The sequence below is a fragment of the Rhineura floridana genome, chromosome 10 (assembly GCF_030035675.1).
Source record: "Rhineura floridana isolate rRhiFlo1 chromosome 10, rRhiFlo1.hap2, whole genome shotgun sequence".
In the NCBI taxonomy this organism is placed as follows: domain Eukaryota; kingdom Metazoa; phylum Chordata; class Lepidosauria; order Squamata; family Rhineuridae; genus Rhineura; species Rhineura floridana.
In genome coordinates, this window is record NC_084489.1 from 24,287,976 (window position 1) to 24,432,154 (window position 144,179).

Here is a 144,179-nt window from a genome sequence, read left to right on the forward strand (position 1 = left end):
ACCCTGTTCCTTAATTCTTAGCATATGTCCACCTGGCTGAACCACTATTTTATACCTGCTCTGGTTGGTAGAGCTTGGGCTTCTAGACTGATGAAATACAAAGAGATCCCACAAGCCTGAAGGAACATAGGAAGCTGCCTATACTGAGTCAGACCATTGTCCCATTTAGCTCCGCTTTCTCTACACAGACTGGCAGCGGCTCTCCAAGGTTTCAGACAGGGAATCTTTCTCTGCCCTACCTCTAGATGCCAGAGGATGAAGCAGAGGTTCTACCTCTCAGCTACATCTCTTCCCCATATATAAATGGTGTTTGGGGAGCAGGAAAAGAGACTTGCCCCATTCAGAAGACATATGTTTCTTCTTCTCCCAAGAATCCTGGACATTATAATTTGTTGAGGCCCAAGTGCTAGGAATTCTCTGGTAGGCTTATGGGCTGTATGTCTTTGGCTTGGTTCTGCTGACCCTATAATTGAGAGTAAGCAAGGACAATGTGGTCACATGCTCTGATAAAATGGACTGGATTATAAGTATTTGTGGATGTTCAGAGCGTCATGCTCTGTTTCCACTGTTACATTTTACAGGGATGAAACCACACAGGATTACTTTGCAATTTGCTCATACACAAAGGGTAACAAAGGAAGTGTGTTAACCTCCTCATAAGTAATAGCTGGAGCCAACATGAAATTAGCATCCTTTTCAAAACAGATGTTTTTCTTAGATAATGAAGAAAAGTGTTCTTTTTATTGCTGCTGTTATTATTTATCTTTATTTTAGATTTTTTAGATGGGGTTTTAAGTATAAGCTTGTTATCTGGAAAATATTAGAAAGGATGTTTCAGCCCCAAATGAATGCCACAGTGCAGACCTGGTGATCACTTTGGCAAGGTGGTTAATGGTTACTAGGGATGGGGGAGAATATCGGCTAAATCAGACTTAGTACCAGATTTTGACTGAATCCAACAGTCCGCTGTCTTTTCAGACTGCCACTGATTTCATGCGGTGGGACGCAGCTGTAATCAGCATGGCTTTCCCCCCCTGAATTTCCCCCTGATTTTACGTAATTATCTTCATAATTACAATCGCTATTATTCCATTAACTTCCATGGATTTATATAAGCATTTATGTTAAAAATTACATTATTTTTTTTCACCACCACCACCACCAACAGCAGATCGACTCGGCAAGTGCAAAAGCAAGCAGGAACAAAAAAAAGGCGGATCAGGATTGAACGACGGACTATCAAAATACAAGTGGATCGGAACTAGGCAGTGAACCTCATCCCTAATGGTTACCCATACGTTGCACCAGAAATAATTTTCTTTATCCCACTTGACAAATCCCAGCCTACATAGCAACATATTGTGCTTGCTGACTTTCATCTTTATGTCTCTTGATTTCAATGCACCATCTTTAACTCTAGTGGAGGCTGAATCAAGCTGACATCCCTGCTTTCGTTGACTGAAAGCAAAAGAGACACATCATAGTTTGAAAACAATAGGACAGGGAATGTTAGCAGCGTAGAATAAAATGGCAGAAAGTCACAAGCAGTGAGGGCAACAGTGTGACCCATATGTGTGCAAATTTGAGCTGAAACTAATTTGCCAAAAGAATTCTCAAACCTCTACTCTGCAAATGTTGGTGAAAAATCTTCTCTGGCTACATAAAGAGGCACCAACATATTAACTGAAGATTAATTTGCTATTCGGCATCCACACTGGACATGCAAAGATCTAGAACAACTGACAATATCTAACAGCTGGTATGTTGTCACAGTCCCGTAGCCAGCCTTAAAATTGGGGAGGGGGAGTAGATGGGGGGAGAAACATTTTTTCTGTAATAAATTCAATCATTTATTTTTTGTAAAAAAAAAAATTAGGGGAAGCCAGGAAATTTTTTTAGGGAGGATGGCTGTTCACTGTTTGGAAGAATCTGACAAGCATCTGTCACCATTTGATGACAGCATCCTAACTCTGGAGCATCTCTTGTTCAGGAAAATTTACCTATTGACTGAAATACATTATTTGCTAATAGCAGATTATCCAGAGGCTGTGTAAGGTATATTTTTAGTCTTAATTATGCAAATATTTCTTTCTAAAAAATACATTGTTTAGCAAGTACCATGAGTGATCTAAACATTATGGGACAAAGTACAGTAGGGCCCCACTTATATGGTGGGTTAGGGACCAGGCCCCCACCGTAAAGCGGAACCCATTGATTATAATGGGTCGCGTTTTGCGAAAATGCCGCAAAATCGGCTTTAAAATGGGGAATTTCCCCTAATTGAAAGCTGCCGCATCAGCAGAACGCCGTAAAATGGAACGCCGTAAAGCGGGGCCCTACTGTACCCATAGTAGTGTATTTTTTAAAAGGCAATGCCAGCCTAAAAAAAGGCAAAAGCTGACATACAACAGCAGTTCCTGTTTGATAATATCTCACATGCTGTATATATAGTGAATATGACAGCTGACATGCAGTAGCAGTCAGTAATTGACAGTATCTTAACATGTAGCAGCCAATACTTGACAGTATCTCAGCACTGATGCGCAGTAGCGTATCAGCATTTGACAGTATCTGATAACAGTAAAATTTATATTACATTTATTTGTTCATTTAACCGCCCAAGGCAAGCTAATTTCAAACTATGTCAAATCCTGATTCCAAAATTCAAATGTTTTATATCAAAATCTAAATTTCATACTTTGAAAAGTAATTGGATGTTGATACTACTTTCAGCATTTATAGCCCTTCCTTCAAGAAAGGGCAACTTGCATAAATGGAATATAGAAGCAAGTTTTAAAATACAACATAGAATGAAAGCAATAACAATTATGTAGAAAAGCAGCATAAAATCATGATTTAGGTTGTGATCCTATTGAACTCCATGGGGCTTACCTGTATGGGGTTGCGCTGTCAGAAGCTAAAACACACAAATCCTTGTGAAAATAAAAGTACACTTCTAGCACAATCCTTTACATGTTTACTCAGAAACAAGTCCCATTGAATTCTATGGGGATTACTCCCAAGTAAGTAGGTATAGAATTGCAGCCTTAATGACGGTTTGATCATCTCTACTAATCGTTTTCAGCAACATGCAATTTATAGTAGAGTTTGGTCATGTGCTTAGATTCACTCTCTCATCATACTGACCTGGTTTATACATCATGCTAAGACAAGCTATATCTTATTGCAAATGTGCGGGCTCCAAGAGAGGAGATTACAGCTGCTTTGCTCCCCTCAGTTATTTTTCTGCTGCACACTGTGCTGAGTTCAGCCAAGATTTGGCTGTTACCATGTTGTCCAAATCAAGGCTCATGGTTTACTTCTCTCCAGACTAAGCATGAGCTGTAATTAAGGTTCATCCTATGATTTATGGCTCATGGTTTGTCCAGGATAACTAAATCTTGAACCTTAGTTTGGACAACATGCTAAGCCAAACCATGGCCTAGCTTCCCGATCATAGCAGAATGACTAGGAAGGAGCAAAGCAGCCACAATCACCTTTCTGGGAGTACACATGCTTGCACAATTGCGCTAAGCCATCGTTTGATTTAGTGTGATGTGCCATATGAACTGTGTGTGTGCCCTACGGCATGTCTCCAAAATTTCTGCAATGTGGAAGATGCACAGGGGTTTCTTGACAACCAAGGTGGAAAGGGGACTTTGCAGGTGGATAGTTGGAACCACTGTGTTAGAAGCATTCTCTTGCAGCATGTCCATGTGACAGTATTCCAAACTTCTGTTTGGTATAGCAGGAGCATGGTGAACATCAGGATCACCGACAGATGGGTAGAAAGGATCTGTTTCTACTGGGCCCAGGGCCCACAGGGGGTCCAGACTCTTAGCTTTCATTACAAAAAATTGTAAATTTCTATGTGCTCTGGAAAAAAAGTTAGACAAAAATGTGAGCAACCCCCTCCTGCAATTTCTGTTAAATGAGCTAGCTGGCTGCTCCAATTCCCACCCTTTCAGGTTTTTAGCTAACAAATGAAATCAGAGCTGCGATTGATAAGGGATCTTGAACACCAGGCAATAGCTAGAAACTCTTGCAAGCGCTGAAAAGAGCTACCTTTTCCAGCTTGTCTCTGCATATTGGTTAATGGTGGGTGCAGGGCCAGTGCCAGCAGGCAGCCAGGGTCCCTGTGGCTGAGAAGGGCCTTTGCTGCTGGGGATTGGCAGGTGTAGCTTCCACTCCACAATCCACGCTAGCATCATGGAGTGTGCACCCTGCAACCTGATGCAGATTGTGGAGTGGGAGCCACCCTCCCAGGCAATATCCCCCCACCGGCTTGGGCTAGCCGCACCACTTTCCGCATTGTCGCATTGTCACATTGCCATGTCAGTGCACTGTGCATACATGCTTGCCATCACCCAAGATGGCAGTGGGGGCGTCAACACATCCCTGCCACCATCTTGGGTGATGACAGGCATGCACACACAGCTCACTAATGCACCGATGTGGCCAAACCTATTTAAGCCCTTGGCAGCAGCAGTAGTGTGGCTGCATGGCTGCTGCGCCTTCAAGCCAGGATGTCTAGACTTATATGACTATATCATTGTATAACAGTATGCTTTAAAGCTTGAATAATACTAACCAGTGTTTAACTGAATAGGCTTTGCATAATAGCCTGATAGATTAAGTGTTTAATATGCTACTTTTGTGGGGGGGGGAATTAAAACCGCATGTACACTTTTATTTATTTATTATTTATTAACTAGATTTATATCCCGCCCTTCCTCCCAGTATCGGCACTGAAATTGTTTACTGTTCATAGCTACCAAGATCCTGCTGTGCTGTGTGTGCATCTTTGATCTTCTAGACCACATGCTGGATGTGCACAAAGAGAGAAAGGGAGGGGGGCAGGCACACATGCTGCTGCTGCAAGCTATAAGTGTACTCAACTTCACGTGATGTGCACACGCACACCTAGGACCAGCACCGGATTGCAGCAGGCCCTTGAAATAAAAAAGTCTACATGCAGCTTCTGATGTTATTACAATGTGTTATAGTTTTCTAAATATAAGGAGTCATACTGTCATGCCTCCATCGGATGAGTCCTCAGAGGAGGATTAGGAGCAGGGGATTGGCACAGGAGACTCAGGAGAGGGAACAAGCAGACCCACCCCAGAAGCAGCTCCAGACCCACCACCACTGGAAGATGTTCAGGATACAGCTGGGGCCCCACAGTCAGACTCAGGGAGTGAACAATAGGCCCCTCCACTCCCTGCAGAGCAAAAATGCCCTTGAATAGCAGAGCAATGCAGGCATTCTGGTCGTTTAAGGCTACAAGCTCCTAGGAGTTGGGAGGCTGATTGCTAGCACCTGAACCAGGGAGGGGAGTTTAAAGGCTGTGAGACACCAGTAGCCCTTTGCTAGAAGCAACGTCAAGATGCCAGCATCAGTCCCTCCTCAGTCGTGCCTTGAAACCCAGATTGCCTTTGTTAGAATATCGGACCTTGCTTTGTTCATTGACATTGCCTTTTGGAAGATGGCCTGGTATGTTCACTGAGGCCCCTTGACCTTCTCCCTTGCTTATCTGCTTTACAACCAAGCCCCTGTGTAGACAGCTGCCGGCTAATTGTTTTACAGCACTATATATCACCTTGGTGCAGCTGGCAGAGATTGATACAAGTTTAAATTTCCCTAGGCTGCTGAACAGGGCAGTTTATTTGTCAAATTCATAGCCTGCTTTGAAAACCTTCCCAACATGTGTGTAAATTATCAGGACTATGGAAAGTTGCCGTTAAAGCAATGGGGTGGGGGCTGCCTTATTGCGTGTTTTTCCACTCACTGCATGGTTTGTGAATATGACATGGTATATTTGTACCTCACTTTTCTTCCTGAGTCCTCCCTCCCCTTTTATCTTTGCAACAACCTTGTGAGGTAGGTTAGGCTGAGAGTTGGTTCAGTCAAGCTGCACAAGTATTTTTAGCTGCTCCTATCTTTTCAGTGTTATTTGAATGCTTAAATGTAATTTAATAATTTTATTATTATGATTTTTGAACTAATTACAACTGTTGTAAAATGCCTTGTAAGGGCAGGAACTCTGAAAGGCAGGGTTGTTTTTGTTTTTTAAATTATATCCCACTCTTCTTCCCAGGAGGAGCCCAGGATGGCAAACAAATGTCAAAACACTAAAAACATATGTAAAACATATTAAAAACAAAAATCATAAAAGCAAAATATCTTAAACAAGATATTTTTTAAAAAAAACTTTTTTAAAAAAAGGTCATCCTTAAAAACATATTTAAAACAATTCCAACACAGATGTGGGCTGAGATAAGGTCTCTACTTAAAACACTTGTTGAAAGAGGAAGGTCTTCAGCACATGCCAAAAAGACAACAGAGATGGCGCCCATTTAATATTTAAGGGGAGGGAATTCCAAAGGGTAGGTGACACAACACTAAAGGTCCACTTCCTATATTGTGCAGAACGGACCTCATGATAAGCTGGTATCTGTGAAGGCTCTCATCTGCATCTTATCTATTATATACCCAGTCGATCACTGCGCCCTGCAGGTGAGGGCCTCCTGCAGATACCATCTTATCAGGAGGTCCATTCCGCACAACATAGGAAATGGACCTTTAGTGTAGTGGCTCCTACCCTTTGGAATTCCCTCCCTTTAAATATTAAACAGGCACCATCTCTGTTACCTTTTCGGCGCCTACTGAAGACCTTCCTCTTTCAACTAGCATTTTAAGTAGAGACCTTATCCCAGTCTGCATCTGTGTTGGAATTGCTTTTTAATATATTTTTAAACTTTCTTTTTAAAAATGTTTTTAAAGATTTTTGTATTAATGTTTTTAAAGATTTTTGTATTAATGTTTTTAATGGTTGTTGTGTGTTAATATATTCTGTTTTTATGATGTTTTAAAGTGTTTTTTGTGCTTTTGTTTGCCGCCCTGGGCTCCTACTGGGAGGAAGGTGGGATATAAATCAAATAATAAAATAAACAAATAAATAAACCAGTGGGCCCAGGGTGGGCTTTTTCAGAAGCAGTCAGATAGCACCTCTTTCAGGGCAGCTAGGACCCTCCTGCACCACATCCTGGATCCACTCAGTCATACCCATACCATAAGCCAAGAAGGGCAAGGGTCAAGAAGATACGTTGCTGGCTGCATTGTCGCAAGTACCTTGTCCACGTCATCAGGCTGTGTCAATTGAAACTGATCCCAATAATTGATCCCAAGAAACTGATCCCAAGAAGTTACAAATCTGTTTAATAAATATATCTTAAATCAAGACTGTGGAAAACAGTTCACATTGGTAGTATATATACATAAGCAGCAGTTCTTGTCAATAGATTGCTTGGTGGGTGAGGAATGTAGGGCACCCAATTCACATACAGTGTGCTAGGCCCAGGAAATCCTGTTGGCACCCCTGGTGAACATCCCTTCAAAAGACAAGTAACTTTTCCCAAGCAAAAAGCCAGGTTTTACAGAGCATGCTGCTTGTGAAGGTAAGAAACTGGTCCTTGTAAGTCACATGAATCTGCTAGGGAGTAAGCAACTGTATATGGCAAAGAATGGATATGCCCAAACAGTACAATCAATGAAGACAAGAGTAAAAGCAAAGTTTCCTAGCCTTCTTGTTTGTGATGAAAATGTTCCAGGCTTTTATGATTACTTCCAGGTCTTAAACCAATCACTGATAGATGATTTCCCCTCCTGTTGCCCAGACTTTTCTATGCAGGAGTATTTCACCTTCATTAGATTTCAGAATGGTGCTGAAACAACACTTCTGATTTTTTTCTGGTTTATGTTGTGCTGGGTGGCTTTATCCTTGCCTCCAGCTCCCGCAGGTTGCTGTCCCATCTTATATGACACTGGACTAAAATTGTTGTGTGCTCTTTGCTATTATCTGTCTGACAAACTCTGCAACCCATCTACGGCCAGGCTTTTGGTACTCCACAGCCTTGCTCCTGCTATGGGCATTGGCTTCTGGAATTATTAACAGGAGAAAAGGAGCTCTTTGGGGTGGAGTGGAACTGATTCTGTTGCTTGCTCCCCAATGATTAACTTGTATATTTGAGGTGTGGGGACCCAAAGCACATTTACATAATGAAATGCTTACCTAGTGCCAGGCCACTAAATACTGCAAATCATTCTTTCTTCTAACAGTTTCTCACCCAGCCTGGAGCAAATGACATGTGGAAGCTTGCCTGGATATCAAAGGCCTTCTTTTCATGGAGAAATTATGTCCTGTTGTCATAGGAACAGCTATGAGATGATCCAAGAATGTGCTATGAAATTTACACAAAGAAAGCATGAACGCTAATGCATTTCCAGTGAAAGTTCCTTCATCTCTGTCCCGTTTAAACAATTGCCAGAGGGATGTCTCAAATGCTATTTGGCACCTTTATAAGCTGGGTTCAGTCCAAAACAGAGAACTCTGGGTTTAAAACAATGATCAGTTTAACAGAACTCTGTGCAAGGTCACAAGATGAGCCATGGCATCTGCAACCATTGGAAGCCACATGGTCAGCGCTGTTCCCCAGCTGAGGAACATGTAAAATGATGGCAATTTTGCATATGTATATACTTGGGTGGTACATGACTAACTCACTTGCTGTCTGCACTGTACTTCAAATACTTCACAATTCAGAATGCGGCAGTAATTCATTCCTCACATGAGAGAAGAGCAAGGACCATGTGTCTAACTGAGGAGGAAGATAAAATACTACCCAGAACCAACAACAAGATAGCTAGTTTCCTGCTGCAACATGAAAAGGCAGAGAACAGAATGTAATTTACAAACCAGGAACATATGATGCTCTAATAAAGTTTCAGGAGAAGGCCCTTTTATTATCAATCAATCTGTGGCTTCACTTGGCCCAGTATAAGGGATAATCAGCCTCAAACCATATACTGTATATTTCATTATATGAGATACCAATTGCATTCTGTATTTTCAAATGGCACTACGACTTGCTCTGCACCTGTCAATGTTGCCCTTCTGCTGTACTGATGCTGTCTACCATGGAAGGACTGTGGCCAGAGTCTCCCCCTAGGTGGGGTAGCTGTGTTTCCAAGTGGTGCTTCAAATATATGAATGGAAAACTGGGCTATTTCCTTGGAAAAAACAGACACGTCTATATCCTTTTCGCCATTTTAATTAGGATATGAACCACAGTTCTGGTTTTGTTTTTAAATTAGGCACTATTCGTGTACATAAAGATGGGGAAATGGAGTACATACCAACTATTTTCATATAGCTAAGCAGAGAAGGGTGGGTGTGCTCTCCTTTGTGCCTATATATTTGCATGCATGTCTGTATCTGTCTGATGAGTGCCCTCTGGTTCTCTAGTGTTATCGCTTCCAGTTCTTACATCCCTTTACAGTTCACATCATGGGGAACGGCTTCAAAGATTCATGAATTGCTCTAAGGAATATGTGCTGCATTCCCATATTAATCACTCTTTTCCTCTTTCATATTTGAAGTTTAATAACAGAGAATGAGCATGAACCAATGCACATAATCCTGAGATGCTGTGTAATGGAGGAAGTGCCAAACCCACAGTTGAACGTTGCTAGCAGAAATCCTTCATCTGCACTCTTGGTTTTCTTCCAGATAAGTTTAGATCAAGCCGAACAAACAAACCAAATGGAAAACAAGAACAACAATGAAGCCCTGGCTGGTCAAATGAGCAATTTAAAAAAAGAATGGGGAACAGAACAAAGTGGTTGTCTGTAAAAGTTATGCATAAGTAGTGTCAAAGTTGAGACCTGCAGATCAACCCTATATATATTGTTGAGCACACTACTATCTCCGAGCAGTGAGAAACTCCAAGGGTTCCAGCACTTACCCAGGGTTTGGTTTCTTTGGAACGATGGTTACTGGAGACTGTAGTATCTTTATGTTATATGGTTTTAGTTACACACCTGAGCATAAGATGGAAGGGCTCACAGCATTAAATTGCCACAGATTTTCCTCCCCCACTAGGTTCACAGGTAGGCTCCCTAAAACCATAACTCGGTCCTCAGCAGAGATAGCAAGTCCAGGCTCTCTGACTTTCCAGCTCACAACTCCAGATCAAGACTCACACAATAGCTCTGGGCTATCGTTCTACCTACATTATGAAGTGACCTCCAGCCAGGTGAGGTGTGGGGAAGGTCCACCCCCTCCTTCTGGAAGGATCACTAGCTCATTGTTTCTATGACAACACATCTGTTGTTGTCTTGTTGGCCAAACCTTTAGACATGTACTGTAAATAGGGTGCTTAACAGGCCCATAAAATTAACAAAGAAACTGGACCACTTCAGCAATCCATTTGCTCCAGATTCCAATCTTACAGATGCAGATTCACAGTCTTGGAGGGGCCCCAAAAACATAATCCAAGCCAACCCCCCCCCAATTCTATAGCACTAATTTGCTTAGAAATTGCAATGGGGCTTACAGGCAACTGTACATAGGCTTGCAGTCTCAAGGCCTTTCCAAGTGAAGGCATTTTCCCATGAGCAGTAAGTTTAATCCTGCTTTTTCTTAAATACTTAATTGGCACTAGTCATATCAAGTGATATGCTTCCTCCACGTAATCTTGTTGGAGTAGAAAGGTCTTTCTCCCTTTTGTTTTCCACTCCCCTGACCCCGCTGCTGCTGCTGCAGGAAGCACAATTTTAAAATGCAGGCTCCTTTCTCTTGCTTCCCTCAGGGGCAGCGGGCGCTTGGGAACCCACCAAGGGATTTTGATAGGTGGGCGAGACAGCCCACATGTCAAGCACATGACATCATTATGTGTATGACCTAGCCCACCTGTCATATTTGGCCTGTGAGGCTGATCCTGATAAGAACCTGGCCCATGGAACAAAAAGGTTCTCCATCCCATTGTAGGACATGTGCAAATGGATTCTGGAAAGGGGAAGCACACACCTTCTGAAGTCGTGGTGGTGGTGGTGGTGGTGGTGGTGGCGGCAGGGGGAAATAAATGGGAAAATGAACTTCATAATAGCAGGGGATTAAAATTTATTTGAATGAGAGAGGGACCTATGTTATACCACTATAACAATAGTGCAGTCACCTTCCAAATGGCAATTCATCCAAACTGGAAGCAGCACTGGGATGATACACTTTGGATGGTTCAGTGTTAGTAATTACATCCATGCACATTTATTTATCTATCCATCTCCTGCCTTTTCTTCAAGGAGCTCAAGGCAACGTACATAATCCCTGCCCCATTTTCTCCTCACAACAACCTTCTGAGGTAGGTTAGACTTGGAGTTCATGACTGGTCCATGGTCACTCAGTGAACTTCATGGCTGAGTGAAGATCTGAACCTGAGTCTCCCCAATCCTAGTCCAACTCTCTAACCACTACACCACACTGGCTCTCTCATATCTAGAGCTTCTGGCAGAAGATTCCCTCAGGGCTTCACAAGATGGATGCAGAAATAGCCCATTACTAGGAAAATATATTGTCAGGCAAAGGAGAATGTTTTTAGTGTTTCTTTCACTACACTATTCTCGCAAACTCTTTCCAGTTTGTTTCCACTAAGCACAGCTGCATTTACTTCTGGACATGTCTATTTGTTGACAAATAGTTAACGCATAGGTTTCCTAATAATAGCATAGCATTTGCATGCATGTTATAACAATCAGATCTTCAAGAACTTGGCAGGGATTCCAGATCTCAAAAGATGAGTCAGGGAGGGAAAGAACCTCATGGGCTCTATAAAACTTTCTGAAAAGGTCTGCAAACTGATGTCTTGTGGAGAACTGCCAGATTGCACCTTCATGAGGAGACAAAATCCTTCTCAGTTATATCCACCTCTCATAAACAAATGTTAGCAAGGCTGCTATCATTTTAAAACATTATTATTATTCAGAATATATCAAAACACAATTTTCTGATCATTTTGTTCCTAGTTATCTCTCTCTCTGTGTTTTAAAATAAAAGTTCTCAGTGCCACTGTCTCTCTTTCCTGCCAGTTCAGATGCTGATTGCTTTATTGCAAGCATTCTAGTATCTGGTAGGGGGTGGAACCCAGTAGACCCTGTCAAGACAGAGGAGCTGCGCTGAGAGTGTGTTTTAGCAGTTCTCTTGGATCTGCTACCTCTAACTCCTTTTTCTTCTGGTGTTGGCTTCCTCGCTTCTCTCAGCACAAGCGAGCCTGTACATGCAACTACACAGAAGGAGCAACACTGATACAGATTGCATTCTCAAATGTAGTCATATATGCCACATTTTTCATACTCTTAGCATCTGCTGGGCTTCTGATGGGTTGAAAGCTTTTTGTCCAAATTATTTATTGAGCATAAGCATAATTTCTAAATAGTGCCTTGTTGTGGCTTAAATTCATATTTCTGTCTGAGCATTTGAAATGTGTACAATGCATCCTTGAGGGGGTATCCTTTGGGAGAGATTTATAATCCTGGTGTCCATTCACTTAGCCCACTGCATTCTACAGTTAGTCCAGAGAGTAAGGTTTCAGTGGTTAATGGGTAAAAATAGTTGTTTTGGCTTGGTACAGAAAAAGCTGCACAAAAATTAGTCATGGGAAATTTCCGCTCATATATTTCCCCTGCCTTCTACTTTCACACCCTGAAGAAGAGATTGAAAGAGTCCGTTTTCAGTTTTCAACTACCCACAGTATTTTTTGATGTCTGAACGTGAGGAACTGTGGTTTGTTCAAACTATAATTAGTAAGAACAAGCAGGATCAAATCACGTTTTCACAACTTGGCTTGTACTCAAACCATAGTTTAACCAAACCATAGTTCCCAGAGTATGAACGGAAAGGTTGGCTTAAAATCAGAATTCTGCTTAGGGAACAAGCTGCACCAAGTCTCAGGATTGTGTACTTTTCCTTTTCCTCTCCTCATGGAAAAGAAAGAGGAGAAAAGGGTTGGTGCAGCTTGTTCTCCTGGTAGGAATCCATGATTTCCCGTTATGTCTGAATAGAGTCATTGAAAGGAGTGACAATTATGGTGGAACAATTTTGCCAGGCACTTAAGGATAAATAAGGACACAATAGCTCAGATCCTGAAGGAACTGGATGCCACAGTTAGAGCAGCCATTAATGTACTGTTGGGTCAGGCTGTATTGGATTGGCTTCAGTTGCTATCGCCTGAGGATGTGGGCAAGCAGCTTGAAGGGGTTCAGATAACTACTTGACCTCTACCCATCTTGGCTTTTTAGATCTAGCCGAAGGGGACTGACTGGGAGGGTCCAAGGAATCATTAATGCCTCATTGCAGGTGGAGGAGGTGCCACCTCCTCAAGGGGCTCTCCATGGACCCAGAAGTGCTAAACAACCATTGTCCGGTCACAAATATCCCTCTTTTGCTCAAGAGGGGGGGAGGCATACTTGAAGGAAATTGACTATCTTAGAACATTTCGATCTGGCTTCTGGTCTGGTCAAGGCACTAAAACTGCCTTGGTTGCCTCAGTTGATGACCTTTGGTAGGAGCAGGATAGGGGGACTGCAACCTTGCTCATTGTTGACGTCTTTGTGGCTTTTGACACAATTGACCCCAGAATCCTCCCGGAACAACTCTATGAGGTGTGGGTCAGGGGCACTGTTTTATGGTGCCTCAGTTCCTACCTTCAGGATCACTTCCAGAGAATAACAATGGGGAGCTATTACACAGAGCCATGGGAATTATCCTGTGATGTTCTTCAGAGATCCATCTTAATTTGGACAGAGATGTTGCCAATATGTGTAAGGCACCCATATCTATCTCTTTGTACCATCTGAATTAGGAGAGGTGGTTCAGGTGCTAGATCGATGCCTGGAGGTGGTGATAGGCTGAATGTGGGCCAACAAATTGAAACTGAATCCAGAAACGATGGAGGTATTGCATGCCCTGATATCTCAGGTCCAAGAAGTGGGGAGGAGGTCTCGTCTGGTTGGGGTTGCCCTTCCCTGGAAAGAGTAGGTGTACAGCTTGGGGGTACTCCTGGATCCAACATTGTCACTCAAGCGCAGATAGCCTCTGTTGTTAAAAGTGCCTATAGCTGTGGCTGATTTGCTAGCTATGGCCCGTTTTGTATTTCATGTTCTGGCAACCTCCAGATTAGACTTTGGCAATGGTGGGGTGCCCTGAAACTGGTTGTCCTGCTTTTGTCTGGTATCAGACAAATATCAGGGCAATCCAGATATGCAGGGTCTTAAGAAGAAGCTGATATCAAGCATGTCAAGTTAGTCCAAGAGTGGGTGTGGTCCAACAGCAGGGCTCTGAGGCAAAGCCAAAGTTGAACACAGTGGAAGAGTCCAAAGGTAGGCAGGATTCCAAGAGCAAGGTATTAGCAAAGAACTTGGAGTTAGTACCACAAGATCAGTAAGAGTAGGGAGCAGGAATGAGAAGCTGGGGTGGACAAAGCTAAGTACCTGCGTTGTTCCAGTCTTCAGCTGAGAGCTTATGTAGACTGCAATATGTTGTATGGAATTATTGTTTGGTGTTATGAGTGGGGATGTTGTTGCCTATTGTGTTAATTGTATTATGTTTGTATATGCTGTAAACCATCCTGGGACCATCTGTTGAAAGGTGGAAAGTACAAGTAGTAGTAGTAGTAGTAGTAGTAGGAATATGTGGTTCAACTCGATCTTGTGGGTTGAGACTGCATGGGGTTAAAAGGGTAGCTAGAGAGGAGACCTCCTGATTGCTAGACTAATGCCTATCCTTTGATCTCCTGCTGTTGAGCCTCTGCTCACCCACAAGGGCTTGGGAGAGGGAAGACATGAGCTTCAGACTCCCCAGCTGTCAGAAGGTGCAGAAGACGCAGGAGTGGTGGAGTCTCAACAAGACCTTGGGAGGGAGTGTGAGGCTGAGTTCGGGTCAATTCCCACAGATGGCGCGATATCCGAAGAAGAGAGCGCACCACCCCCAGACAGATCAGAGGAGCTGTCGGAGGTTGCCTCTGAGCGTGCATTAACTCCCTCTTCACTGAGCGGCTCGAGGGAGCCTCCAAGTGTGTCTCCGCCCCCCGACCTAGAGCCTGTTGCTAAGGAGCCAGTTCTTTCAGATGAGACACTGGAGGCACGCCACTGGAGGCACGCCACTGGAGGCACGCCACTGGAGGCACGCCCCCGTCACCCCGCTCGCGACGCCGTGAGAAACGGACAGGACAGAGGTCGGACTTGCGCAGGAGTCAGAGATTACGATCAAAGACTTTCCCTACTTAAGACTGCAGCTTTCCGGTTTAAGCTGCTGAGTCAACTTCCTTCACACGTTGCAGAGCATGTCTAGAGTGTAGTTAGGGAATTCTAGTGAGCTAGCGTAGAGATTCTTATGAAGCGCACTGCTTTTGCTGTATTCATTACTTTAATAAAACAAGAGTTAATTGCACCTGTGTCTCAGCTGCGTGGATCCCGCTCTGAACGGGACACCTGCTGACTCTCCCTTCCTGCTAGACTGATATGCTTAGGAGGTTGACCACATCTTCTGGTCTCCTTCCTTCTTCTTCTTCCTCTTGAGAGGGAGAGCAGACATCTTTTCTTTGTCTCTCCCTCTCCTCCAAGCATGAGGGCAAACACTAGGCTTAGTGTCTGCATCTCCAACTTAGCTAGTTAGCTAGATGTAGAACTCTTTCCTATCAAGTATGTACTTCCAGATTAAAGTAGTTATTTCTTATTTTAAAGTCTCTGTCTGACTAATTGCAGGGAAGGTGTAATCTTTAACAAAGATTCAAATACACAAAGCTCACTCACACGCTCAAATATCTAATTTCGCTACTCTGCAACAGTAGTAGCAGTAGTAATGTTTGTTAATAGGTCTAGATGGGCCTCTTCATGCCTGTAAGGCAGGAGTGTGGTCTCAAACAAATGCTTGATACTGTTTTGTGTGTGTGTGTGTGTGTGTGTGTGTGTGTGTGTGTGTGTGTGTGTGACAGAGAGAGAGAGAGAGAGAGAGGCAGTTTAGGCATTTTTTGAATTTGGAGATATAAAGACACCGGCAAAGTGGTGAAGGTAAAGCACCCTGGGGTACAGGCTCTCTCCTCAGGAGGGTGGCCAGATAGAAAAGAAGATGGGGCTCCCTTCCAGGGAGGAAGAGCGGGACATTAATTTAATAAATAAATAATAAGGTAGCAAAAGGTTTTCAGTTTACACGTGTGGGAGCACTTAATGGTTCTATTCCACTTAATAAGCATAGAATGCAATTTTAACCATGGTGTAACAAGATACCACATGTGCCTACCACATCTGAAGCAGTTTCATATGCTCAAGCTTGAAAACAGGCTTAAATTCCTGTACAACAGTAGGGAGCGGTTGAGACACAGCAAACACATCAGTCATAAATTACTGTTAAAGAATGCTACAATATACAACCTTGCTTTACTGCACAGGCAGCTCCATTTACAGAAACAGAAAAGCAACAACAAAAATTACATTGCCAAGCTACATACATGAAATATTGGAATTACAAACTAGCTTTGCGCAGACAATTAAAATCTGTGTTAAATCAATGTGTGTATGGAAAAAGAAAAAGGGGATGCACCTGCTGGTCCTACCCATAACCTCCACACGCTGTTTGGCTCTTCTGCACAGAGGACCAGGTCACACTGACAGAACGTTTCTATATGCTCTTGGTACACATGGAGGCGCTAGTCTGTGCAGAAGAAGGTCTGGGGTAGTGCCTATCACCACAACCCCAATTCTCCTTTCATGCATAAATTGCACATTGATTTTAGCCATCTACACATGGCTTTATGCAAAAGAAAAACAGTCTTGCTTTAATGCTATATTCAGATGCTGCCATGTTCTGCTATATCAGATATTGTCAAGTGGTGTCATTCTAAAATCTTGGTAGATCTGTTTGTAAAATAAAGCCTATACATAGCACCAGCCTTCTGTTCTCAAATGTGTTATTTGATCCATGTTAAACAGTTTGAAAAAGGGCAAGGGACAGTCTGCTTTTAGAAACAGGTTAGTCACCTCACAGACACCCACCATGTTAACCTATAAAGCTACAGATTTGTGTATAATCTTGGAAGTAATCATGGCATTAATGGAACTGAGTCCATTTACACAACTGTGAGGTGATTACTTTTCCACTTGGATTCATAGGTTCAGATGAGCCTTAGGTTCATGTGCTCTCCTCTTCTTTCTCCCTCTGGTGCAGCTGTGAGGAGATCAGATAACTATAGCTTGTAGTTTTGTTTGAACCCTGACAAACTATCATTTAAGCTATGGCTTGTTCAAACAAGCCAAGACCAAACCATGATTTATTATCCTAGCTTGTTTGAACATAGTTTAAAATCTAAACGAACCACTGTTCCCAGTTTGATGAAATAAGAAATTGTGGTTAGTATAAAATGGAAGCCGATGCTTCTGCTCTCCTCCTTGTGACTGCACCAGAGCGGAAGGAATTGAGAAGTAGGCTCATGCATGTAACATGCCTGCATGTATATACAGTGGAACAAATTAGTCATGATTAACTTAAATCCAATTGATTTCAATGAGATGGGCAAAGAATGACTATCTTTTTCTAGATCCAGCCCAGTATATTAGCCTTCCAAGTTACATTTTAATGCACTTTAAGAGTCACTTATGTCACAGATAATGTGATTAACGTATCTTATATGAAACCGACACAAAAAGAATGGATTCACTTTCTCTGGAAATATCTTATGATGGGGCTCAACTTTACTACTTTCAATTCTGATTGTATTTCTGAATAGCAACACATCCTGGTAAACAGGAAGACAATTCTGTAGCATGTTCTACCTGTTTTGCTCCCAGATCTGTGAAAAAGAAACAAAAAACAGTGCCTTGAGGTTCTTCGCAGCAATCTAAAATAAAATGGATTGTTTTATTTATTCTTATTTGTTTGCACAAAATAAGTAAATTGCAGGTACATAAATTTGTAGAATATATGGTTATTGCAGCCAGAAAAAATTATTTAAAATATTGGCCCATAAACAAGATTCCTACCATAAAATAATGAGAAATAAACTATTTGATTATGCTATTATGTCTAAATTAACAAGCAATGTAAGACAGAAACAAGGAAGATAGAGGAAAAAATTGTAGAAAACTGGTTACCTCTTTATTAATTGTTAGAGGACCAAAGGACAAATTTCAGTAGATGTTACACAGTAATTCAGGTCAATATGATTTACTTTGTAATTTTGTATGTGGTCACAAATATTGTAATATTAAATCTTGTATATGTGAATTTACTACAATATATTATAAAAATCCAATTTTAAAAAGGGATATAAAGACAATAACTCAGTGGCTCTGCTTTCCCCATCTTCCCTCTGCGTCAGTGAGTGAATGAGAATCCTGCTAAATTAACCCTACTATTGCCTTTCTCTACAATGGTGGTAGGGAAGGTATTGTTTCTCAAATTGAAATGCTGCTTTGTTTCAGCAGCACTAAGCCATCCAAAACAATTATCAGTAGGTGTCAGTGTGGACTGATTTATAGTTCCCCTTTCTCAAGGAAAAACCCCATTGTTTTCTATATCGGTTAGAACACTAGAATGGTAGCTGATCTGTTGCAGTTATTAATACTTTCAGGTTGTTGTTGTTTTGTAATTTTCCAACAAGCACCCTCTATTTACTAGTTCTATGTTATAGATTATTCATATACGCATATCCATTCTAAACACTTTTTTCTCTCCTAAAATGAGACAACCCATCTTGGGGAGAACAATATTCATGTATTAATGAACAGTCTCCTCAAGCACCAACTGTGGACTTTAAAATAAAAACGATATCAATCCTAAATCCATTTATGTAAATGGAGGGGGGATTTCTGCTAATGCCCTACTTCATCTGCAGCCTTCTGCACCATATTCACAAAGGGTCCCCAGCTCCCAGGAAGAGATTGTTGCCCTGGGCTCCTGCCGGGAAGAAGGGCGGGATATATATCAAATAATAAATAAAATAATAAATAAATGTTATGGGGCTGCAGAGAGAAGGCAAGGCAGGAAAGCCCCTTTCTGTGAACATCTATATTCTACAGCTTTATATATGACATGCAACCACATTATGGGAAAGATTGGTCCATTGATTAGGAACTTAAGTTTCATAAAAGTGTATTTAGGTTCATGACTTAAGAGCAATCCCAACTCTGGACAGGCATCAGCGGGAGAGACTTTATTATTATTATTATTATTTATTACATTTGTATACTGCCCCATAGCTGAAGCTCTCTGGGTGGGTTACAGCAATGAAAAACATTAAAAACAAATATACAAATATAAAAACAATTTTTTTTAAAAAAATTTAAGAACACATGTTAAAGTGGCATAGCTACTGACAAATCTGCCACATCTGTTGCTCATGCTGGTCAGGGTGGAAGACAGTCTGCATTATGCTAGCGAGGAGCTGGCATAGTGATGGGGCCCAATACCATAAGTGACAGCAATCAGGCTAGCTCAGAATCTAGTGGCTCCTGGGCTGGCTCAGCCCATCCTTGCCCTGTTTGGGGATTTTCCATGGGCTACTGCTAGTGGGACCTACCCACAATACTTCTGCCCACCCTTTCATTGGACAAAACAGGAGACCTCCACCCCATTCCAATCCCTCACCCCTCTCACCCAATGCAGCAGACTGGGAGTTTGGATTAAGCCTTAGACATTCTGCTACAATTTGTTCAGACTGAATTAGCTGTCTTGAAATGCTGCTTTACAGAGAATTCTATTTAAGTATGGAGCTTTTCTGTTCTTTCAGCAGCAACATCAATGATCCAGTAAAATATATTACCTCACCTAATTTCTGTCTCCCAGGCACAGTATTGTGAGTCATATTTGGTCTTGAAGCTTCCCTTAAAGTTTTGGGTATATAAAAGCTTGCCAGCAAGAAAGCCCACCAGATGGCCCGGGAGAAATCATTAACGTAACCTACCTTGCAGGATTGCTGTAAAAACAAATGAGATAAACTTGCATTGTAAACCCACCTTGATCCCAGGAGATGGGGTGGGGGGAATAAATATTTTGTCCGTACTCCCTTCTCCCTGTTATCCTTTCACTCTCTTTTCTCTACTGGTGGGTGCAGGAAGGCATGTTTTTAAAACCTTACTCCGCAGTGATGAAGGTTAGACATTTTACACGATGCAAGCTGAGATTCTCAGAAAGGCAGATTGCAATTTTTTAAAAAAGTATTCTGTGTTGAATTAAACTACATAGCTTTTTCTTTCTTTTTTCTTTTCCTGGAACATGCCTCATAAAGAAGGTCAGTCTGAGGTCACATTGAGGCACAAGCTCCAGTGCTTTAGGTTTAGTGCTGTAAATTACATCAAATAAAAAAATACGTATAATAGCTACCTGGTGTCTGTATGTAAGCAGAACACTTTTTGCGCTATCTATATTGTTTAGAGGCAGCAACATGTATGTAACCAGTGATGGATAGATTTATTGGCATGTACAAACTGGGGACAGCACGTGTGCATTAGAAGCACATCCCTCTTATAAGCTGTAATGTTGATTAGAGACTTCTATAATAGTTTGTATAGCTGTTTGGTCTCAAGCCCATTTTAGAGAAGGTGAACATTTTGGCTCATGCTGAGAAGCCCTTTGATATACTGCATTTTGGAGCTTCCTGCACCAATTTGATCACTCGCAACCACATTCATTCTCCGTGTAGAATCAAAGTGCAGGTATTAATTGCATCTGTTTCTCTGTGAGATGGGTATAGCACTTGGCCCATGGTCATAAGTGGGACCTTAATAGTTTTTGTCAGAATTAGGTTAGATGTAGTAAGAGAATTTAAAAGTGTGGCCTTATCACTTTTCGGGGCACAACACTTCATGCTGAATGTGTGAAGAGCTCTTCCCATGGTTTTGATCTATTCTTTTATTTGTAAGCTTGCTATTATCTAATAATTGCATTGTTGTTTCTTATAAGAAAATGTCACACCATATGTAAAATTGCATAAGCTGCTGTGGTCAAAAAGCCACATGAGCAGCAATCTACAGCTCTTAATGATATGGTTACAGAAGAGCTTATCAACGGCAGAGACATGAACAAATTGACTAAACGTGTGTTCAAAAGCTTGGAACTAAGACCCTTTGGATTCTGATAGAGGAATAAAATAACATTTGACAATAATGTTTTTGAACTTTTAATAAACATCTAGTTAGATATACTATATAGTGTATTATATATTTATTTATCTTGATAATTCTTTCATTTAATCTTAGTATTTTTAAATGGCTTTTTGCATTGGACCCTACACTATAGTTGCATTGGTACTAGTGCTCACTTGACCTCCTGACACCTGAGTCGGGCTGTTTACTGGAGGGGGGGAGGGGGGAGGTTGGTGCGGTGTAAAGACCCTGGCACGAGTCAATCTGGCACTCCTGCTGGTGTGTTTGCACTGTGCCAAACTTTCTACCGCCTCCCTCTATCTTTCCTGATAAGCAGCAGCATCTCAGCTGTTGGAAGGTCAAGAGAGCACTGCTGTCCCACCATACCATCTGCTATTGCGTATTGCACAGTATTCACAAATGGCAATGGGGGTGGACTGGGGAGACATGACAGACAGTTGCAGCAGCTTTACATTTCCCCTTCCTTTGCTTACCTGTGTGGGGTCAGGTGTGCTGTCCTGCACCCCCAATTGGTGGAGAAGAGTTTAATGTTGGGTGTTTCCCTCTGGAGTCCCAAAGCAATTAGGCAGATAAATATTACCAATGTGCCGCTCATTGTCGTGTTCAGTATGTGTTCTGGTGACACTGCTTTGTGCAAAATGCTCTCTTTGCGTGCAAAGTGCTCTTTCTCCATAATTTCCCAATCTCCAGAGTTACTCCTTCTGACTGAGGTATAAGGGTGTGCAACATGATGAGGCAAGGGAGATTTAGCCCCAAGGCATATGCCCGGTCACCAGAGTTATGGTCACCCTTTGTGGAGTTTATATACTGCTGGTTGTGTGCTGTGATGTGCTGAGTTACACCATATACTTTGCTCTGCTGTGATGATATGAGTGGAGTGGTCATTGATGAGCAGTGATGGTTATTTCTGAGTTTGTTTGCCTCCCATTGAAGTATATGGGAGAGATATTCTGGGGCTGGTGTAAACCTGCACAGTCTACAGGGGCACATCTGTGGACTGAAGGGGTATTGAATCTGGCATAAGTGTGTTCCCTCCCTTTGCCAACTACATCCTGTCCATGACTCTGCCATGTTTTAGTCTTTTTATCACTGTATCTTCGCCAGCAGAAGTTTGTCTGTGAATTATTCCACTGGCATATCTGGGGTGTTTTACCAATTTAGTGAGGCTTCTGCTGATCCGCAAAGCCTCCCAGCTGGTGGATCGTCAGCATAGGATTGTGCCTAATAATTAAGTAAATGCCTTCTTTTCTGTGAGATGATATATTCTAGTTCCTCTTAAGCATCATAATCCTATAAATTTTAATAAAGCTGAACTATTTTAAGAACACACTGAATGTCTTGTGTGGGTTTGTGGATTATCCTGATGATTCGTGATAAAACATTACCTCTTATTTTGACAGAATATAATTGCCTCCTTCCCCAGGAAATTAAAAAAAATCAAAGAATAAAAAAATTACCTAGAACTGTTAATTTTACAACTAAATAATGAATAGGTGCTCAAGGAAAACCAAAGAACTGGTGGGTGGAAAATGGGAATGATTCTACATGTGAAATATTTAGCTTACACCTCGATTTTAGAAGAACGTGATTTTAGCGTAATAAAAATAGTTCTAATAGTGACAAAGTAATAACCTAGCTCACAGCTTTGGCCTTCTATGTCTTTCCAGAGGACACAGCATGGAGTGACAAGCAAGCGATTTGCTATTACAAATGTCAAACCTGAACTAACACTGTAGGCAAGTTAGTACCTCATTCATGAACTGGAAGCCCAGTCAGAGACACTAAAAAGGACCATGTGCACAATGTAATAGTTGTCCCCTTTTTTGCTCAAGGACATGTTTTGGGAATAACAGTTGGAGCTGACATTGTCATGGGAACATACATAATGACTTACTGAAGTATTGTATCAAAAAAGCAAGACCACCCCCTTCATCTTGCTGATGTTTCCATTTCAGGGGATGTAATTTTGGTTTTGCTGTACAGCTAGCTAATATGAAAGTGCAGCCTTTAATTTTTAATTAACTTACACAATAACTTCCACCATGGCTCAAACACACATTAGCAAGCTTTAAAACTGAAATGTCCTTCTTACCCTAGGGCAACTTTGCAGATGTTTTATTCGCCACCCCCCCCATTTTTATTTAATCTGTTGCCATGCTTTTGAAAAGTCTTACCCAAGGCAAATTTATGTGCTGATAATATGCTGTACAAAAATGAAAACAAAATTAGTCTTACAAGAGTTTTAAAGAAATTGATGTCTGAAGTTATGATTTCCTAGAGAACAAATAAAAACTGAAATCACCAACAGTGCAATCATATAGATATTTATCTAGAAGTAAGACGGTTCACTGTTCCCAGGTAAGAGTTCATTGGATGGGAGCCTTAATTTTAAAATCTTACACATGCATATACACCAGCTGTGTGCAGTGCTGATTTACTTACCATATCACAGGAGTAGATGCCAGCTCATTTTTGGGGATTCAGTACACTGGAAAGTCTTTCATTTTTTCCCTCTTAGGTTAATTCAGACCAGCTGGAGAAGTCCTGTTACTTAATTTTCCATCCCTTCTACTGTGTAATATGGGAGTCCCGGTTCCGGATTGGGCATAAGGTTAGTTTTGTGCTTATGTAAAGACTGTATGTAGCTAGTAGGGAAAAAAAGGTAAAGGTGTCCCCACACTTGTAGTGCGAGTCATTTCCAACTCTTAGGGCGACGTCTTGCGATGTTTACTAGGCAGACCGTATATATGGGGTGGGATTGCCAGTTCCTTCCCCGGCCTTTCTTTACCCCCCAGCATATGCCGGGTACTCATTTTACTGACCACGGATGGATGGAAGGCAGAGTGGACCTCAGCCCCTTTTACCGGAGATTTGACTTCCTCCTTTCGTTAGAATCGAACTCCGGGCCGTGAGCAGAGCTTCGGCTGTGTTACCTCCGCTTACCACTCTGTGCCATGGAGGATCGTAGCTAGTAGAAAAGCTGTGTAGAAAAGGGTTGTTTTAGCAAACTTGTTAGGAAACTTTTGTCAGTTCTACTACTATTCAGTTTTTCAGAATGTTATAGGATCTTTAGTGTGGTCCTTTTACAACCGCTGTATGAGGTATGGCACTGTTATGGGCAACTGAAACTAAGTAACAGCAACTTGCCCAAGTGTCAGCAGAGGTTAGACTTGAATGCAGGTATCTCAAATCTAAACCTAACTCTTGAACCACTGAACCGTACTGGCAACTCACTTTGAGCTATTTACACATTTATATATATATAATTACCTAATTTTTATACTTTACCTAATAGCGTTATGACAAATATATTGGCTTCAACTGCAAGTATGTATGCCACCAATATTATTTAGAGGTCTCTTCAATAGCCTATTAAATAAAAAATCTCCTGCACAGACTCTGCCTATTGCTTATGCACTATGTGTCTGCAGAAGTGGCTGGCACAAGTTGGCTAGGGCTTTTTAAAAAAAGTATCATTTTGTAACAATGGGAAAAAAGGGTGAAGCATTTCCCCATGAGAAGTTCCTGCACTTTAGAGACTGTAATGGACCCTCTTCTAAACTTTAAAGCTAGTGTCAAAGAGGACTAAGCAAGCTGAGCAACCCTGGCCCAGGAAAATTAGTCTCAAAAGGGGCTTCTATTAGGGCTCCATTTCCTGTGTGAATAATGCTCACATCTGGCTGAGCATAATGTTTTGTGTGTGATAAAGCTGTAGTTATGAAGTTTCTCAAGTCTTAGATGAATCTGAAGGGTCTGTAGCTATCTTTATGTTGAGGCAGGACTCAAAAGGCCTTATTCCCTGAACCAGGTTTGAGACATAAAGTAATGCCTTTGAACATGTGGAGAATGCATTTTCCCCTCACTTCTGCATGAGTAATTAAAACAAGCTGCTACATTTCTAAAATTAGGAAGGGCTGAAGATCAAGCTTGTTTCAAATATCACACTGGAGATTAGGGTTTCCAGTGTGAGATTTCAAGCAGACTTGGATCCCCAGTCCCTCCTCACTTTAGAAATGTAGCAGTGTGTACATACTACACAGGGCAGTTATTTATCACATGTTCAGCCCACCCTTCACCTAAGAGCTGAAACCTTTTTAGTGGTTTTGGCTGAGAAACAGTGACCAGCCCAAGGTCACCCTGTGCAACACTGTAACCACAACACTTCCTTCTTTCTCATATCTGTAAATTGTTAATTGCCAGTATTTGTAAACCCGCCTTTTTAGAGTTGTCCCTCTCCTCCTTCTCTGTCTTTAGCAGTTGTCCGACAGGTAGAAATGCAACTATCAGAGCATTCCCTCTTGACCACGCCTCAAAATTTCTGCCCAAGGTGCAGAGATTAAAGGTAGAGCAGGCACATCACGAGATATACGGGCGGCTCTCACATTCGCCTCAGCTGTGATAGGCCAACTCGTATGCTAAGCAGCGCTAGTCTGTCCCTCAGAAGGGGGCGGGGAATGTTACCTTCGGGACTGGAGAGAGAAAGGAGGCGGAGCAGGAGGCGGTGGCAGTTTCGGCAGCCCCTCAACCTCCTCCCTCCATTATGGCGACACAGCAATAGACAGAAAGGGAAAGAGGAGCGACTGCGCAGAGGTGCCGCCCCCTCGCCTCACACTTGAGTGAGCGCGGGGGAACCCGGACCGGAGCGAGTAAGCGGCCTCTGAGGCGGGTGGCCGCTCCCGCTCCCCTCTCATCTGGTGGTCAGCACGGGAGAAGAATGGCTGAAACGGCGGGGCTGAGCCCTTCGGCAACGGCAACAGCTCCAACGTTAACCCCCACAGCGGCGGTAGCTGCTGGAGCCTGCCCGGTCGCTGCTTCTGTCGTCGTATCGAGAGACTCGCAACGGTGGAGGCGACGCCGCAGCCCCGGAGCCGCCAGCTGAAGCGCTGCTCTGCCCCCTTTACTAGCCCGGGGCTCGTAGTGGAAGGACAAGCGGGCGGTTCGCTCTCCCCTACTACACCCTGCCGGCGGACCCCAGTGAGGGTATCGGCCGAGCCTGACAGGAGCCTCAGCAAGAGGAGGAAGAAAAAGGAGGCGGCAGAGGAAGACGAACTATGGGTGCTAAACAGAGCGGCCCGGCTGCCGCCAATGGCCGAACCCGGGCTTATTCTGGGGGGGACTTACCTTCCAGTAGTAGCAGCGGCGGCGCTAACGGGACTGGCGGGCGGCCGATAGGCGGCGGCGGAGCGGGAAGGTACACGCACCTGGCGCCGGGAGTCCACCACGCGGCCCCCGGTGGCTCAGCAAGTGGAGGGGCGGCGGCGGCTCCCCCGGTGGCAGCGCCCAGGAGCAGGTCTTTGGGTGGGCCAGCCGCCTCTGGGACTCGAGCCGTACATTCTGCCTTCAACATCCCCAACAGCAGCGGCCTCTATGGCTCCCAGGACTCGGTCAACAGCACCCCCGATGAAGGGGGGCGGGAACGGGCCGCGGCGGGAGGCGGTAGCGGCGCTGGAGGACATAGCGGGGGCAGTGGGGGACCCCGGCTAGTCATCGGCTCGCTGCCTGCCCACCTTTCCCCTCACCTGTTTGGAGGTAAACATACTTGCCACTGTTAGACCAAGATAAAAATACGTGTGAATGAGTGAAGGCTAGCACAGAGCAGCCGCCGAATGAGTGAGTACTTCTTACAAAACGAAGGTTGGGAGAAGAGTGACTTCCCCCCCGGATTTCCAAATGTCGGGATGTGTGTGGGAATTTCGTACTTAGTTTGATGAACGGAGTTAGGGCTACCTCCAGACTCAGTTAATCTCCTGCCTTTTAACACAACGGATGGTAGCCCTCTTCCTCCAGCGGCCTGTATGTATCTAGGAATTATGTCCGCTTGGCAACTGCTAGCAAGGTTACGATCGTGGGGATCAAGACGACTGGTGGTTACACACACAGAATTCACCCTTTAAATTCGGTAGGGATTGCTTCTGGTAAAGTATAACTAGTTTCGTAGCCTTACAACACAACTCTGTGCGTGTCTACTTGGAAGTAATTTTCACTGAGTTCAGTGGGATTTATTTCCAGGTTAAGTATGCCTAGACTGTAATTCTAAGCACACTTTGGGGAACACATCCCATTGGATTTACTTCTGAGCAGACATGTATAGAGTTGTGGTGTTACAGGAGTTAATTCTTGAGATAGCATAATGCTAGCAGTAGTTGTGTGTAAATGAAATTTTCTTACCTAATGGTAGGGAGCCTTCTATGGAGTCTTATTAATGTCATTGAAAGAAAACCATAAAGCCTTCACTGTTGCATTGATTGATTTCCCTTTTTGCGCTTCACCTATAACATAACATTACAAGGGTGGCAGGTGGATGAGATCTTGGTGGCTTGTATCTTCCACAGACTTTTGCTTCTTCTGGCTTTTCTAGAAAGAACTACTGAGAAACACTTTCTTCTAAATTTGACAGATTAGGATTACTTTTTGCTCTCTGACCCGTGTGTTCCTCTGTTTTGCTAGTTTTTGTTTTAAAATGCCCTTGAAACAGAAACTGGGAAAACAGTGACGCTATCTTTCACCACTGTACAGTGTCATAAGTGTTTCTTTGGCCTGCAACTTCAGTAGATGTTGGTTGTGGTTCTGTAAATCTTCCTGCCAATGTTGGTTGTGATTCTGTAAATTTTCCTGCTAGCCACTTATATAATTAGGACTTAATTGGATAAGGTATTTGTGCATCCATACAGTGTCTTTAAATCTGACTAGTCTCTATTTAGATGTTGATTTAGGAAACAGAAGAACCTTGCTCCTTATTTTTGGTTAATGAATTGCCATTGTTAAGGGTGTTCATTTTTAAAAAAAAGTTAATGGAACTGTACAGTGATTTGAAACAAAGCTTCTGTCCATAGGCAAAAACATTCAGATGAGCAAGAGCAGTTGTAGTAACAAGCCTTGTACATACAACTAATTTAGTAGTATAATAATTATATGGAAGTGTAAAGTATTGAAAATGGGGTAATTGAAAATAGTCAATGAGGAAAACTAATCTGTGCCATCTTTAAACTAAATCTTATGTACATATATTTGGAAGGAAGTCCAACTGAGTTCAGTTGGAATTTCAGCCTAAATGAAATATTGGCTCTAAAATCCATGAGGTAACTTGTGATAACTAGGGTATTACTAAAAATGGGGCATTTTTTTCTTAATTCTCACAGAAAGGTTACATATGGTAGCAGCTATGTTCACTTAGGCTAGAGATGGGTAACATGTGGATGACTGGATCCCTTTTTGGCAGTTGCCCTTGCTCTTAATGGTGCTCACCTGTGTGACATCTCAAAAACTATGACTGAGTGTTGAGAAGCCTGTATGATAGCAGTCTTGCATAGGATATGCTGCAACTCGCTTGCTTCATCTTGTGACCAAATAATGATAATGTAGAACTGGTGAGACATTCCTTTCAAAACTATGGTAGCCCTAGGAAGATGGTGGTAGGAGTACCTGGTTAGGTTAACAATGAGTTGTGGTCTAGGAAATAGCCTTGATCAACATCTTAATGTCTTCAGTATGCTTTCGTTTTTTTAAAAAAAGAAAGTATATAACCAGCATAGGGGCTAATGATACTTAACTGACCAACGTTGGGTAGTCTGTATCCATTGGTAATCTTGCACTGGTCAGTAAGGTACTTTCTACTGTATTGCTTTGAGTTTAAAGGTTTTCCTTCTAATAAAAATTTAAAATGCCATTCTGTACATATCTATAGAGAAGTAAGTCCCACTGAGTTCATTGGGATTTCCTTCCAGGTAAGGGATATAGGATTGCACCTTAAGGACTGTTTGTTCAATACTTACAGTACAGTCTAAATATGTTCCCTGTAGGATGAAAATTAATGATCAAAATGAAGGATTTTCAATCAGTACCTTTTATGCTGCTTAGCTATAGCAGTTTCTTGTTGTGAACTAAACTACTTTAATTATGGGTAGATATCTCCTCCTTAGGATACCTTGTTAATTGTGATGTTCTAATTTTTAAGCTTTAGTTAAGTGGTATAGGATTGCTCAAAAGTAGATAGAGTGAAAAGCCTTCTCAACATCTGCTGACCATGTGCATGTGACATAGTTATTCAATAGACAGATTCTTATGTTGGCTGTCTATTTATATGAAGACAAGCAATTTCAGATTCTGCTACTAGATTGTTGTGTTCTTTATAATAATAATAATAATAAATTTTATTTCTAGGCCGCCTATCTGGCCGCACAAGCGGCCACTCTAGGCGGCGTACAAGATAAAGTAAAATACAACATACAGACTACATAAAAACCCAAGAACTACAATATAATCTTTGTGGCTGTGGTGGTACATTAAGGCTCCAATCTAATACTTAGGAATAAGGTTCAATGGGTAATCTCATTGAACGCAATGGTATTTTTGAAGAAATATGTATAGGAATGTACTGTAAGCCTGTGTTCAAAGGAGCAGTTTTCCCTGAGAAGAAGACAAACTGTTCTATAATAAAATAACTGTGTTAATACTGTAGTTATTAAAGTATTTCTGTCAGATCCATCTTTTGCATATTGAATGCAAGTTCCAGCATTTTCCTTAATGTGTGCAGAGGAGCTTAACCATGGAGGAGTACAGTTGAAACTCCCATTTTGAGGGATGGGTGTGTGAATGTTCCGTTTTGAAACTTGGGGGAGGGTTGTTTCTGCGTCTGACTGCTCAGAACAGCAGCATTTTGTATCTGGGGAGATTGTAGCACTTCCCTACATGGTTACAGCTGTTGTGGTTACTGTGTAGAGTATTATTTTGCAAGTACCACAGACATATCCATAGTATTTATGAAACTTTTCATCTTGCAGTGCAAGCTTGTGCATGCCAACTCAGAAGTGAGCCCCTTTGAGTTCAGTTAGACTTACTCCCAAGTAAGTGTGTGTAGGATTGCAGCCTCTAATTTATTATTTCCTTGTAGCCTGTGCACATTTTCTCATATTTGCTTTAAGTTCCTATTTAACTCTGTATTTTTGGACCAGTTTAGATATTACTGCATCCATGTGAGTGAGTTGAAAAACACTTCCTTTTTGTAGAAACAGAGTAACATTTAAATGTTTCTGTTTCCATATGTTGCACAACTGCATGAAGCCTATGTGCCTTAGTACCAGCATTTGTACAATTGCATAGCAATTGTACAACTGGAGGCAGTAACAATGAAACAGGCCCTTAAGCCTACTGCAAAGAGAACAAAAACTGCAGTGATGTGGGGGTTTGGGGGGGAAGAAACTGAATTGGAACATTTTCTAATGTCCTGCAGAGTGATCTAATTTAGTGTGTTTATTTTACTTGTATTTAATAAACAAAGCTGAAAACTTTGAAACTGCTAAACTTGCCTAAAATGTATTTGCAGTTGTCATCTATTCACTCTTACTAATGAACATATGAATCGGAAAATTTTCCACAGAAAAATACAGTAATGGAAAACTTTCCACCCTACATCACTGAAAAATTGTATGAAGACAGGATGATGAGGATACAAGTAAACCCTAATTGTGCAAGTTTTACAAGCCAGTTTTGGTAAGCTCATCCTAAAGATAGTAGTATAGATTTTATTTTTCTTATAAAATAATACATTTATTCAACCCTTATATCCTTGTGTAATGGTGCAGTGAAAGAATCCTTATGGGAACAATGCATCTTATAATTGCCTTATTTTATTTTTTGGTAAATTTCTTGCCCGTTCTTCATTGTCATAATCCCAGAGCGGGTTACAGAAGAGAAAAATAATTAAGAAGATACAATCAGATTCATATAAACATCAGGGGCAAATAAATTTATTACAGTTGAAGTAGCAGGCAGCATAACCTCCAAAACTATCTTTATATTACAGACAGCTTAATTACTGAAAGGTGAAGCCAACTCAGCATCCCACAAAAGCCTGAGCTAATAGGTACAATTTCAGTTGTTGCTGAAAAGTAAACTGTACCTCAAGAGGAAAGGGTATTCCAAAAGCAGGATGGCACCATGGAGAAGGCCTTTTCCTGTGTCACTGTATGATGTATCTTTCCTAGTAATAGTACATTGAGAAGGGCCTCCCCCGAAAGATCTTAAGACACCAGCAGGCTGGTACAGGAAAAGAGGCTCCTTCAAGTATTTAGATCTCAAGTTGTTTCAGAGCTTTAAAAGTAAGTCATTAGCACTTTGAATTGGGATTGGGAGTGTACTAACAACCAATATGGATCTTTCAGAATTGGTGTTGTGTGATTCTGGCTAATGACCCACTCAGTGTTCTTGTGGCTGCATTTTATGCTACTTGCAGCTTGCAGTCCATCTTCAGGGTCAGCCCCACATAGAGTTCATTACAACAATCTAATCGGGAGGGTACCAGAGCATGGATTACCATGGCAAAGCCAGGAACAGCCAGAGTTTAGAAACTGGCTGGAGCTGGAAATAGGCACTCCATTCCATTGATGCTAACCTAGATCTCTGGTGACAAAGCTAGATCAAAGAGTACCTCCAGGTTACACACCTGAACATAAGAACATAAGAAGAGCCTGCTGGATCAGGCCAGTGGCCCATCTAGTCCAGCATCCTGTTCTCACAGTGGCCAACCAGGTGCCTGGGGGAAGCCCGCAAGCAGGACCCGAGTGCAAGAACACTCTTCCCTCCTGAGGCTTCCGGCAACTGGTTTTCAGAAGCATGCTGCCTCTGACTAGGGTGGCAGAGCACAGCCATCATGGCTAGTAGCCATTGATAGCCCTGTCCTCCATGAATTTGTCTAATCTTCTTTTAAAGCCGTCCAAGCTGGTGGCCATTACTGCATCTTGTGGGAGCAAATTCCATAGTTTAACTATGCGCTGAGTAAAGAAGTACTTCCTTTTGTCTGTCCTGAATCTTCCAACATTCAGCTTCTTTGAATGTCCCCGAGTTCTAGTATTATGAGAGAGGGAGAAGAACTTTTCTCTATCCACTTTCTCAATGCCATGCATAATTTTATACACTTCTATCATGTCTCCTCTGACCCGCCTTTTCTCTAAACTAAAAAGCCCCAAATGCTGCAACCTTTCCTCGTAAGGGAGTCGCTCCATCCCCTTGATCATTCTGGTTGCCCTCTTCTGAACCTTTTCCAACTCTATAATATCCTTTTTGAGATGAGGCGACCAGAACTGTACACAGTATTCCAAATGCGGCCGCACCATAGATTTATACAACAGCATTATGATATCGGCTGTTTTATTTTCAATACCTTTCCTAATTATTGCTAGCATGGAATTTGCCTTTTTCACAGCTGCCGCACACTGGGTCGACATTTTCATCGTGCTGTCCACTACAACCCCGAGGTCTCTCTCCTGGTCGGTCACCACCAGTTCAGACCCCATGAGCGTATATGTGAAATTCAGATTTTTTGCTCCAATATGCATAATTTTACACTTGTTTATATTGAATTGCATTTGCCATTTTTCTGCCCATTCACTCAGTTTGGAGAGGTCTTTTTGGAGCTCTTCGCAATCCCTTTTTGTTTTAACAACCCTGAACAATTTAGTGTCATCAGCAAACTTGGCCACTTCACTGCTCACTCCTAATTCTAGGTCATTAATGAACAAGTTGAAAAGTACAGGTCCCAATACCGATCCTTGAGGGACTCCACTTTCTACAGCCCTCCATTGGGAGAACTGTCCGTTTATTCCTACTCTCTGCTTTCTGCTTCTTAACCAATTTCTTATCCACAAGAGGACCTCTCCTCTTATTCCATGACTGCTAAGCTTCCTCAGCAGCCTTTGGTGAGGTACCTTGTCAAACGCTTTTTGAAAGTCTAGGTACACTATGTCCACTGGATCACCTCTATCTATATGCTTGTTGACACTCTCAAAGAATTCTAATAGGTTACTGAGACAGGACTTTCCCTTGCAGAAGCCATGCTGGCTCTGCTTCAGCAAGGCTTGTTCTTCTATGTGCTTAGTTAATCTAGCTTTAATCATACTTTCTACCAGTTTTCCAGGGATAGAAGTTAAGCTAACTGGCCTGTAATTTCCGGGATCCCCTCTGGATCCCTTTTTGAAGATTGGCGTTACATTTGCCACTTTCCAGTCCTCAGGCACGGAGGAGGACCCGAGGGACAAGTTACATATTTTAGTTAGCAGATCAGCAATTTCACATTTGAGTTCTTTGAGAACTCTTGGGTGGATGCCATCCGGCCCCGGTGATTTGTCAGTTTTTATATTGTCCATTAAGCCTAGAACTTCCTCTCTCGTTACCACTATTTGTCTCAGTTCCTCAGAATCCCTTCCTGCAAATGTTAGTTCAGGTTCAGGGATCTGCCCTTTATCTTCCACTGTGAAGACAGATGCAAAGAATTCATTTAGCTTCTCTGCAATCTCCTTATCGTTCTTTAGTACACCTTTGACTCCCTTATCATCCAAGGGTCCAATTGTCTCCCTAGATGGTCTCCTGCTTTGAATGTATTTATAGAATTTTTTGTTGTTGGTTTTTATGTTCTTAGCAATGTGCTCCTCAAATTCTTTTTTAGCATCCCTTATTGTCTTCTTGCATTTCTTTTGCCTGCATCTTTGTGGAGAGTGTGGCACCATACAGAACAGGCTGTCTAACCAATTTCTGGACTGAGAACTACTACCCCCAAAGTGCCTTCATCAGTCTCAATTTATTGACCCTCATCCAGCCTGTTATTGACTCCAGACAACACTTAGTCCAGCACCTGCATGTGCTCACCTGATTCAGAAGACAGGGAAACATGAGTTCTCCCAGATGTTTTGTACAGATGTTGAAATATTTTAATATATATATGCTGCTCTTCAGCAAGCAAGTGTTCAGGGCAATATACAAAATTATAAGAAAATAGAGCATAAATTGGATAATATATAGGACTATACAACAGAGCAGCAAAATCCAAACAATAAAACCAGCAGAAAGCAATAAATGATCAGCCAGATTAGAACAAGCTGGCAGACATACTGGAAAACCTTTGTAAGTAAAATGTCTTCCCCAGTAGGCAAGTCTTCTGTGAGAAGGGCTTTCCATGTATGAGACAACAACACTGAAAAGGTTCTGTCTCTGGTTACCATCCAGCAAACCTCAGGAGGTGAAGTTACTTGAAGGAGCTCATATGAATGTAATGCCTAGGCAGTTTCCCTATATATATAAAGATTATATATATGTCTAGAATATTTCTTTGGTTTGGAACCGTACATTTACAGAAGGTAGATTGTAATCTGGTGGACCATCTAGTGCCTATTGTTTGCTAGGAAGCAAAGAGTCCTGGAGTTTGGTCTGGCACACTAAGGTACTTCTTCAGTAATAGTGCATATTTAGTATTGCTTAACTCACATCAGTTATGCCTTGATTGTTAAAGAGATCCTGGGTACGTACCTCATTTTATAATTTAAAAAAACCTGCCACACAAATCTGCATTGAGTAGAAAAAAGTAGGGTACATTTAAACAAATTCCACATTTCAAATATATAGTGGTAGTAATGGAGCTAAAAATAACAAAACAGGTTGGGGATATCTAACTAGGTCGTATTTTGAGTAGATACATCGATTTCCATGGGTCTGCTCAGAGTTTGACTAATGTTGGATATCACTGACGGTATGCTGTATGTAAACCAAGTGCAAGGAGGGACAGTTTTCAATTTACTCTGTAGTTCAGTTCCATAGTGCCTTAGACACAGCAGTTTTTGCAAGTCCAGTCGAGATGTTCTATGCAGCACCTTCCCATATTTTATGGGATTGATTTCAGCATTATGTGCCATAATGATGTAGACAGGACTCTTGCCAAGATGTGATCAACTTCTTGCTCTCTTGACCCCTGTTCATCCTGGCTGGTTAAAGTACGGGCTGACTGGGTGGGTACAGGGTGTGGTACCACTGAGGGTTGGGGGCACTGTTTTATGTTGGCACTGTTCCTACCTGCAGGGCTGTGTCCAGAGAATACCTTTGGGGGATTGTGTCTCAGTCCCATGGTCCCATGTGCTGTGGTGTGCCTCAGGGCAGAATCCTGTTGCCAATGCTGTTTAACATCTATATGAAGCCATGTGTGAGTGGTCATTAGGAGTTTTGGGGCAAAGTGTCATCAGTACATTGATGATACATGGCTCTGTTTCTCTATAACATCTGAGTCAGGAAAGGCTGAGTATGGTCTGGAACGTTGTCTGGATATAATTGTGGATTGCGGCTAATAAACTGAGCTTGAACCCTGGGAAGATGGAAGCACTGTAGGTGGGTGGTTCCAGTGTCTAGGAGATTGACCATATGCCTGTTCTGGTTGGGGTTACACTCCCTCTGAAAGAACAAGTGCATAGTTTGGGGGTGCTCCTGGGTCCATCTTTGTCATTTAAGGCTTAGGTAGCCTCAGTGGCTAGGAGTCCCTTTTACCAGCTATGGCTGATGGGCCAACTACACCCATTCTTGGACAGGGATAGCCTGGCTGCAGTGATTCATGTATTGATAACCTCAGGACATGATTATTGCAATGCACTCTATGTGGGGCTACCCTTGTGCCTGGTCTGGAAGCTCCAGCTGGTGCAAAATGCTGTGGCTAGATGGTGACAGACTGCTGCCAGCACTTAACTGCCAGCACTTAACTGCCAGCCCTAGGGTCCTACTGGGAGGAAGGGCAGGATATAAACACAATAAATAAATAACTGTGGCGCTTAAAAGCTTGCACTGGCTGATCATATGGGCCAGGTTCAAGGTTCTTGTATTAATTTACAAAGTCCTTAACAAGTTGGGTTCAGGCCTGTGGAACTTCCTCCCAATACCCTCCTTGCTGAACTTCAGGTGCATGACTAAGAGTTTCTTGTTCCAAGAGGCATTTTAAGGTAGTCTATGGTTTTATGATGGTTGCATTATTTTATTGTTTCATTTTATGTAGGACTTGTTTTTATGTACACCGCTTGGATTAAGTGGTATATAAATGTCTTAAATAAATATATACTATTTGAATGTTTCTCTGCACATTTATAATGACTAGTATAAATTTGTAAATAATATACATTCTGATCAATGTATATGTTAATTTTAAATGGGGATAACATTGACTTTCTGCTGTCATTATTGCAATCTCCCTCATGCCCTCCACAATAGTTCACAGGGGCCATATGGTAGAATAATTTTCAGCAGTTTGTGAAATAAAACAGCACATCTGTTTTGTAGCTCTGTTTTTGGGGATCAATATGATCATAATAGTTTGTACTTCCAGTAATTAAAGGGCACGGGAGTACTCCTCTAGTTAAGGTGAACAATGTAGTAAAGTAAAATAAAGTTTCTGCCATTATAACCCTCAAAATTCTATTGCTCATAAAAATATCTTGAGGTAATAACCTGAAGCTTCACATATGTGATCTACGTGATGAGGTGTACAAAATAGCCAAGCTTAAAAAATGCCAAAAATACAGCAAGTTAAAAGGTACTGAAAACTTTTTTTTTTATTCCAGTTTTCAGTTTTGGTGAAAACTGCTGATATTCACATCACTGAGAAAGGCATGCTTTCATTGGCTTGGTGGGGTTCAAAAGTTAAAGTTTTCCTGTCCCATTAAAGCCCATAGAGGCAACTACTGGCAAAGTTACAGTGCATGCTCAGATTCACTCTGAAATGAGATTTTTTCCAGGACTACAGTGTTTTGAGAGCTGTCTAGTGGATGCTATGTGCAATGTTGTTGTTGTTGATTTATTACTTGCTCTTTACCTTAAAGTCATAGGGCAGATTACAGCAATTTAAAATTTAAAATGGTTTAAAACAAACTACAGCCACAGGAATAGGGTGGGTTAGTTATAGTATTGACAGTAGGTTTTTTGGGGTGTGTAGCTCCTATCTTACTTTATGTTCCCCTAGAAGTCATTGGAGAAGACTCCTAAGGGAGTGGTGGCCTTAGGAAAGTGCAAAAAACCATTCCCAACCCTTCCAAGTTCCAACAAGCCTCTCCAACAAAGGCCTACAAAACTCCTCCTTGATTGTACTGTTTTACTTGCTATATAAGATCAGTAATTTACCATGAGCTTTTGAGGTCTTTCATTGTGTAAGAACTAATCTCTAGTCCTCTCTCATGATAGACCCTTGGAATAATAATTAAAAACTATTTGCATAGCCATAGGTAGCTTCTCTGCTGTAGCCGTAAGTATATCCAATACAGAGAAGCTGTCTTAAAGTAGGTCCCCAGAATAAAAACGGTTTTCAGTTTCAGTGCCCCCTCTGTGGAATCACCTTCCCTCTGAACATTAATATTGCTTCAATACTTACTAAAAACTCAGATTTATCTTCTCAAGCCTTTGCTGGTCATGGATACTAGCTAGTTGTATTTAGTAATTTTATATCTGTCCTGGCCTATTAGCTCCTATTTTGTTTCATATTGTAATGTTAATGTGTGTTTTACTGTTTATTGTCTTGTAATTTCAAATGAATGTTGTATATAAATAGAGTACATGAGTGCAAATGGAGTGCAAAAACCCCCAAGAATGTTTGATCAACAGTAAGATTACCAGATTACCTGCTGGATGAAATGTGTTTCATCAGTGGTCTAGTTAATGTGCATGCACACAGTTTGAATGTGGAAATACATGTGCATGGAAGAGGTTTGTTCCCCCTCTTGGCCATGCCAGTTTAGAAATACTTGCTTTTTGCTTTGCCTATGTAGCAGACACTACCTCTCAGATATAATAAGTAGTGACTGGTTCAAGAAAAATCCTCCAACGTTTAAAAGTTGAAATAGTGGAACAAGAATTAGAGATAGGTATGGTTCTCAGAACTGAAGACAGAAAAAAGAAATAGAGAAGTGGAAGTGAAATCAGATTATTTCAATTAGATAAGCAGATGTGTTAGGAATTCAGTTAGATAGACTGTGCCTGGTAGAAAGTAAAAATACAGTATCTTTTTAAAAAAACCTTTTTGTAAGAATGTTTATTTTGGCTATAAAAGTAATGGTAATACCAGATTGAACTGGCACCATTACAGAATCCCTCATAAGTGTATTTGCATTTTATGTGCATTGTCTGCTGTTAAAAAAACCTGTGTTTATTGGTGTAGTGGGGCTGGAAACACGAGGGCCACAGTGTTTTATGATAAAATAATTCTTTTCTAACATCTGAAATTCTTAATACAATTTCTTAGAATCTTTTTTGTTTGTTCCTTCACTCACGGTTGAAGACTCAAGCTGGCATCCTTTCAAGTACATTTTTTGATTCTATTTGAAATAAATTAGAATAATGCTCATAAGAAAACTGTAGTTCATGGGGGAGCATTTAGCTTAATTTATGTCTAAAGTCCTTTATGCTTTGCCTGTTGCTGTTTTCAGAATATGCTCAGTATGCCGTATAGTTCTGATTTCAGTATTTTTTACAAAGCTTGTGTTTTCCTTCTATAGAAGGAAGCTTGTACTGGAGATAGTTCAGTTGCTCTGGGGAATTCTACTCCCAAGCCATCAAATGGTAGATCATTATCTTCACACAAGAAAAGCTGTTTTAAAATTTAATTTAATCAAAATATTAAATGTTAATATGGGCATGTTTAGGTTTCTGTAAGTTCTTAGAACTCATAAGTTTGAAAACATGTGCACTCAGAAGCTTCCATTAATTTAGCAAACACTTGTGTCATTTACTAACGCACAAAGAATTTGAAGAGAAGTTAAAGTAAATCTGAGTTATAGCTTAAATTGAGACATTACTACTGAAACCAGTATTGCTGGAAAAGACAGGAAACGTACCAGAAAATACCCCAGGGTATGGGAGCTTTGATTGTGGGTTCCACTTGTGCCAGATAGAAACTATTACACCATATTTGAGTGCTTCACCTCTCCTGTCATCTTAGAAACAGACTTGCTTGGGAGTGGTTCTCTTCTTTCTCCATCTCTAACTCAAATACCTGTGAAGCTTTGACTAGGTCAAAGTTGAGTAGATCTTTGGAGGGGAAGGAGTTAAACTGCCTTAAGATCTATGATACACAGGTTATCATTAGCATCTTCCTCTCTAAGGTTTCCATGAATTCTGTAGCTTTTAAGGTGCTATAGCAATTCTTATCTTTCACTAAATTGTTAAGCCCTTATGTTTTAAATTAAGTTCATAAGCATCTGCAAAAAAAATTACAAGTACTGTTGAAATGTTGGTGCACATTCTTCATATACAGTACTAGTAAGAATAAACAGGCCTAGCTTAGGAGCCAAGAACTAATGGTATCCATCTTTCTGTGTCTATTACTGTGGCTGCCAATGCCCATTTTTGTTTTGTTGCTTCTTCCATACCTACTTTCTCCAAGCTAATCCCCATGCTAGAAAATAGCAATAAAGCAAACTTTTTTTTTTACTCCTACTGGGTTGTAGCAAGGCTCCAGGGGATGTTACAGATGGTTAGAAAGAGGCATCTCTCATCTCTTTAACAGCAGTGTTTACTATTGCTCTCTAGTAAGAGGAAGAAGTATTTAATTTCAGAACCTGACTTCCTTGCTATGCAGTGAGGATTTCATGTCTCCATTCATAACTGAGCAGTGTAGATTTTCTCCTGTTTGTTGAAGTGGAGGAGTTGCTGGAACTGAGGTAGATACCAGGAATAGTGTTTTATAGGGCTACAACTAAGCTGTTTGAATTTCTCAGTTGTGGACAAGCCTTATAAAGGCAGAGCATTATGAGCGCACTTTCCTGTTACAACTTAATGTGGGACTTAATGTGCAGAAAACTAGTCAGTGCATATCATTTAATTTTTTAAAATGGTCTCAAAATTGAAAGGCTTGTGGAAGAGTGTGTGACACCATAAATTGCTTGCAGGCATACTATCTTTTCCCTGGAATTCTGCAACTTATTTCATCTCCAAAACATGGTCAGTTCTTGTGTGGGAGTCAATTTAAATTTAGAGGCCACGGGAAGTCTATCTGATTCTGGAAGGTAGATTTCCCCCTTCCCCCTAGTTACTGAATCAGCAACTGTGATGTGCTGTTCATGGGTGCTATGCGCCACATATACAGTAGTGCTGCTTTTCTTTGCAGTATGCCCAAGAATAGGCACATAACAACAACAACAACATTGTTACAGTAAACTTGGGGCTGGGATTTATCACACAGTTTCTGTGAACAAGTGGTTGGAAACAGTAAGTAAACCTCAGTTATATCCTTAATTTAAAATGTGGGCAAATAATCTTACCAAGCAAAGCAAAGATTTTTTAAAATACTCATATCTTGGAATGCTACTTACAAAGTTTTAAATTGTGGTATCGCACTCGGGCTGTCCCAATAACGTCATTATGTTGTATAGAAAAAACGTGTAAATAACTGGGAACATGCTTGATTGTTGCATTTCATGAAAGTACTATAAAGAGAAAATTAAAAAATATTGTTGTAAATGTGGTTTAAAATTCTGTGCCCTATAACAAGCCACAAGAGTTTCATTGCACATGGATTTAGCCCAGTAGATCATATAAATTTAAATTAGCCTTGCAAAGAAGCCCCAAAATTACTAGTTCACCTGTCTTTGTATTTATCTAAGTGAAGAACTTTGGGGGCAAAAGGTTTAATGACAGTTTAAGTAAGTGAAAACGAATTTTTAGTTGACGATGAAAGAAAGAAAATGGAATTGTATATGGATGCAAAAAAGTTAAGAGATGACCATTTGACTGGTTAAGTGTTAATCTGGTAGCATTGTAATGAGAGAATTATGGTGATAACAAGAAAGCTATAATGCAGTCTTATCCTCAAGTTAGTGCTTGCTGGATGGAGACAGGATTACTACTATATTGCTGATCAGCTTTCCCCAACCTGGTGCTCTCCAGATTTTGTTGGACTACAACTCCCGTCAGCCCCAGCCAGCATGGTCCAATAGTCAGGAATTATGGGAGTTGTAATCAACAACATTTAGAGCATACCAGGTTGGGAAGGCTGGTCTGTGGATTTCCGTGTGAATTTCCTAACCACCAACTTTGCTATAGAAGCTTTTTATAAGGGAGTCATTGTGGCCTCTTCCTGGTAGTCTTTATGCACTGTAAGTGGCAGAGAATAAGGATTTAGCTCTGTGACATTGTCTTGGTGTTTCTGTTTAGTGCCTTTTATGCCTGGCTAATGAGGGGACCACAGCTGGTATAGCACAGTGGGGAGGAGAGCCTGGCTGGGAGTCCAGAGTCTGTGAGTTCAAAGCCCCGCTCGTGTCTCCTTGGTGTCAAGGGCTAGCTAAAGATCACCTCCACAGTGAGTGGCCCAGGGGTTATGTGCCCTGCCACCTGTGCAGCCGTGGGCAAGCTGCATAGTCCCAAGGAGCCCAGTTGCCCCCCAGCTGGCAGTTGCGGACAAGGAAGGGGCTGGCTTGTGCAGCTGTGGCAAGCTGAGCAGGCCCTAGCCAGCTGGGGAAGACTAGCCTCAGAGGGAGGCAATGGTAAACTCCCTTTGAATATCTCTTACCATGAAATCCTTAGTCATAGGGTCACCATAAGTCGGGATCGACTTGAAGGCAGTCCATTTCCAATGAGGGGACCAGATTAGCAACTGTCATTGTAAATGGTATATGGTGAAAATTGCCAGGGACTCTTATGGAAGTGTCTGCTGGTGTTGCTATGTTAGCTGTTTGCCTTTGTGCTTTTGACTTTGTTGCTGGGAAACCCTAGGATCCTAGTTAGGTCTGCCAGTGACAATCTTAACTGGACCATAGACTGGAGTTGCCTGTAAGAGTTAAACAAGATTTTAAGCTGTGGTTATCTATTATGTATTGCTCTCAATCTTACATAAATGTGTGTCAACAATACTCAAGGTCAAATAGCGTTTGTAGGCTTTTATTTGAAGCCTAGACGCTTAGGCTGTATGATAGCCTAAATAGTTAAGGTTTGTTTTAAATGAAATTACATAAAAAGCATGCAGCATCTATAAAATACAAATTGGTGTGGTTATGGTTATATTTTAGTGAAGAGCAGGTGGTGTCTGCTTCTAAATGGTGTGTGTATACATATGTGTAGGAAACGAGCCCTTGCTTCTGCCTTTGTTGTCGCATGTCACCACGATGCAGTCAAAAAGGTAGGCTGTCACTACAAAGGGGCATTCTTCAGCAAGCATAATGACATGCTTCAAAGTCTAATGATTTGGTCAGTTAGATAGAATTTATTCTATCTAAGCAATGTGGATCAGAACTACATCTATTCCTATATATTTGCATTTCATAGAGGCATTTGCTTAGGTGTTTCTCCTGCTGGAATCTTCCTTTTACAGTAAAACAGGACAAGCCACATTCCTTACCTGTTAATATACACTGATCCTAGGGTATGTAGGCCCATTCAAAATGTTCCGGTCTGTTTAGGCAATGTGATGCCAGGTTGGCCTGTGAAGCATGAAGCAAGAGAAAGACTTGCTGAATTCTGGGAAGCCAATAATGTGTTTCTTGCAAACACATTATTTGAGCAACCATAAACACAACTGTACACGTGGACGTCACCAAATGGTCAATATAGTAATGAAATTGATGATATATTTGGTAGCAGAAGATGGAGAAGTTCCATTCTTTCTGCAAAAACAAGACCAGGAGCAGACTGCAGTACAGATCATGAACTAGTAATATCAAAAATCAGAGTAAAGCTCAAGAAGAACAAAGCAATCATAATGCCAAAATACAATTTAAATAACATCCCAGAAGAATATAACGATCAAATAAGGAACAGATTTGAGGCTTTAAACTCAGTTGATAGAGGACCAGAACTATGGATTGAGGTCAGAGATTGAAGTCATTATCAGGGAAGAACGCAAAAAGACAATACCTGTAGTTAAAATGAGAGAAAGACCTCAATGGATGACTGAAGAAACTGTTAAAATGGTTAAAGAAAGAAGGGAAAGCAAAAGGAGACAGAAATATGGTCAGAACCCTAAGTGTAATAATACAGCAACTAGTATGTAGGGACAAAGAGTACTACTACAATAATTATTGTATAGAAATAGAAGAGGACAGCAAAAAGGGTAGAACAAGAGCCCTATTTCAAAAGATTTGAGAAATTATAGGGAAATTCAAACCAAGAGTAGGGATGCTGAATAATCAACAGGGGAACACACTGACTGACTGAGATTAAATAAAACAAAGATGGAAGCAATACACTGAAGAACTCTATAAAAGAGATGCAAGGATGACAGATTCATTCACAGAGGAACTGTATGAAGAACCAGAAATTTTAGAATGTGAGGTGAAAGCTGCTCTTAAAATACTTGGAAGAAACAAATCATCAGGAACAGATGGCATACCAGTAGAGGTGCTAGAAGTTACTGAGATAGAATCTGTCCAAATTTTGACAGAAAAAATGTTAACAAATATGGGAAAAAACAATGGCCCACAGACTAGAAGCTTTCAATATGCACCCCAATTCCAAAGAAAGGGGATCCCGGGGATTGCAGTAATTATCGAACTATTGCCTTAATAGCCCATACAAGTAAAGTCATGCTCAAGATTCTACAACAAAGGCTCTTACCGTATATGGAGCGAGAAATGCCAGATGTCCAAGCTGGATTTAGAAAGGGAAGAGCCACCAGAGATCATATCGCAGACATAAGTTGGATAATGGAACGGACCAAGGAATTTCAGAAGAAAATCACCCTGTGATTATAGATTACAGCAAAGCCTTTGATTGTGTAGATCATGAAAAACTATGGAATGCTTTCAAAGAAATGGCGGTGCCACCGCATCTGATTGTCCTGTTGTGCAACCTATACTCTGCACAAGAGGTTACTTTAAGGACAGATTATGGAGAAACCGATTGGTTCCCCATTGGAAAGGGTGTGAGACAGGGTGTATTTTATCACCCTATTTGTTTAATCTATATGCATAACATATCATAAGGAAAGAAGGATTGGACCAAGATGATGGAGGTGTGAAAATTGGAGGGAGAAATATCAATAATTTAAGATATGCAGATGATACCATACAACTAGCAGAAACCAGTAATGTTTTGAAATGAATGCTGTTGAAAGTTAAAGAGGAAAGTGCAAAAGCAGGACTACAGCTGAACGTCAAAAAGACTGAAGTAATGACAACAAAAGATTTATGCAACTTTAAAGCTGACAATGAGGACATTAAACTTGTCAAGGATTATCAATACCTTGGCACAGTCATTAACCGAAATGGAGACACTAGTCAAGAAATTAGAAGGTGGCTAGGACTGAGGAGGGCAGCTGTGAGAAAATTAGAAAAGGTCCTCAAATGCAAAAATGTATCACTAAAGTCAGGATCATTCAGACCATGGTATTCCCGATCTCTATGTATGGATGTGAAAGTTGGACAGTGAAAAAAGCGGATAAGAGAAAAATCAATTCATTTGAAATGTGGTGTTGGAGGAGAGCTTTGCGCATACCATGGACTGCAAAAAAGACAAATCATGGATGTCAGAACAAATTAACCAGAACTGTCATTAGATGCTAAAATGATGAAACTGAGGTTATGATATTTTGGACACGTAATGAGCAGAAGGGAGTAGAAAAGCAGGAAGTCCAAACAAGAGATGGATTGATTCCATAAAGGAAGCCACAGAGCTGAACTTACAAGATCTGAACAGGGTGGTTTATAACAGATGCTCTTGGAGGTTGCTGATTCATAGAGTCGCCATAAGTTGTAATCAACTTGAAGGCACATAACAAAGAAGGAGGAAAAATGAAAATAATTTATTGCAGCCCTTGGGGTTGAGCTATTCAATTCCAATCCTTTCTGCTGGAGAGCTTTATATAATAGAACAACAGTTCAAATAAAAGTGAAACAAGCGGATTGTAGTAAGAATGAAGACACTCTATTGTTTTGATTGTTGTATATTATCTTATTGCAGGCTAAGAGTAGACTAGACTATGGCTATAGTATTTCAAAATATACATGTTCCCTACTTCACAGAAGTGTGTGTGTGTATATGTTATAATTTGTGAGGTGTGTATACACACATACATATACATGTATATACTCTCACCGTGTATGTATACTTTTTAATATCATAGAGACCTGTCTGTGTGTCGGGTAAAGTAGTATGTGTGTCAAATAAATAATATTGAAATAATGGGGGAGAAAATATCTGGGAGAGAGAATATTATGGGGTTTTATCTGAGGGTTGTCCAGATGGGCACTACTATAAGCTTTCCAAGTGCTGTCCTTCACTCATGCATGCAATCATCTGTCGGCAGCCATATTTTCATCACTGGTGGGGGAAGGAAGCTGCGCATGAGAGCCCAAGGCTCTCCACTATGGAATGGAAACCATAGTGTGGCTTTTATGTATGAAATGGCCCATTAGAACACTTATAAAAGAAAAAATACTGCAACATGTGCAAGAGAGCAAAGAACCCCAAAGCTTGCTCTGACGCAAGGGTTTGTTACATTAAGAGATGTACTGTATACTAATTCCTACTGAGAAGCAGTAGTGCAAAAGTATCCAAGTAATTTGTTGATGCTAATGACTCTAATGAAAAGGAGAAGAAACTTCCTCTTCTAAGATGTTTCATTCTTGAGAGAAATTAAATACATTTGCTTATGTGAACAAGTGCAATCATACTTCTTTACAACCATCAGCCCACTCATCTTTCCAGTGTCACAAAGCATTTCCTTCTGTTCCTCTACCACTCGCTCTTATGTTCAGTAGTTGTGCTGGTCAAGATCCTAAACACCAATGTCTGTGTTAGTGCTTGCATGCTACCTATTTTATGGCAACCACTATATCAACTACTAGATTATTAATAGTTCTGATTATAGGTATCAAATTTCTTCTTCTGCATTGTGCACCTTGTTCTGTGTCCCTATCATACCAAAACTGAGGGGAAAGTATGATAGAATCATCTTATTTCAAAATAATGCCACGAAACATCTCAGTCCAGTTCCAGTCAGTATAAGGATGTTCTGGCATTTTCCAGATACATAGAGGTCCATAGAACCAACTCAAAATTTGTGCAACTTTGAAATTAAATGAGGAAGTTGAAGTATATGAGGTGGCATGAGCAGCTGTGTTTATCCGCACATATTCACATAGCAGGAAGAATTAGAAACCTAGCCGTCAGATAGGGTGTTATGGCACAGAATGTCTCAGTGCTTGTACTTCTATGGCATGGAATTCCAGCCATGAAACAGATGTGCTGTACTGTTGTTTAGATCTTCTGCTTATTGAAGCCATGGGTGAGTTGCTTATTGGAATACACAGCTGCGCAGTACAAAAAGGATTCTCATAGAAGTGTGGCATCCTACATATATTTGAAAGCATGCCAATTGGCACAAATGTTCAAGTGTAATATAAAAAAGTCACCACTATCCAAGAAATTAAAATTTTGGAACAAAACTTAAAACATAATAGCATATTACACAATTTGGAAATTCCTTAATACCTATAGAGACGGCTACAATAAATCTAAATAGTTTCTGAAAAGCTACTCTTATATATAAAGGTCATACTGATACCTTCAGATTGCTGATGTTTATGAACGAAGCTCTGTAACCTTGTTGAATTTCTTACTCTGCACTTAAAAAAACCCAGCAACACCTGGAGATGATCTCTATCCATGTTCTGTTTTCTAAGCCTCATGAGCAAGAATTTCCCTGATTAAGTTATTACTTTTGAAAACTAATTTGCTGTCATGATTCAGAACAGTCAAGCTTGCCCTTGTGCAATGTCTACTGATTTAAAGCACACTCAGTTTTTAATGTCATCTACACAAATGCTTACAGGAACAAATACAGATACCCCTGAATATTTTTCATCAATAATAAAAATATTATACTGCATTTGTATCACTACTCCATAAGAATTCTTTGTTCATCATTTTATTCATTTCTATAGGTCTTGCATGTTTTTCATAGAGGACATTTTCTTACAGATCCTGCTCTTTAAAGCAACAACCTATTGTAAAAGATAGGCATATAACTTATGTTTTTGTTTGTAGATTGTGTTCTTGCATTTACCAGTTGTCTGCAGTATAAGGGTGTTCGGCAAGTATTCCAGCGGTGAGGCAAGGGAATGAAAGTTATTCTGCTGTTCTCTCCCATACTTACTGCTTTTCTGTTAGCTTATAACCCCAACACTTCAGAGGAAAAAAGGAAGCGCCCACCTCCACAAAGACAGCAATCTGCTGATGTGCCAGAGAAGAAGGCCTGATGACATAGTTCCTACACTTATTTTTTGGGCAGAACAGGGTGAACTGGCAAAGCAGTGAACTGCTTCCCCTTAGCTAGCAAAAGCTTCTGCTAACTGAGCTATTTGTGCTTTAATTCTTCTGCTGCCAGGGATAATGGTGTGAAGGAAGTGCACATGTGCAATATTCTGGCCTTTCATGTTTTTTGGGGTGAAGGGGTTGTTTCAATCTCTGGGGGAGAGGGTTCTGTAGAAGATCATCCTCTCATCCTATGAGCACTCTACCCTTTGTCATTGTATACCTCCAAATGTAAACATGGGAGTAACAAATAGGTTGATACCATTAAAACAACATTTGCCTAAGATTTCTTTTAGGCAAAAATTTTGCTGGGCAAAAAAATTCACCATGGAAGAAAAAGTAAACCCAGACACAAAGCAAGAGAAAAGTGTTGACTCTACCTCTTCTCTTTCTCTTTCCACTGAATTTCTTTGCGTTCAAAGTCCAGTGAGGTTTACTAATCTGTAGAGCATAAACAGAAGGTGAAAGGCAGTCAGTAAAGTGCATACCTTAAGGAAGAAAGGGACCTGTAAGTCTGTTGCACAGTGGCTCTGAAATTAAAGCCAAGGAAATGTATTGTTCCCCCCACCTAGTATAATTGTTGTACTATATGCTTCATCAGCACAAATTCCTTATTTTCAGTTTGGACACTGAAACATGTTCACTGTTTTTTTGCAACAGAGTACAAGAGGGCCAGTGTAGCATAGTGGTTAAGGTGTTGGACCTGGGAGACCAGGGTTCGAATCCCCACATAGCCATGAAGCTCACTGGGTGACCTTGGGCCAGTCACTGCCTCTCAGCCTCATGAAAACGATATTCAAAGGGTTGCCATAAGTCGGAATCGACTTGAAGGCAGTACATTTACATTTTTTACCAGAGAAAAATGCATGCATATAGGGGCAGTTATAAATGGTACAAGTGTCTGAATTGTGGTCTTTTCTCTTCAAAATACTTGCAAGTTGGAGCTGGAATCTATCTCTTGTACTCACTTGTGGGTACTTTGAACTGAAGAATTTTATTTATATATGAAGAGGAACTAAAATCTCAGGCAGAAGTATCTTCTGACTGCTATTTAAGATCTTTGATCTGCCACCCTGAGCTCCTTTGGGAGGAAAGGTGCTTGTCTCCCATAATAAACTGCAGTAACTTTCTGTTTTGACAAGGTACAAAATCAGTTCAATTCAATAAATAATATGGTTGAAAATGGTCTTTTGGTCGAGGCCAAGCTATGGGTGTTTTTCATCAGAGTTGTTGGTGATTTTCTAGTCTCTTGAATGTGAGTTGCCTGCTCTCTGGTTTTCTGTAGCAAACTTTCAAGCATTGAAATGCATTTATTGGTTCTGAATCAACATTCTTTAGTGTACTTCTCATGTAGAAAAAGAGCAATTGGTGGGGCTAACTACTTAATGATGCTGGGTTTTCTAATAGCTAATCCTTACGTGCTTGGCAGATGACCTCCTGAAAGTCCAGTCAGATGTATTTTATGCTGAAGTCAGTTTAAGATAAACATTTTTTTAATGAAGCGTTATTGCTTACAACTATACAAAGAAGGCAATAGAGTCTGTAATGGCTGCAGTGTTAATAAATCCCATCAAACTCTGGGTCATTCAAATTCCAAAAGCTATATAAAAGCAGCTATAATATTACAAATGCTATAATGTTGCAAAAGAAGTGTTAAAATTTTATCTGTTACTATTTCCTCTCACTTTTGTATGTAGGATAAATCATATTGAGTATATTATGTTCTTCAAATTCATGCGCTTAAAAATGTTTTTAAACCATTCACTGGAGATGTTGCTTTCTACAACTCCTTGCCCCCTTCCTGGTTGCCTTCTCCTGGATCCACCTTTTGGGAATGTGTTCTTGGACTCCTGACCTTATCTTAACTTGTATAACAGCTGTTATGTTCCTGTTTTTATAACTATTATTTTCCTTTTAGTTAGTACTTCTTTTTATATCAAGTTCCATCGGTGGAGATGCTCAATTCTTTCTCTTAACTGTCAGTTTTACTCTTTTTTCATCTGTAGAGATTTTCATGGACAATATCTGATTCCACCTTAACCAGGTGTGTCTTTGGGTAAGAAGATTAGTAGTTCCATTTCTCCTAGGCAGCTGTAGTTTGTATGGGGTACTTTGATGTGCAGGAACTTAACAGAGAGAGGCACAGACTCCTCCTTTGTTCCTTGTTAAGGCAAAATCCAGCAAGGCCCATTAATAAGACTTGGCACCTCCGTCTTTGCTTGGCTTGGCTGCAGCCCACCATCATAACCTCTTGTTTTTTTCATGAGGGGCTGATCTCTGGATTAGATGGGGGGAAACTCTGATGGGAGAGCACGGTTAGGACTTAATTCAGGCTTTAGTGGAATGGTTACGGTGCCAATTCCTCGTACTTACTAATGATGTGGAATCTGACTATCTGTAAGAGGAGCCATTTGGTATAGGACCAGACCATGGGGGAGCAGCTTCTATGCCACGTTGGTCATAATGCATGATGAAGTTATACTGCCTTTATTCACTAGATAATCACCAGTGTGCCAACTTGCACTCCTTATCTGTGTGATGCAAGTGTCTGGGTGTGCATCTCCCTTTGTCTTAACTGCTTTTGGGGTTATATTCCCATCTTTTTTTTCTTTTTGCCCTCTTTTTCCCTAAGATTTTTCCATAAAGACACCAGTGTGGCCCTGATACTTTGTTTTTGTTCTTGTTTCTAGACAGTGTGTGAAAATAAGTGCTGCTGGACCATATGGCTTTGTTTGAGAACTATTATTTTTCCCCTCACATGACAACTATGTATTTATGGTTAGACTAGCTTTTAGATACCTCATCTTAAATTAGGTAAAGTCTCTCTAGACATTTTTAGATAAGCAGTAGGAATCCCTGGGGTCATAAAGTTCTGCTGTCCCTTTTTAATGCATTTTTCCTTCTTCTGTCTTTCTTCCTAGTCCTAGGAATCTCCATAGTTTGCCCTTCTTTTTTCCCTAGCAACCACTGTTGCTTGCCCACTACTGGCATGTGGCCCTCAGGATGAAAAAGGTTCCCTGCCCTTAATATAAAGTTTTGTTGGATTTACAGTCTGTATTGTCTCCGTCACACTTCAGTATGTGTCCTGTGCACTGTACCATCTTCAAAATATATGTCCGCTGCTGTGCATCTTGTATAAACTTTGCAAATCTGCATGCATTCCATAGTCCCTTTCTTGCTGTATGAAACATGTACACTTACAGTGTTTAAAGTCCTTTCTTTTGAGAGCTAAATGTGTTTTGGAGTATCTTTATGACTCCTAAGAGTTCATCAGTTACTGTCTGCACTTCTTGCACCCTATCTTTACAACCATAAGTATTATAAATTTGCTGAAAGTTTCTCAACTAAACTCTGTCCAAACCCAACACTTATGCTTGTTTGGAATGCACATTGGTTTGAGTCTAGGACTTGCCCCTAAATATAAAGTTGATGATATGCCCATGAGTCAACATAAATCTGAGCCTTCAGTATCCTTGGCCTAATCCTGTGGAATACAGGCAGGCCCCGCTTATACGGCAGGTTCCGTTTCGGACTTCTGCCAAAAAGCGGAAACCGCCCATTGAAGGTAATGGTGCGTGTTGCATGAAAATGGCACACGACGAGCAAAAACCGCCGTAAAAGCGGAACAAGCACCTTAAAGTGGGGACTTTCCCTAACTGAAAGCCACTGCATTAGCGGAATGCTGAAAGGCGAAGCGCTGTAAAGCGGTGCCTGCCTGTATTCTTCCAGGAGAGACTCAGTGGGCATCTTCTGTACCAACTTGTAAACATTTGCTGAAAACATTTTATGCCACCAGGCTTATGCAGACTCTGGTGGGAAGGGGGATATTTACTTACTCCATAATAACAAAAACCCATTCCAATTATTTTCCTATATCTGCACCACTGCCACTATCCAGACTCACTTATTCCCTCTGAATCTTTAGTAATCTGGTAACTGTAGGGTACAGGCATGGTACAGAACCAGTCAGATATAGATATTTAACAAAGACATTTATGTTTGCTTTTTACAAAATTATTAATTGCACAAATGTATGTGGTTATTTTAAAGTAGTATTGTATCTTTAAATGAGCATATGCTTGGCTAACTTCAGTCACTTTAAATATCAACAGCTTATATTCAGTTATTCATGTTATCCTAAGGTAGTTCTAAGGAAGTAGTTGTAGCCAAATAGCTGTCTACCCCAGTTAGGCCTCACCAACACTTAACTGGGGATTCTGCTGGAAACCTCTTTTTCCAGTCCTTTACCGACCTACTGAAGGACAATTTTGTCTTGCTATACTGCCCTGGCAGTCTTTCCTCTGGAACCCCCACCAGTCACCAGGGACCAGTATTCCAAGCTGCTTCTCACTGCTCCCCACAGTGCTACAGACAGGTTCTCCCCTTGTCTCTAGTAGATTCAGCTATTCCCAGTAAGCCTTCGATCACCAAACCACTTCACCTGCCTTTCAGGACTTCCTTTTTCCCCAGTCCTCTACTGTTGTCATAGTCTTCTGGCTGACTCCATGAACACTAAGCACCAACAGCTCCAACTCTCAAACCAACTGAACTCACTGCTGATCAGCATCTGGCCATATGCACACTTCTGGCCCCACTAGTCTAGCTGAAGCCAGTCACACCATATACCACACCATATTACACCATCAAAAAATGCATCAAAAATGCCCTTCTTTTGCATACTGAGAAATCTAACTCACAGCTGTCAGTTAATCCCCCAAGCAACAGCTAGACTTTCACCAGGCCCGACAAGAAAACATCCCATATCAAATACATTACAATGTTAGTTGTAATGTACATTACATTACAATATGCCAGACTACGTTATACAATGCCCATTAAAACTTAATTCTAATAGACAGGATTTCTTCACCCAGATGATTAAGAAGATATTTTCTGTCATAGCTAGCTGGTGATTTGTGACTTCAAGTTTATCTGTTTTTTATTTGGTATATATAATTCTTATCAACTGTTTTGATATTTTTGCGTGAAATTGCAGTATATAAATATTTTTGCAAATAAAATACAAATAAATAAAATGCACAAGTATGTAGTGTTGTAGTGTTTAAGAGGCAGGGCTGCCTGAGGAAAGAACTGTTTGGTGGAAGCTGCCCTGTTGGTCTGGCCTGGACATTGTCACCAAGCTCTGCTCCTGGACCTGATTTGGAGGGGAGGGGTGCTTCTGGGGGGTGGGGTTCAGTAGCTAGAACTGTCACTGACATGGCAGATGGAAGAGAGTGACTCCAGGAGGCCCCAAAGAGCATTTGTTTTCTGCAGCTGGAAACCCATGGAAGTCCTTTTATTGCCCCTTAGGGTCATCTTAGCATCTTGCATCAGCCTTGTTTTTAGCCTGGCACAGAGGTTCCCCAATTATGGTCCGTGAACTTCATGCTGGTAGTCTGCAGTGTATCTGTGAGGAAGGTTGGCGTCATCGTCCTAAGGCTTTGTGTGTTGTTTCCCAGCCTCCTTCCCTCCCTTGGGGCCGGCAGAGATGCCACATTCCCCCTCCCTTGTCTCACTCTTTCTTCTTAATATTGCTTTTGGGATATGGAAGATTACTGGATCAGAAATGTCTCCTCCTCGTTTATTCAACCCTCCAACTCTAGCTGCAGCAGTGCAGATTTGTGTCTCCCTTCTCCTGGATGCCTTTCTCTGTTCTGGTGGTTGTGTGTGCCTGTGCCCCAAAATAGTCATGGAGTCAAGTCAAACGTGAGGGATTGACAGACAGCTTTCTTTCTCACTCACAACTGTTATCGTTCCCCTCTTACACCTTCCACCCATCCTTTCTCCTCCCGCCTGTTTCCTAGCCCCCTTTATGTACCTCCGCAACCCCTTGAAAAGCAAAAGTGTTCCTGCTCAGTTGCCTGGGGATTCTCAATATGAGTGAAGGTGGGGGAAAAACAAAGGTTTCAAGGCCATAAACCATAATGCTTACTTGCAAGTAAGTGCCATAAAATAAAGTTAGGCTTCCTTGTGAGTAAAGGTACATAGGATTTTAAGGCTGTAGTCCTAGGCACATGTACTATTGTTCTCTGTGGGGCTTACTACCGAGTAAATGAGCATAGGATTGGCTACATGATGAGGTTTAGGAGGAAAAGGGACAAAACTGGGATTATTTGGGGGAGGGAAAGGGTGAAGGAGGAGAAGGGAAAATACTGACAAATGTTAAGGAATTTTTTGTAGATAACGGAGATCGCATCTGTGGAATGCTTTGAGTACAAGCCTTTTCAGCCGTTTCCCACCCCTTACATTGATTACTTGCCTTTTACAACCAATCCCCCCTGCACACACAAATTCCTCAAATACCTCCCATTTTTGTTCTACATGCATCCATTATATTGAATATTCATATTGATTTTTTCATTGTATTTTTATTGTTTCTTTTATTTCTTATATTGTATTACAATTTGAATTCCATAGAATTCAATACAACAAAATACAGTATGTAAGAAATAAAAGAAGCAATAAAAATACAATTAAAATCATACAGCATCTCACACAGTGCATGACAATTGCTACAACAAACAGAAAAATCACTGTGGTCCACCAAGACCCTTGGCAATGTTAAAGTAGTCCATGGGGGAAAAAGTCTGGGAACCCCTGGCCTAGTATTTTAGAAAGGTGAGCAGTGTGAAAAGGAGAGTTGCCCATTCCAACAATTGCAGGCTGCTTGATGTGCCTGTAAGAAGGCTTTTTCCAATTGATCAAAAAAAAAAATCACAAAAAGACAGGTAGTCTGGCTAGAAGGAAGATAATTTATTGTGTTGTAGATATGATGTACAAATGGGTATGCTGAGAGTATGCAATTGATATGCTGTGTAGGAGCCTGATTTTTTTAAAAAATGAAGGTATTTTACAGTAGATTTGATTTCTCTTTTCATATGTTTTACTTTAAACTTCAAATAACCAAATTGTAAGGTTTTTTATGTCTGAATGAGCCCTAATATTTTCCCCTAGAAAAACAGTTCTAGAAGCATATATGAGGGAATCCAAAATCGTGTGTATTTTTCGTTCAGACAGCAGATCCTTTGGATATATTATTCTGGCCTGGGGCAAATTTGATACAGCTGCCTGCATGCCATGTTTGCAAATTGGGAGTTCGCCTTGTGAATGTAGGTTCTCCAGTAGGAGTACCCCATTCTGGCCATAACCATGGTTAGCATTACTTCTGCACTGATGCTAATCATGGTTAACATTCATCAGGTTCTCTCTTAAGATGGGATTTGCAAACACACTAAACACTTTAGTTAAGAAGTTAAGTACTATTAATCCTGATTAGCATTAGTGCAGATAATATTAAACCATGATTAAAGCAGATAAGGGGAGGGAGCAAATGTTCCTGAGGATAATTTCCAACTTGCAAACTGCAGTCTGTAGGAGCTAGGAATATGTCTGCATTAGGCCTCTGAAGGACATTTTATGTCAGAATCTAAACACTGTATTTATCTAATGGAAATAATCCTCACAGGTGTATGTATTTAGTATTACAATCTGACTTTTTTGTCATTGATAAGGTTTTCCTTTCTTTCTTTCTTGCTGCTGTGTTCTTCCAGGAACCATTAGGTCCTGGTAAGTATATCAATTAAATCAGTTTTACAAAGTTTTGCCTAATGAGGACATTATACCCTCGCTTACTTTGGTGAAAACTTTGTAGACTATGAACAAGTCTATTGAGATATCAGTGCTTTCTCAGATAGCTGCTGTTACTCGGTTTGAGAAATTGTGAGAAGTACGACTCATTAGGACACTAAAGGCTGTGTTTAGACTTCATGATAAACCATGGTTTATTGTGAAGGGAATGAGCTGCAGTGAGCTTTGGGCTTGTGTGCACTCCTATCCCCTCTCATCCTTCAGTGAAGCCATTAGGAAGATATTGGAAGCTCTTGCTTCCATTTTTGATTTAACTGCAATTTCGTGTCACATCTTGTCAGGGAACAGGAGTCATTCCTCTTCATCAGGTGATGGAGGCCAGGATTCCAAACCTGCAGGGCACACAGGGCCAGCCCCAGAGAAGCTGTTATCAGATGAACCTTTGGGGCCAGTTCTCTTCCCCCCCCCCCGGCCTGAGAATGTGGCAGTGCCATCTTCTACCTTGAAGAATTCTACTGTAGAAGACCCCAGAGAACCTGAGGCTTCCGTACTCTTTCACAGAAAGAGATTACTGAAGAAGGCTAGGCTTCATTCAGTAAAGCAGCATCTTGCAGCACAAGTAGTGCTAACAATCAGGCTGTACCTGCTGCTGCTGCTGCTACTACTATAAAAGGGCTTAGTTTCAGCTCTTCCCTTGATGGAACAAATTATGTTTCTAGAGCACTACTTGAACTGCGCCTTACACCCTAGTTGCTTTGCCACTTTGCAGAGAAGGAGACATTCAAACCCTAAATGATGGTTAGTAACTATGGTTTATTGGAAACAAGCCAACTTCGATCCATGAGTTATGAAGTTGGCTTGTTTCAAATAAACTGTGGTTAATCTTAACTGTGGTTCATCAGGTGTGGATTACATGGCAAATGTTAATTAAAAACAAACAAAAGCTTCTGAACATCTCTTTGAGGCTGTGCTGGGGATAAGAGGGGATGGTGGAGCATGAAAGACTGAAGCCTCCCTAGGCTCAGTCCCATCACAGTAAACTGGCTCTCAAGTGATCTTGAATGTGGTCTTGAGCATTAGGGCCTTCCAGAGCAGCATCTGATGTGGCACAGAGGAAGAGAACTTGATAGAAATCTGGCGTCAGCTGGTTCCTTGTTGCATCCAAGTTAATAAAGCATTGAATTATCTTCAGCTTTTCTTTCTTTTTGCTTGAAACTTGTTTCCAAGGTGATCATAACTGCAAATGTATTTTTCCATTGAGAGCAACTGTTTTAAATACTGAATGTGGTTTACAAGTACATTAAAAGTATCAGTTATGTAGACAATTGCTTATGTGGTAGTTCTTTTGTAGATTTTGGCATTCCTTTGTCAAATGCTCCAACAGGATTGAATTTAAACATTCTTTGAATTTTGCTTTGTTTTCTTTAGATTGAGTGCCTTCATTAAATTGAACAAAGTATAAAATTGTTTTGAGGATAAACTACCAGAGCCTACAACTCTAACCATCCATAACTGGAGAGTGAAGAACCCACAAGGTTCCTTTCTTTGGAAGCGAGCATTATTGTATGATTTATATAATCTTATCAGGGTTTTTGCTGGAGTCGGGAGAAATTAAGCTGCTTAACATATATTATTCAAATGGCTCAAAGGGAAATATTGAATTGGGATTTTGGAATCCCAATATATGCATGAAGGTTTGGAACACATTGCTGTATTCCCAATCCTATAAATTGTTGGAAATGGGGCCTAAAGTCTAAACCCCTTTTACCCACTTTATCCCAGAAGGAAGCCACTAAAATTAGAGCAAGCCTCCCCTGTGAAGCTCAAGGAGCACATTAGAACTATTCATCAGCAAGCCCTCAGGAGGAGGAATACTCCTCTGTCTTTTTCTAATAACATCCCAGTTCAAAACCCTCGCATGTCTATTACAAGACTTATTACACCCAAAAGTAAATTGTCACAGCCTCATCAAATGGGGAAAGGAAGCTCTCAGGGGAGTCTGACATCAAATAAATATCTTGAAACCCACCCTATAAAGAAAAATAGATACAGGTTTTGGAGTTCAGATGAAAATGATGAGAGTATCTATGAGGATTGCCCTTTATCTAATTATTTTTATCTACTTAGGCTTATAAGATGACTCCTAATTGTATGCTGTACTGTATTTGAATTGTATATATTGTTTTGTGATTTATTTATTGCATTGGTTTTCTTTGCTTGGTATATTTTGTTTTTTCTTTTTGTACAGGGATCTTTATTCCATATATGTGTTTGAGATTTTTTTTTAAGTCACTTTGAGTTTCTTTCTGAAGAAAGTGACTAATATCATTAATAATAATAATACAAATAAAACAAAAATATTGGATGCCTTCAGATGAGGACACTGTATTGAACAAAATACACCATCTTTGTATTGGTGAATGTTGTTTAACAATTTATGTGTAATGATGATATTCTGGAAAATTTTAAATTGGAAAAATTTCCAGAAAGTGTTCTGTTATCCTAAATAAATGGAGATTTCATGTGGCATGCTTGTTTGACTGGCTTTTTATGCTAAAATGTAAAAATAAAAATTCCAATAGCTAAAAGTAGTTGAAATATTTCATTAGAAGTGCAGTTAGTATGGTTTAAATGTTGTATTGAAACACATTCAGTGTTTTACTTAAATTATTGTTACTGGAATACTTGTAAATATTTTAACACATGATGAGCAATAGCATACACTTCACTTATTTAGATTTTAGGAAAAGAAATGTCACTGAAAACATACTACGTTTGACATGCCTGAAGACTTCTGTGTATATTTGTACTTTCTAGTGGTAGTCACTTGAAAAGATAATTGCAATTTTGATTTTATATGTCACTAGTATTCTATCCATTCCAGTTGCCTAATATTACTTTTGTTGTATGCATTCATTATGATGATCACTAATTTTAGGGAACTATACATTTCTAAAAGCAGGAACAAAATCCATGGAAAAATACAATTGTGGAAACTTTTCCATCCCACATTGCTGCTTCTGCAGACAAGCAGGCTGCTCCAGGCTATTTTGGAATCCAGAAGGGGCCAAAGCCGTTTACTGGTTGCTTGTGGGAACTATAGAGTAAATTTGCATGATTGAAAGTTCCTTCTCTTAAACAATGTTAGTGCCAGCATCTTTCTGCTTCCCTCTCTTCAGGAACTTTCTAGCATCAATTGCAGAGAGGAAAATCTTGTTTCTGCATCTTGCACTCAGTTAGGCAAAGCCTGTCATGAGCGTTTACATTCCCCCTTGAACCAGAACAAGAATGTCAATTCAGTGGAATTTTAAGCTACATTATATATCTATGGAGACAGTGCAAACATTAATGTGAACAGTTTAAATTGTGCAAGCTGTAGCCAAAGCCGTGGCAAAAGTGGAAGACTATGCTATTTGTGCCAAACTTCTTATAGTGACAGGGGAAGTTCTGCTTGCTTCTTAAGCACAGCTTTTAAAGTATTTTTTAAATGGCTTGTAGGGTGCCCGAAGTTCTCAAACAGTGTGTTGTCCTAGTGGAACAGCAAAGCCAGTGATTGACCATCCTAACTGATCTTTCTTTATCCTATATCCAGAGCAAAGGATGCCAATCTAAGTTACTGATAGAAAATTCTTGGCAAGCAGAGTGAGATAAAAATAGTAATTAATCTCTGGAATTCCAAGCATCCCCATTTGTAAGTAGTGTGTATCTTTTTTTCCCCTTCAGCATTTGACTGAAGGAAGTAATTTCTTGTGCATTTTTAACCCTTGGGCATTCTATGCTGAGCACTGGAGGCATGTTATGATGGAGAAGACTGCAGCTATTTGTATTTGTAATTACATAAGTGACCTCAATTTTTCTACTGAACTTGACATAAGCTCACTGAATGCCTAACTATGGCCATAAAACCTGTTGCATTCTTCTCTGTATTGCTGTTTAACAAGCAAGGCAGCAAATGGAAGATGTAGTCTATCAGTTGAGAAGGCTTGCCCTTATATTTAAAGGCATAGAGGTCTGGTTCATATACAATGCCAAGTCATGGTTTGTTTAAGCCACAGTTTAACAGACCACAAGCTCACCATGAGTTGTCCCAGATATGATCAAACCATGGCTTATTTCTCCAGTGTTTGTTTTGTGCTCTTGCCTTGTGCAACCATGGCTTCAGATATTGATTTGATGATAATAAACAAACCATAGTTAAGCTGATGGCAGGATTCACACAATGCAAAGCACATAACATTCATGCGCAAAGTCACTCTTACAAGCATTCAGCTATGTAAACAGAGAAGACCATCTTTGTAAACCCCTTGAGGTTTTATTTACAGTTAAGCGGTATACAAACTTTGTTAAATAAAAACAAAATGTTGCAGTATGTTCTCATTTTAGTTGAGGCCAATAAGCTTCCTCAATTGCAAATCCTTCATAACTAACAACTATGACTCTGTCCTCATTTGGTTAGTTCTGAACCGAATTAACCTTTGAAAACCAAGTGGTGAGCTTTGAACCTGAGTTTTTGAAGCTGCTAAGGGGTGTGTATGTATACCCAGTTTTAACTGTCTTCTGGTTTTTGAGCTAGCAGGATAAACTGCTCTACACAGTCTTTTCCCCACCTCTGGAAAGGGTTTGAAACTTCTATTTTAAAAAGAAAACTAAATTATCTGAATCACCCATGGAACTTGATCTAGAAGGTGTGTGTGGGGTGGCTAGATAAGAAGTGCAGGCATAGTTGTAGTCAGTGGCTGCATTAGCATGTAATGCTAAGCCAGGTGCACTAAGCCAAACTACGAACGTGCTCACTTCTGGAGAAAGACTGCACCCACATTGCTCCTCCCCAGTTGTTTTAGCTCAGTGTGGTGTGGCAGGTTTGGCTTAGTGTGTTGTCTAAACCCAAGATCACAGTTAAGTTCTCTCCTCCTTAACCACTATCTGTAGCCAAGAGCAAACCTTGGGTATAGATTGTGGTTAAGGAGGAGATACCTTACCACAATCCCAGGTTTGGATGAAATGTTAAGGCAAAACTTGGATCAGCTACCATGCTGTGCTGAGCTGAAAGGACCTGAGAGGAGCAAAGAAGTGCAGGCTCCTCTGTGGGGCCAACATGGTCCCAGTAAGTCAAAGTTTGGCTTAGTGTGACATGTGAGCCAGGCCATAATCTGTCACTATTTTGTATTTTTATTAGTTAGTATTTTGCTGTGTCTAACTTTTTTTATGATTATAGGTTCAGGATTTTAACATAGAACTTAAACAAGTTGAACTCTAAATGATGACTAAAAGTCTTAACACATTTGTCAGTATTTGGGCTACTTTGTCTTTAGAAGTTTGTTTGTACAGTGTTCAGTTCCTGTTACTAATGCAGAATGCATACATTCAAATAATGTTACTCTTCTAACAAGAGAGAAGGGTTTTCTCGAGTTGTTTAAGAAAGGTGTCTGTTCACCAGGAGGAGATGCTGGCTTGTGTTCTACTAATTTTCAAACTAGGAATCCAGAATACTTTGCCAATGTACATCTTCTTGCCACATGGTTCTTATGTTCCTGCCTGCTTTTGAAATGGAAAGGACACTTCCTCCTTTATTCCTGCTTACTCTTTATTTAAGTCACTTCTGTGGGGAAGACAGATTGCTGCAGTGGTCAAATTTGCTCTGTGATGATTACTTTTTTTTAAAGGCTACAGGTTTCTGGTGCAAGGTGTGAAGCAGAAGTAGCAAATACATTATGCCTTTTCACCTTGCACCACAAACTTGTGTGAAAGGAAGTGTGTGTTTCTTGTTTTTATTCAAGTGATATTTTCCTTGGTTTAGCATTTAATAGCATGTTGGTGGAAACAAAATTAATTCCTGAATGATATTTTACTGTGTCCCATTAGTTCACTCAGTGTTCTTAACTAACTTCTCTACATACTGAAATTAATTTGGGGAATAAAAAGGTTGAGAGGTATTAAACAGTAATGCACTTTGGTTTAATAAGGCAATAGAAGGGGAAATTGGGTATTTTGTCACATTGAAGTTCTCTATTAATCATACTGTAGCACTTAGTTTTGACAATTGCAGTTAGTATAACCTGTAACACATTTGCATGGGCCAAAAAGCAAACTGTTGGCTGGATTCATCTCTTGAACCTATTGACAGGAGAATGTATATTTTCTAATATGGGTTCAAAACTGATCGGGTTTGGGTCAGAAGTATATTTGATTAGTTGGTTTTAACTACTTAAGTCAGGAAGCTGAGTAGCTAAGAAGCTGAGTAGAGCAAGAACAGGGAAGGAGTGGAAAGTCAGTACTGTGGGATAAAGCAGGGATTTTGTGCACTGGCAGGTGGACTTCACACCAGGACTGGAAATTGACCTGCACCAGAATGTTTAGAGCAAGGATAATCAATTTGGTGCCCTCCAGATGTTGTTAGAATACAACTTCTCTCATCAGCTCCAGGCAGCAGGGCCAGCAGTCAGGGTTTATACCAGTTGTAGTACGATGTCAGGAAGACACCAAATTGGAAACCCTTAGTTTAGAGCAGTGGTTCCCAACCTGGGGGCCGGGACCCCCAGGGGGGCCAAGAAGTAATCCAGAGGGGGCCATGAACAGTAAAGAAATGAATTATTTACTAATTTTTTAAAAAAAGTCTTCACTCCTTCTACACTGTCTGCTTTCCACTGCCTCTGCAGATGACACCTCCTCATTGCTCCAAACGAGAAGAGAGGCCTTTTGCTGGAGCGCCATAGCGTCTTTCAGGTGCACTAAGGGCAGGCATCTGCCTATAAAATACATGGCAGATGCCAAAGGAGGCTGAGGGTGGAGCTACCAGGAAGAAGAGGGGATTACTATCACTGATTCCTGTCTCCTTGCACTGCCGCTACTGGCAATGCCCTTACTTAGAATGAGAGGAGAGGGCTTTTTGTGAAGCAAAAAGAAGCAAGGCTGCACAGAAAGGCTGCTTTCCCCCTTCTTTCCTGGCAGCCAGCCTGCCTCCCTGGGGGGAGGGGGTCACAAAATATTTTCAGCTTATAAAGGGGTTCCCATGCTCATAAAGGTTGGGAACCACTGGTTTAGAAGGTTGCTGCCCTGTTTAGAGTGCTTTTCTTAGAAGCTAGTCAGATCTCAGGAGAGAGACTGGAAAACAAAACAAAAACCCTTGCCTGGGTTTCATAGCTAACCATTATTTCTATAGCTGTTAACTAGTGTGGAGGGGAAGCAGGTGAAGAGCAGGTTGGAACTGTGAATTTTGTAGCAACCCCCTCCATCCGATGACAATTATGTTGTATCCCAGCACAAGATGCATACTGGTGTCATCTTGAAAGAGGTGCAGTCTGCCTTGTTATGTTGCTTGTAGCTTTAACATTTTTTGTTGTTTGGTACCAAAGGCTTCCCCTGCTAGTTGCCAGAACAAAACATCTGGCAAGTGTGTGTGTAGAACCCTTGCCCCAATAAAAGGGCCTGTAGCTTCTTGACCTCATGCAGTGGCTAAAGGATGGAAGTTTTGCTTTAATCAGCTAGCTCGCAGAGTATGCCAAACTGTGCCTTATCAGGATTGTGCAAATGGGATAGCTCCCAGACAGGAGTTCTTACCTGCTTTGTTCTTTCCTGGTCCTTTTCGCTCAGCTCAGTGCAGCACAGCAGTTAAACCAAAGTTGGATTTGGTGTGATGTCCAAACCTGAGATTGTGGTTAAGCTCTCTTTTCCTTAACCACAATCTGTATCCATGGTTTGTTCTTGGCTGTCATGATTAAAGACAGTTGTGGCTGGTAATATTTTGACTTTGTAGGGCTGGAATTTAAACCTTGCTGTTTTCATCACAATAGGACTTTTATAGCACTTACTTACAAAAGTGTGTCATTACACATGTGCAGCATGGCACTGTTTCTTCACTAAAAAGACATCAATTCTCCAAACATCTATGGACAGTAGAAGAGCTTCCATGTAAGAGGGCAAAGTATGATTTTCAGACAAGATTGATTCCACACCTCTTATTTAGAAATTAAGGCATATCATGACATATGTTTTTAAATGCCTGTATTGATTACACCTACATATCCATTGCCAAAACACACAAAAAGTTTTAAAATATGACTACACTTGCTTCCCATTGCATGCTGTTTTCCTCTCCCCCCCAAAAAAATCAATTTAATTTTACATTATCCAAAACACTTCTTTCTCAAAGTTAAAAGAACAAAGTATTCCAACCAATAGACAAATAGTTTCATTTGAGCCAGGGCATATCGGGGCACAGCAGAACAGATTTGTAGTGCATGGCTCAGTCCTGGAAATGTGAATAATCTCTGTTTATGTGCAGAGTACATCACATCAGATTAACTATAATCAATCTCTGTTACATCTGGGATTAGGGAGAATATCTTCCAAGTTTGGGAAGGATGGCTAGTCATATCCAGACAGGCATAGAGCCCAAACTTTTCATTTTAGAAACTATTGACAAATCTTGCCAAAAAGCACACTAGAAGTAATAGCACCATGCATTTTCCTTGCATTCACAATATTCTGAATTTAAGCTAAGGGAGACACTTGTTGGAAGCAGATCCACACATCTTTTATGGAAATATTCTGGGAAAATACTCTGGAATTACAAATGGCTTGGATGAACCTCCCTGTTTCATCCAGCTCTAAATAAGTGAATGCAGGGAAATTGTTAACACAGAAATTGTTGCAACCCACACACAAGCCATCCACTATTTCTCCTCCCAGTTCACACACACAAAAAATCCAAAATGATGAAGTAAAAATCGATATTTCTTATAGAAAGAGACTCACTATTGTTTGCTTACTTGCTTGCATGCCCTTTCTACATCACCAAAAAATACTAACTAAACAAAACGCTCCTCAGAGTATGAAACCCTGTTGCTTCTAGCTTCCTATGAAGAGATCTGGCATTCAGGGAAACAGCTCTGAGTATGCTCAGAAGAACCAAGCTAAGACTACCACATAGCATTGTTCTTAAGGCAAGCCTGATTCAGGCTTGACGTTGCCCTAATCTGCTCCTGGCTGTGCTGGATGGATAAACCTCATAACAACAGATGGAACAGGAGACTTCCTAGTAGGGCTGATAAGCAGGCAGTCCAGGGAGGGACTTCTTTGCCTTAGCTACACTTTTGGATTAGAATTGGCTTAGTGGTGCTAAAAGCTGATTAAGACAGAGAACGGGAAGCTAGAGTACAGGAGATTAACAGAAATGCCTTCATAAGCCTCTGTAAGGTCAAGAAATTATAAAATGAGATTTGGGTGTGTGTGTTAAAAATTGCTTGACATTCCCATTGGGAAGGCTGTGCCCCAGTAGACCTAGTGGACCTGCCTCCACTGGTTAAGGAGGAGAGAACTTAACCATGATCTCATGTTTGGATTACACACTAAGCCATACCTTGACTTTACTGCCACATTGCACTGAGCTAAAAGGAACAGGGATGAGCAAAGTGCCTGTGAGCACCTCATCAGGAACCAACACGTTCACACTAATTCAAGATTTGGCTTAGTGCTTCATGCAGACTCGGGCACTGTCAGATGACATTCAGTTTGTTTAGTGTTCACACAGTCTATTCTTGGACTAAGGATTTACTTAAATGTAAATGTACTGCCTTCAAGTTGATTCTGACTTATGGCGACCCTGTGACTAGGGTTTTCATGAGGCTGAGAGGTAGTGACTGGTCCAAGGTCACCCAGTGAGCTTCATGGCTATGTAGGTCTCCCAGGTCATAGTCCAACACCTTAACCACTACACTACACTGGCTGTCCTAAGGATTTACTTAGGAAGGGTAAAAATGTTTTTGTCAACATTTCAGTGACTTAAAAAGGATGCACAGTCTGAGGTTACATTCAAACTTCTTGATCAGCAGCAATTTGACATTAACACATAAGGAGCTGCTATGGGAAACACAGCAGTATGTCCATGAATGAAAAGAGAAGTTATTTTTAGGACCAGTGTTGGTTTCTCTGGCATTTAGAATAACTACTTTTATCCTCCTATGCACAAACAACTAGCTTGATCTGTGGAAATAGTGCCCTTCTTAGACTCTTAAGGAACTTGTGTCTGTTGATCACCCCCATCATTCTATGTTGCAAAAATAAATTAGCGTGGTGTGTGTTAACGCTAACAAGATATGCAGTGCCTTGCAGACCCCTGACCAATGCCCTCATATTACTGAATTACAAATGGTACATTGTAATTTCGTTCTGTATGATACAGTATTTTATTTTGAAACACTGAAACTCAACGTCAATTACTGTAAGGTGACACTGGGTTTATGCTGGGAAATGTTTGTAAGAAACATAAAAACCTGAAACATGTTGCTTGCATAAGTATTCAACCCACACACATTAATATTTGGTAGAGACACCTTTTGCTGCAATAATAGCTTTAAGGCTTTTCGGGTAGGTATATACCAGCTTTGCACACAGTGTCGGAGGGATTTTGGCCCATTCTTCTTGGCAGATTCGCTCCAGGTCATTCAGGTTGGTTGGATGTCGCTTGTGGACCACAATTTTCAAAGAGCACCACAGATTCTCAGTGGGATTGAGATCAGGACTTTGACTGGGTCACTGTAGGACATTCACTTTTTTGTTCTTGAGCCACCCCAATGTTGCTTTGGCCTTGTGCTTGGGATTATTGTCCTGCTGAAAAGGGAATTTCCTCCTAAGCTTCAGTTTTTTAGTGGACTGAGGCAGGTTCTCTTGAAGTATTTCCCTGTATTTTGCTCCATCCATCCTTCCTTCGATTTTAACAAGATACCCAGTCCCTGCTGATGAGAAGCATCCCCACAGCATGCTACTGCCACCACCATACTTCACTGTATGGCATAGGCAGTGTTACGTTTGCGCCACACATAGCACTTTGGCTGAAAAGCTCTATCTTGGTCTCATCTGAGCACAAAACCTTTTCACATATCGCAGCTGGGGCAGAGCTTGGAAAAGTTAATTTTTGAACTACAACTCCCATCAGCCCAATCCAGTGGCCATGCTGGCTGGGACTGGTGGGAGTTGTAGTTCAAAAAAAGTAACTTTTCCAAGCTCTGAGCTGGGGCACTCTCATGCTTTCTGGCAAATTCCAGACATGCTTTCAGCTAGCACTTTTTGAGTAACGGATTCTTTCTTGCCACCCTCTCATACAGGCCAGTGTTATGCAGAGCTCTGGATATGGTTATTCTGGTGCACCATTACTCCACTCCCAGCCACTGAACTCTGTAGCTCCTTCAAAGTGATTGTTGGCCTCTCTGTGGCTTCTCTCCTTCTTGTTTGAGTGCTGAGTTTTGAGGGATGGCTTTGGCAGTGGCTGGGTGGTGTGATGCAGCTTCTAAAAGTATAGGTGTCCCTGCACTTATAGTGCGAGTCGTTTCCGACTCTTAGGGTGACGTCTTGCAACGTTTACTAGGCAGACCTTATATATGGGGGTGGGATTGCCAGTTCCTTCCCTGGCCTTTCTTTACCCCCCAGCATATGCCAGGTACTCATTTTACCGACCACGAATGGATGGAAGGCTGAGTGTACCTCGACCCCTTTTACCGGAGATTCGACTTCCTCCTTCCGTTGGAATCGAACTCCGGCCGTGAGCAGAGCTTCGGCTGCATTACTGCCGCTTACCACTCTGCAGCTTCTTCTTCCCGATTAATGATCCAGCTGTGTTCACTGGGATATTCAAACACTTGGATATTATTTTGTACCCTTTTCCTAACCTATGCATTTGTATTACATTATCTCTCACTTGTGTAGAATGCTCTTTGGTCTTCATTTTCCTTCAGATCAACAGCCTGACCAGTCATCCTTTAACAGTGGGGTTTTTATCCTGACAATGTGACAGCAACTTTAATGGTACAGAGGTGGAGGCCAATGGTAAGGTAACTGTGTCCTCGGTAGGGCAATTTCTTTCATCTGTATAAACTGGGAGCTTCCACAGCGCAGGGGTTGAATACTTATGCAAGCAACATGTTTCAGTTTTTTATGTTTCTTACAAACATTTCCCAACATAAAACTAACGTAGCCTTACAACAATTGATTTTGAGTTTCAGTGTTTCAAAATAAAATACTGTATCATACAGAATGAAATTACACTGTATCATTTGTAATTCAGTAATATGAGCATTGGTCAAGAGTCTGAGTACTGTTGCAAGGCACTTTATATCATTATTTTAATTTAATGTAAAATCATTATTTTTATTTAATGCTAGGGTTTATTCCATTCTTTTGTATGGTAGTGCAGTTTACCACTGTTTAGATACAGTAATGTTGCTAGAAAAGTGTATATAAATATTGCAGGCTTGTATTTCACTTTTTGCATATTTCTGTGGCCTTTGGCCAAAGCTCTTTCTGTGGATCTCCTTACTGTTGCAAGTTTAAGTGGGGAAAGGGGAAGCAATGGTAAGTTTCATGTATTTGAATTGTCATACTTTTCTTGAACTCTTATGTAGTATTCAAAAGCAGCATTAGCTGGTAGACAGAGACGTGGGAATGAAGAAATATTCAAAATTTCATAAGAATAGCTGGCATTTATTAGATACCTGGCACATTTTGAATTGTGCCTTTTTAATGTACATGTAAAGTTGTATGACAGATATTGCTTTTATAAGGCCATGTGGGCTTACTACTTTCTCATCTTGTTAAGAAGTGTATATAACAGATGCTATACTAGAAACCAGGCTCCACAATTTGTTGTGTGATTGTGGCCATTCAGATGTCTAGCCTCTCTGACCTAGTTTCATGCAAAACTTATTTAATCTTTCCTAGTCCTAATTATGGGGTAGCTTCTAGTATGTGATGGGGATAGGGACATTCCTACATATGTAGGGTAGGGTAACAGCAAGAATTTTCAGAAACCACATCCATTGTGATGAACTGGTTCCTTGGGCAATGTGAATCTGTAATTACATAGCCCAACTTTATTTGAATTTTGACTATTCTCTCTCATATTGGGTATTAGTGTTGGTTAGGGTTGCCTTCTCATGCTGTAAGGCCACTCCCAAATTTCACAAGGTCAATTTTTAGTTATTTCTTAACTCAACAGAGAGAATGATCACTGTCAGATTAATTTCTCTTCTCTTGTGCATAAGTGTGTTGCTTTTTCTCTGAATTGAGGCTTCTGCTTGTTGGCTGTTAACAGTAGCACCCAGTTTCTCATGTTAGTGCAGTGTAATTTGTTTTGAACTGACAGTCTACTGAAGCCCTGAGCCGAACAGCTTCTGCGCACACACGCACGCACACTCCGTTCCCAGTTTGTATAAAATGCTTTGCAAGGAAGAAAGTATCCCTGTATAGTTGACACGATATAGCAGATTTGACTCTGTTAAGCACAAAACACTTGTCCTCTAAAACAGTGATGCCTTTTAACATCTGTGTGCAACTGCATTTTCATAACCCAAAGTTTTTTATTTACATATAGTGCTATACACAAAAGCTGTCACACTTCTCAATATTTTTCTTTCTTTTAAAACTTTAGGATTCAAGTGCCCTGTTTGTTCCAAGTTTGTATCGTCAGATGAGATGGATTTACATCTTGTGATGTGCTTGACAAAACCAAGGATAACTTATAATGGTAAGAAAGTAAGCTAACTACTACTTGTAACAATACATAATTGGATTAATCTTGATTACAAGCTAAACCTTGCAAGTTTGATACTTTTTAAAAAACTGGCAAATACAAAGTTCTATTTACTAATGCTTACTTGATAAATACATCATCTTTATACTGACCCATTTTGATAATTTTGTCCATTTCATGCTTAGTCTGCCCTTGATACCTCTCCCAGATGCTCTTCTTTTCTTTGCATTCTTCAAGGGCCACAACCACTGTAGTCAGGAAGCTAGTTGTGCAGTTAACAGATTGTTTGGACATGCAGTCTTGGTATTTCAGTGGTGCAAGTGAGAGTCTTTTATAGTTTCCTCACTTTGCTGCACGATCTGAACTGGGCGCTAAAGGATGGCCTCGAGTGAGATCTGCAATTTCCTCCCTCTGGAGTAGAGGACTAAAAATGAAAATAGGCTATTTCAGAAGTTCTGGTCTTAATGGACCTTCAAGGCTAAAACAAAGAGGTGATTCTGTAGAGCAGGTCAGCAAAGAGTAGATAAATTTGGGGGCGGCCATAAGCAGCAGATTTAGGCTAATAGAGATAGAGGCATTGTTCCTGTCCCTTTTGTTCCCAGCTTCTTGTGCACTTACCCACACTTCTCGTCAAAGTACAGAAATATTGTAATATAAACAGACAGTGGTTTAGTGCTACATGGATGAGTGTCAGAGAGCCTGAGCAAAACACTGGGGTCACACACTCCCCTCCCCTTTTGCTCTCTTTCTCCAGTGGGGCCAGGAGGAGAACTGCTACCAAGTGTGTGTTTAGTTTAAAAGGATCTTTTCTTAGTGTATGTGCAAACCAGGAATCCTGGCTGAATACAAACAGTAGTCGCTTAGCAAACTAACTTCATCATGCATGGTTTGAAGTACGATTCCTGGTTCACATATAAATCTAAGCTAAAATTATTTGGAATTAAAAGTGAACTCTACAGAAATCATCCTTGTGGCTATGTGGAAAAAGGAAGGGGGAGCATGTGAGCCTGATGGTTGTTTGGGTTCACTGTGGTTCATCCATATAATAAAATCATGGTTTAGCATTATGTGCAATCCAGCTAGTCCTGTTGTGTGCACTTTTTAACCTTCTATGGTCTGCCATCAGGTTTCTTGCTTTTTCTTAAAGACTGAGGGTTGTATTCAACTAAGTTGAATGTTCCATCACCGCAAGGATTTTTCCTTGTGCAACAGAACATTCTCCCCCTCTCCTCCCATTGCATGCCTCTTATATTTGAACAGATTTGGGAATTAGACAAATTCTTGGAGGATAAGGCTATAAGCGGCTAAAAGCCATTATGACAGTGCTCTGTCTCTACTGTCGGAGGCAGTATGCTTCTGAAAACCAGTTGCTGGAAACTGCAAGAGGGAAGAGTGCTCTTGCACTCAGGTCCTGGTTGTGGACTTCTCATAGGCATCTGGTAGGCCAGCGTGAGAATAAGATGCTGCACTAAATGAGCCACTTGCCTAATCCAGCATGCTTTTCTAATGTCCTTATGGTGTGTGTGTGGGGAAGAGAGTTCTGCTAGCGCAAGGATTTAGTTGAATACTGCCCCCCAAAAATGGAACAGTGTATGGACCTGAGGGATATATTGTGGATACAGAAGTGTATCTGTTGTGTACTGCTATCTACAGTGTTTTTTAAAAAATATATTTTTCCAAGCCACTGTTGAAGGTATTTAGTTTAGAGAGGGCCTTATCCTCTTTTACTCCTTGTAAGGGAGTTTTATAACATGGATCTTAAAACAGATCAGAAATTTAAAGTTGTAAAGTTATTACAGTAAGAAAGTTCATACAACCTCTATAAATGGCCGCAAAAAGAGACTGGCTACAGTCCTAAACCCACTTGGGAGTAAGCTCCATTGAATTCTATCAGACTTATTTCTGAGTAGACCTGGTTAGGATTGCAGCCTAAGTCCTTGTATTATAGAAATAAATTTTACTTCCGTTAAGCAGAATGATGCGTCTTTGTACTATAAAGCCCCATGTCTCTCCCCCCAAAGTAATACAGCTTCAAATCTTCAACAGAATCTTAATCTGGTCTGATTGCTGCAATTTGATTTATCTGGGAGTAAGCCCCATTAAATATGAAGAGACTTACTTCTGAGTAGACATGTATACATTGTACTATAACTTAACTATACAGTGAATTTTTAATAAGTGCCCAGGTGTGTATTCGGGGGGGGGGTGCTCAAGGACTCTGTCCAGTTATTTTTGACAGGCAGCTCCCTCCCGGGAACCCTCTGTCTACAGTCAGAGCGAATCAGCCTTACTGCCACTGACAAAAGAGACTGCAGGGAGAAATGCTGGAGCTTAAATAAGCCCAGCCAGCCCCTTCATTCACAGCATAGCATTCACACCACATATGCCTTGCTTGCTTGCTGTGCTACTCAGCACTCTGTGTGGCAGGAACTGATTGTGCTGGCCAGAAGGAAGGAAGAGGAGGCAAAAATGGCTGTGTGCACACACAGTGCAGGCTCACAAGTTGGTGGTGCACAGACCAACCATTAATTATTTTTTAATTAAATAATTCCTCTCTTGGCTCTTTGTGAACCCCTGGATTGACTTCCCAACCCGCAGGTTGGGAACCACTGCTCTACATACTTGTGGTGATCTCATGAAACTTGCCATATTCCAAAAATATAACATTTAGTTTAAAAAGTGTGTTCAGCACTACTCAAAGTAGACCCAGTGAACACTAGTCATGTCTATTAAAACCTCAGTGTGTCCAGTCTGAATAGGGCTACACTGAATACTGCTCTTAGATGTAACGTTTGAAAATGTTCATTAATACATTTTAGGAAAAGATTTTAGAAAGTTTGTGTATTCTGACACCTCGCCCCAAATCTACTGATGTCTGCTCTCAAGGGCTTCATATAAATGTTAAACAGCATGGGGGACAAGATCGTACCCTGCAGCACCCCCCAGCACAACTGCCAGGGGCCCGAAAGACAATCACCCAATGCTATTCTCTGAAAACGACCCTGGAGATAGGATCGGAACCACTGTAAAACAGTGTCTCCAATACCCATCTCACCAAGTCGGCCCAGAAGGATACCATGGTCAATGGTATCAAAAGCTGCTGAGAGATCAAGTAAGAGTAACAGGGTTGTACTCCCCCTTCCTTCTCCTGATAAAGGTCATCCATCAGGGCGACCAAGGCTGATTCAGTCCCATAACCAGGCCTGAACCTAGACTGGAATGGGTCAAGATAATCTGTTTCATCCAAAAGTACTTGCAATTGCTGTGCCACAACCCTCTCAATCACCTTCCCTAAAAAGGGGGTGTTTGTGACTGGATGGTAATGTCGCAGACCGATAGGTCCAAGGTGGGCTTTTTCAGGAGCAGTCAGATCACCGCCTCTTTCAGGGAGGCTGGAACCATTCCCTCCCGCAATGATGCATTGACCACACCCTGGATTCACTCGGTCAAACCCCCTCGGCAAGCTTTAATAAAGCAAGAAGGGCAAGGGTCGAGAGGACATGTTGCTGGCCGGATCATCGCAAGCACCTTGTCTATGTCATAGTTTACGTTTATGTTAGTGAAAGCTATTTCAGTTCTCGATGTCTAAGCCATGTCTCAAGCAACTCTGTCATATTGGGGTTATGCCCTAGTGTAGTAAATGTTTTTGAGTGTGATACACTATAGTATGACAAAAAACAGCACAGAATTCCAATAGAATGCTCTAGGGCAGCTTGCTGTATTGTTCCATTTCAAATGTGAATTCTCTCCCAGGCAAAGATTCAAGGTTATAAAAATCTGAGTGCTATGATTTGTACTTGATCTACAGAATGAGTCCAATAGGCACACACCCATTGTTTGCAATATGCACAAAAATGTTTTCCCTTTTGACTTTTGAACATACTTTGATGGGCATTGTGAACAACAGGGCTCATTATGAGCAGCTCACACAGGGGAAAAATAAGCAAAATAAAAATTGTAATCCCAGATCCTCAATGCTTGAGAATTTTTTTAAATGCTTAGGCAGCAACATCTATGTTTGGGAGCCAATATCATGCTTTTAGAGGCAAACCCTTTGAAGCCAAAATAAACAGTTTAAACTTATTGGCACCAGCACAACACTACTAGAAATGTGGGCAACTAGACACCTGGGATTTTCCCTCTGATGCTGCATCTGTTGACACCATTTGTTTTTGTCTTTGGAAAGGCATATTTAGCATAGGATAGCGCTATAAATAACTTCAGAAATCAAATCTGTAAGATGGAGCATTGCTGGAGGAGTTCTGCTGCAATTGGGAACTTTGGGACTGAAAGTTGAGGGAGCCACTGCCATGATCATATTATGCTCTTAATTATGTTTTATATTCATGCCAGATGGAGACCTTAGGTTAGGATAGAGTGGAATTCTTAATTCCAAATGTTCTTAAAATATGCTGCTAGACAAAAGTGGATCCAAGTATAAAATGACGTATAACAAGATTTGAATGTCAAATATAGTCTTTTTAAAGCTTTCACATGGGTAAAAGCAAGTAATTTAAGTTAGTTACAGACTAAACCATTGTCTTCTACTTTGAATGTAACTGAGTCTCTTATTAGTGCCATTGAGTCTAGTTTGAATCTCCTTTACTCTTGCTTATTCTCTAGTTCATTGTTGTATATAGGTTATCCTGTCATACATTTTTGCAGTTCTGCCTCCCATGAGATGAACTAGATTCATTCCTTGGCCTGTAAGCAAGTTTTGGTCTTCTGGTTTCTTATAACAGTATCTATTCTCTAGGACAGGGGTTCCCAAACTGTGGTCTGTGGACCACCAGTGGTCTGTGAGATTCATTCAGGTGATCTGTGGCATGTCTGTAAAAATGCAACTGAAAGATACAACTAAAACTCATACAATATCTAGCACAATGAATTACAACTGCTGCTACAGGCAGAAAAGTCAAGTGGTCTGCCAACACCCTCAGCAGTTTTCAAGTAGTCCATGAGGGGGGGGAGTTTGGGAACCACTGCTCTAGACTCTAAAGGAGCCCTCAGCCTTCATGTGAACAAAAGTATTGCAAATGCTTAACTAGGTGCATTATACAGCCATGAGATCATCTGTATGCTATAGCCAGCATGGCTTTTTCACATTCGTCCATGTTACATTGAAAATACGATCCGTGTCATTCTGCTGCTTCCCATCAGCTCATTTCAAAACAAAATCTTACAGATCGTATAATCCTGAACTAAGAAAGACTTGCTTAACAACCCTCTAAGTTTTCATGGTGATACACAAAACACACAGAGAATCTAGAGTTCAAAGTGTAAAACAAGAAAAAAAAATCCAGACCCCTGTTGGACTTATCTTCCTGTCAGTGGTCTCATAATTTGTTGAAATTAATTAAAAATCAGCCCTGTTCACAGAGTACCTGCAATCCTGTTACTAACCTTCCCCCATACTCTGATCTTCCTCTTTTGCAGTTTAAAAGTTTTAAAAATGCATGGCTGATTTTTAATTTATTTAAGAAATTTAACATTGGAATCTATGATCGTGCAAGCATGCTCAGTAAGAACTAAGTGTCAGTGTTCTAAAAGACAGACTAACAGCTGTTTGGCTTGGCTAATCAGGTGGCCACACCCATGCCAGACCTTTATTTCACTTTAGACAGTCATGGCTCCCCCCAAAGAATCCAGGGAAGTGTAGTTTGTGAAGGATGCTGAGAGTTGTTAGGAAACTCCTATTCCCATGACAGAGCTCCAGTGGCCAGTCCCTCTTCCTAGAGAATTCTGGGGATTGTAGCACTGTAAGGGGAATAACATTCTCCTAACAACTCTCAGCACCCTTCACAAACTATACTTCCCAGGATTCTTTGGGAGCCATGACTATAGTGGAATTAATATCTGGTGTGGATGTGGCCAGGGATAGCTTTGGTTTAAATTCTGGTGGGAGACTACATGTGTCTGCTATAGAATAAAAAGGTGAGGAAAAACCCACAAAATAATGATACTGTTAACAATGTTCTCCTTTTGGAAAACTCTGCCCATTGTCCACCCATCCAATCTCCTCCCCCTCTCCCCTACTCCCCCAGGTCAGTTTCATCTATCCTAAGCATGATTGCACAGAATCACATTGAATTCAGTAATCTGCCCTCCTCCTCTCCTCCCCTTCCTCCCTGTCTACTTTCCCCTCCCCTCATGCACAGTTTCACCTATCCTAAGCATAATTGCAGGAGAGTAAATCCCATTAAACTCAATCAGCATGCAAATTATCAATCCATTCTCAGCAAACCTGCACAGGGTCCCATTTTCTTACTTCCCAGATTAAAAAGCAGAGAAATGTTCTTAAACTGCAAGGGTTTTTTGCCTGTTAGTAAATATTCTATATTTGGGTGGGTCATTCCTGACCTTGCTGCTCTGCCTTTCCAGTGACACCTGCTTCTTCCACTGTTTGCTAATCCCAGTTTCTGTCTTGCCATGCCTTCTAAAATAACTTACATTTATTATCATCACATTCATTTAACCAATTTTTAAATATTGCAAATTTATAGTATTTGGGAATGCAGCAGCTAAGATTAGGTGCCAGCAGTTGTAGGGACCAATGCAGAAATGTGCAAGGTTGATTGGCAGTAAAGAGAGGAAGAGACTGAGGCTTGAGGGGCAAATTGTGAGCGCCAGTTAGAGGTTAAACAGGTCTGATGTGGCATGTTGAGAGAAAATGGTGTTGATGTTGATCTAGTTAATTTCACTACAAATTTGTGATGAGACAAAAATGCAAGGAGTGTGAAGATGGAAGAAAGGGATAAGCAAAAGGTAATATGAGAAAAACCTAGGAAAGGAAAACATTTCATTAGATGGGTATGAGTGTTTAAGCCAAATATGGATCATAGGTGACCTGGAAACAAAAAGGTAAGGAATTAATCAAGGGTTATCTTTGATTCTTTGTGTATTCACCCAAATATTTACATTTTAAAAAAAACTTTCAGAAGAAATTTGATGTCAACAATTTTGTTATGAGGAAAATGAACAGCATGCACTGAAACCCATTTAAATACAGACATCCTCTGTGTAAACTTGTATTGACTGTTTTAAAATGGATTTTTGAAGTATTTGGGGAGTATTTTATAAACTATTTGGTGAAACAGACAGTGTGCAGGCAGTAAAGCAAAAAAATCAATATGGGTTGTGGGACTTGACCTGTTGACATAACTTCTAGGGATTCTTCTTAATTCTAGTTAGTTCATGGGTATAGAAGTGAGGAAACTGAAATTTCTTACCTAAGTACCTTTAAATCCATGACACTAAGGATGTCAAATTGCCAGTGTTGGTGTTGTCTTTCCCAATCTGTAAAACTAGAAATAGCCATAATCTTCCTCTCAGCATTGTGAGACTAAATAATGGATCATATGCTGTCTGTGCCATTTATGAAGATATTCTGTGTCACAAGTCTTTATAAACATCTAATGCTTTCCTGGGGCGGACAAGCTTTTTTATTTTTATGTTGTTGTACTTCTGGCCTGCAAATATATACTAAGTCATATGAATACATGTATTGGTCTCCGTTTCTATTACCTGCATTATAGATAACGTATCCTGGTGTAATTTGTTTAAGAAAACACTGTGATGGCTTTCTGTTAAGTTTAGTTTTGTTCCCTGAAAGTAGGAGAGAGAAGCCAAGGTCTGCACAGGGGAGATGATTCCACACATTAAAAACAAAAGAAGCTGTGTTGGTCTGTTAGATTGTTCCATGCAGGGTTTGTAAAGCTACAGCTGTATTAGGACTAGCCAAAAACCCCAAGCTTGCACTGTATATTGTGGTTTTGTTTGGTATCAGTAAAGCTTTTGTTTTTACTAACCCTGGTTGGAATTAACATATCAAGCAAATCTAAGCATCTTGCCCTTGAGCAAATGTTTTACTTGTGCTAGTAACTGAAGTGCTTCTGCCAGTTTGTTTGTTTGTTTGTTTGTTTATTATTTGATATATATTCCGCCCTTCCTCCCAGCAGGAGCCCAGGGCAGCAAGCCCAATTGCCATTGCAGTTGATAATATCACAAATACTAATGAGAGAGATACTTGAAGTCCACAAAAAACACTGAAAACAGTTCAGGGGAAAAAGTGTAGGGTTTTTGCATATATAGTTAGAATTGCTATACAGTATTTGTACTTATGGGAAATGCACAAAGAGTTTTCTTTGTATCATGTGATTATGCTGGATAAGAGCTACCTGGAATGTCCTATGCTTAATCACTTTTTTTGACTTGAAATGTCATTGATGAGGATGTCATAAATTGGGTCTGCAACTGCTGCAGTCTTATGACTGCTAAGTACTCTACTTCAGTTCCTGAGCCTTATCTGTCACTATATTTATGCAGTGGTTTATGTTTTTTTGTCTATATAAGTGTCTAACAATTTCGTAGATTTGCTTCCGTGATCTGATCAAAAAGGCTTCTTTTTCAGAGGTTGTCTGTACTTTGTAGATTTTGAGTTTTTGTTATGCCTTGCAGTGCAGGCTTAGATATGTCACTCAAATACATTCCCAGATATGGAGCCAGTGTGGTGTAGTGGTTAAGGTGTTGGACTACGACCTGAGAGACCAGTGTTTGAATCCCCACATAGCCATGAAGCTCACTGGGTGACCTTGGGCCAGTCACTGCCTCTCAGCCTCATGAAAACCTTATTCATAGGGTCTCCATAAGTCGGAATCGACTTGAAGGCAGTACATTTACATTTTTTATTCCCAGGTAAGTATGTATAGGATTTCAACTTTAACCAACATTAGTTGTACTTGCAGACCCACTGAAAGCAATGGGCTTAAGTTTAAGTCTGTTTTTTAAAAGGTCTGCTCAGCTTAACCACAAGCTTAAGGTGTTGTGGTTTGTTTCCCGTCCCTTAAATCGTAAAGCTGTGATTGATCTTTTGCAATGTGGATTTTTTTTTGAAGGTTATGTAGCAAAGAAAATTCTTGATTTCACCATTTTCTGCAACATATTAAACACTAGGTAGAGTTGCAATTTATATCTGCCTGAGATTTTTCCACGGCTGTGACTCTGTGACAATGTTACTTCTACTGGGATGAGATTCTTTTCTATCTCCCTTGTTAAAATACTCTGGTTTCTCTTCAGATCATATAAATCTTTCTATGTCAAATGAATATAGTATTGTTAATTATACCTGTTTTTAATTTAAACATCAAACAATTCTTTTTTTTGGCAGAAGGTGGTGTGTGTGCATATATATAGCTGTTTCCATTATATGTTGACATTTGAGTAGGCATTCCTAAACGATTGAGAAATGAATTCTTTGATATATTGATTGAAAAATACCTGCTGTGCTGTGACAGAGATGTGACACTTTTAAAACAAGCTGTAGCTTTTTTCATGCAGTGTTGACGGTTTACATTTAAACAATGGTGAAACCAGTGTTTTCATAGTAATTTGCATAATAGTGCCAACTTGCCTATGCTTAAGCTAATGTGTTATCCTTACCTTTGAAATTCTTATATTGTAGTCTTGGCTGCATTCTATTGAGGAGTTATGTGCTAAATGCCAAAACAAAAGAGATGGTGGAATACAGGACCACAGTAATAATAATAATAATAAATTTAATTTTTGTGTCGCCTATCTGGCCGAAGCCACTCTAGGCGACGTACACATTAAAATTCAATAAAATACAATACAATACAAAATAAAATACAATGCAGTCAAGAATGATCATTTTAAAATAGCGGCAGTATAAGACAATGTAGTAACAATAGAAGGCTTGTCTGAACAGTTTGTGTAGAAAGGTAACTAAACTGGAGTAGTCCCCTAATAGAGGTGCCTGTGCAGATTTTTACCAAGCTAGTCTACAACAAAATACATTGACTCCTGCAGGATTGCATCTATTCCTATTGGTCCCTATTCTTCAACAAAATAAGGGAGACTCATGTGTGTAAAGGAAAAAAATGGTAGAATTGGAGTTAAATGGCAGTGGAATGCAAGAAGTACAATCTGTGACAGATTCAACTGGAGCTTGAACAGACATAATAAGCACAGTGATTCTTCAAGAACAGTAGTTGGCGATAAAACAATCATCTTAGAAGTGCAGAGTAAATTAATGCCTATTGTGAGATGGGAAATCATTGCCTCTCTTCAAACTCAAAGGAATAGAACTAAAGCTTTAAAGTTGTACTTCAGTAGTACTTCAGTAGTTTCATACTAGAGTATTCCTTTGGTGCTCCTTCATTTAAGGATGGCCATTCAAGTTCCATGACAGTTCTGGTTAGAACTGGTTAAAATGTTCCTTTCCTGGCTTTCTAAAAACCACAATTTCTGGTGCCAACTAATTTGTTTGTCCTGTGTAGAATGCAGAAGGGCATTGTTGGCAGATAGAGTCCTGGAAAACAAGCAGGAGAACAACCTTGATGTGGCTGACATTATTAGATCCTGTAATAATGTTGCCTGAGTAGATATGGAGATAGAGTTGGCATTTGGGTTTGTTGCAGGGTATTACCTTTTGTTTTTGTGTTTCTGTTATATGGTCTTTCTAGTGAGTAACTGTTTTAGATTGGGGCTTATCTGTAAACAGGGACTAGCTCTACCATGCAAGACCTGTGAGAGGGGGAAGTATCATTGTCCATGATGGGCTGTAGATATTTAACTGTACTCTGGAGTAGTTTTAACTGGAAGCTATAGGAGACAAGAGGTATTCCTTTTTCTCTTCTAGAACTGTCCTGTAATATTTATTTCTGGGTACTGTTCTGGCCTTGTTGATCTGTTTTTTTAAATTCATTGGGTGGGTATGGTAATCTAAGGGAGCAATCCTGAGTCATGGAAGCCAGTGTAAAGTATACCAGATCCAAACACCGTTCAGGAGCAAGGATACTGCTGGCTAAGCTGACCAAAGTCTGGCAGAGGGAAAACAAGCTGATAAAATAGAGTTTGACTTACACCATCCTTTTTGCCGGAGTTTGCCAGGTCACATGACTGAGCTGAATGGAGTTAACATAAGTCCCTCCCCTGGGATCCTCTGAAGTGCCCATTTTTGGGGGGGGTATGCCAGCATAAGTTATGCTAGTCTTGGCTCAGCTGGCTGAGCCAGGATGAGCAAATTAGACCACATGCCAAGATGAGCATGTTATGCCAGCATAGCCCGGCTGAGTCAGGAACTAGTCAGTTGAGCCAGAGATCTGCCAGATCCTAACTCATTCATCCTAGCAGATCTTGGGTTTGGATTATGCCCTAAAACACCTGATGTCAATCCTTAAATTGTGAGTCAAAACAGATGCAGTTGTATTTTAGGGCTTGACTCAAGTGGACATGTGTGGCGCCAGTGGGCCGCCAGGTCAGGCACTGGACAAGGGCCCTGTCTCTGGCCAAGGGTCCCTGCAGCTGTGGCTGGCAGAGTGGAGCTTCTGCTCCACAATCCCCATCAACATTAGGTTGCAGGCCATGACTGGACAGTGGCACAGATTGGGAGTTCCACCCTCACAGGCAACAATACCCATGTGTGTGCAGCTGGCATGCAATTAAATACATCTGGCTGTGCTACCACCTCTTGTGTTGCTGTATCAGCATGCCGTGTGCATGTGCGTCTTCACTCAAGAAGGCAGCAGAGGTGTCAATACCCCCCCTCCTCTTGGGTGATGGCAGGCATGCATGCTGACGCAGTGAGGCAAGAGGTGGTGCAACTGTGCATATTTAAGTGCATGTGCACCTGCACACATGCAGGAGGGAGGCAGGGGCCTGCAGAGGTTTGATGCCAGCCCCTGCTAGTGGTCAGCAAGTTTCCAGTACAGGGTTATATCCGTAACGTTGTTGCATAGAAGTGTCTAGAAAGTGCACGTGTTGATAGACTGGTCCAGGCTCAGGTTCATGGTGAGTTGAGTTTCTGGTGGAATTTCTCAAGTTTCTCCTTTCTGTAAGTCAGTCTGATTTTAGACCAGTCCATTCAATGGGTACTTTTTCTGAACACTGCTATGCAACTACAGTACATATTGGATGTATATGTAGCACCTTTTATTGGAAATCTACTGACTACTACACACACGTACATGCTACTATATTCCACCCAGAACACCACAACATTCATTTTATTGCAACAGACTAAAGCAGCTACACTCTGTGTATTAGCATTTGATTCTATTAATTTAGGAATAATTGGAGAGCAGGGCTTTCTCTTCCACTACAGGTGTTAAATTAGCATATCAAAACTAAAAAGAATGATGGTAGCACAATTACTGCTTTTGTAAGTAAGTTTGGCATGCTGGTGAATTTACCTGTTAAATATTCCATTAAGCCAAGAATGAATTTGAGAATTACTTGACCAGCCAGTTCTTTTCTGATGAATGCCTAACTTTTGTTCACTATGCTTATCATATATACATTTTAACTTCACATAGAAATTACAGACTGTACATTTTGCTTTTTATGGCCTTTAGTCCAATTGGTTATATATCATGCAGCTGACAAAGTGGGCTCTAGTAAAGAAAAGCTTATGTTGCAATAAATCTGCTAGTCTTTAAGGTGTCATAAGACTCCTTTGTGTCTTGCAGTTAACACTAGTTAAAAATATATGCAGTGTTTTCAGCGCTGGTGCCTTATCTTCTTTACTTTGAAGTGAAGTCTAATAACCAAATAAGGCCTGTTATGTTGGAATTGTAAACAAGTTGGTAACATTTTATATGTTTGGACATGCCTACTAGTGCAAAAACTTTGGGCTGATATTAAGAACGTACTTTATAAGAGAAAAAGCATCATAGTGGATTTATTCACTATGATGTTCCTATGTAACATATGCAAAGAATTTAGAGCAATATACAGAAATGTTTACAGTACTTATAAGGGCTGTATAGTAAGGATTGACAATTTTTTATTAATAGAAAGTTGAGTTGTGCAGTTGTATTACTAATTGTGTATTTTACCTGCTGTAATGTGCAATAGCCTTTATTTATTTTAAAAAATAAGGGTTTAAAAATCAAGAGCTTAAAGATGATAATTGCAGGTAGAAATCACTGATTGAACTATTGAAGCTCTCAATCACCTTATGCAAGTCATATCAGCCTAATGTTGTTGACTAGATGGCTGTGAGGATCAAAGATTATTTGATAAGCCAGTTTTGTTAAATCTTTATGTTCTTAGCCCCCCTCACTCTGAAGTCCAACCCTTTTAGGCTGCAATCCTATGCACAGTTAATTTGGAAATAACACAAAGGAAGCTGCCTTAATGCTGAGTCAGACCATTTCTCCATCTAGCTCATTATTGTCACATGACTGGCAGCAGTTCTCCAGGGTTTCGGACTAGGATATCTCCCAGCCCTACCTGGAGACACCAAGAGTATGTCTACACCAGTGATTCTTGACCTTTTTGGTATTGTGACCCACAAGTCCAAATTTATGTGGTATGCTGACCCATCAGTTGTCTTGTCATATGAATTTTGGACCTTTGATCTTCTCTGTTGCCATCCACCAGAAAGTGGGTTCTGAGTGTTAAAATGTAACACTCAAGGGTGGGGCTTGAAACCACAGTTCCCAGGATTCCAACTTGGGATAAGCGGCTGAGATGGGGGGACTGAGGCTGAGCGTGACTTAAGAGGACAACCCTGCTCCAACCTCCCCCTCTCGCCTGCAGCCACATGATGCTCCTGCCTCCACCATCCCCACAGAGCTCTATGAAGTCTTTTCCCATGCCCCGTCCAAGAAGCGACAAGAAGACGGGCAATATGCAAAATTTGGTTACAACCATCTATGAGGAAGAGGAAGAGGAGGAGGACAAAAAAGAAGTGGACGATGAGCGGCTGGAGGTGAGGGAGAGGAAGCCCGCCGCCGCCCCAGCTCCCTTCCCAGTGCCTGCCTCTGCCCACCTCTGGTGGACTTGGGCGAGCAGCCCCCCAGGGCCCCGCCTGCCTTTCAACTGGCCTGGACTAGCCACCCCACTGTCTCTTCCTCCTCCACTCCATCCCCCTCTCCTTTCGCTTTGTCCGGCTTCAAGGTCTCCCCGTCTGAGGAGGAAGAGTCTCTGCACAGCGCCGCACTGCCACCCCCGCCGGCACCCCCACACCAAGAGGAGTCCTGTGCCTCTGCTGTCCCTTCACCGTCCCTCTGGGCCACTGGGAAGAACTAGGGTGGCATCTGATGGAGACTGGTGGAGGCTAAGTTGAAGCTGCTTTAATTTTTCTACTTTTGCAGTACTGACTGGATGTATAATGTTGCCTTCTATTATATGTTATATTTATAGTGTGGTATTAATTCTTGTATTGTTGTCATATTTGCTATTTTTTTATTATGGTTGTATTATTTTGTTTGAAAATGTTTTGCAATTGTTTGCTCTTGTTATAAGTTATTTCAATTATTGTGTTTTTTTCTTGTAAGTTGCTTTGAGTTTTACTGTTGAAAAAAAGCGACTAACAAATGCAATAAATAAATAAATAAATAAATAAAGTCTTTCTGATGTTCAGTTATCAATGTCAACACAGCATTATGATATACCATATTATAACATAATGCCGCCATGGGCTCCTGCTGGGAGGAAGGGTGGGATATTAATTGATTAATTAATTACCAACAAAACAAAAAGTTGTAAGAGGTATTCATCATACAGTTAAGCATCACAAGAAGTTGTTGTTTTTGTTGTTGTTATTTTTTGATTTATATCCCACCCTTCCTCCTAGCAGGAGCCCAGGGCCGCAAACAAAAGCACTAAAAACACTTTAAAATACCATAAAACAGACTTTAAAATACATTAAAACAAAACATCTTTAAAAACATTTTTTAAAAGCTTTCAAGACATCTTTTTTTTTTATTAAAGATTAAAAACATATGGTTGTTTGGTCATGGCTGCCATGGACATCGGGGGTAGGACTAGCTAGCATGGATCCCTTGTGCATGTTTTCAGTGGATGAAGATTTGTGTGAACCTCCACTAAGATTTTTCTCTAGAGGAGGGTCAGATCACTTCAGTATCAGAGTCCTACCAGTTAGGACTGTGGATATAGATGTTACCATAGCGAAGGGATGTGGAAGCTCTGGCCTGTGGGCCAAACCTGGCCCTCCAGGCCTCCCCATTTGGTCCATTAAACTTTTTTTTGGAGAAACCACATGACATCAGGTGTGGGGCAGGTAAGGGTGGGGCTTCAAAGGAACAATTGGGAGCTTAAAGTGGTCTCCTGATTGCTCCTTTGCTGGAGCAAGACATGTTCCCAACCACTCATCAAGGAGGGGGAAGTTATTTCCATTCACTGAAAACCATTTCTTCCTCCCAGTGCTACTTTCTCCCTTTCTACTTCTAACATAGGAGGTGGAAAGGAGCCGTGCAGGGAGGCTTTAAAGCCCTTTGCAATCCTCACGCCTCTCCTTTACAGTTCAGACATCAGGGAGGTGAAGAAGAGGGGGAGGATCAGAAAGCCCTTTCCTGTGCTCCCCCTTTCAACCTCCAATGTCTAGATCTTGTCACATGGGTATGACAACTCACCTGTCAACCATGTGATGTTGTAATGATATAACATGATTTACAGATGGGTTGCCACTAGGGATGGGCAAGAATTCTGTTGAATTCAGATTTAGCACTGGATTTTTGAATGGCCCACATATTCTCTATCTTTGCAAAGCGATCCTGTTTGCTCCAAACTTCAGTGGCTTTCTTCTGACGCCAGGTTCCCCCCCCCAAATATATTGTTTTTATGTATTTTACACACAGCATAGCAGTACCCCCCTCTCTTTCTCTCATTCTCTCTCTCACTCACTCACGTGCGCACACACCCACACCCACAATCCAAGCTCCAAGTGGAAGGAAGCAAGCCAAGTCTTGCCCATGTTAAGGACTTAGAGCTTGCCAAAAGTAGGGAAGCCCTGAAAGCTGCTTTTCTCCTTTCCTTTCCAAAAGGGAAACAGCCAGCCTCAGTCACAGTGGAGAAGGTGGAGGCAGCAAAGCAGCTTTCCTTTCCTTTAACAATATTTTCTTTCAAAATACTGATTTTTTCTTTCATTTATCTATATTTCCCTTCAAAATGTTGGTATTTTGAGAGGAAATACTGGTATTAATACCACTATTTGGGGGGAGGGGAGAAATTGGGCCCATAAAAGCAGCGGATAGCGGATAAAGAATAAACTCAAATTGATGCTGCCTGATAGGTCAATGGAATGCTTTCAAAGCAGCACTGACCAACAGATCCCATCCCTATTGCCACACTCACCTGTTGAAGTTGGGCCGTGGGGTGGGGGCAGATAAAGATCTGTTCCTCACAGCCAAAAAGATTCCTCACCCCTGCACTAGCATATCAGTCTTCTATCTCTTGTAGCTACTTTCCCCCACAGATATACATATATTGATCTGGTTCTCATGTAGTACTAAACCAAACCATGGTTTAGCACGAATGTGCAGGCTCCTGAAGAAGAGATTACTGTTTGCAGCTGCTTTGCTTTTCCTCTAATCCTGCTGGTTTGGCTTGGTGTGCCATCTGAATCTAGGCTTGCTTCAGATAAGCCACAAGCTGTAAACCAAGAACAAACATTTGTTACAGCTCATGACAAACCACTACCCCGTGCTCAAATGACATGCTAAACCAAATAATGGTTTTGCTTTTAGCAGTGTAGCAGCAGCAAAAACAGAGGGGAGCAAAGCAGCCACAATCTGTTCTCTGAGAGCCTGTATGTTTTGTTAACCGTGGTTTGTTAACGTTGCATGTGACCTGAGCCACTGATAGCTAACTATCAGGAATTTAGTGTTGCCTCTGGATTCTGTTTTTGAACAGTTATTACAGAATGAATTGAAACCAATTAGTCCCTTAAACTCACAGGTTCTGCCTCTTCTCACAGGATAAGCAATACGTGTACTGAAGGTGTATGCTACGGCCTTATCCCTGGGCACAGCAATATTCCCAGAAGGCGAAGTCCAACTGGAGAATTCTGTAATTAACAACTTGGGCAGCACTCTTAAGAGAAATGTTGAGACTTCAACAGCTACCATAAAGGTATTAGTGGCAAACTTATTTTGCTAGAGTCTTATTACCCCAGTTTATGGAATTAAGGATTGGATACAATGGAATGTCATGCATGCCAAAGCAAAACAGCCTTAACAGCAGCATATCTTGTAGATATTAGCCTCTGTGTTGTCAGTCTTCTTGTCAAAGCTGTAGCCACAAGGATTATAGCTATGGAACTTCTAGCTTAAACCTAAACCTAGCACTGAATTCTTACATTAGTACTTGGAGGGGGAAAAAACTACTGTGGCAGTTTTAAGACTAACAAATTTCATTATGGTGTACATTTTCACAGTTTTGAGCCCTCGTCATGGTATGGACGGTGATCGTATAAACGCATGGGTGTAAAGGAAAAAGAAATATGAGAAGGTTGGAGTTAAAATGGCAATCAGAAAGCAAAAACAGAATTCCTGATACATTTCAACTAGAGCTTATATGCATGCAAAATGAACATAGTGAACTTTCAGAGCAGCAGTGGTTGGTGATAACAGAATAATCTTTGCAAAATGTTTGATTCTGTTCATCTGGGTCTGAATAGAGATAATACAAGTGTCTCAATACAAGTGTTCACTTGGCTCTAAATTGAACTCTAATTATATTATCACTTTACTCAGCAATGCTAAGATGGTTACCACTAGTTACTGCTGTTGTGAAATATTATTTTGCATATGTGTAAATGCTAATTGAATGGTCACAGACTGTACTTCCATTCCAACTACCACGTTTCCCCTTTTACACCCATGTGTATATGTATCTGACAACTGATGATCACACTCCACACATCTGATAAAGTGGATTGTAGTCCATAAAAGCTTATGCCATAATAAATGTGTTAGTCTTGAAGGAGCCTCAGTATTCTTTATTGTTTTTGCTGTAACAGACCTAGTGTGGGGGACTGTTACTCCACCCCAGTCCTTGTATGCATTCTTGATCACACAGCATTTGAGTGATGCGCACCTGAGTCTTTGAACTACTCAGTCTTAATTCTTATAGCATTCTGAAAACAATCTACCAGTAGGAAGTATGCACCATGGAGAACTTTTAGATGATTTTTAAGTTATGTCCAGGCAAAGTGAAGGTTTGCTATATCTTGATGGTGTATTTATTTGCAAGATGGCCTCTACAAGTTAAACCAAACTCTTGATGAGCTTGTTAATTTGTATCAAGTTTTATTTATTCAAGAATTAATTACTATCACAGAGTGCTTGATACTTTGGAAGACGTTCATCTGGGGGATTGCTGGAAAAGGTATGGAATTCCTATTGAATTCCTATTCAGTTGTTATGCAGTATGCCTCTTACTGGCCTGAATGAGTGTATTGTGTTTTGTGGAGTGATACCTCAGAAGTACCATCTAAATAGTTGGCTGTTCTGTTTAAAATCATGTTTGTTTGTTTATTTGTTTATATATATATATCCACCACAGAAAGAAATAACTGGCTATGCTCAGACATGCCCCCGCCAAAAAAATGCCTACACCCTCCAAAAACAAAACACAAAGTAGGCAACCTACCACCAACAAAGCATGACAAAAAGCCAAGAAAACAAAACAAAACAAAAAAACTGGGAGGGTAAGGGGGCCTTGGCAAGGGCCAGTGGTGTGTGAGGGTGCTGTGGTGCTCATGGGTACCACACCAGCGACCCGAGGCACAGGATGAACCTGAGCAAATGGTTGCTCCCAAACACCAATAATGTTTGGTAAAAAAAGGAGAGATTTGCCCAACATGTGTTCTAGCCATTGTCCAACCTGCTTCATGGTTTGGAGCGCTCCTAAAAGCCAAGGTGCCACCTGAACTCCATAGAGCTAAACAGGGTACTTAGGAGCAATCATGTAAATAGCCCTCTCCACAATCTCATTCCATAGGGACACTATGTATGCAGGACAACCTTTCACAGTGACAGTTGGTAGCTTGTCCCCCTGCAGGGGTGGCACACCCATTAGGTTTGTCTGCCCCTGGGGACTTATAGGATTAGATGGATTTCTGAACATTCTGGGGAATTTTCTGACTGGCATAGCTGCGCATTAGATTTATTAAGACATTTCCCTGCTGGAAAACAAGTAGTCCTCTGGGTGACTTACAATAAAAAATACAGTTTAGTGCAAAAATAAAACCATAAAAACAGCACTGCGGACAAAATAAAGATAGCAGAACTCACAACAGCACCCCAAATTTCATAATCCTAAAACTTGAGATATCCTAGAATATGTGAAATGATTGAAACAAATTAAGATTAAAAAGCTTAAGAAAGATATTTCCTACTATGATTATTGGGGCGGGGGGGAATTGCAACTTAAATTATTTAGTTCTACTGGCAGTGTTATAAATTAATTTTATGAAAATTTTCCTCATAAAGATGTAGGACTGTGAAGACTGCTGTTAGGTAAGAGCACTTAAGTACTCTTCAAGTGAAGAGGGGTTGTTTCTCCACTGCTATTGCACCCTCGGGTAGCAGAGCGGTTCAGGGTGGTGAGTGGGCTTTTGCAATTTGGCTTATAAGTGGGCCATTGGAACCCTAAGAAGCCTGCTGTGACGTGTTTGTAAGGCAGTTTGAAGGCAAAGTCAGCCTTAGAGTTAGATGCCACTGTTACTGCAGGTTGGGGGGATTTGTTCAGAGCATCAGATTTTATGGGATTAGTATCAGTTATTGCAGCCCAATGATGTGGACATGTTCAAAGGTCTGGTCTACTACATGCTGTCTCAACTTTTGCCCATCTCAATTTATTCTAGCTAGGGGGTGTTGACCAAGTAAGTCCAGGGGGTGGAAAATGCTTCTTCGCAGGAAGGAGCAAGGTGCATCAGAGGGTGGGGACAGGCCATCTTCAGGCATACTTAACAGGAACCAGATTAACATGCAAACCCAACTGAATTTCTCCTTGTTCCCTGGTCATAAAAAACATAATACATAAAATAATCAGCATCCAGTATAGCAAAATTAGACCAGTGAGCTTTGGAGTGAGGAGCAGTAATTGCAATATTTATTGATTTTATATTGTTTTAATGTTTGTATCACATGAATTGTTTTGATTTTATGTTTGATGTACCCTGTCCCAGGATCAGTTGGTTGGTGAAAAGGATAGGAATTAAGCATTATTTTATATTGTCAGGATAGTTTTGAAAAACCATAGTTGTCATTTTAAGAAGTTGTTCACATAATGCGCACGCACATGTGAATGCACAACATTCCATGCTAGAGATCATTAGGAAGGATATTTAAAATAAAACTGCTAGTATCGTAATGCAATTGTAAAAATCTATGATGTGACTGCATTTGGAATACTGCATACAGTTCTGGTTACCTCACCTCAAAAAGGATATTGTAGAGTTGGAAAAGCTTCAAAAAATTGCAACCATCAACAGGACGGAGTGACTCCCCCATGAGGAAAGGTTGCAGCGTTTGGGGCTTTTTAGTTCAGAGAAAAGGTGAGTAAGAGGTGACATGAGAGAAGTTTATAACATTCTGCATGGCATGGAGAGAATGAATGAAGAGAAGTTTCTCTCTCTCATAACACTAGAACTTGTGGGCATCCGATAAATATGAAAGCTGGAAGATTCAGATAAAAGAATGTACTTCTTCATCCAGCATATAGTTAAGCTATGGAACTTGCTCCCAGAGGAGGTAGTGATGGCCACCCACTTGGAAGGCTTTAAAAGAGGATTGGACAAATTGATACTGTTATTCTCCATGAAAGGCTACTAGCCACGATGGCTATGCCAACACACAGAGGTTGAGGCAGGTGTGATCCCGTTAATCCACCACAGTCATTCTACTTTCCTGAAATAAAGTTCAGTCTTGGTTCATACCAGTATATAAATCTTGTTAAATAGGGTTTTTTTGCCCAGCTATGGACAGGGGCTTGAAGCTTGTCCTTTGTTCAGAGTAACAGCAAAGCATCCACGGTTTCTTGCCATAACTTTGTTTGTATGTTACAACTTTTGTAAAATTTAAAGCGGTGCAGGTACGTAGCCTAATGTCAGATTTTAAGATGAGTTTGCTGACAAATTATATTTGTGTGAAATTGACTTGGCATAATATATCAGTGACTGCAGTATGTAATTAACAAAGACAAGCTTTCTTACAAATTTACTTTATTAGGAGTCTCTTTTTGTTCTTACTGCATGCAATAGAGTTCTACTTTGAGGACTTGAGGCCATTGTTGCTTACCTTGGCCAGTAAAGTAAGCACAAAGGAGATGAAGTTGGGATCAATCAAAATGTCAGCCATTAAAATAAAAATCTACATTTATGGAAATTCAAAACACCTGTTCAACTTAGTGCAACTGACACTGGCCAAGGAATATTTCATATTTTATTCTCTGAGGCTTTTGTACTGTTGCTGAAATAAAATCTATCACTCTTGATTTTCTAGGCGAGTGCACATTGTGTGCTGCTTTTATGATGGTCTGCTATCATTGAGGGTTCAAGAACAAAAAAGTATTCAGGTAACATGCCTGATCTTTAATTGGTCAAGTTGTAGTGCTTGTCTGTCTGTCTTCCCCTCTTCTGTCCGCATTTCCACTGAAACAGATGAATTGTTTTGGATGCTTCGTCTGAATGGCAAATATTTCTGTTATGAAGCAGAGCATGGAATCTTGTTGGATGCTTTCATAAAGCCAATATTTATTGAAGATAACATTTTTTTTGTTGCTATCTGCTTTACTCATGCTGCCTTGACCTACATTAGAAGTATAGATGTTTACTTAGAAAAGCTTTTATTTTGCATTTTGGGTGCATGAAAGCTGCTGATTCTAGACTTGATACGACTGTCTGCAGAAGCACCTAGTTTACTGAGTTCACTGAAGTGCAAACAGTATTTAATTGATTGGACTTAAAGAAGCCATCTCCTTCTCTCTAGTGGTAAAATCTTTATGAATCTGACTGCTAAATTGCATATCTTAATTATGCTCAACTAACCTCCATGGCGAGCACCTGGCATCAGAAATTTGGATGAGCAGGGCCAGGAGAGCTGTGGGAGGGAGCTCTGGGATTCTCTTTTTTTAATAGATCTCTGGGCAAGTACCATCTGTGTTGCCTTGTGACAGGAGGTAGTAAAATCAGGGCAGTGACAGAAGCCTCCACAGCAATACAAGTTGGCTTGCTCCAAGGTTGCTGTATGAGTTTGTTTGCTCTCTCTCTCTCTCTCTCTCTCTCTCTCTCTCTCTCTCTCTCTCTCATCCCCTCTCTTTCTAATCCTCCCCTCTCCCCCTCTCTCTCCCTCTCTCGTTCTCTATCTCTATATGCTCTGTTTTTTTCATACTTCTACTATGGGTAGAAACACATTTAATGTTGTGCCGGTTCCTGTGCACCTCTGTTTTCTGAAAACAGGGGCGCACAACACTAGTCAAACTCCACCCCTTTTTACTCTAAAATCTGGTCAGATCAGCTCAAGTGCATTATTTTTAATAAATTCAGCTTCAGATAGATTTTGCAGCTGATTGGTTGATCAACCCATTTGCCTTCCAGGTGTGGCCAATGGAAACACTTTGCTCTAGGCTCAGAGAGAAACAATGATTGGCCCCACACTTTGCCATGTGTGGTCCTAAAAGATCTGAAGTCTGCAGTGGAGAAGGGAGGTGTGTTCAGCCAAGGGCAGGGTCGCTTCAAAACGCAGCCAGAAAAACTGTTCTCACTGCTTTTGAAACAACTAGTGTTTCACAGCCTACTACTTCTACTACTGATGATAAACTAGGGGTGAATGGGTTTGTGCTTAGAACTCTGACACTGATTCCATGCAAGCTCCTGCTTCAGTTGTAGTTTCTCTTTTAACATTAAAGTTATGTCAACAACATTTGCTATATATAAGAGGAGACTGGGGAGCACGTGTAGTATATAAATTTTTATCTGGCTAATGTGGGGAAAGTGCAGTAGGGGTGTGGAAAAGGCTGCAAATGCATTAGGAACTTGCATTACATCAATCTGAAATGAGACTTGAATTTTGAAGTTACTTCTAAAAATTATGTCTTCAGAACAACAGGTTATGGATGCTCAAAGCCTGCCAGGTTGAGGTTCAGAGATGACTGGGGATTTGAACCTGGATTTTTCACTTTGGGGCCCCCTACTCCAGTCACTCATCACGTTGTAAACTTTTGACTCAATTACTGACTCCATTTGCCCTGCATCCTATATCTGATTAATATAAAAATACTAATCTATAAAATATTACATCTGTAGATAATGAAAGAGAGGGAGAAGGCTTATAATTAACATGCAGATTATCACTTATAAATCAGGGATGGGGAATCAGATCCTTATCAGGATCTAGGCTCATGGGCCAAATTTAACAGGAAGGCAGGGCTGCCCACTTGTCGTTGTGACATCAGGTGACGGGGCGCTTTGAAGTCCTGAACATTGGGCACACAAAGGAGATCCCTGTGAGGGAGGTCCAGCCTGTTTTCTGCAGACTGTGGGTGTACAACGAAACTCGCTACAGGGAACTCCCTTGCTTATCCAGTCCCAGGCTTTGGAACTACTGCCCATCAACTGATGAGTAATAGGGATGAAGCCTGCTTTCTCTTGCCAGTGCACATTAGACAGTACACTTTAAGGCTCCTGATGGTGCATTTGTAGCCATGTTCTTACCTGCCCCACATCTGATGTCACATATGATACCAGGTGTGAGGCAGGTGGGCATGGTGTGGGGAAAATGGCCTCATGGGCCAAATTTAAACCTATGGCAGACCAAGCTTGGCCAACAGGCCTGTGGTTTCCCACCCCGGTATAAATGAAATTACTATCCAGTCTTTTAAAATGGCTAGTCTCACAAATGTTGAACCTGCTAAAAAGATTACCTAGACTGAATTTTCATAATATGGAAGAAAGTAACTGCGGTTGTGAACAGATTCTACAGAAAACTGTTATGTAACTTTTACTTATCCCAACCATGAGGGGGAAGCTATTGGACAGGAAATATAACATCTGTTCAGAGTTATCCAAGATGCATTAAAATACAAAGGACAGGACTTCCGGGAAGGGTGACTTAGCCTGTGCCTGCTTTTGAGACGGGCTCCTGCCTCAAAAGAAGCTTATTCAGATATATCAGTCAGTTTTTTCTTTTTTTTTTGACTGATTAAACTTCTCCCGGGTAGGGAGAAACGAAGAGATTAACCTCAAAGCCTATTTTTGTTGGGACGACCAGATCTCATTAATTTATGGGACGAGGTCCAGCCGACGAAGGTGGGACGGATTTTCAACAGCAAGCTCTATCTGTTAAAGCGAACGTTCATCTTATCTTCTAAGAGAGAACGCACTAACAGGCAAGCACCCTTCTTTCTATATTTTTCTTTTACTTGACTTAAATTGTTGCTGTTTAAAAGAGATTTGCCAGATTGATCGGTTTTTGACATCTCACTGGGGAGCCGTAACTTCTCTCTGCTACGCACTAATTAATAGCTTATCTCTGTTTTTGTTGCAAAAAGCTGTCCTGGATTTGCATTCTAAAGATATACACAGAAGAGGGATTTCTATTCCAGATTTTTATTTTGAAAAATATTATACTGTTTTGAGACTACTCTCTTTTTGGTCTATTTTATTTTGACGAATCTGTTTCTTGACGATTGCCATTAATTGTTTCGATCCTGGGAACTGCATTTTGTTTACTTAACTATTGGAGAGATAAGGCTGTCTGCTCTGTTTATACTGTGATGTCACCAAGTTTGGAGTATTAACCCAATTGTTGCTGAAATAAGAAGTGGTTTTCCTATATTTTTCTTTTAAAATGGCAATTAAGAAAGTGGCTGAGAATCTGGAAATAACTATGTTTCAGAAAATAATGGATGAGATTGAGATAACGAAAATTGAATTGAGTAAAATGAAGCAGGAGATTAAAGATATAAGGGTCCCTGTGAGAGAGGTGACCCTGGAAGGGGTCCCTGTGAGAGAGGAGACCCCGGAGATTGGAACAGGGGTCCCTGTGAGAGAGGAGACCCTGGAGACTGGAATAGGGGTCCCTGTGAGAGAGGAGATCCCGGAGATTGGAACAAACGTGGAACAGGAACAAGATTTGGAGTCTATGGACTTTAGAAATAAAATCTATTGTTTGGAACTCAATGTTATCTCTGAAGAAATTAATGAAGATTCTAGAGATAAAGTTATCAATGGCATGGATTATCTTCTGGACTGGAATGATGTGATGGAGCCCAATATAGAGAAAATCTATGGAATTAACTGCAGCCATGTGACAATGGAAAAACTTTTAAGAGATGACCCAGTGTATTTTGAAAAAAAGAACAGAGATATGATTTTACAGCAGTATTTCAGCAACCTATTCAGAATGGATGGCAAGAAAATATTTGGGATAGAGGTAATTCCCATCAGACTCTTACTATATGACTATGGCTTTGACAGCAAGATTATTATGGAATACTGATAATGGAAGATTGGATATTGAAATTACTGGACTTAACAAGACTACTGAAGATGGAAGATGGAAAATGGAACTAATAGAGATAATAGAACAATGGCTACTGAAATTACTGAACCTAACAGATTCTGATGTGATGGATTAATTGAAATGTTTATTTTGACTATGGTTATGACAATAAGATTATCATAATTAGTAATGAGATGGATTAATCGATATGCTTATCTGGAAAAAAAAATTGATAGATATATTTCTTAAAGAATTGAAACCTCTCTTTGACTTTTTGTGGAAAGAATAAAGTAATGTTTATGAGATTTGATGATTAAGTAAGATAACTACTGGAGGAAAGTGATTTTATAATATGACTTAAGAGACAGGATTGTTATATATTATAGACTTATAACTGATTTGATCTTTGACAAATGGGAAGTCAATATTTTACTCTTTATTTTTTATTTTTGTTTTTTTTTTCTTTTCTTTTCTTTTTGTTTAACTATTTTTGATTTTGTTTTTTATCTTTGAATGTTTTATGATTTTGTTTTGTATGTTTTATGAAAATCTGAATAAAAATTATTGAAAAAAAAAATACAAAGGACAAAGTGGTCAAAGAAAGTGGGCTTTTTCATAATGTAGACATAAAGCATCTAGTCATTCCTGTCCAAGGCAATCAGGTTTCCCTTTGTTCTAAACTTTCCCACAAAGGAGATCAAACTCTGCCAATGGACTGGTTTGTAATAATGTTAAATCATGGTTTAGCACAGAGGTGGGGAACCTTTTTGGTCCAGCGGACCAGATCGTTATCTGTTCCCATTCCTACAGAGCAACTTGGACAGCAGACAGCTGGCTGTTGGGCACTTGGGAAGCACTGTGCAAAGCATTTTGCAAGGCCTGTGCTCAGCGCTTTCCAAAGCTGCTTACTTAGGGATCGGCTGCATGATCAGTTCCCCACAGGGGACTTGGTTGCACAGTCAGTCCAGCAATGTCTCTACCCAACCCACACCTAATGTCACATATGATATCAGGTATGGGGTGGGGGCACAGTTTTGGGAAAACAGCCTCTAAGGCTAAATTGGGCCCTGGGCCCAATTTGACCTGTGGTCCAGAGGTTCCTCACCCTATTATTGTTATTTTTATTACCTGTCCTTCATCAGGGGTCCCAGGGTGGGTGACAACAATATAAAATATAATATTAAAAACAGTGTAAAACAAATTATATTCACAACTAGAGAGAGTCTTAAAATACCTTTCTCTCAAGTTTAGTGTTTATGTTGATGAGGTTGAACGAGCATAAGTGATGTGTCAGAGTTGTGTGCTCCTTCTCCTGTATGGCTGGGATATCTTCAGCATATTTTAGTTTTGCTTTTACTAAAGTCAGTCTTAGTGTTTGTTCAAACCAAGAATCCTGTTTTAAAATAAACTCTGGTTAGTTTAATAAGCCTGCTTCATAACCCATGGTTTCAAGCTGGCTTGTTGTGAAACTTAACAAAGTGTGTGTGTGTAAACCAGGATCCCTGGAGAATAGAAAGAAGCATGTGAGTCCATTGTTTGGCTTGGGCTCATTTGGGCATGTCCATGTAGTGCTGAACCATGGTTTAGTGATACATGTGAAGGCATTTGACTAGAAGATTCATGAAACTAAACCAATGTAGGTAACAATCACGTCTTGCAAAATGAGGATATTTAAACTTGTCCGGCTTCTGCAAATTTTTCATATGGAGGAAATAGGAAGATTTATTATCTTTCATACAACATATTTAAATTGTCTGAAAATTAACGTGTAAAGATTTTACAGGAATTGTATACAAGGTATAATTAAGAATTTGTTTCAGCTGTAGTTCGTCGGAGGGAATTAACAATTCTGGTCTGTCCTTTTTAATTTGTATCCTAAAATTTAAGAGATTGATTTATAGCAAATATTGACACTAACTCAAAGGATTCATCACTGAATTATTGTCACATTGGTGTTAGAATTTTGTCACCTTTTAAAAATATCCTTTTGGTTATGGGATATTTGTTTCCAGTACAAATAATAAATGAGAGAGAGCAGAAATGCTCTATTCAGGTGGTCAAAAATCCCTTCTTGGCTTTTTTTCCTGGGCAAATAGATGGCATGTTTGAAAAATTATTCAGTTGTACTGTTTTGCAATCCAGGCTTGCAAGCTTATTCTTATTTAAGAATTTGGAATAAAATTAAACTCCAGCTCTTGTGTGTTCTGCTTCTTCAGTGGAGTAATTAAAACCTTTCAGGGAAGAAAATAGTTTAAAATATCTGTGCTCCTTCATATAACCTCTGAAATTCATATATGGCATGTTGTCATGTGCCTTTGTTTTTAAACCATCTGAACCTATTTTCACTCCACAAGCTGTACTAATTCTGCCTAAGGTGGAATTTGGAGCTGATTTTGAACTTCCAATCAAATGGAAATGATCATGGATTACAAGGGGAAAGGGAGGGTCACACTGGTTCTGGAAGGTCTTTGTTCTTCTTTAGATCTGGCTAGCCCTCCCTTCCACCCATGCCGACTTGCAGACCAAGCAGGCAGATCCAATCCATATTTTGTAAGCTACAGCACAGCCAAAGGTTTCTAGGTGCAGTACATCCTACATTACAGTCACTTGGTGCAATTTAATCAGAAATCAGCAGTACTATATGGGATTTAAACGTCTTTCATATTCACCAGCTCTCTGCGTGCTTGATAAGAATGGCTTACTAGTAAGTTTGACCAAAGTCTGGCTGGGAAAATCTGCAGAAATCGAGCATGTGGGTTTATGTTGCAGAATTTCTATCTTAGGTTTTGTGCAGTCCTATATCATCTGGAAACCATAAAACACAACCTGTAATCTGGTAGCAAACAGGTGTATCTAGTGTATCTATTTGATGTTTTTAAATATGTTTTATGGTAACAGCTTCAGACCTTCAGAATCTGGTATTGTTGACTGAGCTGATTATTCACAGATCTTAGAAGTGCTTCTTTTCCATGTTCAGGCTGCAGGTGATAAAGGTCTCTGTTCCATAAGGGATATACAGTATAAGTATTGATCCTAGGATTATGGGCAAGACAAAGAGTACATCTTTTCTTTCCTGTCTGTATCTGACTTGAAATATATTTTATATCGTCATAAAAATGTATATACTAATGAATTTATTTTCCAAGTATGAACCCTTATATAGCCAAAAGAGTATCATCCATTCAGAACAGGAAGGTATTGGCAGATGTGGGGAGAAGCCCAAATGATTGCCAAAGAACCCCCCCCAAAAAAAGTTGGGGAAAACTCTAAAGGATGGGAAAACCCAAAAGATCCTATGAGTACTGAGCATACTCATTGGCCACAAAATGCTGTCTTACCTGTTGTCAGTTAGAAAACAGGGAGGGAGGGGGGATGCAATGGAGTTTTCTGGAAAAGGGCATGGCTGGCTGGTTGGCTGGAAAGCTTTGATGCAGGTTCCACTTGTTGTTTTACATCTGTAAACATGTGAGGTATTGTAATCATTAGCCCTACATTCCACTGGCTTGTTTCACAACAGCCTTCCATTAGACTAAATAGAACCGCAGTAAGATTTGGTTTTGTGACTGCTTTAACTTCATTGGATATTTACCATGATGGACCTCTTCTAAAGAATATTGTTAATATCGGGAATAAAATATTTGGTGTGTCTGTTTTTTGCCTTTGTCTGTAGAGGATGTGCTGAGTAAAGATGCTGGGGAGTGTGCAATATGCCTGGAAGAGCTGCAGCAAGGGGATACAATAGCACGATTGCCTTGTCTATGCATATATCATAAAGGGTAAGTAAAAGCAAAACAAAACGCAATAGCTGTGGCTTAGACTACTTTTGTGAATTGTTAATTTAGTGTCTGCTTCTTAAAAATGGTCAAATGGGATAACAGGCTATGATTTTGGGAGCCTGTTGGTCCTGTCAGTGTATTTACCATTCCAGTTAATTATTTTTCTTTCTTTAATCTTCACTGCTGTGATAATACATAAAAAGTCACAAGATGCATGAAGTTACTGAGTGGACAAATAGTTATAGTAAGTACAAATAGCAAGCAAATATTTATAGTAAAATTCATGAAAATATTACCAATCTTTGAGTAACCCCCCCTTGCAACTTTCACTCTCTCCTTTTGTGATCTTTGTGGCACCTCACATATGAGCTGTGTGCCCTCACAGACATTCTGAGTAGTGGTGTCATCAGGGCTGGACTTTAGGGCTTAGGTCTAGGGTCCCACATATTGTCAGAGCAGTGGCACATGATAACACCCTCCTGGAGGGAACCCTCTAACCTGGCATCACTCTTGATTCTGGGAATATTCTAGAGCTGTCACCAGGGAACTGGTGTCCATTTCTCCTCCCCTCATGAAGATATTTTTCATGATCTTGTGCATGCCTAGAGGAGCGGAACAGGTGCCTTCCCTCTGAATTCTCTTCAGAGTATTTTTAGTTATAATTCAAGAAACATCATCTACATTCTTTCTTCACTACAAGCTTTTGTATCTTTGCTTTAAATAGAAAATCCTGAACTTGTATGTGAAGCCATTATTGGTTCTGGTGTATTAGATGAATATTTGGCATTTCCCTATTTTGTGACAGGGGGGCTATTTGGGTGATCTGACTGACACATTGCATCAACAAATGAGCAGGACCATGCCCCCTAACCCTGCCACTTACCATCACTGTTCTGTGTATGTGCACCTCACAGCTAGTGTAGCGACAGAGACTCGGCTCACATGTTGATTTAGCTCATGAGCCAGGTTGCTTGGATAGGGCTAAGAGGGCCTTTCATTCTAACACTGAAACCTCTTTCAGTGAGAGAGAGTATGAACCCTTATATAACCAAAAGGGTACCATCCATTGGAAACCCCTTTTTGGGAGAGTATCAATCCACTATTGGTGTCCAATGGACCACTTTAAAGTTCTAGCCGAAAATAAGGCAAATGTTAAACACTGATTTTCAAAATGACTCCTGTTTAACATATAAAAGTATATATTTTACATATTATATATAAAATAGATGTAATTGGTATTACATTAGAAAAACGTCTAACACAAATGCTATTAGAATGCATTGGACCCTACAGTGTTAACTTAAACTATTAATTTGGCTATCAGGAAGCCCTGGCGGAAAAAAACAGACGAAATAATAAGCCTGTAGCAAAAGAGAAAACAAAACAAAGAACATTGCAAATAAGAAACCAGAGCTGCAGATTATGAGTGTTAATTCCTATGTTGAGAGGGCCCAGTTGGAGTAGAATTAACCCATGAGGGTAAAATTTGCTCTTGTGGGTCCAACCAACCTCTGCAGCCCTTTGTAATGGTTTTTTTTTGGTACACGTAGGAATGTTTTAAAAATCAGAAAAAATGTACTGTTGTGTGAACTGGTATAACCACACACAAAAATGGAATTTATGATAGATACAAGCAAAATGTTAAATTACATTCTCTAATCTACTTTGAAAAGTTGCCGGAGATAGAATGGACTCATTACTTTAGGCATTTGGTAGTTCCACTTTTGCAGTCATATTGGTAGATGTAAAGTGCATCCCTGCTAGCTTAATAAGTTTAAAAATTTGGAAGGGGGGGAGTGAGATGAATACCACAGGACAGCTGATCCCATAATGATTGAGGAATTCATGAAGTATGCTATGGATCAGTTTTGCTTTTAAAAAAAAGTTTTTCAGGCATTTTAAACAGCTCCTGAGATGAAACAGTAGCCCCATTAGCTTGTGAGTGTTAAATGGACACATAGGAGATTCCTCTTCATTGTGCTGCGTGAAGCAGGTCATTTCTTTCTGCTGCATGGCAGAGCCAGCCCTGTTGGGCAAGAAGCTGTGCCATGAGTATGTCATGTAGGCCGTAAACAAATACCTTGCAATAGCAATGGTACACTATATCAGACTTAAAATGGACTGCCTTCAAGTCGATCCCGACTTATGGCAACCCTATGAATAGGGTTTTCATGGTAAGCGGTATTCAGGGGTGGTTTACCATTGCCTTCTTCTGAGGCTGAGAGGCAGTGACTGGCCCAAGGTCACCCAGTGAGTTTCATGGCTGTGTGGGGATTCGAACCCTGGTCTCCCAGGTTGTAGTCCAACACTCAAAAAGGTGCTTTGGCTGGGCTCTGCAAATTATATAACTCAGCCAGTATCTGTAAGTCAGTTAATTGATGGAAAAATCTTCTGTTAATGATGGCATTACTTACTATGAATTCTGACAGCAAAAGAATTTACTTGAAGAAACAGCTTCATTTTCAGTAGAGCTAACTGGTGAGCAACTTGTCTTCATATTTCAGCTGTACTAAAATAATAATAATAATTCTCATTCTCATAGATGCATAGACGAATGGTTTGAAGTAAACAGATCTTGTCCTGAGCATCCCTCAGATTAACCGCAGAGATTCCTGTTTTTTGTAGGTAACTGCTGCTGCCTTTTTTCTTATAAACAAATGAAGTCAAGGTCTAGATTAACATAATGTATTTCTTTAACATATGTATACAATAATTTAAAACTCTGCCAAAATATGATCTATGGCTAATAGCATATACAATAATAGCCAAATGGTCTTATATGGCTTTACATCATTCTCATACAAACAACATGCTGTTTCATTTCACATGAAATGATTTTGAGCTCTAGCTATGCTTACTACTGTTAAATAGATTGTTTTCTCGAAGGCCTAATCTATAACATTGAGTAACTTTTAATGAGTGATTGCAGCACAAAGTGAGTTCTAGAGCACTCCAATCACCTTTTGCTCCTGCCGCAATAGCTATGTTGTCCCTTTTCTTAATGGCATATTGACACAATAACTCCATGCACTGGATGCACTTATTTAAGGTATTTCATTCTTGCAGACTGCATGTGCCAGAGGCTTCAGACCATCAGTCTCATCACTAGTGATGGGGATGAATGCTAGACCGCAACAGAATACACAATCTACTTTGTACTCTTGCCGTGGGAATTTCTGGATAAAGAAGTTCCTGCCATTACCAGGGGCATTTTACCATCCTTGTTACTACTTTATCCAACATCCCCTGAGCCATCTTACCAAGATAATAACTATACTGGGCAGCAGTGCTGGCCCAAGACATTTTGCTGCTTGAACCGGAGTATAAATGGTGCCTCCTGCTGAAGCAAACAAATTGTTATAGTTATTTATTAAATTCATTTCCCTCCCTTCCTCTCAGAAGGAGCTTGCTGCCCTATTCATACACCAGTCCCTAGCCCCCTTGAGGTGCTTCCTGAAACAGGTTGTTTGACCCTGCTGTATGGCAAGGCCAGCACTGCTGAGCAGAAGCTATGCTCTGTATATGTAGCACGTAGCATCCCAGTGGCAATAAACATAGTAATACTTTGAAAGAGCAGTGGTAGGCAATTTTTGTTGTGCCTTCACCAGTGTGGAATGGGACAATCTGGCATGCCATTTTTAGAAGACCAACAATCTCTGCCACTGGAGATGCTCTTTAAAGAGTTGTCACTTCTAGAACTAGTTACTATGCAATAAAATCTTTTTCATTACTTAATACTTTTTCCTTTATGTGTCATATTTTAAACAACATTTTTTTAAATCTACGGCTACTTTGTTGGAGTGGGGAGGAGGGTGATGGCAATACTTTCTAAACTTCATATTTTTAAATGCCTGCTGGCTTTGTCTTTGTGTCAAGTTCTTTGAGTTGGGGCACAATACAAATAACTCTTTTAGGCTTGCGTGTACATGGAGGACTTTCTCCCCCCTTCAAACAGCAGCCCCCACATGCTGTATCACAAACGGCTCTTGAAGCTTGCGTGATATTTCAAAAATGGCTTGCTATGTGGCATACTGAACTGCTGTTTAATGGAAATATATAGTGATAAGCCTCACTGGGCCCACAGTGTTACTCCTGTGGGTCTCTTGGATGTTCTTTGCCTTAGACTTCTTTTTCCTATTTACCTGCTTTCATTTACTGTTGTAGCATTCTTCAGCCATCTTACAAACCACAGTACAGTGGGGGTGGGGTGGTTAGATGGCGCTGAACGGTTGGTGCTGCCATTTGAAAATACTCCCTGAGCTTAAATGCACTTCTGCTGTTGCCAAGTTAATATATTATTAATTGTGTATTGCAGTGGCAATGTGGCTCAGTTCACATATAATGTAAAGTGAAACTATGGCTTAACAGGAACAAGCAAGTGTGCTGGTGGTACACATTTAGAAAATCACAGCCTCCTTCCTCCCTGGGTTTGCTGCTGCTGCGCTACTAAAAGCTAAGCCATGGTTTGGCTTAGTGTTATATGTGAGCCCGGGCTTATGGTTTATCTCATGCCACAGCTCATGATTTATTTGGAGCAAGACGAACCACAAGCCTGGACTGACATGTAAATATTAAGCTAAACCAGCGATTCCCAACGTGAGCGGTAGCGCCCCCTTGGGGGGCATTACAGCCTTTCAGGGTGGCGTTGGCGTGACTACAAACTTTAAGGGGGAGTTTGGGTTCATTAGGGGGGCGTTGACATTTGGCGGCCTGATGCGACAGTTGAAGCATTTAAGTTTAATTTTATTTAATGCACAAATCATTAACTTTTAAACTGTTTTGTCCCCAGTTAGAATGTATTTAATAGTCTCAATTCATGGAAATAACACTATAAATAGTGTGTGCTCTTTAATAAAGAAATTCTGAATAGCGGCCAGTGTCATATCAAGGAATGGGGATATTAGCCACGCCCCGGCACTAGGTAATGTTCCGATGCTGTCTTGAGGGATGTTGGAACCAATCACGAGAGAGTGTTTGATAAACTGGGTGTATTGGTGGAGGGCGCATTCTTCCAACGGATGAGTGCCGTGTGCAAATGGGTGACACAGACAGTCAGTTATTCACTGGTTTTCTTCAGGAATGGGACACACTCGCTACCCGTTGTTTCTGTGATGTTTACTTTTCTATAACTATGTATGTATATTAATAAATCATACTAAGAATTCAATGTGTAATCAAGTGCAATAAAAAGGCATGATAAAAACGATCAGTATAATAATTGAAAATACCTTTTATGCATTACTCATATTTTAAGGGAAGAATAGGAAGCATTGGCATATGCTTAATCTGAGGGGGGCGTTGGGCACAAAAAGATTTTGCAAAGGGGCGTTGGGTTGAAAAAGGTTGGGTAACACTGAGCTAAACCATGGCTTAGCTGCTGATAGCATGGCAGCAGCAGGAATGGGAGAAGAGTGAAGTGACCACAATTTTCTAACTGTGCACTAGAACACAGTGCTAAGCCATAGTTTGGCTTAGTGCTATTTGCCAACCAGGCCTCTGCAATGCAGCATTAAAGCCGTACCCCTGTGCTCTGTCTCTTGCCTGCTTATGTAGTCCAGGAGTACAAGAGCTTCTGTGCCCCAAAGAGTTCTAGAGCTCATTACTTTTTGGCCAAGGTCAGAGTGACTGACCATCAGAGACATATGTGTTTAGAGAGAATGGTGGCAATAGTGGGGAGAACTCTCATTGCTGCTTGCCTCTTATTTCTCCTTCATTTAGCCATAGTGGGAAATGCAGGAGGCTTTGTCCCCCTGTTGCTCTCTCTGTATGTGGCATTAGAGCAGCAGCTCTTACTGGTAAGTAAGGGGAATGGGATGCCAGGGAGAAAGGCTTTCATTCTCAAAAATCCCCAATACCCCATTATTAGAGGTTGCTGTTATTAAATGCAACAATATTATTAAATGTAAGAGAATAGTTTTCTCAGTAACAGTCAGTGCTTGTGGCTGTTTGTACACACATGGATATCCTATTTTTAAATCTCAGAAAAAGTGGTGACCAGAGAGGGTCTCATACGTTCTCCCCTCCCTGCAAAAAAAAAAAAGGCTGCTGTTTACAGAACACAATCTGCTTCCAAGAAATCTAACTTCCTTCTCCATGAATTCCTTTCTAGTCTCTCACACTGATCATCACATGTAAAGGATTTCGAGTGCCATCTTCAGATGCTAATGTGAGACTGGACTTCTGTTCACTTTGAACTGGGAAGAGATGGAGCATGACATGGGACAAATGATATAAAGTTGGGAGCTCAGTGTACCAGCACTCAGCTAAAGGAGACACAGGAATTCTGAAAATGCTGCACATCCCGGAGAAGTAGTCTTCCCACAGACTTTACAGATAATATTTTGTATCTACAGGCCAAAGTTACTAACTTTCAGTTAATTTTTTTTAAAGCTATCTACAGAAGCAAGATGTTCTCACATTGTTTCTTGAATGGAAGCTGTGCGCTCTAGATCAAGACTCTGGGACGTTATACAAGGAAGATGCCATTTGGGGGTGAAATCTCCTCTTATGCACCATGAGCTGGGGAGAGGGGAGTAAAAGCAAACTATGAAGTACATACAGTCAAGTGGTGTGAACTTGCTCATGAAATTCCACACCCTCTATGCTGTTCATATTTTTTCTGTGAAAGAATCCAACATTCCTTGATTTAGGGTTTTTTTTTGTAAGTAAAGCTTTGTCAGAGTGCAGCCCAAAGAGCAAAATGTAATCAAGGCAGATCATTAATTGACATTGTTGATCAAACTATAGAGTTAATCAAAACCTACATACTGTGTTCATTTCCGTATAAATATACTAAATTCACTTTTACTGCTTGTGAGTATCAATGCAGCAGCAAAAATAAAAAGCATAATTTAGGAGCTATGCAATTTTTTTAAAAAAATCAGAAGGAAATAAGAATTACCATCTCAAGTGCTGCCAGTTAAGGTAATTTAACGGGTATTTTTAAAAAAATGTTTCAGGTAGTTATTTTCTTGTACTATTTTAATCTCCAGGCTGACCCTCTTTAGTTGAGTAGTCACAAAGATGGGCAAAGTGAGACATTTCATGGGGATGGGACCTGGATTGACTTTTGTATGATTTTGGTTTTTTGTTCAAGGTTGTCTCGATGGCAGATCATAGTAATTTGTGTCCAGTGCTATTAGTCAGGCTTTTGACAGTGGTTATGATTTTATACCCAATTATTCATGCTTCATTCCATTGATATAAATGGGCATAAGCATGCATAACCATAGGCATAGGATTGAAGGAAGCACCTATATTTCTTGAACCAATAAAACTTTATGCTGCTGTGGCTTACCATAAATTGTAGAATGAGTTATGTGGGATAGGGTAGGCAAGAAGCTCACTAAGTAAAATTGTGAGCTGTTAATAATATATTTGTTTCCACAAAAAAGGAAGCAATTAAAGTACCTTGTAAAGTTTGTAACAGAATGGAAAAGCGTTGAATAAAAATGAGTGAAATTTTTCACGTGTTTAGGTAGCAAAAATAAGATTCTCACATTATTTGATTCTTAAGAATTTAATTTGGCTTCCCTTAAGACCATTTCCAGTCCCATTTCTACTTAATTGTGTTAATTTGCAAACATGCAGGTGTCAAAACTGCTACTGTTACCTTGCACACAAATGTGTGTGTGTGTGTGTATGTGCAGGCACATTCAGTTCCCTGTTACTCATCCACATCTCTCAAAAAAACCAAAACGAGTGTACAATCCACTGATAACATCTTCAGCAATTGTTTAAATTTTCATCTGTAGCATGCAAAGTACAGCAGGCACTGCTTTCTTCAGGATGAGGAGGACTAGGCACTTACAGTAACTATATTCCTAGTTTATTCAGTATGCTGCAATGGACAGAACTAGATGTTTGGCAAACACAATTCCCAATCCTCTGTTTGCTTTCCATGTGTAAATAAAAGGGTCACGGTGGGGTATTTGCAAAGGAGCAGCAATGGTGCAAGTGTTTGACTCTTCTCCTGTCCACTAGTTTTCTTTGGATGTTCTTCCTCCTCCCCATTTGGTTTTGTCTTTCTTGTTGGGAAAGCTAATCGTATAGCCAAACTCAAGGAAAACCATCCAGGGAAGGACTACAGATGAAAAGTAGCAGGTGGAGAAGGTGTAAGTAGCTGTCTGCCCTGCAAATGTCTCCTGCACCCCACTTTTTACTTTGGAGGCACCCCATGTTTGCCACCTAATATTTTCTTCTGTCCAATGAAAGGAAGCAATGCAGTGGTTTCTGGTGGCGCATGGTTGTGAAATTTTATTAGCCTGTAGGTGACATATTACTATTTCCTGGTGTTTCAAATTACTGTATTTTTATAATGCCAATGTTAATGCAAGACTTTAAATATTGCAGCTATCACATATGACAGCACTGTGTTTACTATTCAGGGATATCCCCTCCCTTGAACTTAAATCAGAGTCTCTGTTGTAGCAATTGTGATTCAATAATTTTTCAAGGATCATTAGTGCTGGTGCCAGATGCTGAGGTTGGGACAATCTAACCAAGCCAGTAATTTAGAAGTAAATATACTTATAACCTACCCTAACTTCTCAGACGTCATCTTTTCCAGAGTTCTATTGAAACTTTACATATTTATGTATACACACTGGTAGAATTCCAGAACTCTTAAGAGGTATATAAATATACCTATTAAAATATCAGGGAGCCAAGATTGGCTGTGACTCAAGTGTACAGATGTGGCAACCTTGAGGTTTAATGCCATGTAATTTGTAAATGGCCCTGAAATGTAAGTATTTCAGAATGGGCATTTTACAGTCAGATTTTCCCCCCACTTGTGTCGATTAATTCAAGTTTCTCCAAGGAATTGGGAAAACACTTCCTTGTTCACTTGAGGCCTCAGAAGCTTTTATTCCATTCCATTTGCTCACCTTGCAAAAGTAGATGCATGCTTATATTGCTTGCATACTCCAATATGCTTTTTATAAATCCAGAAACTTGTTTCTGTTGTCTTTTTCTGTTTGTTTCCTTGGATGGTTTTGAGGCAGAGTGGGATTTTCCTGACAGTTTTGCTTTGTAAAGCAGACATGCTGGTATGGAAAGTTCCCACTTCACCATTGCCAATGAGTTAATTTCAGTGCTGATCTTCTTGATAGCATACCTTGCTATTTATACTTCCTTGTCTTAGTCTTTAAGCTTCAGATCTCATTCCTACTTGCTTCCTCCTTCTAAGTCAGTGCACACTACGGTCTAAGCCTTATTCTACTCTGTCTGCCTCCTTTATTTGAGCAAACTCATTTGTTGACCTCAGTTAGCACTCTGTTACACAGATCTCGCCAGAGGAGGAGCTTTTTCTACAATTTTGGCTACATCCATTTCCTTATGCCCAATAGGGGTAGCTTTCCTTAGATGACTCTGGCTTCTGATCCAGCTCTGTGCAGTGAAACTCAAAAGCCCCAAACTGTGTAGCCAGATTATTTTAAGTACACTGTCTGCCCTGTGTTCTGCTGGATATATTGAAAAGACAGAAGTGCATTGTTCTAAATTAGCCCAGTCATGAAGCCAAATTTGTGGTTGCAGTTCAGAAGCAGAACAATATAAGCTGCTGCTCTTAGAAAATTCTCAAGCTGATGGAAGACATTATCTAGAGTACACTGGTATGTTTAGTGCCACAGTGGTAGAAACTGTAAAAATACAATATTAAATACTCAAAGCTGTGTGTCCAGCATTTATTTGAAAAACTGACTTCATTTTGGTACTCCTTTTCTATGTCTCTCAGTAGACAATAGCTCCCTATGTGTCTGAAAGAGATGGTATCAATGATGTTCAGAGGTTGCTTGTTATCAGCCCAGTTTTTCATATGTGGCATTTGTTATGTGTTTAAGGCATAGCTTCAGCAAAGATTTTGCTTTGAATTCTAGGCTGCAAACATGAATTACTAGTCACTAAATTGTGTTGACTGACCGATAGGGGTCAATTTTAATCTATTGGAGCAAACGTTAAGTGAAGGTGCTGAGAGTTAAGGGTACAGGTGCTAATTTTTGAGGCTATGTTTTGGTTCTGGAGTGTCCCAATGATAGAAAGAAAAAAGAAAACAGTTGAAGATGGCATTCTAATGAAAAGTGGCTTGCTTTATTAAGTAGTTGGATACTTTGCACTTCCCTTCAATATCTCAAAAGGCACCTAATACTGAATCTTTAAGTAACAGTAATATATTCAGACTCAGTGGATTCGTCAAGTCAGAAAGTATCAATCAACTAAATGATTGATTGCCCTTGATTCTATACACTGCAGCATTTGAAAGAGCTATAGAGTGAATCCTTGTTGAATCCTTAAACTCCATTTCATTAGTGAAAACATTTCCTCTATCCCTTTTAAGTGTTGGCAGTGACAATGTATTTGTTCATGTAAGCTGCAAAAAGTGGTTCCTAGGCAAATTATATGATCTGCAGTTTCAAACTACAAACCTTCAGGGAATCCTTTGTATGTTAACTTTACTGCCAAGGAGCCACTGTGTGTTGCAGAGAACTCTGGGGAGTGTTCTAAGACACTTTCTCACTTCAAGAGGTTCTGACCAGTCCTGTTGAGCCTCACCATGCCTTTGCATGAACTGAGGCTGTGCCCTTTAACACACCCAGAACTTACCTATAGCTGTGCATTGCAGGCCAGAATTTGTAGTGGTGGGCATACTGGCTTAACAGAAAAATTCTCTACCTTTCTCTTCTCATTGTGAAACCTCTGATAGGCTTCCTAGAACTTTTCTGAAGCATAGCATGGACCACTGGTATAAGGTATGTACTCATCAAAATGAGGCTGAAATTTTTATTTGACATAGGAAGCAGGATTCCACCAGCAGTAGCTGTGAGAAGATATGAGAATAATTTGAAGAATGGAAAGGGAGAGCTAAGCAGTTAGACAGCACATTTGAACAAAGTTAAGTTGCCAACCCTAATTTCTTAACAAACAATGATTCAGGACTTACTATTCTGACCAAGAGTGTGAGCTCTTCAAACCATTAAACTCCCCTCTGATTGAAAAAAAAAGTACCCACTATGAATTTCTACAACATGTTAGATGGAACTCTGAGCGTGAAACCACCTAACATTTGGTAGTGGCAATGGGCAAGAGGTCTTCCTTCATTACCCTGCTGATAAACAAGAATGTAATTAGTGGCATCTAATGTAACATGTATTTGTAACTTTTTAAACTGAGCTATATGGTTGGGGAAATGAGCATTTTTTAAAGGTGCATCTTGTATTTGGTCTGCCAGTATACAATCATATGATTTTTTTTCTTTTTTTACTGATCTAGGTTGTATATTTTAACATTCCATTTCTGTAAAATAATGTACAACAATATGTTAATAAATCTTTTAAAGCTCACTTTCCTTTATGTCTGGGTGTCTTCAGAGCTCTGTAAAAGAAGAAACAATTCTTCTCAAACTTCTGCTTTACAACAGCATCAAGAAGATGTGCCTTTTCTATTGTGTGTTTGGATTTTCACTGTTAAGAAAACATGTAATGAAGGAAGTGTGTGTGGTTTATCTTCAGATAGGAACTACTTCATTCTGGTCCCTGTTCATCAGTTGCTGTGTCACAGAAGTTTACTTGTAAGTACCCACAACTTGTGCCATTGGGTCCTGATGTACAAATCCTGCCTTTCCCTATTCCAAGAGCCAGCAGTGTCTAGTGCCTTTTGGGGAGAGCCCATAGCTCAGTAGTAGATCACACATTTGACAGTGTAATCCTATGTATATTTACTGAATTGGTAAGTCCCACTGTGTTTATTCAGATGTACTCCCTAGTGAGTGTTGAGGATTGCAGCCTAATCCTGGACTAAGGCCCCAGATTCACTCCCCAGCATCTTTTTTTTTTAACAAATCTTGAGTAACAAACTGGAAAACAACTTGGAGAGAAGTTAGAATAGACATGGAGCAATGTGGTCTGACTTGGTATAAGGCAGCTTGATATGTGATATTTTACCATTTTGAATCTGTTCTAGCAAATTAAAGGCTCTGCAAACCTGGCTCAGCAGTTTTCGTACTCATTCTCCTTCCAAGTTTGCTGATCTTCATTTGCTGAACCAGGCTGTGTTGTAAAGGAGGCAATGTGATCACACAAGTGAATTGGATTAGAAGTGGAGGGGGGGAATTAGGATCTGGATGGGGATTAATGATGAACGTTACATGATCTCCAGTTTATCTGCATCATCTGTGCCTCTAATTTCTCTCCTGTTGTCTGTCTAAACAGAGTTCTCACAGCAGAAATAATTTATTGAAGAGTGTTCAGTGTGAACAGGGCCAACTCTTTACAATTCACTCCTTGTGCATTTGCTAAATACAGCTCTACAAATGTCCAGCTTCTTCACCACTTGAATAAAGGTAATATGAAAATTGTCCCAGTGCAGTTTACCATAATTAGAAATTAGTTTTAAAATTACATTGCTATAACACAAACCTTTTTCATTGTTTGACAGGTTACTTTCTGATCTTTAGATTCCTCTCCTTGTTAGACATGTGTAGAACCTCCTCGCGGTCACAGATTTTTAGAGAATGCAGCAGGGAAAGAAACACCATTGAAACAACATAGGATTTTTCACAGTTCTAATGTTGCATGCATTTGAACTCGCACTTGAATCATTTGAACTCGCACTTGAATCCTCAAAAGTGAGCCTGTAATTGCTGTTAAACCTTTTGAAGCTACTCGCTTCCAGTGGCAGCCAATATGGTGCAGGCAGGTGTCTTCTATTGCCAATGGTTATGATTCTCTGTCAGTTTTGAGTACAATAAAATCAAAGCTTAGTGTGGGTGACTTTGGTAATCAGCCATCTTCTGACTTTGCAGTAGGAAATTATTCCAGTCTAGCAGGTGCAGAAGTTCATGTGTGGAATTTAAATTGGAACCTGTTGGCTCAGTTCTAAGCCTGACTCCATCTCTCTGCTATGTATTAGCTCTGCCTTCAATTACTAGAGTTGTGCTTCATTGGTCTTGAGTTAATGTGGTGTACCTGCCTGCCCCAGACTTGCGCAGATATTACATTCTTAATCCCAGTGGTGGATCATGGCCTATTGACTGGACGCAATCTCCATATGACAGGAAGGCTGCCTTATCAGGGCTTGAAACAGTCCCTCTGAGTTATAGTGCCCACTTTAACTATAAACCCACATCAAAAGGTTGGACACAATCCACTCTTTTCCATCTCGTTAATTGGCCAGCTTGTTACAATTATTGGGTGGTTAAGAGCACATTGTGGAATAATTAGCTCTGTAAAAGTGGTTTTGAATATGCCCAATCCTTCTGTTGGTTACTAAGTAATGGGTAAAATACCAAACACAGCTGTGTTTCAGTTTTCAGTTAAGAGCAAAGTGTCTTCAAGCTTGCCTTTTTCGCAATACTTTGCAAAAGGGAGGGGGTGTCCTTTTCTTTGCCAATCTATCATCTTATCTGTGCCACTTTCTGTGCCTCCTCGGAAGAGACCGGAGTCTTAACAAACAACTTTTGGTGGGCAAGGGGCACCTTGGAGATATGTTGATGCAGCACATATTTTGTTCCATTTCATTCTCTGGATCAAAGCACAGTGTCTTTCTTCATGTGACCAGCGGTATTGTTTGCTGCAGCTCTAATCAAACTCCATTTCTTCTGGGGTTTTTGACATTGGTTCTTTTTGAAGTCCTTTTTCAGGCAGTGAAAGGTAGCGATGGCCACCAAGTTGGATGGCTTTAAAAGAGGATTAGACAAATTAATGGAAGATAAAACTACCAATGGCTACTAGCCACAATGGCTGTGCTCTGCCTCCCTAGTCGGAGGCAGTATGCTTCTGAAGACCAGTTGCTGGAAACTGCAGGAGGGGAGAGTGCTCTTGCACTCAGGTCCTGCTTGTGGGCTTCCCATTGGGCTACTGTGAGAACAGGATGCTAGGCTAGATGGGCCACTGGCCTGATCCAGCAGGCTCTTCTTATGTTCCCCTCCCCTATCTGATCCCAATGAAATTTGTACCTCTTCATCTTCCTGCCAGCCCTGGAGCAAAATGTTGCAGTCTTCGGTTATGCTGACTGGATTATTTTAGTGTAATATTTCAGAACTCCCCTTCCTCCCTCTGCCATCCAGGTCAAACACAAAGGCATCACATCTGTCATCATTCTTCCATTTCCCAGCAAGAGCAAGCAACTTAATGAGTAATTGTATGTGGGTCTTGACATTTCCTGCCGAAGCAGAATTTCAGAAGCTACACAATCAGCCTGTGTGATAACTGTAGAGGTCTCCAACCAGCACTTGTGGAACTTGTAGCAGGCAATAATTCTTTTGCTGAAGTTTGACTGTGAAGTTTGCACAGGTCTCTTTGTTCACAGGCAAATGGAATCTAAGCTCTGCTGACCCTGAATAGCTTTTTGTGAATGCTTTATCCAGAAAACTGCCCTATGGATTCATGTAACATATGGGGGGGGGAGAAACAAGATATTCCAAGGAGTGAAAGTGCCAAAACCACATAATTTCAGAGGAAATGTGGGACATCTATTGCGTTTCCATCTCACTTTTTCTTCAAGGAGGCATACATGCTCCTCCCTCCCCCTTGGTCCTAACAACAACCTCTGAGGTAGGCTAGTCTGAGAGAGTGTGAGTGGCCCACTATCACGTAGTCAGCTTTATAAGTGAGGTGGGGATTTGAACTTGGATCTCCCATTCCTAGCCTAACATTAACTACCACACCACGCTGGCTGTATACTATGTACAAGAGGCCATGTTCATGGAGTCTAGCCAAATGCAAAACTTGACCCTTAGAAACGCCCTGTGTTGTAATAGTTTGTTTCACTTTTAGCCGTTACCAAACACCAAGGTTAAAATTTCCATGAATACATTCAGATATCTGTAATACAGTCAATAACATTTTGCTAAATAAATTCACTTGTGATGACGTTCACTTGTGAATACCAGTACAAGTGTGGGAACTTGCCTTCTTTACTTATTAAAAAGCAAAAATGTTTTTAAAAGCCACATGAAAGTCAGGTTGCCAGAATCCTTTAAAATATCAGCAAGGTATTTTTCTTTTACATTCTGCAAAACTGGATAGATCCTCCATTTGGCTACTCCCATAGTAACAGAAGTGTCAATTTTAATGGGATTTTGGACAGCCTACGCGCTCTTAACACAACAGTTTGCACCAACAGAAGTCTAGCAAGAGTAACTTCCTTTCTCTGATTATGCTATCAATGTAAAATAATCTTCCAAGCCTGGCTTATACCTGAATAAATGGTATCTTTGCAGATGTGTACATGAGTGTCTGCTTCCTTGCTTAGTAAAAAAATGTATGTACTGCCCTTCATCAGGTTTGGGTCCAGGATAGTTTACAAACTTAAAATATCAAGAAACAATGAGATCCAGCAGGAATAAAATCTCTCTGGATAAATATGCGATACGTTCTGGGTTTAACTCCTTAAGCCTCTTCAGAAGTTACAATTAGAATAAAGTAAGCACAGGGGGAGGGGGACAAGAGGAGGGATAAGCATGCCAGCTGCCCCCTCGCCTTGGGTCCCTTCTGTCTTATGGAAGGTGAAGGTCTGAAGTGGGGAGTCCTTGTGGAAGCTCCCTGCATGTTTTAGAACCCTGATTTTTCCAAGGTTCTAAAATGCATGGGGAGTCTTCAGGAGTACCGAAGGCTCCCCACTTCAGACTTCCTACTTCCATGAGTTGGACGGCAGCAGTGATGGTGATAGATGGGGAGATCTAGCACATTCCTTTCCACTACCCTCCCCTCGTGAATTTAACCAATTGTAATGCCTGAAGAGGGCTTTAGCCAAATCATGATCATTCTGAAGGAAACATCACTCAGAGTATCTAGACTGATTATGTGTTAATCTCAAAATGTGAGCCGTTGCAAACTTAGCTTGATTTGTTCCAAGAAACTAACACACACATAGATTGTTCTGTATTTACACCCAACATTCAAAAATATACAGTGTAATAAAATAGGATTGTGCATAACTTTTTCCATCTTTCCATCTTTCTTTTCTTGGACAAATATTGTTGATGTCTTAGCAGATGCGGAGTAAAGAAAATTTCAGTCTTTCAATATGCCACCCTCTTATAATCTTCTTTCTTGTTTTAGGGAAGAACGTACTAGATTCCTTGGTCCTATTATGGAAAGGTTTCCTGGTAGGTCTTTGGACTGGCCTTCGAAACATCTTTGGCTGATACCAACAAGCTGACCACAGAGCTAGTAGCTAAGTTCCTTTTTTCAGTTCAAAGAATATGCAAGATGGTCCTCTCTTTTGAACTGTAATGTTAAAAGTCCTATTTATATTTTATTGTATATTTTAAATGTTTTATAGACTGTTTTCTTTCATCTGATTATTTCTCTTATTGGGTCTGTGACCGTACAATAAATTGTAGTTGTTTTCTTTCTTTTTAAAACAAATATATTGATGTACAAAATAACCATGCATCCAAAACCCTATTTTTTTATGCTGCAAATTTAATTTATTAAATACTGACTGCAGACTCCTGGGGTTTAAGAAAATAAAAGCAGCTTCATTTTCATTTTTTTTAAAAAAAAAACCTTGCTGGGCCCAGCATTGCCTGGCTCAAGATAAGGGTTCATATATTATGTGCCAATTAAAAGACAAACTAATGCCAGCAGGAGACTCTTGCATGATCGCATTCTTTGCTCAACTGTCTTTGAGATCATATTTCCTTGGCTCATGGTGTTCTGGCCTCTTTGTTTATAGAGGTTTTCCTATACAGAAAGGGATCGCTCTTAAAAAATAAAAAGGTCGTCATGATATGCCCCACTGCAGTGCATCTTGAGAGGAGCCTTGCTGGGTGGATTAGGTTCTCTCTCAAGCATGGTATACATGTACCGTGTGGGCTCTTCTGATTTATGCTGAAGTCAAAATCACTTGCAAACTGCTTTTTTTTAATTATTATTCTTGCTCACTACTCATCTTCATATGGATCAATGTCTGGATCTTGGTCTGTTTTATTGTGAGGAGATAAGCCATCCCCTGGGGCAGGGTTTTGTTTTTTGTTTTGGCTTGGCACATTATGGATCTATGTGTGACAGCACAATTTATGAATCTGAATCAATGCAGAGTAGTCTGAGCGATTGCAGATGCTAAGGAAAAGTAGGACCCGGAGGAGAGAGTGTCCAAAGCACTTCATTTTGAACTTCAAATCCATCCAAACCTGGTAATCAGTTTTTTGCAGAATTGTTGAATGTTGCAAGGGATTTCAAAAGTCATCTAGTCCAACCCTCTACCAATGCAGGAAATCCATATGAAGCTTATGCACTGGCCAGGTTCACGTGTAACCCTAAACTAAAGTTTGTTGCAGGGGTGGGGCTCCTGTTAGTCTCCATATGTTGTTGGATTCCATCTCCCATTATCTCTCAGTATTGACCACACTGGTTGGCTGGGAGTTGGGAATCTTAACAGCATCTGGAAGACCACAAGTTCCCCATCCCTGATTGAGAGGACACACAGTACCAATTTGTGTGGGTTTTTTAAAGCTCATGGAGATGTGACTTGACCCTTTTTTTGTCTGCATTTCAAGCTCCAGAGTATTGCATCATTATGTGGTCCATTAACAGCTCATCTCTTTTTAACGTGTTGTCCTAAGGCTGCGAAATTGCTAAAAGCAGCAGGTACAAGTGGTGAACTGAGCTCTAGGCCTGTTTTAAAGCAGAATCTGTCTGTCTTATCACCCACACCTGACATATTTTTACTATTATTTTTATTCATTTTCCAATAGCACCCATAAAACAAATAGAATATAACAGGCATCATTTTAAGTACATTAGATGTGCCAACTGTTGGAGGTTTTGAGCATTGTAGACTTAGCTCCTTTTTCTGTGGTTCCTTTCAGGTGTGCCCAGCTGCTTAGGTGCATTAATCTGAGGCCAAGGTTTGCAAGCAAATCAGACTTCAAGGTGAGAGCATATTGGTATGTGCTAATGTTGTCTGTTTTATTAGCATAGGTAATAAATACCAGTCCAATATGAATCTGTTCAACTTTGTCCTTTGGCAGTCCTCATGTTTACACATGAGAAACTAATGTTCAGTGCAATGTTCCAAATCTCCCTGTGCCAGTAATCCCTTGTGACCCCCTTGTCATACATTTCCAGAACAAATGACATTTCTGTTCCATGGAAGAAATTTTACACTTGCAGCCTGTGGATCTCAAGAGAGTCCTGCTATAAATTTGAACCCTGAGGAAGCAAGGGCATGGGGTAGAGTGGGAAAAAGAATTCAGTTTTCTCCATTTCTTCGTTTTCTCTCTTCTTTCATTTTCTTCTTTCTTTTCGTTTTCCTACATCTGAAAAAAGCTCGACTACCTTATAGCTGAAGGAAGTATTGTGGGACAGAAGGCTTAGGCAGAATTGTGGGTGGGTGTTATTTTTGCTCGTTCTGTTTTTTGTTTATCTTCCTCATTTTTCATTTTTCACTTGAATTATTGTGAGTTCACTCATAACACACGAGCGTTCACTCAGGTGTTCTTAAATGAGCAGTGGCAGCTATGCATGTAAATTGTTGCAATTGATCCAAAACTAGTATTTGCTGATAACTCTTTGCATGGAGAGGAATCCCGCTCTGCACTCTGGGAATTACCCGGTTGTGGGGTGAGCTTTGCGGCCGCGGCTGAACCCTAGGCCACCATCTTGAGGGTGCAGATGTGCGTGTGCGGTGCGAATGTGCTGATGTGGCATGCCGCTGGGGTGTGTGGCAGCTGGGCAAATTTAAGCCTGTGCTGCCTTCTCTCAGCCCTCCTTTGATGGTCCATCACCCACCCAACCCTCCCTCTGCTGCAGTGTGATCAACTTGGTTGCTTTGGAGCCAACTAGGAATTTTTGGCCGGCCTGCCTCGCTTTGCTGGCAGGTTTCTTTTGCCTACTCCGCACTGTGGTTTGTTGGGGATGGTGTCAAGGGTTAGGTGCATTTTTATTAATAGGTTGATTTGGCTTGTTTGGTTTAATGTTTAAATGGTCACTTGGGCAAAGAAGTGCGGGAGAAGGTTAAAATGGGAAGGGCAGCTAGGTGACACCTTTAGGCGGCTCCGGAGGCCTGCAGCTCAGGGCTATACGGCCCGGGGGCAGAATACGGGTTGCCTTTGGAGCCAATGTGCCTCATCCATTTGGAGTTTCAGGGCACTGAGGGGCGGTGACGTGGGTTGGCTCTCCTATGCACCTTCAGGGTGTGGCCAAGGCAGTGGTTTGGTACTTTGGCAGACCCTTGCCCTGACAGGGGTTGATTGCCCTATAGCTGCAAGCAGGCTTTGCCTGTGACATCAGGACGCTCCTGCACTTAAGTTCCTCTGCAGGTTCATTACACTAATTGGGTTCTGTTTAATAAAGTGGCCCATTATTTTAACCCAGCAGTTGTCCGTGTCTTATTTCGGCCCTAGGCTGCAATCAGTGTGTCTCGTTCATCACTTGCAATTCTGTCACCTGTGGCCTGAATCAGGATTGTGTTTTTTATTCCACTGTAGGTGCTATCTAGTTTTCCAAGGCCACTATGTTTGTTTTTATGATGTTTTAAGATTTAGCATAATTATTGCAATTAATACTTTTCGCAACATTTCCCTCTAACCTCAGTGCTAACAGTTTTACCTTCCTCATATAGCACAGGTCACTGCTTTATGCATCTGATGAAGTGGCTCTAGTACATGGAAGCTTATGTCATAATAAATTTATTAGCCTTGAAGGTGCCACAAACTTTCTTTTGTTCACTGTTTTGCAGCCTCATGGTAGAACTGGTACAAAGACCCAGTGTTATCACTCATGGAGACTTTTATTCCCCTATTCAGGTGTTGAACTTCAAAGGGCACTTTACTAAATAACTCAAGTCTTCAGAACTATTTTCAAATGTGGTTCAGTTTTGTAATGCAGGACATTCTTCTAGATTTGATGGACTCTATGGAGGGAAGGGGGCATTGACTAACTTACTCTATGATAACAAAATCCAACTCCCATTCCAATGGTTCTCTTAAACCCATGCCACTGCCACCATCCAGTCTCCCTTATTCCCTCTGAATCCTTAACAATCATCTTGTAACTGTAGGGTACAGGCATGATACAAAGCCAGTCAGATACAGCTTTGTTTGCTTGTTACAAGACTATTAATTGCACAAACGTATCTGGTTATTTTACAGTAGTATGTATTGTACTATTGTACAGTAGTATTTAAATAAGCATATGCTTTACTAACTTGTTACAGTCACTTTAAATATCAACAGCTAATATTCAGGTTTTCATGTTATCCTAAAACAGCTTTAAGGAAGTAGCTACCTTGTTAAAACCCTGTAGCCAAATTGCTCTCTACCCCAGTTAGGCCTCACCAACACTGTAACTGGGGAATCTGCTGGAAGCCTCTTTTTCCAACCCTTTACTGACCTACTGAAGTGCAGGTTTATCTTGCTATATTGCCTTGGCAGTCTTCCCTCTGGAAAGCCCACCAGTCACCAGGGACCAGCGTACCAAGCTGCTTCTCACTTCTCTCCACAGCGCTGCAGACAGGTTCTCCCCTTGTCTCTTCAGCCTAAACCTAGTGATTCAGCTGTTCCTAGCAAGTCTTCAACCACCAAGCCACTCCATCTGCCTCTCAGGTGTTCCTTCTTCCTTGAGACCCTTCCTGTGCTCACATGGTCTTCTACACTCCACTAACACCAAGCACCAACAATTCTGACTAAGTCTCTGCTGACCACACCCAGCCATATATATACTTCTTCTGGCCTCTCTAGACCAGCTCCAGCCAATCACACTGTCTATCTGAAAATTCTAAACCTGCACCCTCCAATCAAACTACACACACTTTCTATCCTTCTTTTGCACACTGATAATTCTAACTTAACAGCTGGCAGTTAAGGCACCAAGCAACAGTTAAACTAACTTTCACCAGACCACACAGAAAACTTTTAGCATCAAATACACACAATATTCATGTCAGAACACAGTACACAATGTCCATTAAAACTTAATTCAAATAAACAGAATTTCTTCAGATTCTAATACTGGTTAAGGGAGATATGTGGGGGGGGGGAAGGGAGAGACTACAATATGGCCCAGTAACCTGAATGCAGAATGTCAAGAGTGTGAAAGCTAGTTTGAATGTGTTAAACTCAATGTGTCCAAATAGGGGAGAACAAATGTCTCCAGCGGTAGTGTAGTAGGAAAATTAGAAGTGCAGGGGCCCTTCATGATAGTCATGCCACACTCCCTCACAGCCACATCCCCTTTTCCACTTACCTTTGTCTCCTTTACCCTCCGAGTCCTCTGAGTCCACACTCCACAATAACAGATGGAGCTAATCAGCATGAAAGGGGAGGTTATGTGTTAGCTACTGAGAAGAGTCTTCTCAGTGGCTGATTCACCTTCTTTCACTCCGATTGGCTCCAATCAGCACAAAAGGACAAGGACTCTTCTTAGTGGCTAGCACACTCCCCTTCCATACTGATGGCTCATACATAGGGACCTAGCTGGGACCCTGCTCTCAAAAAAGTAAAGGGTCTACGACACCCGCCTTGCAACCCTAGAGGACTACACCCCTGGGCTCCAGGGCACTTTTTATAACCCATCTACAAGGCATCTGGTGATAATTGCTTTACTGAGAACCAGGCTGACAAATAGTTAAACCAATACATCCCTAGGGCAAGATCCCTTAAAAGTTTTCATGCAGTTTACCTGCTTAGTCTCTATGCTGCAGACTCTTGCGCTACTTGGTTGGAATGACTAATACACTCATGTGGACGTCTGCACCGCACATTGTCCTTTCTTTGGGCTGCTTCCTGTTCTGTGTTGGACCTTCAGACTAATGGTTCAGGAGACCTGGCTGTCTGTGTCGAAGAACTTGTGCCATGTTAGATCTAGAACTTGTCACCTAGCTTGCAGCTTTGGTTGCCAGGTACAAGGCTGGAAGAAGCTATAATGTGTAAATATTGTCAGGGTAAAGCACAGCAGTCTCCTTGTGCAAGTAGCCATTCTCTAACAGCTTGTAGTTTGGGTGCTTTGGCAATAGGTCCTCAAAGTGGCACTTCATCATTACCTCTTAAATGAGTAATGCAATAGAAGTTTGGTCTTTTTCTACTGTGAGACTGAAAGATGAATTTCTGGTACTCTTGAGGAATCTGACATGTAGCAGAATGTTGCATTTAATTAATAGACCTTGGATGTGCTAGGATGCATAGTCCAGGCATCAGTACATTTTTTTCCTTGTAAAGATACAGATCATATTAGGCTGTTTCTTTCTCCAGTACTGTACAGATGAGGGTACAAATTGCACTTCTAGCACTTGGATGTGCAGGAAAATAAAATAACTTAATTACAAAAGCTTCCCTTGCCTAAAGGCAATTCATACTTGCCATAAGCTATAACGTGTGGGTGGTATTCAATGCTAGTCCTATTCAGAGTAAAGCCATAAAAGTGAATAGACATGACTAATTAGGTTCAATGGGTCTACTCGGAGTAGGAGTTGAGTGCAACCTTGTCTGGCTGTTTATGAACCCAAATTTTCTATGGTATATTAATTGCATTCATGTAGCCAAATGCCTTTGGATATATGAAAAAAGAGAAAGAGATGAAGCCTTACCCTTACAAAGGTACAAAAATGTACCTTTTTATCTCCAGAGGATATCTGTTCCTGTTCTCCTGTAATGTTTTATGCCGCTTGTGACATGGATCCTTGGAAGTACCCAGAAAGCTGTCCCTTTGGTGTCAGATACTCTGGAGGCATCTGTTGCTGGTGTGGAAGACCTTGGGAGCAAGCTGTGCTAGACATCGCTGCCAGGACTTAATGCAGAGGAGAAGAACTGACATTGAAGTGCAGGGCTGTGAGTGATTTTCTTCTCCAGAAGCTTTGCAAACAGATCTCAGTGGGCCTTCAAGCCTTTCCTATGATCACCTGTGTCTTCATCGGTCAGCACAAAGATAAAAGCCTTCCTGGAGATTAAGTTCCACAGGTAGGGAGGGTGCCATGACCAAGAGGGCGCTCTCTCTAGTCGCCCCCTGTCTTGTCTCAGAAGGGTAGGGTGAGCCAGAGGAAGACTTCTGTGGGTGACTTAAGGCATGGGTGGGGAACTTTTTCAACCCAAGATCTGCCTTCCCTTCTGAGGATGGCATGTCAATTGCAAGTGGGGCTACAAACAAAAGTGGGCTGAGCAGTGACTGCACTTTTACTTTTGTACAGGAGGCTAGTTTCTGCATGCACTCACACCCTTTGCAATCGTCAATCCAGGTAAGCAAAGAGGCATTAATGTTCAAGGACTTGTTCTGGCCAGGCAAAAATACTCAGGGAGGGGGGGTGAAGTGAGGGGTGTGGCCTGGGAGAGTTCTGCAGGTCAGACAGAGAGGCCGAGAGGCTTGTCCTTGGCCCCCAGGCCCAAGATTTCCCACTCCTGATATAAAGGCATGTGCAAGTAGGTGCACCGTCAGCTCCCCTGGTCCCAAACCATGTAAGGCTTTAAAGCAGGGATGGGGAGCCTCTGGCCCTCCAGATTTTATTTATTTTCTAAATTTCTACCCTGCCCTTCCTCCCAGAAGGAACCCAACTGATGGGAGTTGGAGTCCCGCAACATCTGGCGGGACACAGATTCCCCACCCCTTCTTTAAAGGTACACACCAGTGCTTCATCTTTGATGTGCCTGTGCCTTTTCAACTTATCCTGTTTTAGTAATGCTTCGTTTAGATTTTGTTGTATTTTGTATCCTGTCATTTAGCAGCACCAATTCCATCAACAGGGGGATATGGGAGGGGCAGAGCCAGGAGGGACTGCAGGGCCTTTCCATTAGTTCAGCTGAGAAACCAGCAACTTGGAGCTCTGTCTCCCCTTAAACTTTTCCATTTCGGCTGATCGTTTCAAGAACCCTGTAATTAATAACTAGGGTCTGAGCTCACTCGTTTCCTCCTCCCTCCACAATCTCTTTTCCTTTTGAGATGTCCTTTTAATTCGCACTGTCAGCAGGGACTGTCTTGTAAGCTGCTCTGTACACTTTTTTTTTTCAGTTGAAGAGAGGGGTGAAAACAATGTCTCCAATGAATAAATATTTTCTGCTGACCTGTCTCAGTGTCCTGTTTAGCTCTCATGCTCTGTTGTTCTTATGTTTTTTGTCATGGTCCACTGGCTGGTATTTGGATGCTTAACTCTTTTTAGCTGTAAGCAACCTTAAAAAGTTTCTTGAGGAGACAGGGTACAAATCTGTTAACCGACTATCTGCAGTATCGTCATGTGAAGTTGAGATGTAATTACAAAACCAAAATTGGTTGTCTTCACTTTAAAAAAATCTTAAAAAGCAACGTTTATGTGCACATAATGTGGTCGCACTGCTGTGTGTGAGAGCTTCCCATTGAATTGGCCCTGTGACACATCTCATCCAATAAAATCCACGTATTTATTTATAAATATATTTGTGTATTGCTCTTTCATTAAAAACATCAAAGCGGTTTACAAGCTAAAAAAAGAACCATACACCAAAAACACTAAAAATACAATAAAAACAAAGTTAAACTATTGCAAAAAGACATCTAAGCCTGGCAGAACAGAAAGGTTTTCAGCAGGCATTTAAAAGTTAAAACAGAAGGTGCTTGCTAAATCTCTGCTGGCAGAGCATTCCAGAGAACTGGGCCAATGACACTGAAGGCTTGATTTCGTGTCAATGTCAAATTAGCCTCGCCAACTCAGGGGACAACAAAACGGTTCCTGCAAATGATCTCTGTGATCAGGCTGGGATATAAGGGTTCAAGAGATTCCTAAGATACCGTGGCCTAAGTTGTGCAGATGTTTTAAGAGTGATGTCACATATTCTCAGCCATGTACTCCCACCAGCAGTCTGGCAGCCGCAATTTGCACCAGCTGGAGCTTCCAAACCAGGGCCAAGGGCAGCCCCACATACAGCACATTGCTGTAATGCACCCTCAGGATTACCAACGCATGGACTATAGACATCAGGCTATCACTGTCCAGGAACGGCCATAGCTGACGAATGAGACAAAGCTGGTGAAAGGCACTCTTAGCCACAGAGGATATTTGGGCCTTTAGTGGCAAAGACGAGTTCAGGTGTACCCCTAGGCTGCGGACCTGGTCCTTCGGAGGCAGTGTGACCCCATACAGAGCAGGTAACTTGCCTGTCTCCCGAACATGGGAACCACCTAACCAAAGAGCCTCCGTCTTCCCAGGATTCAGTCAATTTATTGGCCCTCATCCAGTCCACTACAGCCTGCAGACACCAAACCAGAGCTTTTACAGCTTCTCTTGATTCAGATGTTATGGAGAAATAGAGCTGTGCATCGTCAGCATACAGCTGACACCTTGCTCCAAAATGCCTAATGAACACTCCCAACAGCTTCATATGGATGTTAAATTGCACTAAAGAGAGAATAGTACCCTGTGGAACCGCATAGCACAAGTGCCAGGGGCTGAGAAACATTCACCCAGTGTTAGACTCTGGACACGACCCTGAAGGAAGAGTGGAACCACCATAATGCAGTGCCTCCAATATGCATCCCACTGAGTTGGTCTAGGAAGATACCATGGTCAGTGGTATCAAATGCTGCTGAGAGATCGAGGGGAAGTAACAGGGTTGCACTCCCCATCTCTCACATGATAAAGGTCACCCATAAGGGCTGATTCTGTTCCAAAATCAGGTGGGGAAAGAAAGCAAAACAAAGCAAGAAACCAAAATGGGGTGGTGCCCTCACCCTTGTTCCAGCCCTAAGTGATGACCTCAAAGGGTGACCCCTTTTGTGTCATCTCTTTGGGGTTGACCCCTTGGAGTCAGCCCACCCAATGCTATATACCTTTGCTGCTGATAGTAGTTAATTAGCAGCAGCTGCAAAGTTCTGAAATCCTGTTATCAGCTGCTGAGCTGATGGTAAGTGGTTTGCCAGATGGTGAATGGCAACTGTAGGCAAGTACAAGGTTAGCAGGAGGATGAAGGGGCAGATGTAGTTGCCTGGGGGTGTTTAAAGCTTCTCCTCCCTCTCGTTCACCTTTACTGTACATGTGGCAAGCTCTTGGTGTTCACTTATTTCATGTCTTCTGCTATCCCAGGAGCCTGCACACCTTTTAAGGTCAATGTTGGTAGGGTTGTGCATATCCCAGAGGTGCATCCAGCATTGTCATTGTACAGTACAAATTTCACGATTTGCCGAAGACACACTTCTTTACCTTGGCCTTTGACAGTTAAAAAGCTTTGTTTTGTGGGACACCCCTCTTTGTAACCTGCCCTGAGATGTTAGGGTGAAAGGTGGGCAAGAAACATAAACAAAATCTCATGCCAGTCTGTGTTTTCAAGATATTTTTATTTATTTATTTATTTATTATTTGATTTATATCCTGCCCTTCCTCCCAGCAGGAGGTCAGGGCGGCAAACAAAACCACTAAAAACACTTTAAAACATCATAAAAACAGACTTTAAACCTGTTCTGGATGGGGTTACACTCCCCCTGAAGGAACAGGTTCGTAGCTTGGGGGTCCTTTTCGATCCATTCCTGTCGCTTGAGGCTCAGGTGGCCTCGGTGGCACGGAATGCGTTCTACCATCTTCAGTTGGTAGCCCAGCTACGCCCCTATCTGGATAGTGATGACCTCACCTCAGTTGTCCATGCTCTGGTAACCTCGAGATTGGACTACTGCAATGCAGTCTACGTGGGGCTGCCTTTGAAGACGATTTGGAAACTACAGCTAGTGCAAAACGCAACAGCCAGACTGCTGACGAGGACCAGACGGTCCACACATATAACACCTGTTCTGGCGCGTTTGCACTGGCTACCTATTTGTTTCCGGGCTAGATTCAAAGTGCTAGTTTTGACTTATAAAGCCTTACACGGTGCGGGACCACAATACCTTGCGGAACGCCTCTCCCGCTATGAACCTACCCGCTCACTACGTTCAACATCTAAGGCCCTCCTCTGAGTCCCGTCCCATAGGGAAGCTCGGAGGGCTGTTACTAGATCTAGGGCCTTTTTTTTTTTTATATATATATAATTTTTATTCAAATTTTTCCAAAGACAAACAAAACAAAGTCAAAAAAACATAACAATACAACAACAAAAAATGAAAATAAAATAGTTGACTTCCGATTTGTCACAGATCAGCTATAAGTATATAATATACATCAAACCTGTCCCTTAATATATACATACAGAATCCCTTTTCTCCATAGGCTGTCTTAATTAATCGTCAAATCCCAGTATCATCATTTTATTTTGATCTTTCAACAAAAAGTCCAAGAGAGGCTTCCATTCCTTAAGAAATGTATCCGTCGATTTTTCTCTAAGTAAACATGTCAATTTATCCATTTCTACTAAGTCCATTAATTTCAATAGCCATTCTTCCATTGTTGGTGTTGATTCCATTTTCCACTTTTGTGCATATAATAATCTTGCTGCCGTAATCATATATAATATTATTCTTCCATATTTCTTTTCTATTTGTTTATCCATAAAACCCAATAAAAAAAATTCTGGTTTTGACTGAATATTTATCTTTAGAATTTTTTGCATCTTCCTACCTATCTGTGCCCAAAATGATTTTGCCTTTTTACATAACCACCACATATGATAAAATGATCCTTCTTGTTGTTTACATTTCCAACAAACATTAGAAACATTACTATACATTTTTGACAACTTTTCTGGAGTCATGTACCAACGGTACATCATTTTATAAAAATTTTCTTTAAGATTATAGCATAGTGTAAATTTCAAACCTTTTTTCCACATATTTTCCCATTGATCCATTTGTATATTATAACCAAAATTTTTTGCCCACTTTACCATACACTCTTTTACTTGTTCTTCCTCCATATCCATTTTCAATAAGAGTTTATACATTTTCGCAATTATATTTTCATCATTTGTACACAGTCCTATTTCAAAATCAGATTTACTTATTTCAAACCCATACATTTTCTTGTCCATTTTATATCTTTCTAACAATTGTAAATAGGCAAACCATTGAAAACTATATCCTTCCTTTGTCAGTTGTTCTCTCTCTTTCATTGTATATTCTCCATGTACATTTTCTAATAGTTCTTGATAAGTTAACCATTTCTCTTTTCCAGCCATTTCTCTTCTATAAAACGCTTCTTGACTTGAGACACATAATGGTATTTTCGAATAAAACCTTGGTTTATATCTATTCCATATTTTCAACAGAGGACGTCTTATAAAATGATTGTTAAAGTCTACATTTACTTTTACTTTGTCATACCATAGATATCCATGCCATCCCCACTTCAAATTATGGCCCTCCAAATCCAATAGTCTTTTATTCCTCAATAAGATCCATTCCTTTATCCAGACTAGACAGCAGGCAGCAAAATAAAGTCTCAGATTTGGTAATCCCAGTCCTCCTCTTTCTTTGGCATCTTGTAGTAATTTAAATTTGACTCTTGGTTTTTTTCCTTGCCATACAAATTTAGAGATATCTTTTTGCCATTGTTTAAAAGGTAAATCAGAGGATATTACAGGTATTGTTTGAAACAAAAACATCATTCTCGGTAATACATTCATTTTTATCACAGATATTCTACCCATTAATGACAGTTGTAGTTTATCCCATCTTAGCAAGTCTTTCTTTATCTCTGTCCATAATTTTTCATAATTATTATGAAACAACTTTGAATTTTTATTTGTCATAATGATACCTAAATATTTCAACTTTTTCTCTATTGTAAAATCTGTCTTGTCCATTAACTCTTTCTGTTCCCTTAAAGTTAAATTTTTCACCAACATCTTTGTTTTTTGATTGTTGATCTTAAATCCTGCTAACGGTCCAAATTCTTTTAATTTGTCCATCAATACATTAATTCCTTCCAAAGGATTTTCTAGTACAATTATCAAATCATCAGCAAATGCTCTCAATTTATATTCTTCTTTTTTTATCTTTAATCCCGAAATTCTTTTATCTTGCCTTATATCTCTAAGCAGCACTTCTAAGACCAGAATAAATAAAAGAGGAGATAAAGGACATCCCTGTCTTGTACCCTTTTGTATTTCACATGAATCCGTTAAATCTCCATTAACAATTATCTGAGCCTTCTGAGATGTATAAATCGATCTAATCCATTTTATAAAATTGTCTCCAAAATCCATTTGCTCCAAAACCTGAAACATAAATTTCCAATTCAAATTATCAAATGCTTTTTCAGCATCTAAAAAAATCAAAGCTGCTTGTTTATCATTTCGTTGTTCTAAATATTTCAAGACATTTCTGACGTTGTCACGTAATTGTCTTTTAGGTAAAAACCCTGATTGATCTTCCTGAATAAATTGTTGCAATATTATTTTCAATCTTTCTGCCAAGATCATTGTAAAAATTTTATAGTCATTATTCAATAGAGATATTGGTCAATAATTTTTTGTTTTAGTTAAATCTTGCTCCTCTTTAGGTATTAATGTTATATTAGCATTTTTCCAACTATCCGGTATCTTTCCCTCTTGCAGAATAAGATTCATTGTAGACTGTAAAGGTAGTAAGAGTTCTTCCTCCAAACATTTATAATACATTGCAGATAACCCATCTGGTCCTGGTGCCTTTCCTAATTTAATTTTGTTTATAGCTTCAGATATCTCTCTTAACGTAATAGGGCCATTAATAGCTTGTCTCTGAAAGTCTGTAATTTTAGGCAAATTCTGTTTAGATATATACTCTTCTATTTTTTCAGATGGAATTTCCTGACATTTGTACAATGTTGAATAATATTGATGAAAAATCTTTTTAATTTTTACATTATCTGTCAACGTCTCATCTCCTTCTTGTATCTTTAAAATGATATTTTTTTGACGTTCTTTTCTTAATTTATATGCTAACCATTTCCCAGGTTTATTTGCAAATTCAAAAGTCCTTTGTTTAGCAAAATTTAGTTTTCTTTCAATTTCTCTAACTGTCAGCATTGATACTTGCTTCTGTAACATTTTGATTTGATTTACAATAGAAACTTTAGTTGGATTCTTTTTCAATTCTTCCTCTTTTTGTTTTATTTCTTCCAAAATTAATTGCATTTTCTGTTGTTTCTTTTTTTTTAATTCAGAGTTACATTTAATAAGATATCCCCTCATAAATGCCTTACTTGTATCCCAAACGATATTTTCACTTGTTCCTTTATGTAAATTATGTTCAAAAAACTCTTTTAATTTCTTCTTACATTCTTGTACTACTTTGTCATTCTGTAATAGAGATTCATTTAGTCTCCATCTAAATCCAAGATTTTTCTTTTTTAAAGTTAATATCACAGGGTTATGATCCGAAAAAGTTTTTGGTAATATATCCATTTTAAAAGTGTCCTTCGCTAAAATTTTAGACATCCAGATCATATCAATCCTCGAGAATGTTTTGTGTCTTTCTGAAAAATAAGTAAATTCCTTTGCATTATCATTTATATATCTCCAGGTATCCACCAATTCTAAATGTTCCATCAGTTCAAAGCAAATCTTCGGTAATTTACCCTGTGTCTCTTTGATATTTTTTTCAGAAAGCCTATCAATTTTTGGTGTGATTACCCCATTCCAATCACCCATAACGCACCAATGGTCATATGAAAACTCTGACAATTTTTCCATAAGTCCTGTGTAAAACCTTGTTTTATCTTCATTGGGGGCATAGATACCCACTATCAAAATGTTTGTACCCTGTAGAGTAATTTCAACCCCCACAAATCTACCACTATCATCCAGTAATACCAATTTAGGAAGCAATTGTGGGTTAATGTAGAGAACAACTCCATTTTTTTTTTTTGGTCCAGCCGAAATAAATTCTTCACCCAAATTTTTACAAATCAAATATTTGGAATCTTTCTTCTTAATATGAGTTTCTTGTAAACAAATTATATCCAATTTTAATTTTTTCAAATAGTGAAACACTTTCTTTCTCTTCTGCGCCGTATTAGCTCCATTTATATTCTAAGTTAGATATTTGTAATCCATCTTTAAGCGTGTATTTTAAAATGTGCCTGATGCTCCTTTTAATCCATCATCTTCCTTTCCTTCCTCTGCATATCTTTGTTGACTTTGTTCCCCAGGAATTATATCCATATCTTTGAGTTTATCTTCATCCATATCTTTTGAAGCTTTTCTCAAGAAGTCCCTTGCTTTTTGAACAGTATTCAATCTATATTTCTGTTGTCTGAATGTAAAGATCACTCCTTCTGGAACATCCCATCTAAATTGAATTTTGCGTTGCTTAAGTTTCTCTGTAAGGAAAGCATATTCTTTTCTCTTACGTAAAAGTCTAATAGGAATTTCTTTCATCACCAGTATTTCCTTACCATCAATTTTAAAGGTATTTTTAAAGTGTTGCTGTAATACCATATCTCTGGTCATCTTCTTTATAAAATGAACAAGCACATCTCTTGGAATTTTATTCATTGTTGCATATCTGGAATTAATTCTATACACTTTATTTCAAATTCCATCCGATCTTCATTCAAATCCAGAAATTTTACTAGAGCATTAACAATTTTATCTCTGATGTCTTCACCTGTTTCCTCAGGAATTGCACGGAATCTCAAACAATGTTCTTTGTTTTTCATTTCAGTCACAGCCATATAGTCCAAGTTTTTTTCTAATTCCAGATTTAATATATCTGTTCTATTCTCCAAGATTTGTACCTTTTCTTTAGTGTTTTTTGCATCCTCCTTTATTTGCCCAATTGTCCCTTTAATCTCATCCACTTGTGTTTTAATATAGTCTTTTATATCTGTCAATTCAGTTTTCATTTCCTGTTTTATATCATTAATCCCTTCCATTATTTTTTGAAACATATCTGGGGGTATAACCCCTTCCCGTGGATCAGTAGAACTTCTTCTTCGCTCCTGGGTCTTAGTTGCTTTTTTAGTTGTCATTTTCAAGAAAAGCCTTTAATTTCTGATATTAATCACTGTTCCAAAACCTAGAGGCAGTCTATTTCTTTTTTTTTTCCTCCACCAACAAAAAAGTTAATATTCCAGGCCTGTTATTAAAGTCCAGCCAGCACAGCACAGTTCTTATCTACATCCAAGAATGCAAAACAATTCTGGTTGCCAACACCAAACAATTAGTAACATATACGAGCAGCAGATTCGTCCAAAAAGAAATAGTCCAAAGAGAAAAATAGTCCAAAATATAATAATTACCTCTCATCCATTTTTAAACTTTAAAACTCCAAATTCAGGCCAGCTTTTTGTCGTAAAAAAAGTATATAAGTTGTTTACATTTTCTTTCTTCCTTAATTATATTTAAAAGAGAAGAAGTATGACTCACCCAGGTTTCTCAGTTGCTGATTCGTAAACAAATCCCTTTTATTGTAGTAATTTAAGCCAAATGATAAGATTTAGACAGAAGTAGGCTCGCTGGTTAAGAACGTTTTTTTTAAGAAGAAGAAAAAAAACGCTTCGCTTTTTTCCAGTACAGCTTGCGTGGAAATCCTGACTCCGTCTTCAGCTGATCGGCATGCCTTCTTATCTCAGGGATTTCCTGATCAATTCCAGCCGCCGACAGCTCAACGAAGTCTTGTGGAAAATCTGATCGGTTCTCCTATACCTTGGAGAACATTTAAGCCAGTCCAAGATTCCTCTTGGCTGGCTTTTAACCTGAAAAAAGCTTCCTCTGAGGCAGAGCTCCCTCAGAGACAACCACCAGCCAGCACTCCTTCCGGGAAGCCTCCCCTTCCGGGAAGCCTTTTCTAGGGCCAGATCTAGGGCCTTTTCAGTGGTGGCCCCCGAATTATGGAACAGTCCCCCCGATGAGGTGCGCCTGGCGCCTTCTCTTCTATCTTTTCGGCGCCAGGTTAAAACCTTTTTATTCTCCCAGGCATTTTAATGCTTATGTTTATTGTCAAGTTAATTTTATTCCAAGTGGTTAAATGCTCAAACTGTATGTTTTTAGTGATTTTATCTGATTTTTATTTTTATTTTTATTGTATTGTATTTTATTCCTTGCTGTGAACCGCCCAGAGAGCCATAGGCTAAGGGCGGTATAGAAATGGAATGAAATAAATAAATAAAAATAAATAAAATACATTAAAACAAAACATCTTTAAAAAAAATTTTTAAGCTTTCCAAACATCTTTGCTTAAAAAAAGGTTAAAAACATTTTTTTAAAAAAAGGTTTAAAAACATATTAAAAAGCAATTCCAACACAGACACAGACTGGGACAAGGTCTCAACTTAAAAGGCTTGTTGAAAGAGGAAGGTCTTCAATAGGCACCGAACAGATAACAGAGATGGTGCCTTTCTAATATTTAAGGGGATATGAAGCTGCTTGCAATTGTGTGTGTGTTGGGGAGGTTGCTCTTGTTTGGGAGTGTCAGAGCGTCTTTCCAGGCGGCTCCCCTTTCTGTCTCTGTTTTTATTTACTGTCCAAGTCTAATTCATTAGTAATCCTTAGGTTGTCTTACATCTCTTAACCCTTGCTGCCTTTGTGCACCATGCTATCCTTTAATTTCTGACCCAGCCGTTTGGGCGTAGCTTGTTGGGGAGCCAACTGACTTGTATCAAAATGTAGGCCTCAGGAGTTCTACTCAGGGAGTTCTACCCTGTATGCAAAAGGCATGCCCACGGGATGGGTCTGCAAACAAGAGGGGGTAACCTACACGTTTCATAGAATCATAGAATAGTAGAGTTGGAAGGGGCCTACAAGGCCATCAAATCCAACCCCCTGCTCAATGCAGGAATCCAAATCAAAGCATTCCCGACAGATGACTGTCCAGCTGCCTCTTGAATGCCTCCAGTGTCAGAGAGCCCACTACCTCTCTAGGTAATTGGTTCCATTGTCGTATGGCTCTAACTGCATCAGCATGTAACAAAGCCACTTCTCCCTTGCAAAAACATTCTTAGGAGGCCCTGATCTGCGTTGAGGGAGAGAAGGGTCTGCTTACCCTATCCCTTCAGTTCCCTTTCCATTCTGAAACTCCTGTCCACTCCCACCCGGTTGTGTTCCAAGCCAGTTTGTGAAGTAAGCTTGGGTTTGGAATACTGCTGCTGGTGGTGGTGGGGTAAAATCAGCTTTGGTAAAGATGTATGTTAGTGGGAAAATATTTATTTATTTATTGTATTTATATACCACCCCATAGCCAAAGCTCTCTGGGTACCTAAAAACACTAAAAACACATATGCAAATTTAAAACACATCTTTTAAAAACAATTTAAAACACAATTTAAACATTTAAAACAATTTAAAAACACATGCTAAAATGCCTGGGAGAAAAGGAAAGTCTTGACCTGGCGCCGAAAAGATAAGAGTGATGGCGCCAGGCGCACCCCGTCAGAAGTCATTCCATAATTTGGGGGCCACCACTGGGAAGGCCCTCTCCTTTGTTGCCACCCTCCGAGCTTCCCTCAGAGAAGACACCCGGAGGAGGGCCTTAGATGTTGAGCGTAGTGTAAGGGTTGGTTCGTATTGGGAGAGGCGTTCCATCAGGTATTGTGGTCCCAAGCTGTGTAAGGCTTAAAACCAGCATATATTTACCAGCATAAAATATATTGGAGAAAGGCTAAGCATGTCCTCCCCTTCCTGTCTCTTCCTCCTCCCACTATGACTCGCCCGTCCCTGAGAATGCTTTGCAAGGGAAAAGGGACTGTCGTGGGCTGCCTTATGTAATCTCAGTGTAAAGTGTGGGATCATCCACACGGCAATTTAGTGTGTGTCTGGTGCTACTTGTGTTCCCTTGTAATTTGAATGGTTCACATGGTGTTGCAGGCAAGGAGAAGTTATAACACAGTTTTCTCCTTTAAATCCATATTAACCCAATCCAATTATAATGTGAAACGGAAAGAAAAACCATCTTGGCTGTGCAGCACTCCTCCTTGTAGGCGCTTTGCTTCAGTGTTCTTTTAGTGGGTGAGCTCTTTTTAATGCCCCATCACCCGCTCCCTCTGCTGCTTGCAAAAGCTGCTGCAGCCACTGCCTGCTTTGCCTTTTCACTCACTCCCCCTTCTGTCTAGGTTGGGACAATGGAGAAGGGTTTTTTGGTCAGTTTCATTTTTTCTTGTCAGTTTCACACCCAGACTCTCTCCTGGCTTCAGCCTTGAACCAATGGGAGTAAACATGTAAAATTAGGGGGTAGGGCCACAAGGAAACAGTGACACTGATCCTTCACAGAGGAATGCCTATAGTGTGAATGGAGAATAGCAGATTTGAAGCTACAAAGTGTGGACCTTGCAAATCTATCGGGACGGAAAAAGCAGCATCTTTAGTACGAAGGTATGCTCCTGTGTGGATAAGCCCTGTGTTTCAGTCACTTGTGTTTCAAGTAACCACGTTCAATGGTCTTCCTTGTTCTAGTCATGGCTGGGAACTTGGTCAAGCAGCTGATGAACAGTGACTTCAACCCTGTTTTCAGCAGGCCATGGGGAACTGGGTTGCACAGCTGATCCAGCCACAGCTCTGTCTGCCTGCCCCTGATGTCACATATGATATCAGGCGTGGGACAGGCAGTTGTGGGTTGTGGAAAACATCACCACACCTGGCAAAATTTGGCTTGCAGGCCAGAGAGTCCACACCTGTTTCTAATGAGATGGACTTTTCTCTTCAGTGTAGGTTCATTATGTGTGTGAATTCAGGGTATAACTATGCCACAAGCATGTATTGTTTTTATACCATTTTAATAATGATGGCTTCCCCAAAGAATCATGGGGATTGTATGATGTTGAGAATTCACCATAAGTGTGGGGACTTCCTAGTGGGCCTTGAAGACAGATTATGCTAAGAATGCCTTTTTGTTTCTAACCTGTATTATTGTGATTTGGAATCTGCTAAAATAGATGACACAAGCACCATTCCTGCTGTTAATGAATTCAGGTGGCAAGTGCCAATAGATTATAGCCAAAACAGGGCTACTAAGAAACAAGAGGAAGATATTGGTACACTCAGAGAAATCATGAGGTTTGTAGAAGTTTTTAAAAAAACATTTAGAGAAGAAAACCTAAGAGACAACCCCCCCTCCATAAAAAACAAAGCTTAATGAGGATTGCGCATACTCAGCAGGTGTCTGCTGCAAAAGAAAAATGGAAAACCTGGGGAGGAATAGAATGGAGCATCCTAAAAGAGGAGGCATGGCTGGCTGTAGATGAGAATGCATTGCAACATTTTATTGTAGTTGCCACTACTTTAAAAAACACAGAATGCCTAGAAATGTGTGGCTAATGATTGAATGAATGGGCAAAGTTCTGTTTACTATAAACAGCCAGAGAGCCGTCAGCATAGGCACTTGCTGAGTGCTCCCTTCACTGCACTTGGTTGTAACATGAGGAGGTTCACCTTTAGGGACCCTGTCATCTAAGGTAAGTTGGGTGGCAACTAGGGAGAAAGTGGTGACTCCCTATTAGTGAAATTCCCTCCCCTTGGCACCAACTTTGTTTTCCTTTCCGACAAGCCTTCCCAGGTGGATAAACGGGTCTCTGTCATGGGTGTCTACTTGGTGTTGGACTTTTTAAAAAATGCTCCTAATTTCTGTATTTTAAACTTTTTATTGCATTTTGTACATCCCGTTGATGTGTGTGGAAAATGTTTAATGATAAAAATATGAGCTCATCTAAAGCCATTTAAGATAAGCTGGTGGCTTGCACATACTAAGGTAGTGAATTCCATAGTTTAATTATGCGCTGGGTGAAAAAGTATTATGTGTGTGCTGAATGATGGCTGTGGGTCTGATACATCGGTACCCCGAACATGCTCTCAGCGGCCCTGTCCCCAACCCTGACCTCGGCATTTGATGGCTGAATGATACTGGCAACGTTGATATTATTAGCTGTGGGGAAGCGACTGCTTTCTAAATAATCTGAATGTTTTGAAAGGGCTTTAATGTTTTGTTTTTAATGGTATTGTTTTGCTGCTTTGCTGGTTGCCACTCTGGGAGGATGAGCAAGCCAGAAAATTAATTAGTGGTAGTAATGATAGGAAGACTCAGGTCTCGATTTCTTACTTGGCCCTAGTTTGTTGGTTATTTTTTCTGTTCAGAGTTGAATTGTAAAGCCCGTACTAGACTTTGGGGAACCCAGATCATGCTGCTGTGCTATCACCAAGGAGGTGCCTCCCTACTGCCACATTGCTTCAAAGCTACACTGCTTTGGAAAAGTGTTTTGCAAGCCTTTTTATGTTGCTGTGCATTTGCTGGCACTTCAGCCCACAGCTGCATGGTCTGGAACTGAATGACAGCAGCAAAACCCGCCAGCAAGTTGCTTGAATTATGCTGGCAAACTTGATCAGGCACAGCTACAAAACTAAGCAAACTCGGTCAGCTTCACAAAGTTCTTAAAGGTGGATTTATTAAGGGCGTGATTGACACAACCCTGCCGAAAGCTGCTTGCCTCTGTGGAAAAGTGCTTCTAGCAAGTTACTGGCCTCTGTGATGTACTGGTCTATTTTAACTTGGAACGTAACCCTATTTTCATTTCCAGGGACTTGGATTCTGGTGAACAAGGCTCCATTGTAGGCTGCCAAGCTTAGTTCATTGGGAAGGGCCTATCCCCAGGGTTGTTATGCCAAGATGCCAGGCAATTTGAAACAAAGGGGTCCAGCCTTATTTTCCAAGCAGCAGTTTAGGCAGAGCTGAAGTGACCCCAGAATTTCAAAATAGAGCACCCTGGGTTCATTTGTCATCCTGGTGACCCTTCTAGCTTGATGTCTCTTAAAAACAAAGAGTTGTTTTAACTACTGATGGATTGAACTTTGGACTGGATTTTGACATTGAAGAGCCCAGGTGGAAATCATCTGCTAACAGCATCACATACATACTCTCAGCCATCTAGGACATGTTGCCATGTGAAGCTTCAAATGCAGGAGCGGAGAGCCTGTGGGGCCTCCAGATTTTGCTGGACTCCAGTCAGCCTCAGTCACCACCGCCAATGGCTGGGGTGATGGGAATAGTAGTCCGGCAGTTCAAAGGTTCCTCAGCCCTCCTTTTAGCCTAAAGTGGTCTGTCCTCTCATGTTTGCTTCCATATAATTGAAAATGTTTTCTTCTATAGCCAGGTGGATAAAGAATGAGTCTTGTATCCACATAAAATGAGAAATAGGGAAGGAACATCCCTCTTATTCTTTTAAATGTGCACTCCTAATCAAAGGTCTTGCTCAATGCCTATCAAGAGAATGGCAGCAGCTATTTATCTTATAGATTTCTGTTTATCTCTTGGGAATTACCTCCTGTCCAGGCACTGCCTAGCTACCCAGAAAGAGGTACTGCTGTTGTGTACAAGGGGCCTACAATGACCAAATAAAGGCACAGTTAACTTTGTTTGGAGCAGGCTTCTAGGTGGATTTATTGTGGGTTGTGAGCAGTGGCAAGGAGCAAAATGTAGTTGTGAGGAAATGGAATGAACTGGGCTGAGGTTTGTCAGAAGATGGGAGCTCCCCATCCATTAGTTCAAGGGCTCCCTCCTTTTCCCCACAAAACAAACCATTTTGGTCACAAATTGGTCCTCTAGCTGTTATATGCCTAGATTTAAGTTGGCCCCATTGTTTGTAGCTGTAACCATGAGGGTGCGAATATTTCCAAGGATCTTTTGTGTCATAGTGCAGAAAGAGACCAAAGGAAGAGGCTGAAGAAATGCATCAGTGCGTCACTTTTTCATACCTGCATCTGGTCATTCAAAAGAGGCTTAACAAAAGGCATCAGTTTATTCTGGGGATCGCAAACTGAATATCATAGGATGCATGTACATATCCATGCACATATCCATAGAATGTGGATGCTTAAAAGCACTCACTAGTCTCCTGCCTAGAAGCCATTGCTCTTATTTGGCACTAAAGGGGCTGACTGAAGCACTTTTAATATGACTAACATCCATGGTTGCTTCTAGATGACCTGTTTGTCCTGCAAGCAAATCAAGATGAATGCTCAAAGTCTGCAGGAAGGTTGTAGGACTGTTCACTGTTTGTGGGGTATTCATTCTGATTTGTTTGCAATAATAATGTCCCAGGCTATGGTCTGAAGGCACGAGGCCATCACCTTTCTGAAGCTAAGCAGGTCTGGGTCTGGTTGGTGCCTGGATGGGAGACTGCCTAGGAACCATATGTATGTCACCTTGGGTTCTGTGATGGAAGAAAGGTGGGGTATCATTCTAATAAATAAATAAAAGCTTATATGACATCACATCAAGCAATTGCCATTCCATATTTTCCAGTTCATTTTCCGGTTGCTTCCTTTACCACAAAAGGTCCGATTTGGGGGTGGGGAAAGAAATGGGTTGTGCAAGAGTGCCAAATCCACTTTATAATTGTGCAACCTGAATTGGCTGGTATGCAGCTGAATCCCACCTGCAAAATAGTGACAGTCTGGAAGTGACCCAGGTTTCATGTGCCTATGGAATGCGTTTCTTCTCCTTGTGGCCCTCCTGACCGTCCCCGATATAGGAGTGGATGGACAATTATATGCGAATCGGCAATCACACACCATATTGGCTACTCTTGCTCTAGACTATGGCACTTAAAAAGGATATATGGCAGGTGGGAAGAGGTTGGATACCTTCCATCTGCTATAGAGGGTGGAGTCAGACCTGTGGTGCAACTGTTTCCAGAAGAGGAGGCCCATTCTGTCCAAGAATCTGAAGCACTGTTTGCTTTAGTGTCAGCTCTAATTCATGCCTTGGTGTCTGAGGCGACTAGGTCCAGACAAACCTTCTTTCCTTGTTGTTCTTTGCTGTCCTAGATCAAAACTTCTAATTTCTTTGACATATTTGCCTCTGACTCCCTGACCGGCATGCTATAGTTTTAGATTGTGTTTCTTCCTCAATAAATGCCTGTGGTATCTTTCTCTCAACAAATTTTGACCTAATATTAGGGATGGCTAGGAGAAGGTGGGGGTTCCTGGAAACAGAATGGCAAAATAACCAGATTCAACTTTTGCACTCTGCTGGTTCTTTGGAGGGGCGGGGAGAGGACAGGACAATGGCTCTGCCAAGGTACAATGTGAGACCCCTGCCCCCACTGGTCCATCTGTAATAAGATTTTACATTAGTCCCCCTCGTTGCCCCCAAAGTGGAAAACAATAGCAGAACTTATGGAATATGGGCTGAGACAGACATCCCCAAGCTGGTGCCCTCCATCTGTTTTGGATTACAACTCCCATCAGTCCCAGCCAGCCATCTGCACAGCACCACCTTGGGGCAAGCTAGACTAAGAGATCCTAGTCGCCAAAAGATGGCACAGCCTTCATTTCCTGTGTCCAAGGAGAGTATGAAGGTGGCAAGCGATGCCAGGGACACTTAGTGCTTGCTTGCTAGAGGTGTATGTTGGGGGCGGGGTCCTGCTAGATAAATCGAAGGATTGAACTTTGCCCCCTTCCACAGCAAAGATCAACAACAGATCAGATAGAAATCAAACCTGATGTCACCCTCAATGGAAGTCAAGAAAAGGCTGTTGTTGCTGATTGTGACAGCAAGCAAGCGTTGACAATAGCTGAGGTATGCCTGGATGTATGATACTCACTTGCTTAATTAGCAGGTGAAATTACTCTTGGCTTGCAAGTGTTCCACATACAATTTTAACCACATCAGTCCAGAAATAAGCTTGAGAGCGACTTATTTACACTTCCGTACACAATAGCAATGTAACAGCAATGGTTGTGCCAGCTGATGCAAGTTTTCCCCTTTAAAGTATGGTACAAACTAAGGTAACACCTGCCTTCAAGCCTCTGTTACAACATGTAAAAACAGCAGCAAGGAGAGATTTTATTTTTTCAAGCACAATATGAGGCACACTTCTCCCTCTGCCCTGCTCCCCTGCAGTCAATCGCACATCATAGTTGGGCTTCAGCCGCTGCTGCCCAGTAGCCTTGGCATCCTGACAGCCGTCCAACCTGGGATTCCTTTTCCCCTCCTTCCTCAAAAGCAAATGAGCCTCCTTTCGTTTTCAAAGGCTTTTGCATCCTCTTGGGTTATTAGGTTTCCGTTTAAGCTGTTGGGAGGGGGAGAAAGAAATTAAAATGAAGCAGCTGGTTATGCATGTTTTCTTCTGGAGCACTTCCCGCTGGTTGGTTGTTTTGGAAAGGAGAGTACAAGGCAGTCCTGGTTTCTAATGAGGATGTCAAAATCTACCTGAAGAAATCCAAGAGTTTCTCATCTAAAGGGAATGCTCATCTAACAGTAAGACAGTACTAAAAATACTGACACTGACTTTTTTCCTTTAGTTTACTAGAAGCAGGCAAAGGCATATTAGGCTCTTCTTTTTCTGCTGGTTGATATGTCTGGCTCAACAGGAAAAAAGTGGAAATGGACTGCCTTCAAGTCAATTCTGACTTATGGCAACCCTATGAATAGGGTTTTCATGGTAAGCGGTATTCAGAGGGGGTTTACCATTGCCTTCCTCTGAGGCTGAGAGGCAGTGACTGGCCCAAGGCCACCCAGTGAGCTTCGTGGCTGTGTGGGGATTCGAACCCTGGTCTCCCAGGTCCAACACTCTAACTACTATGCCACACTGGCTCTCGGGCTCAATGGAAGAGAAATGATATTAAAACACAAATATCTGCCCGCTATTTCCGTGTCGACCTGCTCATGGTCTAAGATCAGCAGATGATGCTGTCCTGGTGGTCCCTCCTCAGTATGAGGTACATAGTGTGGGGGCCTGGGAAAGGACCTTTTCAGTGGTGGCTCCTCAAATGTGGAGCGCTCTATCTCTTTATAGTTTTAGGTGGCCAGGTAAGACGTATCTTTTTTTGACAGGCATTTGGATGAAGAGAGGCCTGATTGCTGCTCTGCTAGCAATTGTTCTTTGGTGATCACAAGTTTTTAAGGATTGTGTTATTTTATGGATTTTAAGGATTTTTAACCATTTGCCCATTGTAAAATGTCCTAGGGATTGTGCACAAGGCAATATATAAATTAAATATAACTTTATTTCTGAAATAACTATAGGGACCATCTACCTGGAGCTTTTCCTGCATTTAAATGAATGGGAGCTGCGGGAAGAGTTCTACCTCACTGGCTCATAAGTGAGAGGCAAATTTACAAACGCAGACTCTGAGCCAGCTAAAAAGTCAATTGTTAAAAAGGTTTAAGTTAGTCATGACTAACTAGGTCCCTGATTTCTGCAGGACTTAGTTATGATTACTTTCAGCCAGATTGAGATTCATATGGTTAAAGATGCAGCTAGGTAGATGAGGTATTGCCAATTGGTGGCCTCTGGCTCCATACAGCCCCACGACCCTGTTCTTCCTGATCTCTGCTATCCTTCTCCAAGTCAGACTGTGAGCGCACACCTGTCAATGTCTTCAGCCTGGGCTGTATTGCTTGCATGTTAGGAAAGCTGACTCTCCCTGGCCAAGCTGCAATGACATCATCATGGGAGGCGGGGTGGAAATCTGGCCCCTGAAAGGAGAATCTAGGCTCCCGGTGGTTGGCTGTTCCTACTCTAGCTCATTTACAATACAATCAGAGGTGTGTTTGTTCGGATGTTTATGTCCCACTAAGTTGAAAGGGATCTACTCCTTAAGTAAACTTTTCACAGGATTCCAGCCCGTCTGAAAATCACGTCACATTTTTTTTTCTTAGTGTATATGCAGGTTTATGTTTTTTAACGTACACCTATGGTGAAAGTAAGGAGGCCCTATTGAGCATGGAATACTGGTATGAACTTCAGCAGTGGTAGCACCAACAGAACCTACCACCCGTTTTCTCCCTGAGTAGCCAGGTAGCTGTTGCCTGCTCCAGTGTCTCCTAGTCCTCTCTAGCCTGGACTCGGGCTTTTTTGTGGGGCTTAGTAGACAAGGTGAACAAAGGGTAGGGTTACAAGGCCAGACTCCCGGCATAGGGTAAGACAGCGCCCTCCTCCTATCTTACACCACTGGAACCCTGTTCTCAGTCATCTCATGTAAAGAAGGTAAATGCGGTGACACGGGCCCCATGTTTCTGCCCAGCTCCAAAGTCCCTTGGTTCCTCCTCTCACCAGGATTGTCATAACCTTTGCTGTGGAGAGCCTCCTCTGCTGTCAGAGGCTCCTTACAGTGCCCATGCTATACAGAAAGCTGATTGCTCAAGGCTCTACCTCATCCAGAAAAGCTCTCCACTGCAGGGCAGGAGGAGCTGACCAACGCTGGGAGTGGGCCTAAATGCACAGCCCCTGTCAGCATGCTTACCCTCTTTGTGCAAGAAATGCGTGAAAAGGACTTGGGTCTGTACTAAAACTGTAAAGAGTGAAAATGGCAAAGACACAAATAAATGTATCGTAAGTTACTCTTCACGGCTCCAGACCCTTGTCACAAACCTGAGTTTGCCACTGTATAAGGTATGAGATGGCCCTGAGAACATTCCTGCTTTCAGCACGTTGCACAGCTCCTTGAACGTCTGCACTAAAATCTGGAGCAGATTCCACTGCCCCACTAACATGGACCCACCAGCTGCCGCTGCTCCCCTCGTCACTGGCTATGCTGGCTGGGGCTGATTGGAATCCATCTGGAGGGCTACAGGCTCCCCACCCCTGCTTTTAACCCTTTTGAGGAGAAGCATTTCACGGGGGGAGATCCCACACATGGGTAGGTGACTGAACGCACAATGGGGCATTTGGAACATGAATGTCACACTTGGGAAGGCCACAGAGCTGCCCTTACCAGATTTCTTTAATGGCTGTATTGTGCTGGAGAGCGTCGGCTAGGCACTTGACTCCTCTGCTGGTAATCTGATTCTGGATAAGCCTGGGGGAAAAAAAAAGCAAAGCGTTTTGTGTTGGACAAAGTCTTACGTTTGTGCCTGGTTCACAGCATCCTGCCTGTCACGCACTTGGCTTGGGCATGGTGCATCTGAGGCGGAAAATCAACACTCCTTTTGCTTGAACAAGGCTGGTGGCTTGCCAGGAATGGGTGGTTTCTGATTTCCATCTGCATGGCTGGCCTGCTTGGCATCAGACAATCCCCCCATAGAAGTGCAGCCAAGAGGCTTCAAGCCTCTTCAGTCTAAAGCGCATGGGCGTCTTTCAGAGTTACTGAGCTTAATTGTATAATTGACCATACAGCTGCTCTCTGATCACAGGAGAGCAGCTGTCTGGGGGATTATTCATGCTGGATCTAAAGCTACTGCTGTCTAAGACAATCCACTGGCTACTTTCAGCTGGCACAGCACCACTGAAGAGAAGACATGAAGAGACCTACTCAGTGGGACCAATCATCAAAAATACTTAAGTCACCTTGGCGTTTAATCTGTCTGGTCTTGTTTTTGCCCTCAGCTATTTACATTTAAACAGGACACCTGGTTTTGAATACAACGAAATCAACGTGCAAGCGGAACTTCTGCTCCTTCAACGGAACTGTCCCTCCCTCTCCTCCTCCTGCGCAATCCCTGCACCCCACCAAATCTGCTCCAGAGGGTTGGGGCAAACCCCAAAGCAGATTTGGTGCTTGCACGGCATGCACAGGGGAGGAGATGTGGGGAAGTGCCCTTGCACAGGCAGATGTAGTTCTGCTTGCACAATGACTTGGTTGGATACAGCCACTGTTCCCCAAAACAGAGATCCCAGGCAGACGCCCTCCGGCCACACACTTTGGAGGGCGTGCGTGCCATATTTCTGTCCAGACAGCTGTGAATCTTCAGAGAAGATCAAACTATCCCGGGGCAAGTTCTCTCGCCTGATCACTTCTATAACCCTTCCTGAATATATAGCCTGCTGTGTAATACAACACTGTATGTTTTTCCCTTGCTGAGCTGCCTTAAAATGGAAGTGGTATAAGGACTGAGTTAGATATACCCACCTCTGGCCTTATTTCTCCACTCTTCAAGCCTAGGACTCTTCAAAGGATTGGCGGAACCCCAAAAATACAGGAGATCTCGAATGTGGCTCATGTCACATCTCTTTTGTGACTTCTCATGAGGACTAGTGTTTGCCAGAAATGTGCAGTAATGACTGTGCCCGGATTTGTATAGTGGTGCTGTGTGCCATGGGGAAAAAAGCAAAATAAACTTGATCTCATCAGCCCCCTAAGGCAGAGAGGCCCTTGAACAAAACCAAATAAATTGGTATAAGCAAATGCATTCCCTGGTCTTGAGAATTATTTCTGTTGACATCAAGCCCAATCTGGTTAGCTGAATAATATGTCCCTTTTCAGCTCTGGCTAATTTTAGGCACAATGTGAAAATGTTTTTATTCTGTTTTATTTTTATTTTGGGGGGATGTAAGAATTTTTCCAGTGACCCTGTTTTGTTCTAGGGTTTTTAAAAATGTTTTTATTGGTATTTTAAGTGGGATTTTTTGCTGTATTTTGTATTGTTAAAATTATGTATTTATTAGCTGCCCTGGGACCCCTTGGGAGAATGAGTGGGGTATAAATCTATTGAAATAAACGAGTGTCTCCTTGATTGTTTGTATGGTACCCTTTCCGCTAATTATGATCTTAGCTTACGAGTGTGTAATTCTATGCATTTTTCTATCTGAGGGACTGTTCCAGCAATAAATGTAATAGCCCCCCCTTTTGTTAGAGCCAAATCAACCTCACACAAGAATTTTAAAAATACACGTGCAAATGAAACACTGTTGGCCTTTGCACCGTCGCTAGCTGGAGCCAAAAAGACAGAAGCTGCAACAGTGGGCCGCTCCACTGGCCTGGCTGGGATGAGCTGCCATTTTGCTCCTCCCCTTTCAGCACTACGTTCTGCGGTTCTCATTCGAGGGGCCGCTTGAACCTCCTCGCTTTTTGAAAGAAGGCAAGGAGTGGTCGCAGGGCATGGCTCTACCTCCAGGTACGTGTGATGGCTACATCCCCAGATGGCTGCGCATGTGTAGAGCTCCTTCGTGTGCGGCAGGGTCCTGACTGGCCCATGCTGCATGTGCATCTATCTGCATGTGCGTAGGGCCCATTCTCACTGCTCCTGAACGTTTGGAAGTTGGGGGCATAGCCAGCAAGCACATTGTGGGGGGCGGGGGCTATACTGTGCGACTCCCTCATCCATTTGATGAACACGTGAGGGGTCTGTACCCCCTTACTGCATAATTTCATTATGAATCATGAAACAGCTTGTATCTCAAAAATGCTTCCCCCTTCCAACCTTTTTCCTTGTGTATCACACCTCTTATTTTACACTGGAAACTGATCTGAGTGCTTTGCCTGAACAAATATACATATACGTGCGGTAAATAAGTGTGTGTGTGTGGGTGGGTGGGTGTCCTTTTCTGTTTGACTGCTGCCTGTTATAATGTTTTTTATGCATCGCTTTTATGTTTGTCTTTGTACTGAGGGTCTCGCTTGGGTTTCAAGCCAAGTTAGTAGAAAATGTAAAAATAAAGTAAATACTGTACCAGGGTATCAAGTAGAAAAACCTGGCAAATGGCTGAAATAAAGGATCGATGGACACTGCGCTTGGTTGATCTGTAGCATGGGCACCACAAGTGAGACAGGCACCTCGGGTTTGTGAAAACTGCTAATGGCCTAGGTCAGAAAAGCTTTCCCCAGCATGAGTTGCATCTAGCTGGCTCAGAAGTGTTGTCACGATGTGGACGTGAAGATACATCCAGACAACCATCTTTCTGCATAAGCTCAAAACTAGTGGTGGGGAATCTGTGGCCCCCCAGATGTTGTTGAACTACAACTCTTATCATCCCCAACTATTGGCCATGCTCTCTGAGGCTGATGGTGGTCCCACAGCATCTGGAGGACCACAGGTTTCCCACCCCGCTCAAAACTATCACCTATTTATGTATACAAGACCATTAATTCCAAAAGTATCTGTATGGCAGTGTATTCATCTGGATAGGAATCCTTCATATATCAAACTAATTCCTCTGCAGTTTTTGTCATCATGATCTGTCCAGCCCAACTGCACAGTCAGTGATTCAGCCGCTCATCCAACTCCATAGTCCTTACAGGAATTGTTACAAAGAATAAGAATCAACATGCATTTGCTACCTCAATGCAAATTTATGGTTTCCAATGACCTTTTGTCAAAATGAGCCAAAGGTCCAGCACCGGGTCCTTGTATATAAAATTTACAGTGACTGAAATATGACTCGTAACCCAAGGCACTGACTAAAGAACTCCTTTTCTATGAGCCAATATAACTCACCACAGATGGCCCAATCTCTTGTTGACCTTTACCATTTCAGCAAAGCACTCAGCCGCTTCATCATCCAGCTCGTTCTTTGTTAGCCTGGTCAGAGAAACAAAAGGGGGTTCCA

At 40.9% G+C, this 144,179-nt stretch overlaps 2 protein-coding genes across 6 annotated transcripts in view; one reads left to right on the top strand and one right to left on the bottom strand.

The window, feature by feature from the left end:
• The first annotated feature begins 25,418 nt into the window (after positions 1–25,418).
• On the top strand, positions 25,419–108,517 carry ZNRF2 (zinc and ring finger 2). Of its 3 annotated transcripts, none has more exons than XM_061586891.1 (5): positions 25,420–26,517; positions 68,030–68,125; positions 97,073–97,178; positions 99,721–99,803; positions 103,288–108,517. In XM_061586891.1, exons 1-4 carry the CDS (start codon positions 26,040–26,042, stop codon positions 99,776–99,778), a joined length of 738 nt encoding a protein of 245 aa, XP_061442875.1. In that variant the 5' UTR covers positions 25,420–26,039; the 3' UTR covers positions 99,779–99,803; positions 103,288–108,517. The 3 variants fall into 3 exon arrangements, with proteins under 3 accessions (XP_061442877.1, XP_061442875.1, XP_061442876.1); XM_061586892.1 differs by having other exon boundaries at positions 99,721–99,799; XM_061586893.1 differs by lacking the exon at positions 99,721–99,803 and having other exon boundaries at positions 25,419–26,517.
• A 29,200-nt stretch (positions 108,518–137,717) lies between these two features.
• The window catches only part of NOD1 (nucleotide binding oligomerization domain containing 1), a 71,746-nt gene continuing 65,284 nt past the window's right edge, over positions 137,718–144,179 (bottom strand). For 2 of the 3 annotated variants that reach the window (XM_061586580.1, XM_061586581.1), the window contains exons 10-12: positions 144,068–144,151; positions 140,629–140,712; positions 137,718–137,981 (exon numbers count right to left, since the gene is read on the bottom strand). In XM_061586580.1, coding sequence (XP_061442564.1) covers positions 137,909–137,981; positions 140,629–140,712; positions 144,068–144,151 — 241 coding nt within the window. In that variant the 3' untranslated portion in view covers positions 137,718–137,908. Of the gene's footprint in view, positions 137,982–140,628; positions 140,713–141,762; positions 141,940–144,067; positions 144,152–144,179 lie in introns of those variants that run through there. The other variant, XR_009758111.1, reaches the window with a different exon arrangement.

Excerpts from the sequence above, each read along its gene's own strand:
- ZNRF2 (XM_061586891.1), top strand. The coding sequence starts at position 26,040 with ATGGGTGCTAAACAGAGCGGCCCGGCTGCCGCCAATGGCCGAACCCGG. Across the intron at positions 68,126-97,072 it reads ACCAAGGATAACTTATAATG|AGGATGTGCTGAGTAAAGAT; the intron begins GTAAGAAAGTAA and ends CTTTGTCTGTAG. Across the intron at positions 97,179-99,720 it reads CTATGCATATATCATAAAGG|ATGCATAGACGAATGGTTTG; the intron begins GTAAGTAAAAGC and ends TCATTCTCATAG.